The following is a 144,179-nucleotide window of genomic DNA, read 5'->3' on the forward strand; positions in this document are numbered from 1 at the left end:
ACGTGTTGGGCTATTGTACATGTACAGATTCGCCAACTTTTCTAGGATGTAGCTCATGCGATGAGTATGAAATGAATGGATTTAGAGAGTCTATCCACAATTACCCATATACCATGTCGTGATTTTGGAAATCCTACGACAAAATCCATGAAAATATGCTCACATTTCCATTCGGGTATTTATAACGGTTGCAGTAGCCCACTCGGTATTTGGTGTACGGCTTCCAATTTGATGACACACTAACCACTTAGAGACGAAATTTGTGACGTCTTGCTTCATTCCATTCCACAAAAATCACTTCTTCTAGTCCTTGTACATTTTGATGCTTCCTCGATGAATGGAAAATTTCAATTTTTGACCTTCTTTCATGATTTCTTTGAGTAAATTTTATACATCTGGCACACACAGTCGATCTTGAATCCAAAGAACATTGTTGCTGTCTAATTGGTGTTCAAGACTTTTTCCTTCCTTGACGTGAGCTTTGATCTTTGTCAAGTTAGGGTCTTGATCTTGACTTAACTTTATCGTCTCATGCAAATATGGTGCAACAGTTACTGCTGTAAGGAACATCTTTCCCATGTTCTTGCGATTCAAAGCATCAGCCATATTGTAGGCTTTCCCCGGATGATAATTGATGGTCAGGTCATAGTCCTTTAAATGTTCTATCCACCTTCTGTGTCTCATGTTCAATTATTTTTGTGTAAGGACCCGATGCTAATTATCCTATTATTTGGCTAGATTTGTTAATAATTATTTTAAAGTGTTGTATTAAAATAATTTAACCAAATAATTTATTTGTGTGTTAAAAATATGTATTAGTAAATATCGTTGTATAGACGATATTAAAAATACATATTTAATTTTTATGACACATATGAGTTGAAATTAAATTGACCGAGTCAAGTTTTGCACTCCGTTAAATAAACACACACACAAAAGCATACAAAATATTATTATTGGCATTCTCTCTCTCCTTTCGTTTCTCTCTCTCCGTCGATTCCCCTATTCTTCCTTCTCTTTTCCTTTCTTTTCAATTTTTGGTGCCTTTGACCGGCGATATCTCCTCCGTCGTTTGCCCGATTTCAAATCCGAAAGTAGTTTCAAAATCCTTGCGACAAGGGCTTTCTTTTGGTACCAATTTCGTAAGTTTTTCTTGTGTTGTTCGAAAATCCATTTCCGACCGACACCGTCGTTTGCCGCCCTTGTTGCCGCCGTTCGTCACTGGATCTAGAAGGAAGTAGTGTTGTTCTGGTTGTTTAGACCTTTAATTCGAAGTTTTGAGGTATATTTCGAGTTAGGGTTTGAATTTGAGAATATTTGGTTGAATTCGAATCTAGATAATTGATATATGATTATTTGTTGGTTATAGGTGCTATATTTGAGCCTATTGGAGGTATCGATCGAATTTTCTATTTTTTTTGGAATTAATTTCAAAAATTCAGATTGTATATTTTAGGGATTTTTGAACTATTGTGTTGAATTATTGATTGTTTGGGTCTTGGAATACCTTAGAATTAGTATATAATAGTTCTGGAACTTATTGGCATTTTAAAGAAATTTCAGAATATTAATTTGGGTATTTTCGACCCTAGGATTGAATATTTAAATTGTTTGGAAGTTGAAATATATGTTAGGATTGATGGAAATGGTAATTTTCTCAGGTTTGGAGTAATTAGGATTGCACCAAGTTTGTAAAAATTACACTAGTAATTATTTGGCAATTAAGGTACGGATTGATCGCTATCTTACAGCCTTTATGAGGATATGTAAAATGCCTAATTGTTATTTGAGGTCTTGGATTGTTTATATGTTTTATTTGATGATTGTGATGAATCATGCATTGCATTCATATAGAGCCATTATCCTCTTATTTCTGAGATTTTTATCCACTTTGTTGATGAGTTATTTAGGCATCAGAGCCAAGGGCATTTTAGCGTCATACCTCTGATGACCAGCGTAAGGGCCGCGCAGTTCTGCAGACTGTTTCCCCTTGACTCATACTGTTGCAGGGCCGCACAGTGTTTGATACTACTTCCCCTAGCACAGGTAGCCATGGATATAGCTATTGTTTCGTTGGATCCAGATTTGATATCCGATGTTCTTCGGTACCTCACACATGCATTTCATTAGTTATTTTTCATATCATTTATTTTGATGTATTTTATTTGATCTTCGTACTGGGGTTTGACCCCTGTCCCTCAGGACTGCTGTTGTGTTGTTGTTATTACCATGGCAAGTAATATAGGTGGTTCTGTTGCCTCTGGTGGTGCATCTGCCAGTAGAGCCCAGGGATGGTATTGAGTTGTCATCGAGTTCCCAGATATTATGTATTATTATTGGAGTCTGTTATTTTCCGGGGAGATGCGCCGTGTATCTGTATCGATATTTTTACAATATTTGGGATTTGCTTGTTGGTGTGTTTAGCCTTGCCGGCTTGCATGTGTTTAGTTCTGACCAGTGCGACTGTAGGTTTGTGTTGTTGAATTGGATTTTATTTTCGAGTAAAGTATTTTTGTCTGAGTTTTGATTTCCCTGGCATGTTCAATTTACGGGGAGGTCATGCCGAATTTTTGGTAGGCCCGAAAGCAAAATTTTTAACTCGTTTTAGCTGATTACATTAATTAATCTTGATTGTATGATCATTAAATACTAATCAGGAATGAGCCCTCACATTTTGTGTGAACATGTACATAAGACTCTGGTTGTAATGGACCGGGTGCGTCCCTCTGCCTCTGGCCCATCTGGCCTCAGCTCTGGGGGCCCGCGACCATACTCATGATCTTCTCTCCACCTGGAAAGGAGAGTTTTTGTCCTCCCCAGGATTTGAACTTGGACCACCAGGCATATATCCAAATTCAACTCAATCCTAGTATCACTAAGCTGATCCCTTTTATGTAATGGACCGGGTGCGTCCCTCTGCCTCTGGCCCATCTGGCCTCAGCTCTGGGGGCCCGCGATCATACTCATCATCTTCTCTCATCCTGGAAAGGAGAGTTTTTGCCCTCCCCAGGATTTGAACTTGGACCACCAGGCATATATCCAAATTCAACTCAATCCTGGTACCACTAAGATGGTGGAAAACTTATCCTAGGAGGTTTCAAACATGAATCTATATTCTGTCATTTGTAAAGTGAATCTGGTTGGTTCAAACCCAAGGGAGTGGTGGATTGACATTGGTGCCACTCGCCATGTTTGCTCTGACAAAGAGATGTTTGCAAATCTTGAGGAATCCGAGAACGGGGAAATGTTGTTCATGGGAAATTCTGCAACTTCTGAAATCAAGGGACAAGGGAAAGTGGTTCTGAAGATGACCTCTGGAAAAGATCTAACTCTGAACAATGTGTTTCATGTGCCAGAAATCCGTAAAACTTGGTGTCTGGGTCGCTACTTAACAAGCATGGTTTTCGCATTGTGTTTGAGTCAGATAAAGTTGTTTTGTCTAAAAGTGGAATGTTTGTAGGAAAAGGCTATGTAAGCAATGAGTTGTTCAAACTCAATGTAATGGTTATTAAGTCCGTGATCAATAAAACTAAATCTTCTGCTTACTTGCTTGAGTCTTCCAATTTATGGCATGGTAGACTAGGACATGTTAATTATGATATGATTCGTAAATTAATTAACTTGAAAAGCATTCCTACATTCAAAATTGATACACAACACAAATGTGAAACTTGTGTTGAGGCAAAACTAACAAGATCATCTTTTCAAATAGTTGAAAGAAAAATTTAACCCCTTGATTTGATACACTCTGATCTATGTGATTTAAAAGGAGTACAAACACGTGGTGGAAACACATACTTCATTACTTTTATTGACGATAGCACAAGATATTGTTATGTGTATATTCTTAAAAGTAAAGATGAAGCTATTGAAAAGTTTTTCCAGTACAAAAGTGAATTTGAAAACCAACTTAGCAAGAAAATTAAGTTGTCCAGAAGTGATCGTTGAGGTGAGTATGAATCACCATTTGCTGAGTTTTGTGCTCAACATGGTATTAGACATGAAAGAACAGCTCCTTACTCTCCTCAGCAAAATGGTGTCATAGAGCGAAAGAATCACACTTTGAAAGAAATGATGAATGCACTGTTACTGAGTTTTGGTTTACCACAGAACATGTGGGGAGAAGTTGTTCTAACAGCTAATTATCTTTTAAATAAGGTACCCTGAAAGAAGCAAGATAAAAGTCCATATGAATTATGGAAAGGAAGAACACCTTCTACCAATATTTGCGAATGTGGGGGTGTCTTGCCAAGGTAGCCGTACCTACTCCGAAAAAGGTAAAAATTGGACCAAAAACTGTTGATTGCATTTTCATAGGATATGCACACAACAATAGCGCCTATCGATTCCTTGTGTAAGAATCTCAAATTCCTGACATTCATAAGAATACAATAATGGAATCAAGAAATGCTTCGTTCTTTGAACATGTGTTCCCTTGAAAATCTAAGGAAGAACCAAGTTCATCCAAAAGATTACATGAGACAATGGAAAAAGAACAAGAGGTTAACTACGAGGTTGAACCTAGACGTAGCAAAAAAGTGTGAATTCATCTGAAGGACCTCAATGGAAAGAGGTTACAAATTCTAAAATATAATCCATTTTACAAAATCATACGTGAGAACTTGTGGACCTTTCTCTGGGAAGAAAACCACTAGGTTATAAATGGATTTTTAAACGAAAAATGAAATCAGATGGAACAATAGATAAGTATAAAGCCAGATTGGTAATCAAGGGTTACCGTCAACGTGAAGGGCTTGATTACATTGACACTTATTCTCCAGTCACGAGAATAACTTACATATGAGTGATACTTGCAATTGCCGCATTGCGGAATCTTGAAGTACATCAAATGGATGTAAAGACTGTCTTTCTAAATGGATATTTAGAAGAAAAAATTTACATGAAACAACCTGATGGGATTTTCTGCACCTGGGCAAGAAAATAAGGTTTGTAAATTGGTGAAGTCTTTGTATGGCTTAAAGCAAGCACCAAAATAATGGCACGAAAAATTTGATAAATCCATGCTAGACAGTGGATTTAAAGTCAATGAGTGTGACAAATGTGTATACGTAAAGAACACTGAAAGTGGCTATGTCATTTTGTGTCTTTACGTGGATGACATGCTTATCATCGGAAGCAATGATAAGATGATCAAATCCACCAAGAAACTGCTGAACTCGAAATTAGACATGAAGGATTTGGGAGTCAACATCTATCAAAGAATCGGGGTGAGAATATCTCCCAATTAGAATACTTTCGAGTAATTGGTAGTCTGATGTACTTAATGAGTTGTACACGACCAGACATAGTCTATGCAGTAAGCAAATTGAGTAGATTCACGATTAATCCAAGAGATGAACACTGAAAAGCAATTATCAGATTGCTTAGGTAATTAAGATACACTCGTGATCATGGGCTGCACTATACTAAATATCCTGCTATTATTGAAGGATACAGTGATGCAAACTGGATATCTGATATGAAAGACTCAAAATCTACAAGTGGATTTGTATTCACTTTAGGAGGTGCAACAATAGCTTGGAAATCTTCTAAACAAACTGTAATAGCCAGATTCACGATGGAATCTGAGTTTATAGCACTTGATAAGTGTGCTGAAGAGGCTGAATGGTTGCGTATATTCTTAGAAGATGTTCCAGGATGGGTGAAACCTGTACCGGCTATTTTCATTCATTGTGATATCCAATCTGCGATCGAAAGGGCACAAAGAAAGAGGTATAATAGAAAGTCTAGACATATACGTCGTAGACACAATACCATTAGACAACTACTCTCAATTGGAGTTATCTCTATTGACTATTTAAAGTCAAAGGATAATATAGCGGATCCGTTAATCAAAGGGTTAAACAGATAGTTAGTTGAAAAATATTCAAAAGGAATGGGACTGAAGCCTATGGAATAAATTGGTGCGAAGGAAAACCCAACCTATGCTGACTGAATATCCCAAGAACTAGGTTCAATGGGACAACCTAATCGCACTGGTTTGGTAGATCACTGTGGGGGTTATCCCTAGTCTATTCCTATTGCAAACAGTGAATATTGAGGATATGGCTTTTAATTATTCTGATGAAATTAAACATAGAATCACCTATGTGAGAGAGAAGTGGGGCTTCTAAGGAATTGCAAGGCTCAATTTTAGACCCTTTTACAGAACCAGGCGTGTGTTCATGGCCAAAAAGAACAAAATCATGAAAACTAAATTGTATCAGGGAGAGTCCTGTGTGAAGTATATCTTAATTTACACAAATGGATGTACAGTTCAAAGACGTCTACTGTCAACTGTCAACCAGTACATTACTATGCTTTCACAAGGGAAGGTTCAAAGGATAACACCTACCTATCCTATGCATGATTCAACTGTAGAGCTTTATCACCAAAATTCGTATCAATTTTCATTCATGTGGGGGATTGTTGGAAATATATTTAAATTAAATTTTTTTGAATGAAAATTATGGATCATGGATGTGAGAGTGTCCTTTGGCTCTCCACAATCTTGAATTAATTTGAAACTTTTGGCTCTCCACATTCTTGAGTTAAATGAAAGATTAATTGAGTTAATTAATCTTATGACTCTTGGTGTGATTTTTGAAGCTTATAAATAGTGTGCTCATTTCCTCAATCCACACACACAATATTGAAGATCTCATTCAAGTAGTCTCTGGCATTTCATATTGTAAGCTTTTCATTTGGCCTCCTTAAGTTTTGGTGATAAAGTAAAGGTACGATTCGAGTTCGCCAAAGTAGTGAATTTGTGCTTAGTTTTCTACTGGTTCAACCGTTGTATCCTGAGAAACAGACGTCGGTACGTGTTGATCCTCAAGCATCTTGTGGAGGTGACGAATCTGTTTTAAGGAAACTGTACTTATTACAGGCCTCGATTTGCTTTACAGTTTTCTTATTATTTATCATTTGCTTTACTGTTTCCTTGTTGCTTAATCAGTTGTTTATTACTGTTCAGTATTTAAGCATTCGTTATACTGTTGTATTTTTTCTGATCAATTCGCGTTTAGCATTTTGACTAACACCACAAACTAGCGTTCCTTTTGTTTTCTTCGAAGAAGAAAAAGGTGCTCACTCATTCCCAAAGCACACGTTTAAATTAATAATATTAAATTCACCAGGACAATTCCTAAATATATCCCTGTATCATTTTCCGTATTATATCCCTTTCACTTTTCATGTTCCAAATATATCCCTGATTCATTAAATAGTTTCTTGAATTTGTTCTTAAAACTAAATAATGCCCATTCTACCCTTTATTTCCCTATTTAAAATTTAAAGGCTTAATCCCATCATGCTTCCGTCAGTAAATTAAAGCAGAATACCTCTTTGACCACACTATTGCCGGGTTATGTCCACCGGGTTTTACAGGTTTTTCCTCATAACCAAACCACGCGATCGCAACCGATGGTTCCTGACACAGACTCCTTCAGCAGCAGCTAGCACAACCCTATTTCGTTTCCTACCTTAGGGCGTATAGTAAAAGCTTAATTTTTTAAATAAAATAACATGATAGAGAAGAGCTTCGGAAATTTATTCAGACAACATATTATTACATAAATCAACCTCCTTTGAAGAGGAGGAGATAACTTGTTTAGCTACTTATAGTAGCCTTGTTCTTGAAATACATAAAAGTAAAACTTAATACTATAGAAAGAGAAATATTACAATGTTTTATTTGTAAGAAAACTGAAGAAAATGATCGATGTCTTCAGCTTTCTTAAAATCCTGTATTTATAGCCGAAGTTTCACTCGTTTCACCGAGAAACTTCAGGAAATCTTACAGCTGTCTTGAATTCTTTATGCCATTATTGATGGCATCTTTTGCTAGTGGGAGTCACATGCCTGATGGCATGTTTTACTAGTGGAGGAGTCACATGCTTGACTTTTTTTTTTTGAATTTATTCTCCTCACATGCCTTCTTTATTGTTGTCGGGGCATCTTTTTCTTTTGCAGTGGGCCCCTGGGAAACGCGGTTTTGGTGGTCCCTGTCCACCTTTGCTTGTCTCGGAAAAATCTTTTCGATCCGTTCGGGGTTTGAAGGTTTTTTCGAATTCTGGCTCCTTCTGGTTTGGACATTCTGGGCAGATATTCTCTGACCATCTTCCGATATGAGCCATGTTACAAAATTTTCGGCGAGTTTCTTTACTCCCCGGTAGCTTGTTGTTCCACAAAAAGTTCCTCTTCTTTTCGAAGAGTTCTTCCGCAAAAGCCATAGTTTTTCCTGTCATTGTGTTTAACAGGAATGATCCGTTCACAGAATTTTGATAAAATTTGAACGAAAACTTGACCTTATCCATCTCGGTGAGACAAACCCAAATAACCCATGCCCTTCTGGTTGAAATTTCATTTTATCCAAAGGTGGACACCAATGGTATTTCTTCAAATATAGGATCCTTGATAAATCCTTGATTATTCATGTCAGGTCTCCTTAGCTTGATGAAATGAAAGGGCTCGTGTGATCCTTTCCCTGTTGGTTCTGGAGCTGCACTAAAGAAGTATAACTCGAGCACATCTCCTCTGGACAAATGATCATTATTTGCCCATGTTTCTTGGACTGCTTCCTGAATCCAGTTTGGTAGTTGTGATATTTTCTGGAAGCCTGGTGAAGTTGTATAAACTGAGGCTAGAGCCCCAAATTCATACCATAGCTTTACATCCTTAGGATTGACATTGTTTTTTAGCCAAACCCTTGGATATATTCCTGCAACATCAACCCTGCAAGTGATCGGGTTGATTTCACTTCTTGTACTTAATTTCTCCCATCTTTGTTGATAAACCTGAAATGGAGAAATTACAGCTGGGTTAGTATCAATCTTAGATTTTCCTTTGTCAGTGTGGGGCCTAAGATTGATCTCTTCCTCTTTTACCCCAGAGGCGGAGGGTTGACTTGATGAGTTATCCTCATCAATTGTTGCTTTATCTAGATCATCAAAAGCTGATGATAGATTAGCGCTTGTTTCTTGAGTATTAGAATCCTCAACATATTGTTTTAAAACCGGTGGTTGTATTTCTTGTTTATGAGAAACCAGTGGTTTTTCTATGGCACGCATAATTGGCCCTTGAATAGCAGCCCATAGTTGAGTTTGAGCTTGCATACATCCTGTGATTCGATTGGATACTTTGATCCGATCAGCTTGTTGTAACCTGCCCGCCATATCGGCACTTATGACAAGCTGGTTGAACTCGGTTTGAAGAAATCCAAGGTGTTCCCTGAGATGCCTCTGCATTTTCATGATGGAATCTACGTCACTGCCTTCCATCTCTTGTTACGAAATCTGCAAGAATATTTTCATGAGATTTAATAATAACAATATCAAAAATATAATTTTGACATAAAGCTTGCCATCTTAATAACCTAGCCTTCTCAGGTTTAGATTCAATCTTATTCCTTTGGAAAGCATTTACCTGAGTGTTATCAACCTTCAAAGTGAATTTTTTAGCAAGTAAAAATAATGGCCATTTTTTGAAAGCCCTTTTAACTGCATAAAATTCCTTTTCGTTGATATGCCATCTGATAGCCTCAGATTCTGAAAAAAGACTGTTATAGTATCTGCATGGTATTTCTCCATCCGGAGTGATCTTAGTAAGAACTGCTGCCCACCATTCATTACTGGCATCTGTAAATAACACCAAATCATCTTCATCCACGGGTATAGCCATTTTTGGGAGATTCTTACATATCTCCTTTAATTGGTTCACCCCTTTAGTATGTTCATCGGTCCATATAAACCTTGCATCCTTTTTTAACAAAGTACTAAACACTTTTCTATACATTACCAGATTGTTTATGAACATCCTTGCAAAATTAACTACTCCTAGAAAACTTTGGAGTTGTTTTACATCTTTGAGTTTATCTGGAAAATTCTTTACATTTTCCACAATATGAGGTTGTAGAATTATTCCAGTTTCATCAATCTTAATTTCAAGGAATTCAATTTTCCTTGTTGCTATGACTGCTTTCTTTTCAGATAAAACCAATCCTTCTTGTGTACAAATTTTAGAGAAAATCTCTAAATGTTTAATATGTTCATCTATGTTTTTTGATGCTATAAGAATATCATCAATATAAACAAACATGAAGTTGAAATAATCTTTAAAAAGATTATCCATCTTTCTTTGAAATATTTGGGGTGCATTAGCCAATCCCATAGGCATAACTTCCCAGATATAATGTCCTTGTGTTGTAGAGAAGGCTGTGAATTTCTTACTGCCTTCTTCCATTTGAATCTGGTAAAATCCAGACTTACAATTAAATTTTGAGAACACTCTAGCATTTCGTACACAACTAATTAGATGTTCTCTACTGGGTATGAAGTACCCATCAAACTCCAGGATTTTATTAATACCTTGGTAGTTAATAACTAACCTGGGTTTTCCTCTTTTTATTTCACCAAAATTTCTGACCAAAAAACCTGGGCTTCTATATGGTGAAACTCCTTCTTTGATTAGACCAAGGTCCAAATGTTCCTTGATAATCATTCTCATATCCCTTTGATCTGTTATGTTCATTGGGATAGGCTATATCTGAAGAATTCATACTCTTTGCCTTCCTTTAGAGTAAGACTGGATTTGAGTTGATTTCTATCCCACCATGTCAAAGGATGCTCGTTGTAACTTTTTTTTAGCCTTTTTTTGACATCTTCAAGGGATACCTTATTTTCTAACTCTATATCTCTGTGATTTAGAGTTACTTTGAGAAGCTCCATATCCTCTGTTTGGAGTTCTTGTTCTGTTGTTATTTTCAACATGGTTTCTCCAAACCTTCTTGGATCTTTCATTTTTGGGTGAAAAAGTTGTCCTTTATCACCACGCTGGCTGCGAAATATTATCGGTATTTGTCGATAAAAAGAAACCTTGAGTCTTTGAACGATAATTTTATGATCACAAATTGTAGTGAACATAAGTCTTCTTGACTCATTGTCTTGTGTGTACTTCTTAAACATTTGTAAGAAGTTATTTCCTAATAGGATATCAGCTCCTGTATCATGGAAATAGATTGGTGGTGTCTTTACCTTGTACCAAGGTGTTTGACCTACTCCTCCTATAAGGATCTCTACTTGTTTTATTCCTTTGCAAAGAATTAAAATTCTGAGAGAGAAATCTCGTCTAGCAATTTTTGGCAATTCTTTTTCACATTCTTCAGGGAAGACTCATCTTTTTGCTGTACAAATTCCTGCTCCCGAGTCAATATAAGCTGCAAAATATTCAGCCTTATATTTTTCATACAACATCCCTATTGGAATGTATATGGAGAAAGGACTTGTTGTCATTTTTTAAAGGGATTACTAAATGGCCCTGCCATTTTTAACAGACTGTGTTGTAACTCAGTAATCCGATTAAGACTATTTACCTTTAGTTTTCCTAAGGCCTTAAAAGGTAGAGTATGGTTACTCATTTCCACTTCTTCAATGCGTTCTAGTAAATCATGTTCATGACTTACTAATTTCAACAATTGCTTCTTCCTCTGTTTGTAAACAGAGTTTTCAAATCTGATTAAGGGATTGTTCCTTATCCAATTCTCTTGGTTTTCCATCTCGTAGAATTCTTATTGAATCCTCCAAGTCTTTTCTTTTGCCATAAACTCTATTCCTTTTTCAAGACGTTTCCATGGTTTATGGTCCTCCAGAAACTCTAGGCCAAGAATGAGCTGATCCACTTCTTTTCCTGGAATTCCACAGATTTGTACTTCCAATTCTCCAATATTTATTAATCCTTGGTAAGTTCCTGTTACCTGCTGCTCTAAATAGTAAATCGAGTTACAAGGAAATTGGTTCCTGTGACTTGTAATTTCGAATACTATTTTGACTTCTTTCCATCCTTCTGGAGATCTAAGTTTTTCTATTATTGAAAACTCCTTTTTTCTGATGGAATTTCTTGAATAGGAGATTTTTCCCACCTTCGACTTGTCATTCGGTCACCTTGGAAAGATAACCTTCGGGGTTCTATTTTTAAATCTCTGTATAGAACCGGTTTATCTTGTATTTGAATGTCTGTTTCCTGAATTAAAGGAATCTCGATTCTTTCCGGGTATATTGCTTGAGCAACTTTTCCAAAGATTTCTGGAATTTCAATAAACTCATTTCTAATAAATAATTCAGAATGGTGCGTATTAGAAAGAGTCTATGAAATTTGATAAGTAATAGAATATGGTCTATTACCTTCCTTCATTAATCTTTTTTCCTTGAAGTTTTGATGCAATGTCAAGGCTCGACTAAAGTCTTTGTCAGCTAAATTGTAGGCTATTCTTGGATAAATAACTCCTACAATTTTTCCTGCGCATAGATTTCCTGAGATCGTACCCAAAACAGCATCTTGGATATTCCCCATTCTTTTATCACATACTACGATATCTATGGGTGAATCTATTTCTTCTTTAAAAGTTGCCTAGATCATTATTTGGATTGCTCCAATATGAATCCAAGACATCGTTCTTGCTACCTCACTTTTCAGTTTTTGCAATTTCTCTCTTACTTCATCAAAAGAAATTAACTGCATCTCTATTTGATTACTTGTTAACTCCATCGGGATTGCCATTTCCCTTCTGGATACTTTATAAATCAAATGATGTCTTCTTTGTCTTAGCCCTAGGTTGCCTAAGACCCTCTCTACTTGTCCTGCCGAAAATCCTAGGTACTTCTGTAATGTTGGATTTTCTCTCATAATCCTTTGGACTATATTATGAGATATCATGGTTTGACTAAAAAATCCAGCCAAACTCTCATGTGTTTCGTGTCGAAACACTTCTTCTTTATTCTGATTGTGATTCTGATTCATCTTCAGATTCATCTTGGCTAAACAATATCTCTTCTTCGTATATACTTTCATCTGAGGGGATATCTTCAAATTGATATACTTGGACTAGATCTTGAAAGAATACCGCATCATCCATATCTGGTGTTGCTTCAAAGAGTTTAACTTCCTTTTTCTCGTTTTCTGGACAGTTTGTAGATATATGTCATCTTGCTTCACATGTCCAGCAGTTGCAATCCTTGAAACTTTCACTTGCTCTCATATGAGTTCTTTTGAAAGTTCTTCTAGATGGTGTTCTTCCCCTGCCTTGTGATGAGTTTGTTGTTGGGGATGTTCTTGTAGGTCCTCTTCTTCTACCTGATCTATAAGATCTGGCCTTTTGTTTGGATCAAAATGTTCTTGGTTTCCAAGAACTTTTCATTCTTTTACTGTAGGGATTATTTCTGAATTTCTTCCTTTTAAATCCCTGTGATTTATTCCCTATAACCGTAGGAAGATCATTTTCTCTACAACATAGAGGAGTATGCTTGTTAATACACCTTATTTTCTTGTAATTCTTCTGTAATGCTGCCATATGACACCATTCCGCCAATTTTCCTTTCAAAAAAAAGGTGCGTCTTGCCAAAGTATCAAGATTACCTGGAACGTATTCTTTTATCAGCATTTCTCTCCAGGGGCTTGGCATTTTTGCGAAAAATAGCTGAATGGCTACATTTTCTACAACTCCCGAATTTCATCTGTATTTGGAGAATAACATAATATATTCATCAACTAAATAGATATCATGTAACTCGAGGCTATACAGAGCTTAAGTATATCTTCTCTTTTTCTCTGTATCTTGATTATTGAAATAGTCTACCCCTATGAATTGTGCTTTAAAAAGGGTGGCCATTCTTCCTCCAATCTCGCTAAGTGATTCTCCTGCTAAGATTGATTCCTTGGTTTCTGGCATGGTCATTTCCCAAGCTATCTTGACAGATCTCATTAGACTCATTTCCAGAAGTTTGATAAATCTTTCTTTATTGAGATCTAAAGTTCCTGCTGCTATTCTCATGGCTGATGTCCAATCATCTATGAGATCTTCTCTGTTTTTGAAGTCTAGAACATCCAGGTTTAACATAACCCCATAAGGATGTATCGGGTCTAAAACGGTTTTTCCATAAGGATTTTGATGTATTGGTATATTACTCCTTCTTGATCTAGTTCCTGCTGGATGTGAATTTTCTCCAACATGGAACTCACTATGTGGTTCTTCTGTTTTAACCACATATCTCGGGGGATTCCCTATGGGTTGTTCACCCTCAGGAGAATTCATTTTTAGATCTACTACTTTAAGATTCGAAAAAGAATCCGCAAGATCTTGTAGATCCTCGAGATTTAATCTTTCTAAAGTAGTCATCAGATAGTGTTTTTCTCTGATACTGTCTTTATAAGATTAATCATCAATTCATCATCAGTTAAAGGTTTTTGAACCATTTTGGTTTTACGTTTCTGATGTAACAGAGTTTCGGTACCGAACGAGAGTGGTAACCTTCCTCTTGTATTTCCCTTTCTAGAACCAGAAGTATGTTCTAGATTTATAATTTTAGTTTGAAGATCCTTTAGAGTTACAAGAATTTCTTCTTGTTTTTTAAGGATTTCTCCAATCTGCCGAGGTATTTCATACAGCTGATTACTATAATATTGTACCGTCTTTTGAATTTCTCTAAGATCTCCGGAGAGTTTAGAGGAATCTGGTGTGATCTCTAGAAATTGAAAATTAGAAATCATATTTCTTAATCTCTTCAGAGAGTATAAAAGACATAAGTCTCTTTAAGTTCTGTTGTAAAGAATCTATTTTAAATAGATTCACTTGTTTATGGGATTTCATATAAATGAAATCCTTCTGGTTCAAACTCTCGTTTGAATCCATGGTTTGTTGAAAATCTCTTCCTCAACAAAGAAAAGTATGATTTAATGAATAATATAAAGTCTGAATAAAATTACCTAGGCTCTGATACCATTTTCTGAGCCCAGAGGAAATATTAATTATAATTGTTAGAATAAGGGTATTATAGGCAATTTTTAGTTTGAGGGACATATTAAGGAAACTATTTGTTAAATAAGGGACATAATTAGGAACGAATAAAGTGTTAGTATATTTTTGGGAAAGTTAAAAAACTTTAAGGACGTATTTGGGTTTTATCCCTAAATTCACCCCAATAAATAAATAAATAATTAGAGCATTTAAGGTGGATTTTTTAAAACAAATGATTAAAAATATTATGGACGTAGTTTAATTTTAACTTTACTGAAGATAAAATTTTGGCGGCCAATCATTTATTTGGGAGAACCAAGTGAAATACGAAAGGATAAATGATAAAGTTATCTTTCTTTATTGTTATAAATATATTGTTATTATAGATGATTATCTTTGTCTAGGTAGATTTGGAAGATTTGTAATCTGGATAAATATGTCAATATAATATCTGTAAAGATTTGTATTCTACTATTTCCCCTATAAATAGGAATGATTGAGTTCAATAAAAATTGCACCTGAGTATTGACTCATATGAATTCTCTCTTTTCTCATGAATTCTCTCTACTCATCTCTCTATTTTTATTATGATTTATAACACGTTATCAGCACGATGATGTAACCAACTGATAATGAAAATAATTCTCGTTTTATTGATGCTATTGGAATAGCACAACGTGTTGTCAATACTCAAATTTATGAGAGATATTCATTGGTGTTCTAGAAGTAGCACAAATATATATTCATTGGTGTTCTAGAAGTAGCACAATGAAAACAATTGATATATTGGTGCCCATGAAATATCATGAATATGTTGATGGCTATAAAGTACCACAACATGACTTTATATTGAAAATTTGAAGAAATTAATGATCATGATATAATATATTGAGAATTTTGAGAGATTCCTGATTACAATTTTGATATATCGAAATATGTTCATGAATTCATGATATAATATATTGAATATTGAGATATTCAAGATTAAGATTTGATATAAGATCAAATATATTGAGAATCTAAAGATATTTCTAGTTATAATATAATATATTGAGAGTTTGAATAGATTCATGATAAATATGTTATATATGATTTCGTATATTGAGAAAGTGAAGAAATCATGATTGATATCTAATATGATATCAAATATCTACAAATATCATTGAGAAAATTGATCACATGTCAAAATATATCAATATTGAAATATTGATAAAAAAAAAATGCAAGATTTGATAATATTCGTGAAGAATACTAATATAAGATCTAATATTTGGAAATATTCTCGAAGAATATAATTTAATGCCCTTTTGGTTGTTGAGGATCTTATGAATTGGGAAATTTAGTATAATTTCTCAATGAATATCGATATATGATCTAAAATTGTCAATATCCATAAGAAAATATTATTAAAGATATATGTGAGATATATATCAAAAGATATTGACTTCATATCGATTCGAATCGTATATTTGTTTTTAATGCTCTAGAAAAAGCATGATCTATTATTTGTCCCTATTTTATGAATAACGACTTGATGTTCAATGATGAACTGCATAGACTATTGATTGAAAATTATGAATGTGCGGTAGTAAGATTGCAACACTATCAACCGAAAAATAAAAATAAATTTTAAACCCAATGAATTGGACCATCATCTATATTGGGCAACGACAATGATGGATTGATGGTAGCCTATGCATGATGATGTCAATGGGTTGATTTATGTCTAACTTCAAGTCATTTTTTTTATTTATTGAACTAATTTATTTTTGGTAAATTAAGTTTATATTTATTTAAACTAAATTGTGGAAAACTCTAGCTTGTGTTTTGTTTTGATTCACATAAATTATTTTGATGATATAAAATAAGATAATTTGTGAATCTATTCTATTGGTTAATAAATCGCATGAGATGTCACATTAATTGAATATGCAATTTGATGATAATTTTTTCTGATTTAAGAATTTTATAGTTTAAGGATATATTGGGTTGTTAAATCTTTATGCCCTAAATTTTGATTATGGATTTTAAATTCTTCAATTTTGATTGTGGATATAAATTTTGAATTTTTTCAAAATCATTTGATTAAGCAATGATAGAGTATTTTTATAACATATTATTATCTTACAAGTGGAAACATAAATTTAATGTGAGATGACATTTGTGATAGATCGAATGTCACTGTTGAAGGTAAAAGATCTACTTGACGCATACAGGTATTTGAAAAGGTACGTCCAATTTTTTAATTTCAATTTTTTTATTATAATATCTTATTTATAATATTTTGTTCAAGAAAAGACAATTATGAAAGTTGTCTGATTAATGTGGTCTATTCTTGTAAGTGAATATGACAGTGCCAATGAACACAGTTGATACACTGTAGTTTAATTCTTTAACGAAGAATATGTCATCTCGTATAAAGCGAGACATGAATTATAAATTCGGCACAAAATATTAAGATATACGTCATAATCAAGTATTGCACTAAATGTACATTGTTATCTCATATCACTATTTAAATGATGTCGTACTTGAAGTACGTAAAAGGAATTTATTGATATCTATCAAGCAAGATATAAAAGTTTTTGGATACCATTGACGTCTATCCAAAATTATTCATCGTATGATGATATAAATTTATGAAAGATCTTGAAGATCGTTTGATTGACGATGAAAAAGATGATGTGCTTGATATTATAAATAGTGATACATAATATTGACGTATGTGTATTTTTGAATATAGTAGATATTGATTTGGTTTAAATAGTATATTACAAATCAATATTTCTAGAAGAGCTAGAAAGCTCCAAAAGTATCATTGATACAAATACTTTCAGAGTTTGGCATAATGAATTGAATCGAGCATTCAAATTACATAAATAGTTGAAAAACTATTGATAGTGCACAAAGATGTTAATGAATAAGCCAAAAGTTTATGGATCGATAAATATGGATGTTTTTTTTAATCAAAGATCCAGAAAATTTTATGAATTATTATTGCTTATCGAAATTGATATCACTATCATAAAATCTCAAATTGGTAGAGATTCCCATATTATCTGGAATGAATAAATAACGTGGGCCCACGAAGTGCAATATGATGTTTGCGAAAATACGTATTGAGAAAAATTTCCAGAATATGTAACCAAGACAAGATTGATCAAAAGAGGATATGCATATCAATTTTATGATTATAAATACGTTACTGTAGTTGATTTATTTTGCCTCCAATCAACTACTATACCATGCGAATAAATGCGTCATAGTTGGGGATATCTGAAATATATATTATGTCAAATGATTATGTAAATGAAAGTTATTAGTTGCGTGAGAAATGCACACAATAATCTCTTGAAGGGATTAAAAATATGTTGGAAATAATATATGATCAATTATCTTGAGCAATGATATTTTAATGACGCAAATTATCATTTGTTATTCTTGTAAAACAATGTTTTCAACATTGAGGGGGAGAAATTAGAAGCTACAAGAATATTTTTGAGATCGATCCCAGTGAAATATAAAGTGAACATGATGTTCAATGTTTAAATCTCAAAATACATTATTTGATCTTGTGTATAAGATCATTTATACTATTTAGTTTCATTTATGTTCAAGTTGAACAATGCATATAAATCGTCTTTAGTGACGAAGAACCTCTTTAAAGAAAATGAGTGAACATCTCAATGTGAAAAGAATAATGGAGGTTGGTAGCTATGAAAAGAATCGATTTCCTGCAGGACGATATCTTATATTACTTGCAAGTAAATGAAAAAGGACGCTAGAAGCGTGAACGACCAATTATTTCAATGAATCCAATTTGGATTATGTTATTCACGAAGAATAACAAGTATATCAAAATATGAGATTTCACAAATTATTTGGGATCAAAATGATATAATCATTCGCGTGTTTTGCTATTACGCAAAATGATTATTATTTTGAACTACAACTTGTTGAACTTTCAATAACAATGATATGTGGCAATATGAGCAAATATTAGCAAAGTTTCTCAAAATATTTCAAGTGGATTATGAGAAAATATTTTTTTTTGTCATGGATATACTGATTTGATGGTGATACATATAGAAACATCCTCGAAGGATTCGATGCTCAAAATATTGTTTTTGCCAACTTGAAGAATAAGAAAAGATATTTGGTCTTGAAGTACCATATCTATGGCAAAATCAGCATCTGAATCAATTTTTGGCAAATAAGTGCACAATATTGGAATAAGACGAGTTAATAATTTCAAGTGATGCTTGCAAGAGGGGGAGCAATCAAAGTTGTACTATTTTTTCCTTGTCTATGATTTTTTCCACGTGCTTTTTCATAACAAAGTTTTTAATGAGGCAATTAACAAGTATCGCGAGAGATGTCGTACTCTTTTTCCTTAATTAGGATTTTGTCCCACTGGGTTTTTCCTAATAAGGTTTTAACGAGGCGCATCTATCTTCGGGAAGACATCCAAAGAAAGTACATGGTGCTGTACTCTTTTTCCTTCGTTTAGATTTTTTCCACGGGGTTTTACTGTCAAGGTTTTAACGAGGAATCACTTGAGTCCTGATGAAGTTCCTGAACATCAATCTTGCCAAATGGAGATTTTAAAGAATTGATTGCTTGTGCAAATAATCATCTAAGGGGGAGTGTTATAAATATATTGTTATTATAGATGATTATCTTTGTCTAAGTAGATTTGGAAGATTTGTAATCTAGATAAATATATCAATATAATATCTGTAAAAATTTGTACTCTACTATTTTCCCTATAAATAGGGATGATTGAGTTCAATAAAAATTGCACCTGAGTATTGACTCATATGAATTCTCTCTTTTCTCATGAATTCTCTCTACTCATCTCTCTATTTCTATTATGATTTATAACATTTATAAAATTTTTAATAATAATTGAGTTATTGCTAATTTTGAAATTTTAAAAAGTTCGTTGAAATTTTGTAGTATTAAATTTTCTTGTTCTCTTTCCTAAAGTATTTAACATGGTAATAGTCAATATATATGTTTTTTAATCGCCAATAAATATATATAACATCTTGCATGTGCTTTTGGATCTTCAGAACATTGGATTCTAAAACATTATATTCAAGGTTTCCTCGAAGATGTGAATCGATACATATCTACATCTTGTTTTTTTAATTTCTAAATACAATACTATAGACAGACACAATTAATTACCAAAATCACAACTTTTTAGTGCTGAAATTACAGAAATTTTCATTACAATAGTGATTTTGTTATTGAACTATCAATCGAAACTAATATTAAAAATCTTTCGCTTTATATATATATATATATATATATATATATGTGTGTGTGTGTGTGTGTGTGTGTGTGTGTATTTAGTTTAGTCCACTTAAATAAAGAAGGAAAAATTGCATATATCACCCCTGTGAAATTGCGTGTTTGCTGATAACCCCCTATGAAATTTTTTTGAGCTAGAAGCCCCTTATAATTCTAAATTTGTAGCATACACCCCCTTCTGGCTAAAAAATGACTAAAATGCCCTTAATGTTATAATATAATTTAATATTAAAATATATTTCGTGTATGACAAATATTATGATAAAATAATTATATATAATTTTCATAGTTATTTAAATATAATTTGATTATTTTACTCAACTAAATATAGAATTATAAAACAAAATTAATTTAATTATTTATTTAAGTAATGGTATTTTTGTCCATTTTTAACTGAAAAGGGTGTGTATGCTATTAGCAAACTCGGGATTTCATAGGGGTGATATATGCAATTTCCCCAATAAAGAAATCCAACTTCCACCGTTCCACTTTGTTAACTTGGAGGAGGTTATTCAGTTCCATGGTAATTGGTAAGTGAGATCTTACCTATACAATCACAGTCACGTCTCAATGCAGATTCAAGAGTTGAGATCTTTCAATACATGTGGATTTTACTATTTTTTTCGGAGGATCCCACAAATATTGATAAGTCTTCACCCTTAAATACATCATTGAGACAGTTCCTTCTTATCCAAAACTAGTATTTCACCAGTGCGATGCACGGGGTATTATTTTAATAATTAACGATAAATATTAGTAAGTATTAAAATTTTAAAAAATAAATAAAATACAAATTAGATAAATAGATTATATATTTTACAATTAAAAAAAATTCTTTTCAAAATGTACATGGTAACTTGTTCTTGACAAAAAAATAATATATAAAAAAATAACTCATCGCTAATAAAATGAGAGAAAAGAAAAATGGAATTTAAACTAAATATTCAATGACAAAATTAATAATTTTCTTACAACGACATTAAATTCTCTATTTTAAATAGAATTTCTTGATGTCATTTTGTCAATGTCTAGAAAATTAAATTAAAATGATAAGAAATGTGTTAGCTAGATTAATTAAAACATAAGTAAAAAATTACAGCTAATAAAAAAATAATAAGTAAACAAATATATATATATATAATGTGATATATTCATAAAGCAAGAGAAAAGATTTTATAGATAGATAAATATAAATAAGAAACAATAACAATATATATATATATATATATACATATATTTATATATATATATATGTATATGTAAATTTTCGTTTATATATATAATCTCGCATACATGTGTTTTAATTATATAAATTTGATTTTATAGTAAAAAATATGAATTTTTTTAGCTCTATGAAACCATATTTTCATTGTTGCATGTATGCGTGAGCCTATAAAATAGAGTAAAATGTAAATTATACTCACATTTATAAATAGATAAATATCAATAAGAAACAATATATTTACACATCAACATAATGAAATATGCATTACAAAATGATATCTCTCTTATTTTCATACGAATGTAGATCATAACGAATCAATCGTAGCTTAAGCACCCAATGCAAGATTGAAGTGTATACTTCAAAGATAACTCTATTCAAAATAAAGGAGTCATTTGTGTATTTTGATTGAATTATTATATCATCGTTTTATATTTGTGTATATTACGTGCGTGTTCAAATAAAATGGTAATTTTCTTGTATATATGGTAGACTTTTCAAAATTTCATCAATAAAAACGGTAAATAGTGATATGATATCTATATAGAAACACACACACACACATACACGCACACAAATTATTGAACATTTCACACACATATATGGTAAACTACCAAATTTGATTGGATACGTAGAATATTATATTATATAATATATATATATCATTTATGGAATATTTTGCATATATATGTTATAAATATATCGAAATCTGAACCGAAGCAAGTTTTCAGACGTATTTAGGCATTTAGCTCCATAAAAAATGTGAATAGTGCTAAAATTTATCTCTATCCTTTTTATAACATAATTATATGTTGAAGAAAATTCGACTTTCTAAATCATGTAAACGAAATAAAAAATTTAGAATTGAAAATTTTTATATTATTATATTTATTTATACAAAAACTCCCGCGAGACAGTCTTACGGATCAATTTTGTGTGATGGATCTTCTATTTGGATTACCCATAAAAGAGTATTATATATTATTTTATGACAAAAGTATTACTTTTTATTGTAAATATGTGTAGGGTTGACATGTCTCACGGCTAAAAATCTGTGAGATCATCTCACAAAGTTTTACTCATTTATTTAGGCTCCGTTTGGTAGCCTATATTATTAATATGTATATAACTTATCCTATCAAATCTCACATTCTTCTCATCATATTATTTATCCATCTATTAATTATTTATTTTACATCAATCAAATCATCAATTATCTATCTTACATCAATAAAATCATTTAATTTAAATTACTATATTACCCCTTATAAATAATATTATTCATATTTTATTTATTGTTAAAAGGATAAAATTGTAATTTGTCATTTTTTAATATAAAATTTTATCAATCAAATCAATAAATTATAATCCATCAAACAAATCAAATATTATATTCACTATCATTTTTTATTTATTTTTTATTATATTATATTACTTATCTATGTATTATTTATCTCATCATAGCTACGAAGCGATACCTTATAGTATTAATCATTATCTAGTTTGTATTATTAATTTTTTGGCTAATTAAATTTCTGTAAAGAAAATAAATTTGAACCAATTATTTTTGTACATTATTATAGATACATATATTCTATTTGGAATTGTGAATCAATTCTAAACCAAGAAAAAGTTGAAAAAATTTACGTGTATTAATTATATATATAGAATTATTTGATTGAATTATTATTTCATGGTTTTATATTTTAAGCATTTTTTATATATTTCAAATATTCTCTAGCCGAAATAGTAATTTATAAAGGGATTTTCGGTAGATTGTGTTATATATATATCATAGAACATTTTGCATATATATATGGTAAATATATAAAATTTGATACATTATCATATACATCATATATGGAAAAATGTACATATATATGGAGAAAAAAATTACAATTTAGTAATAACATCGCATCAAATTTTAATTTTTGAACCGAAAATTAGTGCATTATCGTTCAAAAATATGAAATTTTCACTTATATATAAAAAAATTAACTGAAATTAAAAATTAATTATAACATTCGATATAATTTTGAATTGAACATTGGTACATTTCATAAAGTGTATTTATTTAAATTTTCAAATATATATAAACATAAAAAATTAACTGAAATTAAAATTTATTGATAACGTCTAATTAAATTTAAAATTTTTAACTAAAAATTGGTGTATTACCATGTATATCATTTATGAAAATTTTCACAAATATATAAACGCAAAAAATTAAATAGTTTTAAAACTAGTGATGACACAAGATCGAATTTCAAAATGTGAACGGAATATTGATATATTATCTTATGTAGCGTTTATGAAAATTTTCACACACATATATGGACAAAACAAAATTAACTAAAATTAAAAATAGTAATAAAATCCGATGAAATTTCAAAATTTGAACCAAAATTGGTACATTATCATATATTGTGTTTATGAAAATTTTTACTATGAACATAAAAAAATTTAACTGAATTTTGAGACATTATAATATACATAACATTTTAGTAATTTTCACATATTTTTGGAGACAAAAAAATTTAATTTTTTTAACATAAAATTCTATCAAATTTTGAACTGAAAATTATTATATTGTCATATATAGTATTTATGGATATTTTTACACACAAAAAACTAATTGAAAATCAAAATAATGATAATATCCGATTAATTTCAAATTTTGAATAAAAAATCATTATCATCATCCTCATTATATTATATTATATATATATAAATATATATAGCATTAATTAACATGTTTCTTTTTTTAGTAATTATATTTTGACGAGAAATTACTATATTTAGTAAAAACTCAGCTTTTATTTATATATATATATATATATAGAAATTTTCAGCTGCCCAACCAATGATGCTCAACTCATCCCGACAACTAAAACCCGGTAGTGGGTTTTAGTGATACGAATTTTTTTTTAAAAAAACAACTAAAACCCGGTAGGTCGGGGACGAGTTGGGCAGGAATGGTTGGGAAGCTGAAAATTACTCTATATATATATATATGTATATATATATATAGATATGTACTATCATCTTGTCATAAAAACTCAAAAGAAGAAAAATCAAATATTTTAAAAAAACACAAAAGCTCGTATGATACAATTTTGCGCATTAATTGTGAGACGATCGAATTTACGACTTATCCAAACACATGAAAAATATTATTAATTTCATTGTAGATATGAACCGTGTCGACCTGCATATAAATATATCCATGCAAAAACGATTTAGTAACGTAAGATATTCTCTGTCTTTTCCTTTTTCCTTTTTTCTTCTCTTTTTGTTCTTTCTTTTATGACTTTTACAAAAATTTCTTAATACATTTCGCAATCTACATCCAATTTTTTTATGACGTGGGAACCTGCAGTCGTTACCGTTCGGTGCGTACTGGTTAAACCCCGGGATATTTGGTTTTACATAATTACGATTTGGTTTTTTGGTCTACGGTTTTTTAAATGTCTAATTCGATAACCAAACCATTTAATTATGATCTAGTTCGTTTTATAGTACTACGGTTTGGTTTATACGGTCAGTTTTGCAGTTTTAAAAACAAATTCAATTGCTTAATTATGTATCATTCTATGAGTTGTAAATTTGGTAATTTAAATTCAGTTTATATAATTTTTCGTTAGGTTTCTGAGTCTGTATTTATAAAATTTGATAAAATTTGTTTTTATCGCTCTTCCTATTATGCAATTATACATTAAATTATTTTAAAATGTATACAAATATCTTGTAAGAAAATTTTTACTAAATTTATAATTAGTTATACAAATTTAATGCATAAAAAATATATACAAATAAATATACAATAATTTATATTTTAATTATTAAAATTACATTCACTTACCAATAGTCTAAATATAAATAAAACATTTATTTTGTTAAAGTACGTTTTAAACGGTCGGTTTGACTTTAAAGTACATAAAACCGTAACCAAACCATAATAATTTCGGTTTTAAGTTATGAAACCAAAATAATAAATCCGGATTATGGTTCGGTTTGGTTTTTGGTTTATTTTAAAACTATGTTCATACTTTATTTTTGTTGCTGAAACAACCCTCCTTTTAAATATTTTTAGCTTAATAATTTCTCTTGGAGGTCTCGGACAAAAATTAAAAATATAAAGAAAATTTAGCTCATTCAATTTCTAGATGGTATTATTATCTTTAACATTTACATAATTATTAAAGCCTTTATGTGTTTGAATCTTTGTATCACAAGATAATTAAAAATTTGTAGCTGACATTAATTTTTGGAAGAAATTTGCGCGCCCACACACACATATATATATGTCATGATTCTAGATCTTTAGGATATTGTGAGGCTTTCCAAATATCCATGTCAATATTTGTGAACGCCAGAAGCAATTTCGATTAACAGGTTGGACACGCGTCAAGAAAAGACCAACAACGAGGAAAAAAAATTTTAGTTACAAGATTAAAAATATAAAATTAATCAGTAACATGACCTAAAGTTTAAAAAAAATGGAAATTAAAACGTGATCAGGACTCAGGAGAATAATTTTCCTAGTGGGAAATTGTGAACATTATTTTGTTCTGGAAAATCATGATCAGAGTCATCACATGGAATATGCATACAAAATATCTTTCTGCTCCCTGATTTGTTATGACCTTGATTAGCTACCTAACATGCGTATATTGTTCTCTTCCTCTCTCTCACTCTCACAGCTATGGTGTTCTCTTTCTAAAATGTTTATTGGTACTGTGTGCTTTAATTAAAAGCTACCAACAGTGCGCGAAAGTAAGAACATATTCACTTTCTTTTGTTCGAAATATCCGGAGTGTTTGCAATCTTAAAAATAAAAGTGATTCATTGATTTTTCTTTATGAATTTACAAAAAAAAAAAAATCAAAAAAATTGTTTAACTGTTTTTAAAAGTTACAAACTCCGCTTTGTGGTTGCTTTCAGCAGGATGTAAACTGTGCGCAGCCTTTGTAAAAATATGTAATACTGTGTTAATTAAATTTACGCGTATTGGCTTTATCAATTCGTCACGTAATAATATCCATGGTTTGTAGTGTTTGTTTCTTTCCTCCAATTAATTTTGCTGTTGTATTTACTTGTTCTCTGTCTCCATCGTTTCATGATTTGTCAAGATCCTGCCCCACGTACGGGAAGGGAGTGCTTCGATTAGATGTATTAAAATAATAGATTCGTTTTCTTACAATGTATGAAGGCATGCACATGTATTGCGTGCATGTACATGATTTTGATTGTTTTTTTTAAAAAAAAAAATTAAAGTTGTAGACGTAAATCCAAGCATTTAACGTAACGTTCTCTTTTTCTTAATATTTAAGAATAATATAATCTAAAATAATATAAAATACTGATTATTTTTTTAAAAAATAAAGCATGGGGAAGGGATTGAACATAAATTAAAATAAAATAAATTCCTTAAAATAAATAAAGGTTTTCCAACAACTTTCAATAGTGTCAACAACTAGTAAAGTCTGGCAAAACGTTCAGGAAATATTCTGCAACATTCAGAAAAAATATATTGGAACATCAAAAACTTTAAAAATTCAACTTCCAACATAAGTATAAAAATTCATAAACAGTTTTATAAATTTGCAGACTTTATGGTCCTGGATAGGAGCCTTCTCATAGCCACCGTCCTCTCCAGACTGCACTGCATCATTCATCCTCACCTGCAACGATGAAGTCTAATGAGCCTAAAGGTCGATCCAATAAATAATACTGGAAATACAAATACTTAAATAATAACTTTAAAACTTTCAATACCAATTAACCTTTAAAATCCTCAAGTTTATCACATGCAAGAAAACATACACATGCACACGAACCTCCGTTTTTATTTAAACTTTAAACCTTAGGTTTGACGGATCATCATGACCCGAGGGCCTACATCCACACCTCGTCAACTTTAGTGGTGGGGCATGCATCATGACCAAAAGGCCTAAATCCACATGCCGTCAACCTCATTTGGCGGGGCATCATAACCCGAAGGCCTACATCCACATGTCGTCAACCTCAATCGTAACTTCACCACAAGTCATAAAATATTTTACACATTTCCTTTACTCAATAATAAACACAAGATACGCTCAAAAATTTACACACAACACACACACTCACCCCCGAACACATACACAACAACACAAAAAACAGAAATTGCATATATCATCCCTGTGAAATGTCTTGTTTGCGTATATCCCCTGTGTAATATTTTTGAGCCAATAACCTCATGTGGTTCTACATCTATAGCACGCGCATCCTTCCAACTGTGTTGTGTAGTTCACGCGCTGTTAGATGCCAAGATGCAAGTTGTTTATATATATAAATAAGGTCTAAATTAAATACTCTTAAATGACTGATATATCATATATGTGTATGTATCGTCTCTTTCTTCTCATCTATTCTTCTCATCAAATTTTCCACCAAGCCACATTTCGATACTAACTGTCGAATCCAAAATTACAATAAAGATACCTAAATATATACTGTAATTGAAAAAAATACATAAATTTCGAGCTATAAATTATTTAAAAAAACATATATTATATAAAATACACTCTACTTGTAATGTTTTTAAAAGCAAAGTCATTAATTATACTGTCACATAAATTATATCCGCAAATAATCGTAAAATCATTTAATATTTCTTGACTCATTGTGATACTCAATAAAATTTTAATAATTTTAAATTGAAAAAGATTCATTTTAGGCCAAAATTTTATTATAAATTCTCACTTTAATTTAAATTTAGACATAACTGAAAATGTATAAATAGAATAAGATCATAATAAAGAACAATTACTTATATGTGAGAGGTGCACACTACGAAGAATTGATGAGAAAAATTAAATTTGATAAATCTAGCATGTATTGTAAGAGACGAGTGACTAAATTATGGTTGTGCATGCTTGTCATGGAGAACAATTCTCAAATTTTATTTTTTATTTAATTAGCTAAAATTATATGAATATTATAATAATTTCTAAAAATAATTGGGGCTCTCTCTCAAAATGGGGCCCTGAGCGATCGTCCGGCTCCCCCTCCATAAGGGCCGCCCCTGTCTTCGCCGATGGGTCAAGTACGACTAGATGTGGACGTCGGTTTCCTATAGGAGAATAACCAATGTGGGACCGTCAAGTTCTCGTCTCGTCCAACTCACTCTTGGCAGTACAAGCAGCCATGTCGTCACTGAGTGATTTGAGCTATATTGTCTCTCTTGCTTCAAAGATCAAATTGATGATTCAATATATGCATTAGTTATTCATGATATATAATTCATTCAATTCGAATTTGAGTTTTTCTACATATAAAAAATGGAAAGTTAACTAAATTATTTGAATTTATATTAAGATTAATTAATTGATTTTATGTATCAAGTTAATTGGAGATAATTAAAATTTAAAACAACTGATCGAAATATTTTTACCATTTGGATTGATGGATTTGAAGTTAACGTATATCTAATTAATGATAATGCATGGATTTCAAATTCCAAATAATTAGTTTTTGAGTCATTTTTTTATATAAAAAAAAGTAGATCGAAAACATAGGATAATTATAAATAACTTACGAATAAATTAGTTGTTCTACACCCCTTAAGTACCTTATCAATTATATTATATAGTTGATGATACAATTAAATTTTTCATCTAACTTTCACCAAGTTAATAAAAAATGATTTACTATAAGTCTCTAAAGATCTATTTAAGGATATAGCTCATTAACTCATAGCTCTTAGCTACTAGTAAGGTGGTACAAATTTTTAATGTTAGGAGGAATCAATCTTTACTTGATTTTATACTATTTAATCGCCGCGAAATCTCACTTCTTGTATTATCTTATATGATTGTCGAAAACATTACTCAAGCCAGTATATCTTGTTGCGGGATTAAACTCAGGATCCATCACCTATCGGCTATCACACAACCAAGATGTATGTCGTCCAACCCAACCTCAAACTCTTTCTTCCTGACCTATTTTACTCTCTGGCCGCAGTTATTTAGGTGGTATCAAATATGATAGTATTTATACTATTAAAGTAATATTCTATTCTATATCATTCGTAAGTTGTGGTTGGTGAGAGTTCTTCAAGTAAAGCAAACCAGAGAAAATTTTCGACCAGTAGGAGTTCGAGTTTATTAGAACGGTACCAGATACTTTAATAATATATATATATATATATATATAAAATCTATACCAATTATAAAAAGGGGAGATTGCATATATCACCCTTGTAAAATCTTGAGTTTGCTGATAACCCCCTATGAAATTTTTTTAAGCTAATAACCCCCTAGATACTAGATTTGTAGCTTACACACCCCTTCCAGCTAAAAAATGACAAAAATACCCCTACTTAAATAAATAATTAAATTAGTTTTGTTTTATAATTCTATATTTAATTGAATAAAATAATCAAATTTTAGTTAAACAACTATGAAAATTATATATAATTATTTTTTATTAATATTTGTTATACACGAAATATTTTTTAATAGTAAATTTTATTATTACATTAAATTATGTAATAATTTAATTATTTTTTAAATAAAATTTAATATTTAAATTAATTAAAGTGGTTGTATAAATAAACTTAATTGAAAATATAAGTTAATGCATTTGTGTTTTCATTTAAATCTTCAATAAAAGGAGATAAATTAAAGAATTCATAAAAGTCAAAGGGCATTTTTGTCATTTTTTAGCCAGAAGGGGTGTGTATGCTACAGATCTAGAATCACAGGGGGCTACTAGCTCAAAAAACTTTCATAGGGAGTTATCAGCAAACCCAAAATTTCACAGGGGTGATATATGTCATTTCCACATTATAAAAGTGTGAACCAATGTCAAAGTTTTTCATTGTGTATTGTCAAATTTCACTACAACAAATATGCTAATTAACCACATTAAAAAGACAACGGTTTTATACATAAACTGTTGTCTCTTGGCCTTTAACAACGGTTTTTACAAAAATCGTTGTTGTTGGCCGTATTTTAATGAAAAAGCACAACGATTTTTAAAAAACCGTTGTCGTATATTTGTCAAAGACAACGGTTTTAAAAAACCGTTGTCTATGAGCGGGTTTTTTATGTCCTACGACAACGGTTTTAATTAACCGTTGTCTATGTGCGTGCTTTTGAAGCTCTATGACAACGGTTTTAATAAACCGTTGTGTAAAACTGTTGTGTTTGAATTTTTTTTTAAATTAAAATGAATATAAAATAATAAAAAAATTATTTGAACAAAACACAGTTTCTTTTCTTCTGTTCGTTCTCAAACATTTTCCGGTAAAACCCTAACCTCATCCCCAATCTTCCACCTCCGCTTTTCTTCTGAGCAGGAGGAATATGACTACCGAAGCTCTGATTCGCCGCTGTGTAGTGGCTCGGAGAGGCGTCCGTGGCTGGATTTTGGTTCACAGATGTGGTGGTCGTCGGTTCCGATCGACGCTCGGAGTCTACTCTGAGAATTCAGAAGGTGTTCAGGGGATTTTTCTCTTAAATTTCAGAACACGTTCTGGGCGGGTCCGTAGGCACCACTAGATTCGGAATTTTGTTCATCTCTCGCGAAGATTATTTGTTATATTTCGTCGCTTTGATTTTGAAATTCCTTATATTTTGGGATTGCAAAGGTTGAAGATCGGATCCAAGGCTCGAACCCTTTTCTGAGGTTTTATTATGAGGCTCCGGGCTCTCCGTTGGCTTGTATCGTTTTATGAAATCGGCCTCCAGGATCTCCGTTGGCTTCTCTGTATTTTCCTCCGTTTTATGAGGTTTTATTATGACAAAGATGAATCCGATTGGTATTTATTTATTTATTTTTTAAACCTTTTGTGCACTGCATATCATGTGTTCATATATTTTGTGTCGTTTGATTTTGCAGGTTCTATGGTTTCTGAGCGCTGCGAAGAGAGTGATTTTAAGTAGATTTTTGTGCAGAAGGTAGGAAATGGTGAGACTCTTGATTTTGTATATTTTTTCTTGTATTGTTTTTGTATTTATCATCTCGTTTTTACTGTATTTTTTTGGTCGGTTTTGTCTAAGATTTAGATGAGATTTGGTTACAGACAAGGAAAGATCTCGACGTGTGAATTTAATGTAGAAAAGAAAACTGTATCGGTTTTTAAAAAAAATTTGGAATTTTTTGATCCTTTTTGGGTCTGGAAAATGTTTTTTTTTTAATCCGCATCTTTTTTCTAGTATTCAAAAGTTGATGCAATTATGGAGGACAAGAGAAGAAACCTCCTTATCGTTTTCTCTGGTTACAGTTCATGCAATTACTACAATTCTCTCTTCTCTTATATTTTATATTTTTGTTTGATGAGTTTTGTTTAATTTTCTCTCCTTCTGAATTTTTTTATGCATTAAATCAATGGTTTGAGTTGTAAGTATGGATTAATTGACTTTCCATGTCGGCTTCGATAGTTGTTTGTCTTGCTTGGAGATGTTTATTGTTGTGATCTAATTTGAATGGACTAAACAGTCATGGATTCATTGAAGTCAATCGACCCGGATTATGTATTTGTGTCTAGCCCTCTAATGGACCTATCATGCATCTTTAGGACGCGCTTCCAAGCTGATTCAGCTACCATTTAAAACTGAGGGTCCATCTTCTGAATCTGGATATGCGTGTAATAGTGATGCACTATCTTTTTTAGGATCTCGGCATATAGTACATCGGTCCGATGGACGGCCACAACGTGGAAGACCTCGTCCATATTTTGAAGAAGGTGAAAAAGATGCCAGCACCAGGGCCTGTAATGATTCACATTGTCACGTAAAAAGGCAAAGGATACCCTCCTGCTGAAGTTGCTTATGATAAAATGCATGGTACGTGCACGCAAGAACATAGTAATTAATCTGTTTTTCGAAACAAATAATTCTCTAGCTAGAATTTTGCTTATTTGTAAAAGTTTTGTTTTTGTTTTGATCATGTGTAGTGAAGTTTGATCCTAGAACAGGGAAACAGATGAAGGGTAAAGTGAACTTCGTTTCCTATACTGAATACTTTGCGGAGTAAATAGCCGAAGCGGAGCGAGATGACAAGATTGTATCAATTCATGCTGCTATGCGAGGGGGCACCGGGCTTAACATATTCCAGAAACGTTTCCCTGACCGATGTTTCGATGTGGGGATAGCTGAACAGCATGCTGTCACCTTCGCGGCTGGTCTAACTACTGAATGGGTCAAGCCATTTTGCTCGATTTACTCGTCTTTTTTACAGAGAGGCTATGATCAGGTGAAAAGAACTAAAACTAGAACATCCCCTCTATGACAGTTTAGTATCAAGAACTCGGCCTATTTACCCGTCGGTGATGATATGATGCAGGTGATACATGATGTCAACCTTCAGAAGATCTCGGTGAGATTCATCATGGACAGGGTCCATCTTCTGAATCTAGATATGCATGTAGTAGTGATGCACTATCTTGTTTAGCTGTTAAAATTAGTCCCTGCATTGAGCTAGATAATCCATTTATAGGGGTAGTTTGATCATAAAATTTTTCATTCTCAGAATAATGATTTTCGAATGAACAAACCGGTGGTCAATGTGTCATGGGCACCTGTCAATGTTGCATGCTATATATATTTTATTATATCTTTGTTTGATTGAATTATGTTCTTGTAAATGTCCTTAAGTGATAAAGCTGGGATTTAATTCAGAACATGAGGATAAAGTTGTGAAGCTTCTTCTCCATTTTCACCGATCTCAACGTTATATATATATATATATATATGTGTGTGTGTGTGTGTGTGTATTCTAACTTATTTGCAAAATCATAGGATCCAAAACTTCAGGTCACAGCGATGGTGTGCTGCAGCCCCTTATGAGAAGTGAACGCGAGAATTTTGGAGGTTTCAGCCATTCTTCCGTGAGTTTTACTTCTTTTTATTTCATCTTTCTAGGAATTGGAGGCAAATAAATAGAGCATGGTTAGTCAGTGGTGACGTGAAGACGAATCCTCGTGTAAGCTTTACAGGGCCATGTAGATGAATCCAATGACATAATTACAATATCTTCTCCTTTTTAATTAATTCTTTTAATTTCCTTTTTTTTCCTCCGACTGAAAATAGCTCAAACGTGTATGTATGCATTGCGGCTACGAAGAAAGAAATCAGTGGCAGTATTCCGCGAATCCGCCACGCTATCGGCTGGATCTCCGCCCGAGGCTGGATCAGGTTGTGCTTTTGTTATATTCTGATAATATTTTTTGGTATATATTAGATTTTCTTATTCACTGAGTAGTGAAATTAATACTGAAATGTTAAGGTAGTAACCGTTTGATTTATTTTTTTATATTCTTCTTAGGGAAATAATGTATTTGTTGGGGTAAGTTAATTTGTAAGATAAAAGGTGCATGCATGTGGTTATTGAGCACAAGTCAAATCGTGCATTAGCTAGCTAGTTTCATCGGCAAGAATTAATAAACAATAGTTGGCAAAAAATAAAATTGAGATTGTAAAAGAATTCGTATTTTGATATTTTATAGTATTTACTAATTTTTGTTGTCTGAGGTCGAACTTAGAAGAACTTGTTTTATGGAATTAATTAGCTTCTGAAAATTTTCAGTATATATCACCATAAGTCTATTTCGTGTTTAATGGAATTAAATGCCTTATGAATCTTGTCAATACCTATCATCGTGATTAGATCAAGTGGGAGGATGAAATCATGGAAAAAATAATTTTTGATTAAAGTCTATCGTCGTTATTAATTCTTTTTTCAGGACCTGAATATAGATATTGCATTATGGATAGCTTTTGGAGGTGATGGCTGACTTTACGAGGTGGTGGGCGAAGTACAGGGTCGACCTAGATGTATTTTGGTTTTGCGTGTTAAGTTCAGAATATGATTTGCATCCATTTACTTGTACAATTCTATGCTTTGTTCACGTCTCTGGTCCTTAGTTTCTGAACTTTTTTTGTATTTTTCTGTAGTATACATTGCATTATAATTTAATTTCGAGTGATTTGTAATACTAAAATATTTTATATTAAATTTTATTTTTGAAATTTTAAATTTTGGTTTATTTATAATATTAAAATTTGTATATTTTTTTTTGTTTTATATATGGAAAACGACAACGGATAAAATCCGTTGTCGTATGGGGGTTTAAAACTGTTGTAATTGATGGTGGTGTTAAAAGCACGCCCCTATGACAACAGATAAAATCCGTTGTCGTTTCTCTCAAAGACAACGGATTTGTGTGTACGACAACGGATAAAATCCTTTGTCTTTGAGGGCAAATCCGTTGTCTTTGAGGGAAACGACAACGGATAAAATCCGTTGTCGTTGGGTGTACTTTTAACAACACCATCAGTTACAACAGTTTTTAACCCCCTACGACAACGGATAAAATCCGTTGTCTTTTTGCGTTTTTCTTGTAGTGTTTGTTCTTCGTTTGTACACATTTGATAAATTTAATAAGGATGTTTTTGTAAAATCAATTATTATAATAAGGTCAAAACTGACAAACTACTTATATTTTAGATAAGAATTCACTTTTCTAGAATATTGAAACACCAAAATATTTGTGTTGTTTGTAGATAAAGTGAACATATATTTTCCACAAAAATTTTAATTAAATACCGATTCAGTTTCCAAGGAGATTGAAACACCAAAATACTTAGTTTTTATTTGCTCCAAAATTCTTACTTTTTATTTGCTTACGTGAACATATTTTTTTCAATAAAAATATTAATTAAATATAATATAATATAACTCATATTTTTCAGTTGTCTAGAAGATTAAAATACTAAAGATTAAAATACTAAAATTATTCTATGAATTGAGAGTCAGCTCATCCAAAATATTTGTGAGACCGTCTCTAATAAAACTTACACAAAACTTAATTAGATTTGTATTGAAATGTAGGAGTTAGAACACATGTCAACTTAATATAGATATGTTTAAGAGATTCTAATAGGGTCAAGCGTATATTTAATGTTCAACTTTTGAAAGAAAAAAAATGTTTCAATAAAACTGAAAAAAAAAGTTCTGATAAATCTATAAATCTAAAATTATATATTTCTATCTATTAATTAATATATTTTAAAAGTGTGGATGTTGAACAATATTTTTGTTTTGTGAAAGTGTCAAACAACACTTATTGATCTCTACGGCTTCAGGTTTAAATTAAATTATCTAAGTTAAATATAATTTTATAAATATAATTGGGGTAAAATTGATAAACAAACATTATTGTGAATTAATTGAACGAGTTATTTATATATATATATATATATATATATATATATATATTGTGTTGAATGAATACTCAAAACCTTCATATAATTTTATTCCTATTTTTTAAAATAATTTGACTCCTATTCTAAATCAAATGAAATGTGAAATATTGTTATCGTTATTTAAAAATTTTAATTACTAAAACATAAAATCACTTAGCGAGAAAAAAAGATTTTATTTGTATAAGAAATTTCTTCAATATAATATTTGAGACAAAAAAAATTGTTGAAATGTGAAAAAAATGTAATTGACCAGTTAAATGCTGCAAATCTGATAGAAGAGAAAAAATATTACTTATGTTTAATACTTATCATGTTCGAGGGCCTACTTCATTTGATTATTTGTTAATTGATAATGAATGTATTTATTTTACTTTCAAAAAAGCTGCACAAACAAAGTGTATATTACAATTAGTTAAAATTAATTTAAATTTTTAGATGATATTTTAATATTTCAAATTCCACAAGTATTTATAAAAAAACCTTTTGAATTAAGAAATTTGTTGCAAATTACTAAACACAATAGTCTTACAGAGTTGTTCAATTTTTATAGATACACTTTATTATATGAGATGAATCACCAATGACATAATATTAAACAGTTGAAGCCGTTGATATAAACTTACAAGAAGGAAATTAAATTCGAAAATCATTAGGTGAGAATGTGAGTGTACTTAGAGGTGACTTCAAGCAAGTTTTTATCGATTGTTAAAAAGCACATTGGACATCTAGATCCATCTGAAGACATATGTAATGGAACCGGAATTGTTTGTAAGAAATTTGAAAACGATGTCATCCATGTAGAAAAAATTGTTGCACATCATGCTGGAAAACAAATTCTATTTCAGGAATACTCTTGTCTCCTGTTGAAAATTGGGGATATCATTTCCAATTTAGAATAAAATAGTTTTCGATTCGTTTGTGCTTTGCAATGACAATTAATAAGGCATAACGTCAAACTATACAAATTATTGGTATAAACCTACCACAACCTGTATTTTCACATGATCATGAATTATATGTTGCATTCTCTAGAGATTCATCAATGTCCACTAAAAAAAATATTGATAAAACCAAATTCAATCACGAATATTGATGATACAAAAACAAAAACGTTGAATATAAAGTAGTTTTTCATCAAGGTTTTGTAATTTCATAAACTTATTCATTAAAATAATATCATTTTAATATTGGATGTATAACATCAGCGTATTCATTGAAAACTTGAATTTGCAGGCCAGTAAATAATAAACCTCAAGGGGGGAGAGTGAAAATAAAAAAATTTGCATTACCGCAAGTCTGGATGAAAGGAAGAATATTTAGTTTATCATATTTGATGTTTTATCTTTCTTTTTGTTTTTTTTTCAATTTTTTAAAATCAATAGTGGTGAAGCAAATTATCAACACTATGAATTATATTTTTCTCTTCTCTCAAATTTTATTTTAGTAACTATCTTATGCCATCAAATTCTATATTATCTTTTCCTAATGCCCATTTTATACAAAATTATAAGATTTGTTACTGATATAGTTTTCAACAAATTATAAATTCAATTAGATTAGTAACATATAAAAATTCTTGAACAAAGATTTTTTTCACTCATGTTATAACACAAGTTGTACAAATTATACCATGAAATTCATTTATTAGTTGCACATTAATATCTTCTCATGAAGACATTTTTTAATAATTCTTAACGACAAGAAAACGTATTTTCACGTGCATCGCACGACTCTTTTATTAGTATAATATAAAAAGTTGCAAATTGTAATTGTTTTTTTTTTTTTCAGTTAATCAAATACTTTAAGTTGTCCTAAAATATAGGGAAAATAATTTTTTTGGTCCATTAACTTGTTCATGTATTGGTTTTGGTCCAATAACTTTTCTGATGTGGGTTTTGGTACACTAACTTTTCATTTTCTATGATTTTTGGTCCAACTGCATACGTGTCATTTTTTTATTGGTCCAAAATTATGACGTGGACCAATCAGACGCTGATACGTATGCAGTTGGACCAAAAATCACAGAAAATGAAAAGTTAGCATACCAAAACCCACATCGAAAAAGTTAATGGATCAAAATAAAAAAATGGACAAGTTAATGGACCAAAAACAGTATTTTTCCTAAAATATATTACACAATCATGCAATCATATAATAATTTAAGAGTGCAACATGAGAGAATTTTTCATACTTTCATGAATATTGTTTAATATTGTCGATAATTAGATTCCTAAATTTCAAGTATAAATCATTTATCAAGGTATATTTTAAGGATGATGAGTAACATCCTACTGTATTAATACGTTACATTGTAACATCCGAACAATAATAACAAATTACAACTAATTTATATACACAGAAACCCGACACTTTATTCCATAGACAAATACAGTACACAAATTACAGAAATCACATGTGTGACTATTAGCCACTTATTCAAATGGAAATTAAACGTAACAAATAGGGAACTGCAGATACGTAAAGTACTGCATGTGTCTTGGTTTCAAGCTGAAAAACAAAACAGCTAGGAAATTAAACCCCACACTTATAGGTTGATTTCATTATTTATTCTTTTTATTATTCCCAACATCTTCATGATCATCACGAGCCCTCTTCTTGCTGTCTGCAGTTGTAAGCTTTTGACTAAAGAAATTCATCAGCCATATAGCAGACTTCCTGGGATATCGATTTAAACCATTTTCGAAATCCACATGATACAGACCATATCTAATTTTGTGTCCGGAGGCCAATTCGAAAGTGTCCAAAAGCGACCACACGAAGTACCCCTGAACTCTCACCTTATCTCTACACAAATTTACCCAAAACCATATGTTAACGTACATTTTCATCATATATATATATATAAAAATATAATAAAACTTTTGAATATTAATTAATTACTTACTCATCAATGGCTTTCTTGACGTAATAGAGATGACCTTGGATATAGTTGAGCCTTGTGTCATCAGCAAGAGCTTCTGTAACTGATTTCTTCTCGACGTCATCAGGGCAACCTACAATACCATTTAACAAATTACATATTCATACAAATTAATTTGTCCCTTTTAAATTAATTCAAATTTAATTTACCATTCTCTGTTACGTAGATCAAAGGATCTCCGTATTTTTTCTTGAGGAAAGCCAAAATCTTTTGAATGCCGTAAGGCACGATGACTACATAATCAGCAGCGTCTGTGGCCTGTCGTGCAATATAATATTAATTCATGCCACATAAATATTAATCATATATATAACCAATATTGTGAGCTAGGGTAGTCGAATGTTTATTACCACTGGACCTATCGAATGACCCTCTGAATTGGTAGCTGCAAATTAGTTAATTAAATAAATCAATTAATGATCAAACAATGTTAATGTTGTAACAATAAGAGAAGAAACTAATTTGTTATTTTTTCTTACTTGAGCTTGTGTAGTGCAGATCTGCTGCATATTGTGACTTAGTAGTAGGGTTAGGATCGTTCTTGATATACCTAGCGGTGTAGTAGTTGAATCCCATAAAATCATATGATCCCTTTACCAAATTGGCTTGCTCCTCCGTAAATTTTGGCAATCGATCTCCTACGTATTTTCTCATACTTGCCGGATAATCGCCGGTCACAAGTGGTTCCACAAACCTAAAATTATAATTATATATATGAAAATGAATAGCTAGCTATATGTTATTTTAAATTTTCTCAAAAAAAAAAAAAAATTAAAAATCAAAGCAGATAGGGATTAATTTTATATGTATGCATGTTACCATCCCACAACGAAATCAAAGGCTCTTAATACAGCTTTCCAGTCTTCACTATCACTGTGATCATCGTAAGGCTCATACCAAGAGGATACATTTGTCATCCCTATCTTCCCCCCTTGGACTGCCTGATAGTTTCTTCTATACGTATCGACGGCATAGGCGTGAGCAAGAATCAAGTTATGAGCCACAATATATGGTTCAGTGCCATCAGACGGAGGCGTTTGCGAATCTCCGGTGTGACCCGGCGGAAATACCCCATACACATAACCATTAGTAGCAAACGCAAATGGTTCATTTAGGGAGCCCCAGTGTTTCACACGATCACCGAATTCAAAGAAGCACAGTTCCGCGAATTCCACGAAATCTTTCCTGCAAAATATATATTCATCAACGTATGTATATATGTTTATTAATATTAATTCATCCTCCATTTTTCAAGACAAATTTAACACATACACACATATATATAATTGGTTTTACGTACACAATCTTTTCGCTTAAGAAGCCACCATACTCATCTTCCAAACACTGAGGCACTTCAAAGTGCAAGAGTGTCGCGTAAGGCTCAATGCCTGCAGTAACAATATAATTAATATATATATTCCTTTAATTAAACACGAATTAATGTTTTATAAAATAATATTGTTAATTACGTACCTTGACAAAGACAAAAGTCAATCAAGTCATTGTAGTATTTGATCCCTTCCATATTTTTGCCGGTATTCAGCCTTCCGCCTAAACGAACGATCCACAACAATAATTAGGAAGAAATTAATCTCAAATTTTATGTTTAGGGTTTGTATAAAAATTAATAAGCTATACCTGGCAACACTCTAGACCATGAGATCGAAAACCTGAAGGCACTAAGACCTAATTTTTTCAGCAACAACACATCCTCCTGCAAATGCACGTACAACAAATCAAGAGATCTACGATTTTTGGTTCTCTACTTTGTACAAATTTCATTCTCTGTTTTATATTTTAAATTTTTTGGCGATTTAGTCATGCGGGTGTCATCATGACATCAATCCTGTTTCGGAAAAATAATAAAAATAATGAACAAAAATTGAAATAGCAAAGATAATTAAATATACATTACTAACATTGAAAATTTTCTTGTGCATAAATATGGACCCCACCGGTATAGGATGGTGAAAGGCCGAAAGCCGTGTTAAAAAAAATACCTTGTATCTATGATATTCGTCAACTGCAAGAGATGGATTGCTACCGTCCGAAATTTTACCTGTGTGTATGTCATTGTATATCCAACTTACATGTGTGCTCACAAATCAAAATATAATTAAAATGATATAATTATAGATTTAAAAGAATTATAGATTTAAAGGGAGATTGAGAGATCACTAGGTTTTTGGAGTGCGAAAGTATCCCAATTGCTCAAGCTTTTGCCACCTTCAGCATAAGCTCCTTCCACCTAATAAATATATCACAAAAACATATTCATTTTCTTTACTATTACATAAAAGAAATCCCCACCCCGAGTCTGATCCAATCAGTAATATTAATACATAGAACTATGGCAATTAAATTTTTTTTTAATTGAGAAAGTGAAACATTGAGATATACTAAAAGCTTAATGCTTCACTTCATAATGATTAGAAAGATATACCAACTCTCTCTATTTTTTTTTATTTTGGTCCATTATGTTTTCAAAGTTTTTATATCAAAATCAAAATTTGAAAAACTTAGTTAATCGGAATAAGGTTACTAAAAGTTTTAGTCCGCTATCTTTATTGTTTTTGGCAATTTTAGTCCTTTTTTCGACGTGGCGCTGACGTGGCACCAATTCAGTGCTGATGTGGAGCTGACGTGTACAGTGCCACGTAAGCATTTTCGAATAAAAAGGACCGAAATTGCCAAAAATCAGAACATGCAAGACTAAAATTGAATGTGAAAACATAGAGGACCACAATCGCAAAGTTATAAACATACCGTACTAAATTTTCAATTTTCCCATCGGAATAACAAGAAAGAAATAAGAAAATCGACAAATGAAAATATTTTACTAATATATATTGTGACAAGGGCATTTTGAGAAACAAAAAAAAAAAAAGGTATAACAAGTGATTGATCATGAGCTAAGCGACCACCTATCGAGCAAGTATATGTACATACTTGAAGAGCGGCAGTGCCAGCACCGAAGACAAAATCATCGGGAAAATCTTGGCTGGTCATCTTGCTAGCACTGATTCTCGCCAATCGCGTTTCCGAGGTCGGTTTTTGCACCAACGACACGGTGTTGTCGTCGCTGCTAATCAGTGCTAGGGCGTTGCTTTGATTATCCGCCATTTATGCTGTTGGAGGGGAGAAATTAAGAGTGATGAGTAGTGAAGTGGGGATGATTCCCAATGCACACTGATATACCTATTTATAGGCAAACCATCCAGCCCAGCACCTTTGAATGTTCAGATATATATGATACAATATTTAGAATGAAAAACGTGGAATCTGAAGGGTCTTAATTCCCTTTTAGATACGTTTATTCTTTTTGTTCATATCTATGGAAAAATAATTACATGTATTTGTACCCCCAAAAATTCTTTAAAAAAACGGAGCCACACTACATAGTACGTAGTACGTAGTACGTTATATTTTACTACATAGCTTATTTTATATAAATAATTTGACTACGAACTAGTGGCGGAGCCACACTTATGTTTTTTCAAATTTTTGTATATAGAAATTTTGAAAATTTTTGGATTAATTTGGTGTTAGCCCGGGTAGCTCAATTCAAAATATTGAAAAAGTCGGGAGCTTAAAGTTTTAGCCCGGATAGACTAGAAATCCTGGCTCCGCCATTGCTACGAACCACATATATCTTGCTTTATATAAATAATTTGACTACGCAACACATATTATAACTTATTTTATATAAATAATTTAACTGCATTGCATGTGAAAAAAAAACGCTGATTTGTGTGTGATCCACTTGCCAGGTCTATGGATTAATCCAAGTATCCAACATATCCCTATTATCTTATTATATTATTATAATAGAGATTCTCTAATTAATTAATTTTCAATTAATTGGTGAAGTATGATTTGAAATTATCATTATATTTTGACTTAATTTTCAATAAAACTGAAATTAGTATACAAATTAGTCATTTTATATTGCTTTCTCGTTTTTAATCATTAGATGTTTTATTATTTACCAAAATAACATTAACTATATGTGTACTTTAATATTTTTATTTACGAAAGAGAGAAACTTATAAGATCAAAATTTTAAATGAAATTTGATACCATAGAGAATCAAAATCATAGAAACTTATAAGATCAAAATTACACTTTTTTCTATTTTTTTTATTTTAAAATCAATCATTAAAAAAGGGTTGACCCTGAAAGGGACCCTATCCCACATGAGTCAGAGGCTCATTGGCTCATGCGAGATTAAATCGAGCGATGTGCACGAGCGGCAGGGACCTGAGGGAGGGAGAAACATGGTCAACCCCCACAAAGCATATTCCACAATATTTCAGCAGGGAATATACTCCACACGAGGATCGAACCCACAAAGCTGGAGAATTTCTTCCCACGTCACCTGAGAAAAATCATGGTGTAAGGATAGGTGTTTTGATCTACCACATGGAGGGTTTGGACTGGGTGAGAATCAATTCAATGTATTTTTATTGAACAGATTTTTTTTCTTTTCGAATATTTCATGTATAATTGATGAGTTATCACTCGATTCAATTATCTTGGCCATTGGGTTTGATCTTCTGTTTAATTATTTATCCACTAAAAATCTTTTAGTAGACCCTTAAATTCAAAAACGTTGATATGAGGTTCAGCCTTATAGAACTATTGGAAATCTATAAATAAATATATGACGCTAAGCGTCGGAGTGTTTTTCTCAGACACACCCCAGACGTCACTCAATTTTTTTGTGATTCACATAGCAGCCCACAAAATTCATGCTTTGGACTATTGAGTACTACCCGTTGACCCAAATCTCCACGGTCTATCCAGAGCTTCTTTGATAGGGTAATATCATTGTTTGGCTAAATTAGCTTGGCGTTATAAATGGAAAAATTTATCTGAATGCTAACTCCATTACACATATCACAAAGAGAACACATGTTTCCCTATCTACAATAATAAAAACAAGAGTTATGTTCCAAGTGGGTAGTTGTAATGCCCCAGGTTCGACGATTGACCTCATCATACCAAGACGGATCTTTCCAGCATGCTTATGTCTTCACTCACAAGCACCCTGAGAAACTTCTCAAGGGGTCACTTGTAGTGACCCGATCTGAAATCATCTACTAAACATACTTACACATGCAATTAAAACTTATACAACAATAATAAGTAATAATCTGTGGAAACTTTAAAACCAAATACTAACAACCCGACAGAATACAACCAACAAGTCACTGGATGGTGAACTTATTGATGCATTTCACACAATTACAAATGAGTATCATAGACTATTCATGTCATTTGAGGAAGTCAAAACTAGACAAAATGATCTGCCGCACACCGTGACTGAAAAGTCGGTAGACATGATAAATTTAGAGGCAAAAATTAGTAAGTTAAAGATTGAGAATGACATGATACAAGATGAAAATCAGTTGCTTCTATCAGAAAATTTGAAAAGTTCTGAGCTGATTAACTCTTGGAACAAGTATTCAGTCACTCTGACTGAAATGCAAGAACTACAGAGACCGTCTGGAAACACAACTGGTCTAGGCTATGTTGAACATACGAGCAGTTCTAAGGCTTAATGTAGCAACCCAACCCGGGTCCACTATTAATCAAAGATTAAAGCTTAATTAAGCATGCAATTTAACATAATCAGAGATATGCTATGGAAACCCAAATGTATATTGTACCGACAAAATACAACTGGTTAAATTAATTCAATAAATATAACCCAATCGAAAGTGACTTAAGAAAATATAACCTAACAGCTAATCCTGTTGTCATGTTCTGGTCACCGTTCCCAAAGTCCTGGAAGAACTACCTGCAAGTCCAAAAAACACAGACAACACTGGACGTGAGTGCTAAAGCTCAATACATTAGTACGGATAAAACACACAAACATGATGCATGCAAATGAATGTTTGGGTATTATACTGGGAAATCAAATACTGCTCAGTCTGGGTGCCATGGTATGTAGCACGCTAGGCCGTCGCATCAGGAGGTGGCTCTCATACCATAATGATGTGGATATAATTGGATCCAAGTCCATGGAATCCATCCACTAAATACGGGGCTGAGCGACCCCTCTATCAGGTAAGCCAATAATACTGGCTAAATCAATATGTATGCATGTGTAGAATAACATATCAAAGCAGTAATCATGCAATCATGACATATAAATGCAACACATAAGAATGCATACCCGCTGGCAATCTCAGTCAGTACTTACGTACATTACTAAGGCAGTCCTAGAAGTATACATCTAGGTTTCAAGCCTACTATCCAACTCTACAAGTCTACAATGCAAAATAACCATGCATCACTAAACATGTTTTAAAAGACTTGACTAAGCTAATAGATACTCCCTAATATTTTTAGGGAACTCGGAACATATCTGCGTCCATCATCAGCCCGCTTATGGCGACTGCCCCGCAACTTGGGTACAACTTCATTACACCTCGTAGACCGACCTACCAACTACCGGACCAACCTATGTGAATAAAACACATAAAATATACCACTAAAAGAGAGGGAAATAAGTTGAAAGATGTGCACAAATGAGGCTCTCGGACCCTCTATTTATAGATCTCGATCAGAGCATCCGATTGGCCAATCGGAGCGTTCGATCGCTGCATGCAAGCCATGCGTCCTGCCAGCACATCGGACCGTCCGATCACTACATCGGAGCGTCCGATGTCCAATTCAAGACGTCATATCGAAGACATCATCCTGCACACCTGTCCATGCACGTTCGGAGCGTCGGATCCTTGCCACCCTCCGACCCCGAATGGAGCATCCATTCCCTCCAAAGACTCAAAACCCTCCAGGCTATTTTCGAGTATTTTAGATCCATTTTAGAACTCCTTAGACCCATTTGAAAATCTCTTAATCATGTTTTACTTAATCTAAACATGATCACTTGATTAATTATCATTTAATTATTAATTCTGGATACAGGTTACTATACTTATACTCGATAAAATCTAGACATGTGCAAAGGAAAATACATTTGTTTTGTTACGTCCAGTCTGGTACATGAACAGAGTAGTTTAGCCCCACAAAATTATGAACATGTTGAAACTTCGAACAATATCCGAAAGTTTGGAATTAGATATGTGCCACAGAGCTCTTGTGCAAGGCAAGATTGGAAATATAATCAAGCCAAACATATCTTAATGACTGGAAAACGCAACCACGGACCCTACGGAAGCTTTGGTCCAAAAGGATAAAGAAAGACTCATGTTATGGAAAATATGAAATCACACACTGCATCACAAGAATATTCACGAACACATCATCCACAACACAAAGCATTTTTCGTACAATACCCACACACACCTGTTTATGCACAACCTCGATGGAAAACTGCTAGTGGTCGACTAGTTAGGTTGATCCAAGTATGAATTCCTAAAGGACTGATCCTGTAGTAACCCGTATTTGGAATTAACGAGTAATGGTTAATTAATTGAGTGATCATGTTTAGATTAATTAAAACATGATTAAGAGATTTCTAAATGGGTTTGAGGAACTCAAAAATAGATCTAGAACACTAAAAATTAGTCGGGAAGGTTCCGAGTCCTAGGAGGGATCGGAGCCAAGAGCCAAGATCGGAAGCTCTGATGAGTTTGAAGGCTCCGAACTCAGATCGGAGGCTCCGATCTTGCACGAGCCAGCTGTCCGAAATATTACATCATTGATGACGTAACTGAGAGGACTTCGGATGCTCGAAGGAGAGATCGGAGGATCCGAACTAGTGTCGGCATGCGTCCTTTAGAAGCTAGACATGTGTTTGGCTGGCATAGTTCGGACGCAGAGATCGGACGCTCCGATCGGGATCGGAGACTCCGAACGCAAGATCGAAAGCTCCGATCTCTGTCTATAAATAGGGGTGCCGAGCTCATTTGAAGGTGCACCAATTCCTCTCTTTTTCTCGTAGTCTTCTAGCTTTTTAGGGGCTTTCTAGGCGTCCTACTGAAGGGCCGGAAGTGGCTAGACGCTACGGGGATAGTATCGGAGCTGTGCCTAAGTTTTGGAGGCAATCGCCATCAACGGGCTGACGACGGACGCAGTTATAGTTTTACTGCTTTAGCACATGCATGTTTTTACACTGGACTGCATTTGGTATGATGTGAGCCATGACAGTTTCCATATGCGATAAGTTTCTACTTATAGATTCGTGTCTGGTTTTGGGGAGGCTCAGCCCCCGGTTTTTCTATCACTAGGAGTGACCACGACTGTGGACTAGACACTATAGTGATAGGGTAATATACAAGTGCATGAGGACTAGCTATCCAGCACGGTGCTGTATATATATTCATGGCGCCCTGAGCAGACAGATTTACCCTTGTTTTAAAGTCACTTATGTGCTGCATATATTTTATATATCATTGCTTTCGTATTGTGCGTAGTCGCTCACATCTAGTGTTTTTTGAAATGTCCGGACACCCCATTCGTCGGGGCAGGTGCAGGTAGAGCACCCAGTAGCTTGGAGAAGCCATGGACCAGTGAAGACAACAAGATTAGCTGTAGGTGTTATTGTTATTCGATTGGGTTGTATAATCGAATTTATTTTAACCGGTTGTATTCTGCCAGTTAGAATTTATTTACGTTTTCTGCAGCGTATTTCTTATTAGTGTTAATTGCATGCTTAAGTTAGCTTTAAACTCTGATTCGTAGTGGATCCGGGTTGGGTCGCTACATTTATTGGTATCAGAGCATGAAATGACATTTTTGTGATATAATGCTGAGATTTTTGGGGTTACCTTGTAGGGTAATGACCGAATTTGATAAAAGAACATCAATTGACTTCGAAAAGACAAGATTATTAGGGGTCCTCAAGATCGTCATTGCTGAGGTTACTGTCGAAGATTCGTCTTATGAGGATTCCAGCGAGATCCAACTGGAATAGAAGTTTGAGTATTTCACTTCAAATGCGTCTGAGAATTTATTGGAGCGCATGGTGTGTGACAACCCCTGTAGCTTTAATCCAAAGAGATTCTCCACTAGCAGTTGGCGAGATTTTCATAAAGACCTTAACCAGGGAATGCCTCGAGTAACTAAGCCATGACTGGTATTTGGCGTAAGGTCTTTAAACTCATGTAGAACATGATTCTGCCTATATGCTTGTATCGATGCTTTCTGTAGGCAGACGGGAAACTTCATGTTCAAAGGCATGTGATAGATGCAAACAGGTCTTATAGATTAGATCTTGTGCAGAAGAGGTCTGCTGACGAGCATTAATGCAAATCATAACTAGAGGACTAGTGAGGGAGCCCAAATCATTTCGCGGAAAGATCTTGCCAGCTGTCCTTGAAAGATTCGTGTGAGACTGATTTAGCCAACATGCTAGTATTGATGCTTGGACGGATGAGAAGCTTTATGCTTAAGATCAAGACGAATACGATGATTTAATTACTGTATTTCAGTTGTAAGTAATGAATCATCAGACACTGGTTGTATTATTTCAAGTTATTGATTGTACATTTTTTTCAATGTATTGGGATTCTCGTGATTTTGTATTACATGGGATTGTAATAAAGGAATTGTACATAAGCTTGAAACGAAGATACAAGTATTGACTTTGAGATTAATCGAGCGATTTGTTGGTCAGTGTTCGACTTCAGTAAACTTGCTAAGGATTTTGTGTGGTTCTAGATGATTGGTTCTAGTTGATTGGTTCTAGGTGCTTTCCTAGGGTGACCTAGATAGTCGGCGGACTAAGTTAGTGCCAGAGATAAGGTGATTCATCAGAGGCATGGGTATTGTTCTAAAGTTGTTTTCCTTAGAACAGTAGTATGTTTGATCTTCTTAGGTTGTGACTGTGTGATGATGGGTTTTCATCAAGAAACCAGGTCGAGTATATACCAAGAATTGTGAATTATGACCAGAATTAGACGTGAGGAGGCACGACCCTATGCCGGATTTACCTGGAAGCCTTTGCGCTTCAAGAGGTGGTGGTGGGGAGGCTACTCAGTCTAGGGATTCTGGTAACAGTCACAACGGGGTATGACCTTGGTGTGGATAGATACCAAGTTTGGTATCAGTAGGATTAGTTATCGTCTGACTTTTCGTCAAAGGTGCTTATGTTTGGATTTTGCTGTCAGAATCAGTCTTGGAAGGATTTCTTTGACGATTGATTGTTCTTGGAAGTTATACTTTTAACCTTTGATATTGGGATATTTCTAGACGAGTAGATCTAGAATGTAGACGGATTTCTACCAGTGAATACGCGAAGTATCGTCTGATGTCTTCAGGGATGAAGCGTATGGTTTCCTTGTGAAGGAAATGATCTAGGTTGATAGATCAAGGAAAGTTTTGGGAACAACAAGACTTGTGGGAACTGGGTCAAGATTATTGATCAAGCCATGTAGGTTTTCAATAATCAGTGATTTTCTGATTTGATTATCACTGACAAGCCAAGTGCAGGCCACAGAAGATCGACGTGGTCGATAAGTCAAGTCCAATCAGTGATGATTAGGATGTAATGGATCGAGAGGTACTTGAGATATTACTTTGACGCAATGTGCTTAGAATATTGATCCTTGGTAACTTCTCAAAGAAGTTGGTGATTCAAGTATATTTAGAATCTCCAAGAATGCCAGATACGGATCTTTTTGGGGTTGCTGCTGATCAAGGACGATTGCAATTTAACTTGTGTGGTCAAGTTTAGGTGATAACTTGGTAGTAAGAACAAGTAGGAGAATTAGTAGTTCTCCCGGATAGTACCTTCTTGTTAAGAAGAGAATGATTTGATCCAAGCATTACTTAGTATTAGAAATAAAGAAATCAGGATGAGTGATTGGGATCAAGTAGTTTCTCCATTTCGTTAGTAGACAAAAATTTTGAGGGTTTTTAGCCGAATGCTTTGCTAAGATATTTGATATACCGGTGGTTGAGATCCGACGAGTATTGGGAAAATTATAATAGGCATTAGAAAGTGAACATCAGTTGTCTGGTTGTGAGATGCGACAATAGCTAAGATCTAGTTTTCGGGATCTACCAGGATTGTTGTCACTAATCTTCCAGCGTGTGTGATGCACGATGCCATTGAGATGATTGAATCACAATGACAACTTTGTTCATTCCAGTTAGTCGGTCACATCAGTGCAGACTGATTTGAGGCTAAGATGTTCCATCAGGGGACAATAGTCGGATATGCGATGTGTTGTGAAGGTTATTTCAGGCATGTTAGCGCTGGCGTGTTCTTAGAAGACCTTGGTAACTAGTGACTTGTGATAGTACCAGAGATGACGTGTTCATTAGGAACTTTAGTCATTTCAAATTGTTGTCAAGGCTGATGCATTTCAGCAAGGACACGAGTTGGCGATATCGTAAAATTCGTTGGGATTAGTTTCCTTTAAAGATCAATTGGTTCGACCTTGCGAGGTCGTGAGTAATGATGATAGTTTTCATCAGAAACTCGAGGATGAGTTATACCAGGTGCAAAAGACTGTCGTGTCTTGAGGCAGAATAGGGAGAGTTACCTTATGGCAGTGTGTTGTGGATAGTTTATTCTGGTCGGGCATTGCAGATGAGGCTTGCCTTAGTCTCGATATGTGCACAGTTATAACAAGGGTATAGCTACCAGGAGGAGGTTCAACGATAGTTGAATCCTATAGAGGTAGTTTTGTTATTGGGGTAATACCGAAAGAGGATTGATTAGTCCATCGATTGGGATTCATAGATGAGCAGCCTGCAATTGAGACGACGTAGTTAGTAAGAGATTAGAGTCTTTCCATGATAGCGTGTGATTATCTAGATGACTTCTCAGATCAATGATAAAGGGTTGACCTTACGAAGATAGTTTTCCAGCAATGATAACTTTCTTCAGGACACAGTATCGAGTCATACTGAGAGATGTGAACTGAGATTAGTACTATAAAGTGGTGGATTGAGTTTCCAATGTTGCTCTAGAAGCTTGTTGTGCTTCATAGGGTTGTGAGAAGATTACCCCAGTCTAGAAATTGTCGTAAACAGTTACGTTGAAGTATAGCTTGGTGTCAATTAGTTTCCATTGCAGCGTAATACTTGTTTTGATGAAGCAAGACAACATTGGGAGAGTGTTTCTTGACTATAGGTGTTCTGCATCGTGAGTTTTGAGAACTACTAGATGGAAAAATCTAGTTAGTGACTCGACGAATGTCACGAGCCAATTAGGTTATGACATGAATTTTGTCTGTATAAGATTCCCTTGGGATGGTGAAATTGAACATGCAGGTGTTTGTGTTCTATTTGTTCAGTGATATCGTGGTTAGTTGGTACAAGATCAGTGCCCAGAAGTCATGTGTGAACTATCGGCTGACTTATTTCGGTGCTAAAATCAAGTAACAAAGGACACTTTATGTTCCAAGATATTGTCAATGTTTTGAGATCGTCAAAGTGGCTTATCTTGATACATACTAGTTTGACATGATAACATCGGGATGCGACTAGAAACCAACGTCATTGTGGAAATATCTCTGGTTGCGAGATTTGATCGTGTGGATGTCAGCTCGGTAGAAGAATCTTGAAAGGATACGCTTTGAGGACAAAAGGTGTATCAGTATTGGAATGCATTAGAGTCAAGTAAGTTCGACCTTCGTTGAGTAGCGCAGCAGTTTTCATTTTTTGCGAGAGTCAAGAGTCTGAGTTTGTCGAAATCTATTCGACCAGACATGCAAGTAAGGGTCTATACTAAGTTCTCGAGTTTTCCCTAGATTTCGAGGACGAAATCTTTTAAGAGGAGGAGAATGTAGTAGCCCGCATCCAAAATTAACGAGTAATGGTTAATTAATCGAGTGATCATGTTTAGATTAAGAAAAACATGATTAATGGATTTCCATATGGGTTTGAGAAACTCAAAAATGGATCCAGATCACTCAAAAATAGTCAGGAAGGTTCCGAGTCCTCGGAGGTATCGGAGGCTCCGAACAAGGTTCGGAGGGTCCGAACCAGGATCGGAGCCAAGAGCCAAGATCGGAAGCTCTGATGAGTTTGGAGGCTCCGATCTTGCACGGGCAGCTGTCCGAAATATTATGTCATTGATGACATCATTGAGAGGACTTTGGACGCTCCGAAGGGGAGATCGGAGGCTCCGAACTAGTGTCGACAGGCGTCCTCTAGAAGCAAGACACGTGTTTGGCTGGCAGAGTTAAAACGCAGAGATTGGACTCAGAGATCGGGATCGAAGGCTCCAACGCGAGATCGAACGCTCCGAGCTCTGTCTATAAATAGGGGTGCCGAGCTCATTTGAAGGTGCACCAATTCCTCTCTTCATCTCTTCTTCTCATAGTCTTCTAGCTTTTTAGGGGCTTTCTAGGCGTCCTGCTGAAGGGCCGGAAGTGGCTAGGAGCTATGGGGATAGTAGTGGAGCTGTGCCTAAGTTTTGGAGGCAATCGCCATCAGCGGGCTGACGACATACGCAGGTATAGCTTTTGATTCCTAAAAATATTTAGGAGTATGCAGTAGCTTAGTTAAGTCTTTTAGAGCATAAATATTGATGCATGAGTATTTTGAATTGTAGAGCTGATGATAGGCTTGGAACCTAGAGTGGAACTTAAGGACTGCCTTTAGTAAGGTACGTAAGTACTGACCGACATAGCCGGCATGATATATGATATATGTGTTGCATGTGTATGTGCTCTGTATTTACCATGTTTTATTGCTTTAGCACATGCATCTTTTTACACTGGACTGCATCTGATATGATTTTAGTCATGATAGTTTCCATATACGATGAATTTCTCCTTATGGATTCGTGTCTGGTTTTGGGGAGGCTCAGCCCCCGGTTTTGCTATCAATAGGAGTGACCACGGCGGTGGAGTAGACACTATAGTGATAGGGGAATATACAAGTGCCCCGTGTATTAGCTATCAAGCACGGTGCTGTATATTCATGGCGCCTTGATCAGACTGATTTACCCTTGTTTTAAAGTCACTTATGTGCTGCATATATTTTATATATCATTGCTTCCGTATTGAGCGTAGTCGCTCACATCCAGTGTTTTATGTATGTCTGGACACTCCATTCGTCGGGGCAGGTGCAGGTGCAGGTAGTGCGCCCAGTAGCTTGGAGAAGCCAGCGACCAGTGAAGACAGAAAGGTGTTATTGTTATTCGATTAGGTTGTATAATCAAATTTATTTTAACCAGTTGTATTCTGCCGATCAACATTTATTTTAATTTTTCGCAGCGTATTTCTGATTAGTGTTAATTGCATGCTTAAGTTAGCTTTGAACTCTGATTAGTAGTGGATTCGGGTTGGGTCGCTACAGATCCCTTCTGGACCCAAGTAGGTATGGATACCATAGGATACTTTCATATGTTTTTACAGGTAACAAGAACATAAGACAACAATTGAAAGAAGAAAGTAAGTAAGGGGGAACTCGAGTAGAAGCATAGACTTAGGGGGGAACAGAAAGAGAAGTGGACCAGTCAAGAAGCTAACACCGAAGAGTTAAAGTAAACTAGTAGTCATCGACCTTCACAAGACCATCTTGACATATCAGAAGAAAAACATAAATAGAAACAGAAACAGATTAGAAATCTAGCTCAGTCAAACCAGTTCGATGAACATCTTCAAGACAAAGACTGAGAAGGAATCAGTTTCAAGGGGAATAGAAAATTATAAAAAGGAGATGAATAAGTTGAACATAAGTTCGAGTGGACCAGAACGGTATAAGCATACCACTATTATAGCCAGCAGTAGACCAGTAATTCAAGCAGAAGTGAAGCTCAGTTGAAGTATTGAGAGGCATAAAAGAAGAACTAAAGATAAGAAGGTTTATCGAGCTCTGAAATTTCAAGATATTTGGAATAAAATTCCAGCAGATGCATGTGTTGATGTGTTTGTCAAAAGGGGGGAAATGACAAACAATGACATTTTGGGTAAATTGTTTAGTTTTGTCAAATACCAAAAAGGGGAGAAATTGTTAGGAAATCACGTGTTTGAGTTTCGGTTTTTGACAAACTTTGTACATCAACAAGAGCAAAGCAGATCAGAAGAGAAGAAGTCGAAGAGGAGAAATTTGACCAGTATTCAAAGTTGCTCGGTTGAGCAAAGCAGAACAGAAGTAATTCAGTAGCAGCAAAACAAATGGGAACAAATAGACCAGTCGAGTAGAGCAAAACAGAAGCTATAAATCATATTAGTAGAAGCTCTCTCAAAACCAATCAAAGCTATTAACCCATAGAAAATGTCTCTCGTACAATGATATATTCATACTGAGAAGTCACATCACAAGTGTACTATTAATTGGGAACAATGACATGAAGACAAGAAAATGGCTACAATCCAACGGATATATTTGAATCAAGATGACCGTTTTCTTGCTCCTTAAATAGAGACCAAAGGCAGTAGAAGAAGTAGCCGGCTCACAAGAACTCACAAACACTGAACACTTTCAGTTGTTCTCATATATCCAGTAGAAAAGTTCAAAGCTTATATATTGAAGATTATATCAAGAGCCTAAGAACAGAAGCGCACACCTCAAGAATATCAGATCTGTAATAGCCTGTTTCCATTTTACAATATTAAGTTGTTAATCATGTTTAGATTTAATAAAACATGATTAAGGGATTTGAATAAGATCTAATGGACCAAGGATTTGGGTCCAAAATACCTGAAAATGGTTAATGGGCTTATTGGACTCGGACAGTTTGGAGAATCCGAACTGGGTTTGGAGGGTCCGAACCCAAGGTACTTTGGAGGCACGATTTGGGTTCGGAGTCAGAGTGAGATCGGACGATCCGATCAAGGGATCGAATGGTCCAAACTAACCCAGGGACATGTGTCCAAATCCCGGGTAGGAGATGATGTCATTAATGACATCACATGGTCGAATCGGACGATCTGATGTGTAGGATCGGACCGTCCGATGTGTCACCAGGACAAGCAGCAAGAAGAGTTGTACAAATGTCTCGGACGATTAAGATCGGACGATCCGAAGAAGGATCAGACCTTCCGAAGTTGCATGCAGGGCGACGTGGAAACCATGCAAAGATCGGACCGTCCGATCGATGCCTATAAATAGGGGTCCGAGGGCTCACTTTTTAAATGCAGAATTTCCTCTCCTCTCCCATAATGGCTCTATTTTAAGGGCTTTGGGACTCTTTCTTTAAGATTTGGAGTTGGAATTAGTATTTATATAGCGGACAGTGTCCATAGTAGTGTCCAGGCGGCGGAGCTCTAGCGAGGTTTTTGTAGTAGCGGTCAAGCGGCGGAGCTTTGGTGAGGCATCCAGGAGTCGTTGCTAGGCTATGCCCAGGTTTTGGGGCATTCGACATCAACGAACTGACGACGGACAAAGGTTAGCTCTGGTTCCCTATAGTAAATAGGGAGTAGACTATAGTTTAATTAAGGCTTTTAAAGAATGTATATTTGGCATGTTAGATAATACATGGTATTTATGCATTGTAGTGCTACATGGTAGGATTGGACCTAGATGGGAGCTTCCTTAGTAAGGTACGGAAGTATTATTCGAGATATCCAGATTGAGTATGCATGTATTATGTGTTTGCATGTATTATTTGATTGCATGATTTATATGCCTTTATATACAGCATGTCACGATTGTATGATGCATACATGAGCATATTGAGCCTATACCTTAGAGATATCCTGTAGTAGGGCGCTCACCCTACGAGTTTGTGGATGGTTGGATACGTAATTCTTGTGTCAGGTCACCATTATGGTTGGACACTTGTACTAGTATCAGGTCACCATTATCCACTGGGTATATGAGTCACCTCCTGAGGCGACGGAGCAGCGTGCTATATATCCTGGGTCTGGTCTATGAGCTTGTTTCTTGACCTGAGTGTCTTGGTACCCAGTTCATTTGAATATATGCACATATAATAGTGTATACTCATACTCTCGTACTGAGCGTGTTAGGCTCACTTCCATTTATTTCTGTTGTCTGGATACCCCCATTCAATTGGGTAGATGCAGGTAGTTTTCCTGAGGATAGAGAGGTTAGGTGGTGACCAAGGCTGGAGGGCAGGGTTGACCACTAGGTTTTGCTTATCTGGTATTGGTTTAATTTTAAGTTCCGCATTTAATCTGATTAAGATTATTTAATGTTTAATTGCATGCTTAAGTTTTTTATTATTAGGTGATCATGGTGCGGGTCACTAAATTTATGGTATCAGAGCATGCAATGAGATTCTTTGTGACATAATATTGATTTTGGGTTATCCTTTGTAGGATTACAAGTTGAATTCAATGATGATAGCAGTATCAGAAATTGGAATAGCAAGATATGTAGGCTTTTCCCAGATCTTCATTGCCAAGATTGACATCAGAAGTTTGTATTATGTGGATCCCAGTAGGAAGAAGCTGGAAGAAAAGATCCAGTTTTCAACGCCAGACGCTTCTCAAGGTTGAATGGAATGTGTGATATGCAGTCATCCATTCAGCATCGACCAAGGAAGCCACCCCGAAAATTTCTCCACTAACAGTTGGAGAGATTGTCAGAAGGACCTTGTCTCATCTACCAGATAAGGAACCCAACAATATTGAAAAGATCAGGTAGATTAATAAGATCTTTTAGTTCTTCTGAGGAAGAGGTCTGCTTTCGGGAAACTTCAAGTTCAAGATCAGTAGATGAAATAAAAGAATTCCGCAAGAGTTTAAATATTGTATTGAGTTTTGTTGTAAATAGTATTTCAGTTTTAATCAGATGTAGTAAAAGATTTTTTTTATTTGATGTACTAAGATTTTTATTATATTGTACATCTTTCAGTTGCAATCTTTTGATTAAGTTATGTATTACATGGGATTGTAATAAAGATTGTATTAGAACATGGATTGGTGGTTCAAGTAATAGAAATCTTTGGGAATATCTGGATTGTATGGATTGATCAGTTATTCGATTTCAGTGTTTTGTTTAAAAAGTATAATTGGGTTTGAATTATGCATGTTTCAGGTGAATAGTTCTAGATGTTTTGCCTAGAATATTCTAGTAAATTCAGTGTTTGCCAGGGATGATGCGTATCATCAGGGGCATAATGAGGAATTATACTAAGTATTGTAGACTGTGGGAATATATGATTAGACTAAGAAGGGAGCGCGACCCTAGGTTTTTATTAATCTGGAAATCTCTCATGTTTTCAGATGGTTATTCAGGGGGAGGCTACCTGAAACGCTCCTAACTCTATAATTAATAAATATATATGCGGAAAATTATTATTTTTTTTAATACATACTAAATAAAATATGTACATATATGCCCATACATATATGCACAGAATAAAAAGATTTAAAAATAAATAAATAAATAAATAACTCACATAAAAATGCATTCCTTAATAAAATAAAGATCTGAGTCAAATATTGAATTAAAATACTGCATAAATAAAGGATTAAAGTTTGCATGCACTGAAAATATTTAAGTAAAATATTTCAAAACCACAACCACTGAAAAATAATATAAAATGTGTAACATACTAAAAATATTCAAAACATGCATAACGACTCAGACATCTATCACGGTCACGGGGTCACTGCATGTCCGCTCATATGTCCTCGCCGCCGGTAGGAGCTACATCCTCCTCTACGTACTCACCTGCACCATATAAGTGTAGTGAGCCTAGAGGCCCAACATGCTAACATAACAAGGGTTTAAAATAATTTAAATCACTTTGATACTAATACATAACATATACATGAATGAGCATGCTTAAAAATATCATAACATAACATAACCTAAAATAACATAATACATAAACATTGTTGAGCAATTAATTTTCTAAAATCGCATGGTTGTATCCGTAGTGTAACCTTAAATCATACATTAAATACTGATCAGCGTGGAAACCAACGTACGTGGCGGTGACGAATCACCTCTTAAATTGGCAGTAAACTGCCCTTCAATAGTTCACATATGGGGACGAATCCCCCTTAAATTGTCACACTACTTCAACTTCCAACATAAAATATTTTCTTTTGCTCAACCTTAAACATTTAATTATGCATAAAATTATTTCATGAATGCATGTACTTAAATAAAATGTGTGTCCTTCATATATATTTAATTTAATTTCTTACTAACATATAAATATTAAAATAACTTCAATGCATAAAAATAATTAAATATATAATCAGGACACATGCAAATTTCTCATGGATTGTACTGGACTGCTGGCCCTAAACTCTCAAGCTCATTTACTTAAATCTGGCCCATTAACACTGAGACTGGCCCAATAACATACTTAAGCCCAATAAAAATTATTCTAAGCCTAATTAAATAATTCAAGTCCATTAACAACCCATTCTGGCCCAATGGGCCCACAAGCCCAAAGACTGGCCCAATAACTTTTATGGGCTCAAAAGCCCATAAAATTATTGGACTAACTTAATTAAAATTTTAAAAGCCCAAATAAAATTATTTGGAAGTCCAAATAATTTTATTTCTAATTAATTGGCCCAAAAACCAATTAATTCATAAAATACTTTAAAAATAAAAATACTCGAGCCCGGCCCACCAAAGCCAAACCCGGACCAACTTAACCCGAACCCCTAACCTACTGACCCGACCCAAGCCCCTCAGACCCGGCCCAGACCACCCCATCCCCAAACCCGTACCCCCCCTTGCCCTGCTCGCTTCTGCTGCGGGCAACAGCAAGAAAGCCTGGCAGCCATCCCGCTCCGGCCACCCACCGGCCGGAGGGCCACCCCTAGGACCTAGCCCACATCCAGACCTTTCCATCAAGCCAAGAATCAGCCCAATCCATCGACTATGGAGTGAGAACGAAGCTCTGCAACCCAGCCCATCTGCAGCTAGCGCACAGACGCGAGCAGCTGCGGAACTTCCCTTCGTTCTCGATGCTCCGACCACTAAAGACCATGAAACCTCTTCCAAAAACTTAGAAAACATCAAGGGGGTTCTAACCCAACCAACCTTACCCTAATCCGTGGTCTGAGGAAGGAGAACGAAGCTCCCTTCCCCGAAACCCTAACCTGCAAACCCATGGCCCCAGAACTGATGCAGTTCGGTTTCCAGCCCTGCTCCAGCCTTGACCATGGTCATGGCTCGACTCCTAGGACCCCCCACACACTCCTTGGCTCTTGAACCAGAAGACCAATCCAATCCCATGACATAAAACGTGTGATTATGCATGAAACAAGGCAAAAATCATGAGTTTACCATGTTCTAACCAAGAACTAAACAAAACCAACGTGAGTTACATCAAAAATATCTGACATCAGTGCATTAAATAGCTTATATGGTGTTAAGAAAGAATTACACATGCCTTGCACCGAAGAAATCGATAGATCGACGGACGTAGGACGTTTTCGGGACGACGGGACAACGAACAACTCGAAGTTTCGAACAAACTCGGCTATGGAGCCTTGGAGGCTGCTGGAAACGATGAAGAGGGTGATGGAGGAGAGTGGATAGTAGGGAGGGAGGCGGCTGATGGGAAATTAACGTGGGGTTTGGGTTGTTTTAATTAAAATATAGGTTAATTAAATATAGAAAAAAAAAGGTTTTAAATATAAAAATATACAACTTAATCTTTCAAATAAAAGTTAAAATCTGATAACTCAATTTAAAAATATAAAAATCCCAAAATTACAAATTAAGGGAATTTTAAAAATAATTAAAAGTCATTAAAATGGCTAAATTTGAATAAAAATGGACTCCTAAAATTATATAAAATTAAATACTAAGAATTTTGAGGTAATAAAACTCAAAATAATATTTTTGGGCTCTAAAAATGCTCATGGAATAAATTGGCTAGAAAGTTGTCATCTCGTCCGTCCACGGTCCCGTCTACGCGATCAAAACAATTAAAATACTAAAAATCGTAAAATCACTAATTATGGGTTAAATGCTTAAAAAAATAAATTAAATCATGCACAAATAATTCACATAATTATTTAACCCATAAATTTAAAATTTAAATAATTAAATTCCCTAATTATGCATGCAGATTTACGTATTTAAAAATACCGAGTGTTACAATTCTCCCCCCTTTAAATTGAATTTTGTCCTCGAAATTAAAGTACTTACCCGAACAACTCTGGGTAGCGAGTCCTCATGTCTGCCTCGGTCTTCCAAGTAGCTTCCTCCTCTGAGTGATTCAGCCACTGAACTCTGACCATCGGTATGACCCGCGTCCTAAGCCTCCGCTCCTCCCTAGCCAAGATCCGCACTGGCCTCTCCTCATATACTAGATCTGGTGGCAACTGCAAGGGCTCAAAATCCAACACATGCGACGGGTTAGAGACATATCTCCGAAGCATGGATACATGGAAGACGTTGTGCACTGCCGCTAGCCCTGGTGGTAGAGCTAAACGGTAGGCCAACGTGCCAACTCTCTCCAAGATCTCGAATGGCCCTATATACCTCGGATTAAGCTGTCCTCTCCGGCCAAAACGCACTACTCCCTTCATAGGTGACACCTTCAGGAATACGTGATCACCTACAGCGAACTCCAAATCTCGTCGTCTGGCATCTGCATAACTCTTCTGACGACTCTGAGCAGTCCTCATCCGATCTCGAATCTGAGTCACAATGTCAGCTGTCTGCTGCACAATCTCAGGACCCAGTAAATTCCGCTCACCAACCTCATCCCAATGCACAGGAGATCTGCATCTCCTCCCATACAATGCTGCATAAGGAGCCATACCTATAGACGACTAAAAACTATTGTTATAGGTAAACTCCACAAATGGCAGTCTAGTCTCCCAAGAGCCCCGAAAATCAATGACACAAGCTCTCAGAAGATCCTCGAGAACCTGGATCACTCTCTCAAACTGACCATCTGTTTGGGAATGAAATGATGTGCTGAACAAAAGCCTAGTCCCCAATGCTGTGTGCAGACTCTTCCAAAACGCAGATGTGAATCTCGGATCTCTGTCTGACACAATCGACACTGATATGCCATGCAGTCTAACAATCTCCTTAATGTAAAGCTCTGCATACTGTGTCAATGAGTAGGTAGTCCTCACCGGTAAGAAATGAGCTGACTTGGTGATTCTATCCACAATCACCCGAATCGCTGTGCAACCTCTGGCACTCCTCGATAAGCCAACCACAAAGTCCATCGTAATATTCTCCCATTTCCATTCCGGAATAGGAAGAGGTCTAAGAAGTCATGCTGGACGCTGATGCTCTGCCTTGACTTCCTGACAAGTCAAGCACTCTGACACCACTCTCCCGATGTCACTCTTCATCCCGGGCCACCAATACAATAGCTGCAAATCTTTGTACATCTTCGTATTTCCAGGGTGAATGGAGTACGGAGATGTGTGAGCCTCTGCTAAAATCTCAGCTCTCAACTGATCAACGTTCGGTACCCACATCTACCACGGTACTGAACGATTCCATCCACCACTGTATACAAAAGGTTACCCCTAGCCTCATCTCTCTGTCTCCATCGCTGCAACTCCTCATCAATAGACTGTCCATCCCTAATCCGATCTCGCAGAACTGGCTGCACCGTCAACACTGACAAGCTCGGTGCATGACCACTCGGATAACACTCCAAGTCAAATCTCTGAATCTCGCTCTGTAGTGGTAACTGTACGGTCAAACATGAGACCACTGACGACTTCCGACTCAAAGCATCTGCTACTACATTAGCTTTACCCGGATGGTAGCTAATGTCACAGTCATAGTCCTTCCCCAACTCCAACCATCTGCGCTGTCTCATGTTCAACTCCTTCTGTGTGAAGAAGTACTTGAGACTCTTGTGGTCTGTGAAAATCTTGCACTTCTCGCCATACAGATAGTGCCTCCAGATTTTCAAAGCGAAAACCACTGCTGCCAACTCCAAGTCATGCGTCGGATAATTCTGCTCATGAATCTTCAGCTGCCTCGACGCATACGTAATAACCTTGCCACACTGCATAAGTACTGCACCTAAACCCAGCTTAGACGCTTCGGTGTACACCACTAACTCCTCGTGTGGTACTGTCACTGCTAACACCGGTGCAGTAGTGAGTGCTTCCTTCAGCTGATCGAAGCTCCTCTAACAGTCTGAACTCCAGATAAACTTCGCATTCTTCTTGGTTAAGGAAGTCAAGGGTACTGCAATAGAGGAAAAACCCTTGATGAACTTCCTATAATATCCTGCCAAACCCAAGAAACTGCGAATCTCCGAAGCATTCTTCGGAATACCCCAATTCTGCACTGCCTCAACCTTCGACTGATCAACTGCAATCCCATCTCTCGAAATAATGTGGCCAAGAAATGCCACCTGCTCGAGCCAAAACTCGCACTTGCTGAACTTGGCATACAACCGATGCTCCCTCAAGGTCTGCAAGGTTATCTGTAGATGCTGTCTATGCTCCTCAATGCTCCAAGAGTAGATCAAGATATCATCAATGAAGACTATGATGAACTGATCTAGATACGGCTGAAAAAAATCGGTTCATGAGATCCATGAAAACCGCTGGAGCATTGGTCATCCCAAATGGCATCACTAGGAACTCGTAATGCCCATACCGTGTCCGGAAAGCAGTCTTGGACACATCTGCCTCTCTAACCCGCAGCTGATGATAACCAGATCGCAGGTCGATCTTGGAGAACACTGAAGCTCCCTGCAACTGATCAAATAAATCCTCTATCCTCGGCAGTGGATACTTGTTCTTCACTGTGACCCTGTTGAGTTCTCGGTAATCGATGCACAATCTCATACTGCCATCCTTCTTCTTCACAAATAACACCGGAGCTCCCCATGGAGAAAAGCTAGGACGAACAAAGTCTTTCTCTAATAGCTCCTGAATCTGCTCCTTCAACTCTTTCATTTCGGTAGGAGCAAGTCTGTACGGTGCCTTAGAGATAGGCACGGTGTCTGGCACTAACTCAATGCTGAACTCCACATCTCTCACTGGTGGAATTCCTGCAACATCCTCCGGAAAGACGTCCGAAAAATCACGAACCACCTCTATCTCTGATAATGATCTGCTAGATGGCGCTGAAGTCGTGACGATACTCGCTAGAAACCCCTGGCAACCCCATCTCAACAACTTCCTCGCCTGAATAAGAGATATCACCTGAGGAATATCACTGCTCTGAGATGCATGAAAAGTGAACGGGTCGCCTACTGTAGGTCTCACTGACACTGATCTCCGACGAAAATCAATCGAAGCTCCATTGACTGTCAACCAGTCCATACCAACTGAAACGCTACTAACTCTATAATTAATAAATATATATGCGAAAAAATTTTTATTTTTTTTTATACATACTAAATAAAATATGTACATATATGCCCATACATATATGCATAGAATAAAAAGATTTAAAAATAAATAAATAAATAAATAACTCACATAAAAATGCATTCCTTAATAAAATAAATATCTGAGTCAAATATTGAATTAAAATACTGCATAAATAAAGGATTAAAGTTTGCATGCACTGAAAATATTTAAGTAAAATATTTCAAAACCACAACCACTGAAAAATAATATAAAATGTGTAACATACTAAAAATATTCAAAACATGCATAACGACTCAGACATCTATCACGGTCACGGGGTCACTGCATGTCCGCTCATATGTCCTCGCCGCCGGTAGGAGTTACATCCTCCTCTACGTACTCACCTGCACCATATAAGTGTAGTGAGCCTAGAGGCCCAACATGCTAACATAACAAGAGTTTAAAATAATTTAAATCACTTTGATACTAATACATAACATATACATGAATGAGCATGCTTAAAAATATCATAACATAACATAACTTAAAATAACATAATACATAAACATTGTTGAGCAATTAATTTTCTAACATCGCATGGTTGTATCCGTAGTGTAACCTTAAATCATACATTAAATACTGATCAGCGTGGAAACCAACGTACGTGGCGGTGACGAATCACCTCTTAAATTGGCAGTAAACTGCCCTTCAATAGTTCACATATGGGGACGAATCCCACTTAAATTGTCACACTACTTCAACTTCCAACATAAAATATTTTCTTTTGCTCAACCTTAAACATTTAATTATGCATAAAATTATTTCATGAATGCATGTACTTAAATAAAATGTGTGTCCTTCATATATATTTAATTTAATTTTTTACTAACATATAAATATTAAAATAACTTCAATGCATAAAAATAATTAAATATATAATCAGGACACATGCAAATTTCTAATGGATTGTACTGGACTGCTGGCCCTAAACTCTCAAGCCCATTTACTTAAATCTGGGCCATTAACACTGAGACTGGCCCAATAACATACTTAAACCCAATAAAAATTATTCTAAGCCCAATTAAATAATTCAAGCCCATTAACAACCCATTCTGGCCCAATGGGCCCACAAGCCCAAAGACTGGCCCAATAACTTTTATGGGCTCAAAAGCCCATAAAATTAATGGACTAACTTAATTAAAATTTTAAAAGCCCAAATAAAATTATTTGGGAGTCCAAATAATTTTATTTCTAATTAATTGGCCCAAAAACCAATTAATTCATAAAATACTTTAAAAATAAAAATACTCGAGCCCGGCCCACCAAAGCCAAACCCGGACCAACTTAACCCGACCCCCTAACCTACTGACCTGACCCAAGCCCCTCAGACCCGGCCCAGACCACCCCAGCCCCAAACCCGTACCCCCCTCCTTGCCCTGCTCTCTTCTGCTGCGGGCAACAGCAAGAAAGCCCGGCGGCCATCCCGCTCCGGCCACCCACCGGCCGGGGGGCCACCCCTAGGACCTAGCCCACATCCAGACCTTTCCATCAAGCCAAGAATCAGCCCAATCCATCGACTATGGAGTGAGAACGAAGCTCTGCAACCCAGCCCATCTGCAGCTAGCGCACAGACGCGAGCAGCTGCGGAACTTCCCTTCGTTCTCGATGCTCCGACCACTAAAGACCATGAAACCTCTTCCAAAAACTTAGAAAACATCAAGGGGGTTCTAACCCAACCAACCTTACCCTAATCCGTGGTCTGAGGAAGGAGAACGAAGCTCCCTTCCCCGAAACCCTAACCTGCGAACCCATGGCCCCAGAACTGATGCAGTTCGGTTTCCAGCCCTGCTCCAGCCTTGACCATGGTCATGGCTCGACTCCTAGGACCCCCCACACACTCCTTGGCTCTTGAACCAGAAGACCAATCCAATCCCATGACATAAAACGTGTGATTATGCATGAAACAAGGCAAAAATCATGAGTTTACCATGTTCTAACCAAGAACTAAACAAAACCAACGTGAGTTACATCAAAAATATCTGACATCAGTGCATTAAATAGCTTATATGGTGTTAAGAAAGAATTACACATGCCTTGCACCGAAGAAATCGATAGATCGACGGACGTAGGACGTTTCCGGGACGACGGGACAACGAACAACTCGAAGTTTCGAACAAACTCGGCTATGGAGCCTTGGAGGCTGCTGGAAACGATGAAGAGGGTGATGGAGGAGAGTGGATAGTAGGGAGGGAGGCGGCTGATGGGAAATTAACGTGGGGTTTGGGTAGATTAGGTTTGGTTTTTGTTTTAATTAAAATATAGGTTAATTAAATATAGAAAAAAAAAGGTTTTAAATATAAAAATATACAACTTAATCTTTCAAATAAAATTTAAAATCTGATAACTCAATTTAAAAATATAAAAATCCCAAAATTACAAATTAAGGGAATTTTAAAAATAATTAAAAGTCATTAAAATGGCTAAATTTGAATAAAAATGGACTCCTAAAATTATATAAAATTAAATACTAAGAATTTTGAGGTAATAAAACTCAAAATAATATTTTTGGGCTCTAAAAATGCTCATGGAATAAATTGGCTAGAAAGTTGTCATCTCGTCCGTCCACGGTCCCGTCTACGCGATCAAAATAATTAAAATACTAAAAATCGTAAAATCACTAATTATGAGTTAAATGCTTAAAAAAATAAATTAAATCATGCACAAATAATTCACATAATTATTTAACCCATAAATTTAAAATTTAAATAATTAAATTCCCTAATTATGCATGCAGATTTACGTTTTAAAAATACCGAGTGTTACAATTCTCCCCCCTTTAAATTGAATTTTGTCCTCGAAATTAAAGTACTTACCCGAACAGCTCCGGGTAGCGAGTCCTCATGTCTGCCTCGGTCTTCCAAGTAGCTTCCTCCTCTGAGTGATTCAGCCACTGAACTCTGACTATCGGTATGACCCGCGTCCTAAGCCTCCGCTCCTCCCTAGCCAAGATCCGCACTGGCCTCTCCTCATATACTAGATCTGGTGGCAACTGCAAGGGCTCAAAATCCAACACATGCGACGGGTTAGAGACATATCTCCGAAGCATGGATACATGGAAGACGTTGTGCACTGCCGCTAGCCCTGGTGGTAGAGCTAAACGGTAGGCCAACGTGCCAACTCTCTCCAAGATCTCGAATGGCCCTATATACCTCGGATTAAGCTTGCCTCTCCGGTCAAAACGCACTACTCCCTTCATAGGTGACACCTTCAGGAATACGTGATCACCTACAGCGAACTCCAAATCTCGTCGTCTGGCATCTGCATAACTCTTCTGACAACTCTGAGCAGTCCTCATCCGATCTCGAATCTGAGTCACAATGTCAGCTGTCTGCTGCACAATATCAGGACCCAGTAAAATCCGCTCACCAACCTCATCCCAATGCACAGGAGATCTGCATCTCCTCCCATACAATGCTGCATAAGGAGCCATACCTATAGACGACTAAAAACTGTTGTTATAGGTAAACTCCACTAATGGCAGTCTAGTCTCCCAAGAGCCCCGAAAATCAATGACACAAGCTTTCAGAAGATCCTCGAGAACCTGGATCACTCTCTCAGACTGACCATCTGTCTGGGGATGAAATGATGTGCTGAACAAAAGCCTAGTCCCCAATGCTGTGTGCAGACTCTTCCAAAACGCAGATGTGAATCTCGGATCTCTGTCTGACACAATCGACACTGGTATGCCATGCAGTCTAACAATCTCCTTAATGTAAAGCTCTGCATACTGTGTCAATGAGTAGGTAGTCCTCACCGGTAAGAAATGAGCTGACTTGGTGAGTCTATCCACAATCACCCGAATCGCTGTGCAACCTCTGGCACTCCTCGGTAAGCCAACCACAAAGTCCATCGTAATATTCTCCCATTTCCATTCCGGAATAGGAAGAGGTCTAAGAAGTCCTGCTGGACGCTGATGCTCTGCCTTGACTTGCTGACAAGTCAAGCACTCTGACACCACTCTCCCGATGTCACTCTTCATCCCGGGCCACCAATACAATAGCTGCAAATCTTTGTACATCTTCGTATTTCCAGGGTGAATGGAGTACGGAGATGTGTGAGCCTCTGCTAAAATCTCAGCTCTCAACTGATCAATGTTCGGTACCCACATCCTACCACGGTACTGAACGATTCCATCCACCACTGTATATAAGAGGTTACCCCTAGCCTCATCTCTCTGTCTCCATCGCTGCAACTCCTCATCAATAGACTGTCCATCCCTAATCCGATCTCGCAGAACTGGCTGCACCGTCAACACTGACAAGCTCGGTGCATGACCACTCGGATAACACTCCAAGTCAAATCTCTGAATCTCGCTCTGTAGTGGTAACTGTACGGTCAAACATGAGACCACTGACGACTTCCGACTCAAAGCATCTGCTACTACATTAGCTTTACCCGGATGGTAGCTAATTTCACAGTCATAGTCCTTCACCAACTCCAACCATCTGCGCTGTCTCATGTTCAACTCCTTCTGTGTGAAGAAGTACTTGAGACTCTTGTGGTCTGTGAAAATCTTGCACTTCTCGCCATACAGATAGTGCCTCCAGATTTTCAAAGCGAAAACCACTGCTGCCAACTCCAAGTCATGCGTCGGATAATTCTGCTCATGAATCTTCAGCTGCCTCGACGCATACGTAATAACCTTGCCACACTTCATAAGTACTGCACCTAAACCCAGCTTAGACGCTTCGGTGTACACCACTAACTCCTCGTGTGGTACTGTCACTGCTAACACCGGTGCAGTAGTGAGTGCTTCCTTCAGCTGATCAAAGCTCCTCTGACAGTCTGAACTCCAGATAAAATTCGCATTCTTCTTGGTTAAGGAAGTCAAGGGTACTGCAATAGAGGAAAAACCCTTGATGAACTTCCTATAATATCCTGCCAAACCCAAGAAACTGCGAATCTCCGAAACATTCTTCGGAATACCCCAATTCTGCACTGCCTCAACCTTCGACTGATCAACTGCAATCCCATCTCTCGAAATAATGTGACCAAGAAATGCCACCTGCTCGAGCCAAAACTCGCACTTGCTGAACTTGGCATACAACCGATGCTCCCTCAAGGTCTGCAAGGCTGTCTGTAGATGCTGTCTATGCTCCTCAATGCTCCTAGAGTAGATCAAGATATCATCAATGAAGACTATGATGAACTGATCTAAATACAGCTGAAAAAACTCGGTTCATGAGATCCATGAAAACCGCTGGAGCATTGGTCATCCCAAATGGCATCACTAGGAACTCGTAATGCCCATACCGGGTCCGGAAAGCAGTCTTGGACACATCTGCCTCTCTAACCCGCAGCTGATGATAACCAGATCGCAGGTCGATCTTGGAGAACACTGAAGCTCCCTGCAACTGATCAAATAAATCCTCTATCCTCGGCAGTGGATACTTGTTCTTCACTGTGACCCTGTTGAGTTCTCGGTAATCGATGCACAATCTCATACTGCCATCCTTCTTCTTCACAAATAACACCGGAGCTCCCCATGGAGAAAAGCTAGGACGAACAAAGTCTTTCTCTAATAGCTCCTGAATCTGCTCCTTCAACTCTTTCATTTCGGTAGGAGCAAGTCTGTACGGTGCCTTAGAGATAGGCACGGTGTCTGGCACTAACTCAATGCTGAACTCCACATCTCTCACTGGTGGAATTCCTGCAACATCCTCCGGAAAGACGTCCGAAAAATCACGAACCACCTCTATCTCTGATAATGATCTGCTAGATGGCGCTGAAGTCGTGACGATACTCGCTAGAAACCCCTGGCAACCCCGTCTCAACAACTTCCTCGCCTGAATAAGAGATATCACCTGAGGAATATCACTGCTCTGAGATGCATGAAAAGTGAACGGGTCGCCTACTGTAGGTCTCACTGACACTGATCTCCGACGAAAATCAATCGAAGCTCCATTGACTGTCAACCAGTCCATACCAACTGAAACGCTCCTAACTCTATAATTAATAAATATATATGCGAAAAAAAAATTTTATTATTTTTTTTATACATACTAAATAAAATATGTACATATATGCCCATACATATATGCACAAAATAAAAAGATTTAAAAATAAATAAATAAATAAATAACTCACATAAAAATGCATTCCTTAATAAAATAAATATCTGAGTCAAATATTGAATTAAAATACTGCATAAATAAAGGATTAAAGTTTGCATGCACTGAAAATATTTAAGTAAAATATTTCAAAACCACAACCACTGAAAAATAATATAAAATGTGTAACATACTAAAAATATTCAAAACATGCATAACGACTCAGACATCTATCACGGTCACGGGGTCACTGCATGTCCGCTCATATGTCCTCGCCGCCGGTAGGAGCTACATCCTCCTCTACGTACTCACCTGCACCATATAAGTGTAGTGAGCCTAGAGGCCCAACATGCTAACATAACAAGGGTTTAAAATAATTTAAATCACTTTGATACTAATACATAACATATACATGAATGAGCATGCTTAAAAATATCATAACATAACATAACTTAAAATAACATAATACATAAACATTGTTGAGCAATTAATTTTCTAACATCGCATGGTTGTATCCGTAGTGTAACCTTAAATCATACATTAAATACTGATCAGCGTGGAAACCAACGTACGTGGCGGTGACGAATCACCTCTTAAATTGGCAGTAAACTGCCCTTCAATAGTTCACATATGGGGACGAATCCCCCTTAAATTGTCACACTACTTCAACTTCCAACATAAAATATTTTCTTTTGCTCAACCTTAAACATTTAATTATGCATAAAATTATTTCATGAATGCATGTACTTAAATAAAATGTGTGTCCTTCATATATATTTAATTTAATTTCTTACTAACATATAAATATTAAAATAACTTCAATGCATAAAAATAATTAAATATATAATCAGGACACATGCAAATTTCTCATGGATTGTACTGGACTGCTGGCCCTAAACTCTCAAGCCCATTTACTTAAATCTGGGCCATTAACACTGAGACTGACCCAATAACATACTTAAGCCCAATAAAAATTATTCTAAGCCCAATTAAATAATTCAAGCCCATTAACAACCCATTCTGGCCCAATGGGCCCACAAGCCCAAAGACTGGCCCAATAACTTTTATGGGCTCAAAAGCCCATAAAATTAATGGACTAACTTAATTAAAATTTTAAAAGCCCAAATAAAATTATTTGGGAGTCCAAATAATTTTATTTCTAATTAATTGGTCCAAAAACCAATTAATTCATAAAATACTTTAAAAATAAAAAGACTCGAGCCCGGCCCACCAAACCCAGACCCGGACCAACTTAACCCGACCCCCTAACCTACTGACCCGACCCAAGCCCCTCAGACCCGGCCCAGACCACCCCAGCCCCAAACCCGTACCCCCCCCCTTGCCCTGCTCGCTTCTGCTGCGGGCAACAGCAAGAAAGCCCGGCGGCCATCCCGCTCCGGCCACCCACCGGCCGGAGGGCCACCCCTAGACCTAGCCCACATCCAGACCTTTCCATCAAGCCAAGAATCAGCCCAATCCATTGACTATGGAGTGAGAACGAAGCTATGCAACCCAGCCCATCTGCAGCTAGCGCACAGACGCGAGCAGCTGCGGAACTTCCCTTCGTTCTCGATGCTCCGACCACTAAAGACCATGAAACCTCTTCCAAAAACTTAGAAAACATCAAGGGGGTTCTAACCCAACCAACCTTACCCTAAGCCGTGGTCTGAGGAAGGAGAACGAAGCTCCCTTCCCCGAAACCCTAACCTGCGAACCCATGGCCCCAGAACTGATGCAGTTCGGTTTCCAGCCCTGCTCCAGCCTTGACCATGGTCATGGCTCGACTCCTAGGACCCCCACACACTCCTTGGCTCTTGAACCAGCAGACCAATCCAATCCCATGACATAAAACATGTGATTATGCATGAAACAAGGCAAAAATCATGAGTTTACCATGTTCTAACCAAGAACTAAACAAAACCAACGTGAGTTACATCAAAAATATCTGACATCAGTGCATTAAATAGCTTATATGGTGTTGAGAAATAATTACACATGCCTTGCACCGAAGAAATCGATAGATCGACGGACGTAGGACGTTTCCGGGACGACGGGACGACGAACAACTCGAAGTTTCGAACAAACTCGGCTATGGAGCCTTGGAGGCTTCTGGAAACGATGAAGAGGGTGATGGAGGAGAGTGGATAGTAGGGAGGGAGGCGGCTGATGGGAAATTAACGTGGGGTTTGGGTAGATTAGGTTTTGTTTTTGTTTTAATTAAAATATAGGTTAATTAAATATAGAAAAAAAAAGGTTTTAAATATAAAAATATACAACTTAATCTTTCAAATAAAAGTTAGAATCTGATAATTCAATTTAAAAATATAAAAATCCCGAAATTACAAATTAAGGGAATTTTAAAAATAATTAAAAGTCATTAAAATGGCTAAATTTGAATAAAAATGGACTCCTAAAATTATATAAAATTAAATACTAAGAATTTTGAGGTAATAAAACTCAAAATAATATTTTTGGGCTCTAAAAATGCTCATGGAATAAATTGGCTAGAAAGTTGTCATCTCGTCCGTCCACGGTCCCGTCTACGCGATCAAAACAATTAAAATACTAAAAATCATAAAATCACTAATTATGGGTTAAATGCTTAAAAAAATAAATTAAATCATGCACAAATAATTCACATAATTATTTAACCCATAAATCTAAAATTTAAATAATTAAATTCCCTAATTATGCATGCAGATTTACGTATTTAAAAATACCGGGTGTTACACTACCTTAGTCTAGTATTTTGCAATAGTCACAGTGAAAGTATAATGGTATTGGAAGTATCTCATGAGGATTTAAGAGATTCGATATTCAAGGTTATTTGTTATAGTCTGATTTCTTCAGAGATACATAACGAGAATTTTTGTTGTCAGAACAGTCTTGGAAGGTATTTTTCTTGACATGTAACCGTTCTGAGCAGATAAGTTTGATTTGGGATTTTGGGATTTAATCCAAGAGTTTAGTTGAATTGGTATTCAATAGGATTGAACTTTCAGATACTTGCAGACTCGGGATTTGGGTTGTGCATAGGTAAAATTATGAAAGTTTTCCTTGACCAATGGTTTTGGTCCAGATAGGAATGTTGTTCGGTAATAATGGAATTCATCGGAGACTTGGGGATGAGTTATGTCAGGGTGCTGATGATTGTCGGGTTTCGAGATGGTATAGTAAGTGCGACCTTATGTGGGGGTACTCTCGAAGGATTATTTTGTTCCAATTTGACATTTTAGGAAGACTTACCTCAGTCTCGATATATGTACAGTCATAGCAATGGGTATAACTATCAGAAAAATATTCAGAATTTATTTGAATCTTCTAGAGATTATTCTTGATGCTGGATTAGTGTCAAGGGATGTGATGAGTTATCATCTGACTTCGTCAGAGGTAAAGATTTATGATTCCGTGAATAGAATAGTATTGGAAAGGATTCCTTGACAAGTGTATATTCTGGACGGATAGTTTTCGCACATAGTACTGGGGGAGAACCAGGAGGTTTGACCAGTATTGTCTGATTCTATCAAAAATACAACTAGTGATCAGGGATATGATCATCATGATAAATTGGGATTCTAAGTGATGTATTTACTTAGATAAGTTTCTCTGTAAGAATCGGAATACGATTTTTGGATTGTCAAGTAAAGACAACTTTTCATTAGGACACCGAGATGACTTATACTGAGAGATGTGAACTATGATCAAGACTAGACATGGTGGAGTATATTTCCAATGTTATTTTGGAAGTCTTTTGTACTTCAGAAGGTTATGGAAATTTACCCAGTCTAGAGATCATTACAACAGTTATGTTAAAAGTATAATTTGGTGTCAGTTTGATTAACTTGAAAAGATATTCGATCTTTTTGGTGAATAAACTATGATGGGATAAGTGTTTCCTGGTAAGGAAAATTTAGCATCAGAAGAGTTTGGGATCTATCAGATGATTGATCTAGTTAATGTGACAGATGTCAAGAGCCTGCTAAGTTATAGCATGGATTCGGAAATATGAGAATTCACTTGGATAGTGAAAGTTGAGCGCTTAGGTGTTCATGAGTACTTTGAAATAGTTAGTTAGACTGATGCAAGAATAGTACTCAATGACTATTTGTGACTATAGTATGATGTAGTCAGAGATAGATGGGACTAATTCCAGGATGTATATCAGATATTATAGAACAAGTATATGTCCGAGATAAAGATTATGATGTAATAAAGTTGTCAGGATAGTTTATTCTGATAGTTACATCTATATGAACAGACTTGTGTTATCAAGTATTTAAGATCTAGTATCGTGGTTAAGAGATATCTGTGGTTTTTTTAGATATGAGGATATGAGTGACAGTCTAATCTTTAGATATTTGACTCAGGATTTGAGTATCAAAAAGAACTCCAGTGATGCTGACCAGTGTTTCGATCAGTAAAGGTCACCGCGAGGAAATTATTAAGCTTCTTATGCTTGTTACAGACAACGATGATCTAGAATCAGTGATATCCGTTTAGATACCTGATGATTTATGATTGATCATGGAGTAGAGCAGGATTGCATCAAGTGTTTTAGACGTAGGGAAAGACAACAGCCGAGATATATGTACATATCTAGTCTGGCAGGATTGTTGTCACTAGTTCTCCAGGATTGTCTATTGGATGCATTAGATCGTCATATGATTGGATATAAAATTGATACAAGCAGAGTTAAGAATTTTTTAATTATCAAAAGAAGTTGCTTGTGGATTACGATATCCGGAAACAGTTAGTCAAGATTCAGTGAGAATCTGAGTAATTCAGGAAATCAAGAATTGTGGACAACAGTGTTGTCACAAGTATTATGACTTAGTACAAGTCCTTAGTATGAGGATTTTTGTACATGCTCTAATAAAAAGATAAGAAGCATTTGAGTACTAGAATATTTTTTGGTGCTGAGTGAGTCAACATATTTAGATTGAATGTCGACTTTCCAGAGGTCTGTATCATAAATATTAATTCCTGAGTGGAAATAAGGATTTTCATAATGAAGTTGTGAACCAATTGCCGGTATTCTTGAGGAGTTATGATACAATTAAGGTTGTGATGTATAGACTCACCAAGGAGATATGTTTCTTTTGTATAATCAAGATATCACTTTTGACAGTATTGGTTGATTACACATCTGAGAGATCGTGAATTTTCATGGCTTATCTGTAAGAATTTTCAGAGTGAAAAGTTTAGAATTTGCTCCTAGATTCTGAGGGAGTTTCTCAGCATGTCTTTGGGATTACTCTCAGTAAGAGTTCAATCGATCATCTGGAGATTGATGATCAGTCAGGGTATATTATTTGAAATTTTGAGAAACCAAGAGTTAATTCTCAGAGTATTGTTAGAGTTGTTTAACCAAGAAAGATATCTCTAGGGTTTATTGGTCTAATTGGGCTATTGGACAATAACATGAGATATAGTTCAAGCAAGTATGGTTGTTTAGTGGGATAGTATCCACAGTATGTTCTATATATCACTGTTAACATAATTCGTGATGGATAAGTTGTACATCATATAATTATCCAAGGTACAGTGGATACAGATTTGACTTATAAGGATATATTTGTGCGTAACGCGCGTCATTAGGATAAGTTATTACGCAACAAGATCATTCTCTTGTTCTAGTTCAGTGGAAGCGTCAAGCACTGAAGAAGCCACTTGGGAACTTGATATCTGTATGCGTATAGATTTGTTTTGAAAAGTGTTGTATTTCAATTATATCTTGTAAAATGTTCAATTTGAATAAAATATGTTTATTCAGTGTTAACTGCATTTGATACTTAAGATTTTTCGAGGACGAAATATCTCAAATAGGGGGAAAATGTAGTAGCCCAGTTCCATTTTACAAGATTAAGTTTCTAATAATGTTTAGATTTAATAAAACATGATTAAGAGATTTGAATAAGATCTGACGGACCAAGGATTTGGGTCCAAAATGCCCGAAAAATGGTTAATGGGCTTATTGGGCTTGGGCAGTTCGGAGGGTCCGAACCCAAGAGACTTCGGAGGCACGATTTGGGTTCGGAGTCAGAGTGAGATCGAACGATCTGATCAAGGGATCTAACGGTCCGAACTCACCCAGGGACATGCGCCCAAATCTCGGGTAGGAGATGACGTCAATGTTGACGTCACATGGCCGGATCAGACGATCCGTGTGTAGGATTGGACCGTCCGATGTGTCACCAGGACAAGTGGCAAGAAGAGTTGTACAAGTGTCTCGGACTAATAAGATCGGACGATCCGAAGAGGGATCGGACCGTCTGAAGTTTCATGTAGGGCGACGTGGAAACCATGCAAAGATCGGACCATCCGAACCAGGGATCGGACCAATCGATCGATGCCTATAAATAGGGGTCCAAGGGCTCACTTTTGAAATGCAGAATTTCTTCTCCTCTCCTATAATGGCTCTATTTTAATGGCTTCGGGACTCTTTCTTTAAGAGTTGGAGTTGGAATTAGTATTTTTATATCGGACAATGTCCGTAGTAGTGGCCAGGCAGCGGAGCTCTGGCGAGGTGTTTGTACTAGAGGCCAAGCGACAGAGCTTTGGCGAGGCATCCAGGGGTCGTATCTAGGATATGCCCAGGTTTTGGGGCATTCGACATCAGCGGGCTGACGACGGACGAAGGTTAGCTCTGGTTTCCTATTGTAAATAGGGAGTATGCTATAGTTTAATTAAGGCTTTTAAAGCATGTTAGAAGATATTTTACATGTTAGATAATGCATGGTATTTATGCATTGTAGTGTTGTATGGTAGACTTAGACCAAGATGGGAGCTTCTAGGATCTGTCTTAGTAAGGTACGAAAGTATTTTTCGAGATATCCAGATTGAGTATGCATGTATTATGTGATTGCATGATTTATATGCCTTTATATATAGCATGTCACGACTGTATGATGCATACATGAGCATATTGAACCTTTACCTTAGAGGTATCCTGTAGTAGAGCGCTCACCCTACGAGTTTGTGGATGGTTGGATATGTAAGTCTTTTGGCAGGTCGTCATTATGGTTGGGCACTTGTACTATTATTAGGTCACCATTATCCACTGGGAATATGAGTCACCTTCTGAGGCGACGGCGCAGCGTGCTATATATCCTGGGCTCGGGCTATTATCTTGTTTCTTGACCCGAGTGTCTTGGTACCCAGTTCATTTGCATACATGCACATATAATATTGTATACTCATACTCTCGTACTGAGCGTGTTAGGCTCACTTTCGTTTATTTCTGTTGTCTGGATACCCCATTCAATGGGGTAGATGCAGGTAGTTTTCCTGAGGACAGAGAGGTTAGGTGGTGACCAAGGCTGGAGGGCAGGGTTGACCACTAGGTTTTTCTTATCTGGTATTGGTTTACTTTTAAGTTCATCATTTACTCTGATTAAGATGATTAAATGTTTAATTGCATGCTTAAGTTTTTGATTAGTATGTGATTACGGTGCGGGTCACTACAAGATCAGTTATGATCATATTGTACTAAGTGTTGAGTTTTAAATATTGTATTCATATAGATGAGGTGCTTCAAACCTCTATAACCAGATTTCAGTCGAGGGTTAAAATTAGTAGAGTGGCTAAGAGTTTTAGTTGTGGGCAGTGGGGTAAGTCCTAGCTGAGGTGGGTTGTTTAGTCAAAGTCTTCTAGTGATATAACAATGATCTGGAAAAACAGAAGAAGGGGTGACGTATGAGCAATTGAGTCTTCGAACATTCAGAAACAAATTGTTGTGTTAATTACTTTCTGTTGAACACACAAAAATAACCGGTAGAGCTATTTGATACAAGTTCAATCTCTTAGTTGACCTCGCTCCGCACATTCTTACTTTTGTTTGTCAACTTATATCGACAATAGAGAAAGAAAAATTCAGTGGTTCACCCTACTGAACTCACTACTACACCAGCAGTAGTAGTCAACTGATCTCAAGAAGTAGAGAACTATCAGTTGGCAGTGGATCAACTGCAGAGACCAGCAGAGGACGATCCTGACATTTTAAATTTAGATAATACAATCCACCGAAACTAATCTTCAGAGCAGTTTATTATGTTGAAAATTTTTATCGGATAATTGGATTTCTATTAGCTAAGATAATATGGAAAAAGATGGACGACGTGAAATATAATTGTTCAATAACGCATAGGTCATTAGATAATTCCGCCAAACCTAAGCCTCTTGCGTTAGGCAAACCATCCGACACCTTTGAATGTTCAGATATAATAATTAAAACCTTGGAATCTGAAGGCCATCTTAATTCCCTTCTTATGTAAAATTAACATGTATTTAATTTTACCCGAATTTTTTATAAAAATAATAATAAACTAAAAGGATTATGTAATGGATTTTGATGGGATAAAATTTAATATCTTATTTACTTCGATCAATCACGGTATAAAGATCGATCGATCGTTGGATCTGCCATGTGGTGGGAGTTCGACTGGTTGAGAATCAATTCAATTTTTTTTTTATTTTTTTAACAATCAATTCAATATAGTTTGATTAAACAAGATTTTGATGTGTTATGATCCAATTCAATTATTTAGTCCACTGGGTTTCATCTTCTATTTGATTATTTATATATTAAGGTACCGTTTGGTTCGAGTAGTATGATAAATAATACATGGATAAGTAATATAATGTAATATAAAATAAATAAAAAATTATAGTTAATATAGTATTTGATTTGATTGATAGATTATAGTTTATTTGATTTTATTGATTAAATTTTATATAAATGATAAGTGCATTTTATGAATTTAATTTACATATAATTTGACTTGAATTTTGTGATGTATCGAGCGGGTTTACGTGTATTTTTTTTGGTGTTTTTGTGATATGCAAGGATTAGAAGCTAATTAACAAGAAGAAGCGGATGAAGGTATTACAGAGCAGCAAGTTTACAAAATTTATTGGAGCTACTAGATACCTCCAAATCCGATCTTCACTGTTCAAATTGAAGTTTAGGATGTGTTAAAGCTTTTGTCAAACTTTGAGCTCGATCCGACGGCTAGAACTTCCGTTATAAATTTTTCAAGAAGTATTGCAAATGGTGAAATGGAAGCTACAGGTAGTGCCCAGGCGCCATTCTGAAGCACCTGGGCGCTTAGTTTGTTCGAGAGAAAAAAAAAAAAAAAAAAACAATACGAACGTGCAGCGCCCCTGTGCCTATTCATAGCGCACCCGCGCTGCTGCGGGAAAAAAATACTCAGATTTTTTGGAAATTCGAAACATTTGTCTTTTGGGCTTTTATTTATCGGGTTTCGAGCACATATAAAAGGGACTTCAAGGACACAGAAAGGGGAGGAGCCGCACAAGAGAACCGCACAAATCAGCCGCACACTTTGGAGAGAATTGAGAGGAGAAAAAGCGGCACCCAAACAACAGAACCACAAACAACTAAGCATTCAAGTAGGCTTGGGACACGGATTTGAGATGTGGGAGCGAACGACAAGGGATAATCAAATCACAAGGCAGAGGACATTCATCTAGGGACGGAGAATCAACTCTACTTTATGATTTTTATTATTTGCTTTCATTTATTATGAGATTTTTGAATATGTATATGTGTTTAATTATTTTATTATGAACTTATTGGTTGTTTCTAGAGATTGACGGATCTTTATTTGACTTTCATGTTTTGAATATTATTTTAATTCATATTATTTATTCTTAAAAATTTATTTGTGTATTCTTGTTTTAATTGTCTTTCAATTTACTGGTCATATATTGAATGTTAAATTTATTTGAAATCTGACACTTGGGAGAGGAGATTTTGAATAGGATCATAGGAAAACACAACCTAGGATTTTTGTAGAGTTCGGTAGGCCTACAAGTTCCTTTGAGGTCATTGAACGAAAACCATAGAACTTGATTAAATTATTTTGTTGTTTGATTTCTGATAGGAATATGGAAATTGGCATTAGAATAATAAATTTACTCGGCATTCGGGAGAGGCAGTAAATAGCACTTAAGGATTCTTGGCTTATAAATCGGAATAAGTGATCGATATTATCAACTGATATGATTTGCATGAATGCAAATTGAGTGAAATCTTGTATCTACTTGTATCTAGAACCCGTCTCAGATCGTGTACCCAAAGTCGTCTTTGAAATTCTGATTTGTTTAATTTATTTTATTCTATTGAATTTAAAACTTTGATTTTCTAAACAAAGTTGATATTATTTTAATTACAAGACTTGGTTTGAATATAAATTTTCAATTCTCGTGGGAACGATATTTTACACACTAAATATTAAAACTTGACAATCGTGCGTTTGCGAGCGTAAAATACGCAACAAATTTTGGTGTCGTTGTCGGGGATTGATTTAATTTATTGTGCACTAATACTATTATCTAGTGATCTTGATTTTGATTTAGAATTATATTTTTTGTCTATTTATTATTATCATTATTTTTTATTAATTTATTTTGTTTCCTCTATGTCTGCAGTTGATGCAAAGATCTTAATGTTTTGAAAGTGCAGACATAATCGGGCTAAAGACTATAAATTAACTAAGCGCTGCTTGGGAGGCAACCCAAGAGTTTTTTTATTATTTATTTATTTATTTTATTTATTTGATTTTTATTTATGTGGGTCTTAATTTTTTCTTTTTTACCCTTGCCAAATTTTTTTTTAGGGTGTGTGGAGATGAAGTTTGGAGGTGTTACCCCTACTATACCTCAATGCGCTGCAAATGACGATGAAAAGGATGACGACTACTGATGGTCGTTCTCACAGATACGTGCATGCCTCTGCTATTTCATTTGTTTATTGTATATTGAGGACAATGCATTATTTTATGTTTGGAGGTGTGTGAAAATGTGAAAAAATTTGATGAGTTGAATGAAAGATATGATTTTTTTTAGGATTGGTGAGTTAAAGGCATGATGTTGTAAATGTGTTAGCCTATGATGATGAAAATATTTTTTCGTGCTGAAAGGTCAGTGTTAGCTATATTTAATCTTGAGTTCTCACTTCTATGCACGAATGCCTTGATTGTTGACACCCTAGTGATTAGAGAAGCTTTGTGATTTTGGGAGTGGATTGGATGATTTTATTCTAAACTTTGGTGATTTATACTCAAGACCGAGGTAGACTAATACGACCTTAAAAATGATTTAGGCAATTTTATTGAATTCATTGATCCTTTTTAGCCTTATTCATTTTTTAGCCTTGATATGAAAATTCCAAAAGTAAAATGAGTAGCTAAAAAGTTGCAAAAAGCAACAGGAAATTTTTTTTTAACAACTCCATCCGGGCCTGAAAACGGATTGAAATCCTAATCACCAATTCATGGCTAAGTTTGAGGACAAAATGGGGTTGATGCTCCATCCAGTCTATAAACAAGGGGATTGAAATCCGAATTCTATCTTTAGTTATAGCTAAGTTTGCGGGAATTTATGGGGCTAAAACAAAACTCGGGTGCAAAATCCGGTATTATGAAAAAGCTGTGATATACCTTGAAAAGTCCTTTTGATCTTAGTGAGTAGAAGTTGAACTTGGTAGAGAATGTTTTTAAAATAGAAAGTGGAATTGATGAATCTATAAAACAAACTTGTTGCACTAGTATATCGAAAGCGAGGATGATAAATAAGATTGAAAAAGCACACACACACGAGAACTCTTGAAAAAATTAGCCGACATGTGGATTGAATCTTAGAATATAAAAAAAATTCGGTGGTCAATTATATTACTTATTATTGTTTTGCTCGGGACTAGCAAAAGTCTAAGTTTTGGGGAATTTGATAAGTGCATTTTATGCACTTAATTTACATATGATTTGACTTGGCTTTTGTGATGTATCGAGCAGTTTTATGTGTAATGTTTTGGTGTTTTTGTGATATGCAAGGATTGGAAGCTAATTAACAAGAAGAAGCGAATGAAGGAATTATGGAGCAGCAAGTTTACAAAATTTACTGGAGCTACTAGATACATCCAAATCCGATCTTCACCGTTCAAAGTGAAGTTTAGGATTTTTAAAGCTGCTGTCAAAATCAGCTTGATCCGACGGCTAGAACATCCGTTATGAATTTTTCAAGAAGGCTGCGCAGATGGTGAAATGGAAGCTACAGGTAACGACTAGGTGCCATTCTGAAGCACCTAGGCGCTTAGTTTGTTCGAGAGAAAAAAATAATAATACGAACGTGTAGCGCCCCTGGGCCTATTCCTAGTGCACCCGCGCTGCTACGGGAAGAATACTCAGATTTTTTGGAAATTCGGAACACTTGTCTTTTGGGCTTTTATTTGTCGGGTTTCGAGCACATATAAAATGGACTTCAAGGACACGGAAAGGGGAGGAGCCGCACAAGATAATCGCACAAATCAGTCGTACACATTGGATAGAATTGAGAGGAGAAGAAGCGGCACCCAAACAACAAAGCCACAACAACTAAGCATTCAAGTAGGCTTGGGATACGGATTTGAGATGTAGGAGCGAACGACAAGGGATAATCGAATCACAAGGCAGAGGACATTCATCTAGGGACGGAGAACAACTCTACTCTGTTATTTTTATTATTTGTCTTCATTTATTATGAGATTTTTGAATATTTCTATGTGTTTAATTATTTCATTATGAAATTATTGGTCGTTTCTAGAGATTGATGGATCTTTATTTGACTTTCATGTTTTGAATATTATTTTAATTCATATTATTTATTCTTAAAAATTTATTTTTGTATTCTTATTTTGATTGTCTTTCAATTTACTGGTCATAGATTGAATGTTAAATTTATTTGAAATCTGACACTCGGTAGAGGAGATTTTGAATAGGATCATAGGAAAACACAACCTAGGATTTTTGTAGAGTTTGGTAGGCCTACAAGTTCTTTTGAGGTTATTGAAAGAGAACCATAGAACTTGATTAAATTATTTTGTTGTTTGATTTCTGATAGGGATATCGAAATTGACATTAGAATAATAAATTTACTTGGCACTCGGGAGAGGCAGTAAATAGCACTTAAGGATTCTTGGCCTATAAATTAGAATAAGTGATATTATCAACTGATATGATTTGCATGAATGCAAATTGAGTGAAATCTTGTATCTAGAAACCGTCTCAGATCGTGTACCCAAAGCCGTCCTTGAAATTCTGATTTGTTTAATTTATTTTATTCTATTGAATTTAAAACTTTGATTTTCTAAACAAAGCTGATATTATTTTAATTACAGGACTTGGTGTGAATATAAATTTTTAATCCTCGTGGGAACGATACTTTACTCATGTAATGGTCCGGGTGCTTCCCTTCACAACTCAGGGGGCCCGCAACCATTTTGCTACTCATGGCCTTCTCCGCACCTGGCTAGGGGAGTTTTTGCCTTCCCCAGGGATCGAACATTGTACCTCCAGGCTTAAGTACAAAGTTTTCTGATCTCTGGTACCATTGAGCTAGACTATTACAACTCACTAAATATTAAAATTTGATAATCGTGTGCTTGCGAGCATAAAATACGCAATAATAAAAATAAAAATTATCATTTTGTCCTTTTAAGAATAAAAGAAAATATGTGTAATATTACTTATAAGGGTAATATAGTAATTTAAATTCAATGATTTGATTGATGTGAGATGAATGATTAATTATTTGATTGATGCAAAATAAATAATTAATAGATGAATAAATAGTATAACGAGAAAAATCGAGATTGAATATGATAAGTTATATATGTATTAATAATACTCGTACCAAACGGTGCCTAAAAGTCTTTATCAAGACCTTTAATTAATTCAAAAAATATCATAGGAGGCTCAAATCTTTAAAAATCTCCGAAAATCTATAATACATAACGCTTCACATTCTCAAGGTACACTTTCAATTACCAGTCAAATGCTTTGGTTTTTAAGTACTAGCCAATGACCGGCTCTCCACGGACTACTCGGATCTTCTCTCACCACGTCCAATTGGTTTGCAACGTACAAAGGCGGAATGAGGGGGTGGCAAGTTTGGGCTACAACCCAGGCCGATTTTGGCCCAAATAGCTATAGGTATATATGCTATAAAATAAAATTGTGTGTTTTTGGCTCAAACTAATTTTAGCCCTGCACAAATCTAATTCTCAGGTTTTCTTCTACATATATAAAAATGAAATCTTCTTTTTTGCTCTTTTCTTCATCTTCTTCATCTTCTTCTTTTTTTCCCTTTTCTTTTGCTCTTTTCTTTCACTATGTACAATACATTGAGTAAAAATTCGCAATGAATATAAATTTAGATTTTATTATTGACGAATATTATGATGTAAACATCTTAGGGCACTTCTTAAATACGTAAAATTGATTTATTATTATTTTATATATTTATTGAAGTTTATTTATACGTTGAAGTTTCAAAAGTTTTAGTCACCCCTAAATTAATTTCTGGCTCCGCCCTTGGCAACGTAGAAAGAGGGCGATTGAAGTAAAATAAGACTATTAAGATTTTACACAAAAAAGTTTAATTATGAGATCATTTTTCACTCTATATATCAATCGGTATGTCTCACGGATTAATATTCATGAGACTCTCTCACGAGAGACTTACCCAAGATTAATTGATATTAAAAATATAAATAATTTAAAATCTTTTTAGTTATGTTTTTTTTTGTGTTCTTATACAGAAAAAAAAATTATTATATCGAGCAGTTTCAATTAAGTTGATGTTTAATAATCAGTTTTTCATAATATATTAGGTATAAACAAATTGTCGAATCGTACGCACATGGTATGATATGTTTTGGGTTTTTTAAATTGAATATTATAAATTATAATTTTATTTTATTAAATAAAATATGCGAAAACATGTAGAAGTTAAGCTTTAACGACAAACCTCAATAAGGACTGGCATCGGCCATCCATAAAATCCCCCACACAAAACAATTCAGTGGGAACCCGCAGTATGTAGCCGCGGGTCCACAAATCAGTGGACCACTTTTTTTGGTCCAAATTTATCCTTCTTAATTTTTGTTTTTTCAGAAGGAAAAACAAGGCGTTACACTCATTCCCCAGCGGTCCATTTTTTTTGGTCCACATTATATTTTTCTTTTTGTTTTTTTTAGAAGAAAAAAAGGTGTTCACTCATTTCCCAAGGCCCAAAGCTCTAGTTTAGATTAAACAACACACTAAATTCACCCCTAATTAAAAAAAAAAATAGAGCATTTAAGGTGGAATTTTTAACAAGTAAAATATTGTAAAGGAAATTTTAAGGAGATAAAAAAAGTAAAATTTTTTGTTGCAAATATTTATTTGTGAGAACCATAAATACAAAATGATAAAGTAACCTTTATCTATGAACGTTTTTCGGTTTTTTGCACAAGCTAGATACATAAAATTAAATAGAAAATTGTTTTTTTGGTTCGGTATGTTTGTCACTTTACGATTTCGATCATCTATATTTTTCATATTTCAGTTTTAGTCCGGTATCTTTTTTTGTGATAATTTTAGTCTTTTTTTCCGTGTGACGTTAATGAAATTAATGCTGATGTGGAGCTGACGTGTATAATGTCATGTACGCACTTTCGAAGAAAAAAAACTAAAATTGTCAAAAATCGAAAACATACAGGACTAAAACTGAAATATGAAAACATTGATCACAAAAATCGTAAAGTGACAAAAATACATGACCAAAATTGCAGTTTTTTCTAAAACTATCATTAAATAATAAATATATTTAATTTTTTCAAATAATAAATATAAAAGATAAATATGAATTATTTATTAAACGAAATTTATATTCTTCAATCCAATAAAAAATTTATTTAAGACACTTAATTAATAAAAAGTATTATTTTAAAATAATAATCTAAAAAACAAAATAAAAAATCAATGTTGTGCTATGTCTAGCGCAACTACAATGTTGCAATGGAGCAACACTGTTCACCAAATTTTTAGAGGTTCTAATTATTTTTTTGCATTTTTCTTTCTAAAGTCTATGGTGTCACGAGCGTGCAGACTGAGTGCAGTGCTTGAAAGTAAGCACATATATATTGATTGTATTTTTCCTTGAATATTTCAATGAATGTTTTGTGATAAATAATTATTAATTAAAATTAAACTTCTTTATAAACATACAAAAAAAATTTAAATATTATATAACTTATTTTTAGAATTTACAAACATTAATCATTTACACATATACATGCAATGGTTACCTTCTACTAAATAGGCCTGGGTAAGAACTTGTAATACTTTGTAATTATAAGTTTACGTGTATTGGCTTTATCAATTTACTGCATGTGTCATGCCATCGTCAGTTTGAATACTCAGTTTTTTATGCAACTTGTTTTCCATAATTTTGTGATTTGTGAAAATTCTGCCCCACTTATTGAAAGGGAGTGCTTGGAATATCTATTGAAAAGAGTATCCTAGGGTTTTCGTATAATGAGTGCATCAAAACATGTGTTGCATGCACATAAAATTTTTTAAGCAGTGGATGTAAATCCAAATTAATATTTAATGTAAGTTTTGATTTAAATAAATAGTAATAATTTAATGAGAACGTACGTGTGTAGCTTTTGATCGATGTTTCATAAATTTGTCCACATTAATATAGCTTTTTTTAAATTTATTTTGAGGTAAATAATAAAACTGCACCAAACAAATTGTCAATAACTAAAAACATGAATATTTGCAATTTTTGTCGGAGTGGCATGAAGGGAAGATTTAGAATAAGAAAATATCTTCTCCAAAAAGTTAGTTTAGTTTTTAAAACGATATTTTCCTTTATATATACAAAAATATCAGAAACGCACACACATTCCGCATTCGTGTGTGCACCAAACTAATTTATTTTTGGGAAAAAAGTTATTATGCAATTTATATCAAAATTAATTTGAATAATTTGACTCAATAGAATATAAACAAAAAAACATAAACTTTGTAACAAAAATTTGTTAATATATATATATATATATATATGTTCTTAAGCATAATGAAAATATTACTTTTTCTACCTCTTCGTCATGGTCGCCCAACACACAAACTTTAAAAAAAAAAAAGCCATTAATTACCAATGCATCCAAAGAGTTTTGCAGATAAAGAAAGAAATTCCTCGACCTATACAAACAAACAAATAGTAATGTTCAATGGGAAAATGGAAGGCTTTGTGTCCAATTTTTTAAAATTACTATCAAAATATTTTAAAGAATTTGAAAGAATCTTTTTAAAAAATATCTTTTTTGGTTTCCATTTATTAAAAAAATCAAATCAATTAACCATGTCAAATAAAAAGATTTAAAATACATCATTCCATTTTTTTTAATAGAAAATGACAGTACGTGAATAAAAATGGCATACTCTAATACATACAAGACTAAAATTGACATTTTGCGTAATTAAAGTTGACACATGTTTTTGGAATAAAACTTACAAAAGTGCATGCCGTGAATTTTTTTTTATAGAATATTATGTGGTTTTTAAAAATTTCATGTCAGTTTCCTTTTTTTTCCCTATATTATTTATGCAACTTGTTTTCCGGCCCTGCACCTTTTCACTCTTTTGTACAATGTATATATCGTCATTTGTATAGAGTTACGTTTTCGTAGGACCACCAACTCAAAACACATGCGTTACATGCACATAAAATTTTTTCAAGAAGGACATTTATATCAAATAATTAAATGCATTTTTAATATACATTTTTTTTTTAATGGGTCGTGTGTGGCTTCTGATAGTTTCATAAATCCGTCAACATTAATACAGTTTTTTTTAAAAAAAAATTTGAAGAATTTTCTTTCTAATTATTTTTTTCTGAATAAATTTCACCAAAAAAATTGTGAATACTAAAAAATATGAATATTTTATTCACAATTTTGGTTGGAGTGGCATGAAGGGAAAATGTAGTATAGGAAAATACCAAGGTTAGTTTAGTTTTTAAAAAAGGGTCTCTTTCTTTTCACAAAAACTTATGGGAAATGATCTTATAGGACAATTTTTTGAGACAAATTTTTTATTTGGATCATCCATGAAAAATATTACTTTTATGCCAAAATTATTACTTTTTATTGTAAATATGGACAGAATTGATATGTTATGAAAAAAAATATATGAGATCACCCTCTCACAAAAACGTATTCTTTTCTTTATATTAGTACTAGATGAACACGTTGCTTAAAATAAATGCAGAACTTTTGTAAATATATTAATTAATTTTATAAATGTGTCATTTTCTTAATTAATTAGTAGATAACAATGGACAAAAAGAATGTGAACATTTTGGTATTTTCTATTTAGATAGACATTGATGTACAAAAAATAGGGGCAGTTGGTCATACCAACTATCGATTAACCTCTCAAATTTAATATATTACTAGTACTCGCGCATACGTACTGCGTGCTTATTCAGTCCGTTTTTTGAACGAAAACAAAAAATAAAAGTAGAGAATAATTTTAAAAAGTGTTTTTTTGTATATAAATAAATTACTTTATAAATGTGATATTTTCGTAAATTATTAGTTATCATTAGACAAAAATAAAATGACATTTTGATAATTAAATATACATTAAAGTGTAAAAGTAAAGGAGTTGGTCATATCAACGTACCAACCCCTCAATTTTAATAAAATAGAAAATATTAATATTAATATTAATATTAATATTATTATTATTATTATTATAAATATAGAGATAGAGATATAACTAGCGGAAATGTGTGCGCATCAACTAATTTATTGTTCAATTAAATTATTGTTTTGAAAAAAAGAATTATTATGCAATTTATATCAAAATTATCTTAAATAATTTGACTCACATTAGTTAATGACGTGAACTAATTTATTATCATATTATTTTATATCAAAATTAACTCTAGAATTATCATTGTGAGAACCTGAAATTTCAGTTCAGTTAGAATAAAATATCAGTTAGACCAGTTCAGTTAGACGATCCAGCTTGACTGGTGAGATCAGTTCAGTTCAATTAGGTTCAGTTAAGCTAGACTGATGAGTAGCTAGACTGAAATTTCAACATATCAGTTGCTTCTTCAAAGTTGTAATATTGACGCATATAACTCAAAATCATGGCAAGTAATGGCAATAAATAGAATCTTAACCGTCAGATTTCTCCCTATAAATAGCAATCGGGTTTATAGGACAATGTTGCACAAAATTTTGAACATAAATACCTAAAAATATTCGAGTGAAAGGAAGCATTTTTTAGCAAGGAGATTAGTTGAGATTCAGTAATGACTGCAGACAATTTTCAAGCACAACCGAAATACCAGTTTAGCAAATTTCTATAACTGTGCTTTCTATTTTAAACATCAAATGTATGTTTCAAAAAAAATATTTATACGTTAAAAGGAATTTGACGTTCATTCGAATTTTTTAAGTTTTTGATGATAACATCAATACAAAGATTTTAGCAATTTCTCTTTCAATACATATCATCAATGCATCACAGAGAAAATCATCCTCCATTTAATTTGCGCATTATCTTTTATTTATTTCAAATATTTTATTTTATTACTTTATATATATATATATATGCCTATTTTCAAAAATATATATATATAAATATCATTTTATTTTATACTCAATTCATTTTAAATATATACTTACATATTTTTCACACATATTAACAATTTTTTTAGGAAATATCAATTGTTAAATAACTTTTCAATTTTTTCCTTATTTAATAAATATTTATATGGTGTAAAATATTATTAAAAGTATTCTATATATTTAATAAAAAGCCTAATTAATTATGTATGAGCATATTAATGAAAAAAGCAGGAAAATATTATTAATTATCGTACAAATCTATATATTTTGGAAAAAAAATAAAAAAGTGATTATATATGAAACATAGAGAGTGTAATTTTAGAGGATACATTTTAAAAATATTAGTAAATATATAAACATTTTAGATATTTGAAGTTGTTTTTTCGATTAATATGGTATCTTTTTTTATTTTATTTGCTATTATAATGTCATTTTATTTTACATAATTTTAAATAATAAATTTTAAAATTTCCAGTGAATAAATAATTTATCATTAGTTAAAAAATAATGTAGATATTTGATGTAAGGCCTAGGATTATTTAATTTTAATTCGAGAATATTTAATTTGAGAATTTTTGGAGTTTAAATTTAAATTTTAATATTCTTAAATTATTTAGGATTGAAATTGAATTAAGAAAGTTGATCGAGGACTGATTTGCAATTAGTGAAGAATTCGTGCAAATCTTGGACATTTAGTGGGATACTTTTCTTAGATATATTAAATCATGTTTTATATCAGATATCTTCAACCTAAGAACCGAGAGGAAGGGATAAAATCAGATTTCCAATTCCATTTCTCATCTTTCAAACTTTGATTTTTCAAGATCCGTTCATCCGATTTCTAACCTTGAGGATTGAGTTGAGTTTTGAGCAGATTTTGATAGAGCTTGTGTGATTGCAGTTATATCAGATTTGAGGAGCCTTTGAAACCAAGAATAAAAGGTATAATCCAACATCACCAAAATGGGACAAAATACTCAAGATAGACCAGTTCTTGAGTTGTCCAAAACCACATACTTATTTGTATTCTTGCTTGACTACTTGAGATTTGTTCATTGCTTGCTAAACTAGCATTTATTGATATGTTGGTTCTTATTCTAATGCTTCTAGATTATGTTGCATTCATAATATTGAGCCAGCAATCCTTTGAGATTTTGATAGGCAGATTCGCCTAAATAATACAGACGTTTGGACGTATATTGAAGAGCTTAGGAAATAGAAGTACTCATATCGCTGAAGCTCAATATAGTGGGCCAAAGTCCGGGAATAAGAATTCAACGCCACCTCGAATGAAAGATTAGATGGGATATTTGTTGTGTTCTTCTTCCCCGGGATCCCAAGAACTCAAACTGAATAGATAACCAAGTTTTTAAATCATGCATTGCTATAAATCGTTTTTTTAGGTTCATTAGGATTCTTATATAGAAGAGTTTCTATTACTTAAAGACTTGTTTGATATGTTATATGTTGAGTTACTTTTAAGTATATGCATGATTATGTTGTTTTATACTCGGAATTATATTCTCACTGGAGTAATCCGTCTATTGCTTTGTTTGTATGCGTAGTGACCCAACCCGGATCCACTACCTAATCAGAGTTACTGTAAAAGCGCACGCAATAAAAGCTTAAAGCGTAAAGTGCGGATAATTAAAATACAACAAATCCAATCGGTAGAATACAACCGACGATATCACAAGTGTATAAGTACTGTTATACAACCAAATCTAAGGTTCAGAGTAAATAAATCCCTACCATCTACAACCTCACACCCTCCTAAGCTCAATCCTGCTGAGAGCCGCCTGGACCATCCAGCCTCAAACTTGCCCCGCCACAAGGTACACAATGAATACCCAAACACAGGGGCGTGAGCTAGAACGCTCAATACGAAGCAATGATATAAATACAAATATGCGCACACAGATGATTTAAAACTCAAGTGAAAACACTTGCTCATGGCGCCGAGAATATACAGTACCGGCTAGAGAGCGACTCCGCGGGGTACTCGTATACTCCATATCAGGGCTGAGTCAACCCCATCCTGACCCAATTCAAAACAGGATACAAGCCCCATATGAAAACTGTCATACCTGACTCGAGTCCAAAATGAGATCATTGTTCCCTATGGAGACTGTCAATGACTCACATCTCTCCGGATGCAGTCACACGTAAAATCATGTATGTGGTAAGATGGTAAAACATGCTAAAACATGATAAAGAATATAGCACATACTCATGCAACATACATGCAAATATATCATGTCGGCTATCTCGGTCAGTACTTACGTACCTCTAACACTACTGGACAAACCTAGCTCCACTAGCCTATACTCCAAGCCTACTAGTCCAGTCTACTGCTACTACAATGCAAATATCCATGCATCAACAATAAAGCTCTAAAAGCCTTAACTAAGCTAAAGCGTACTCCTAAATATTTTTAGGATGCCAAAGCTATACCTGCGTCCGTCGTTAGCCCTTTGCTGACGATAGCCTCAAAACTAGGCCATAGCTCCGCGACGATGCCTAGATCACTAAGCCACTTCCGGATTACCGATAGGGCGCCTAGATCTCCCTAGATCTGAGTTAGAAGGCTTAGGAATCAGAGAGAAGAGAGGAAATTGGTGTGAGAAATGAGCATCTCGAACCCTATATTTATAGGCGACGTTCGGAATCTCCGAACCCAGTTCGGAACGTCCGATCACGATCGGAACTTCCGATCTCACATTCGGAGCGTCCGATCGCCCACTATGACGTCAGCCATGACGTCACCTTGCTGATGTAAGCGATGACATGCGCCCTGAGTCCGATCGGAGCTTCCGATCTCGCCGATGGAGCTTCCGATCTCGATCGGAGCTTCCGATCCTGACTTCGGAGCTTTCGATCCACTTCGGAACCTCTGAACTCCTCTTCGAACCGTCCGATCTACCTTGGACTATTTAGGTACATTTTAGTAATTAATTACCTTAATTACTTCGATTAATTTCGGGTCACTACATTCTCCCCCACTTAAGAAATTTCGTCCTCGAAATTTAAGTCCTAGAGGAAAATAGGAATAGTCAACCAAATAATCTTATTACAACTGAACAAGTACAGCTTGATATAATGAAATACAAAATCTCAAAATAACTCGGGGTGCTCGGCTAACATCCGGCTCTCCAACTCCCAAGTAGCTTCCTCTGTCCCTCTGCGTTGCCACTGTACCATCACTAACGGTATACGCTTGTTACGAAGTACTTTGTCCTTTCTGTCAAGAATCCGCAGGGGTTTCTCCACATACGATAGATCCCGATCTACCTTTACCTCGGTCGGATGCAAAATATGCGACTTGTCAGCCACATACTGCCTCAAAAAGGACACGTGGAACACATTGTGGATCTCCGAAAGATCGGGTGGCAAGGCCAAACGATAAGCAACATCCCCAACCTTCTCGAGAATCTCAAAATGACCAATAAATCTAGGTGTCAGCTTACCCTTGCGACCAAACCTCATCACCTTCTGGAAAGGTGACACACGTAAGAAAACATACTCCCCTACCTCAAAATGAAGTGGCCTGCGGTGAGTGTTCGCGTAGCTAGCCTGTCGATCCTGGGCTGCCTTAATCCTGCGTCGGATCAACTCTACTGCATCAATCATCTACTGAATCATCTGAGGACCCTCAACCTGACGCTCGCCAACCTCGTCCCAGAACAAAGGTGTACGACAACGACGTCCATAAAGATCCTCAAATGGTGCCATGCCAATGCTGCGATGGAAGCTATTGTTATAGGCGAACTCCACCAAGGGTAAATTATCATGCCACGCTGGACAAAAATCCATCACCGCCGTGCGAAGCATATACTCTAAAGTGCGAATAGTACGCTCCGACTGTCCGTTCGTCTCTGGATGATAAGCCGTACTCAAGATCAAAGTATTACCAAAGGCTCGCTGGAAACTACCCCAAAATCTCGAGGTGAATCTCGGATCTCTATCGCTGACAATGCTCAACGGAATCCCATGCAATCGAACAATCTCCTGCACATACAATTGCGCCATCCTATCAAAGGTGTAATCGCGGTTATAGGGAAGAAAATGCGCTGACTTCGACAACCGATCCACGACAATCTAAATAGCATCATAATTCCTGGAAGACATAGGCAAGTGGGTGACAAAGTCCATCGTCACATGCTCCCACTTCCATTCAGGAATCTTTAAGCTGTGAAGTAACCCTCCGGGTCGTCTAAACTCTGTCTTGACTTGTTGACACACAAGGCATTGGGACACAAACTGATAGACACTGCACTTCATCCCTTTCCACCAAAATCGAGTGCGAAGATCCTTATACATCTTCATGCTGCCTGAATGTACAGAGAATCGATTGCGGTGAGCTTGCGATAAGATCTCATCCCTCAAAGTAGAGTCCTCGGGTACCACAACTCGATCAGAAAGACACAACAGACCGTCTCCCTGCAAATGGAAACCAGAAGTATTATCACCCTCAGCCAAACGGGTTAACTTCTGCGTCTTCAGATCAGAATTCTGAGCTTCCCGGATTCGTCGATACAAAGCTGGCTCTACAAGCAAAGAAGAAACACGAATCCCTTGCTGTTATTCTTATGACGGAATGTGAATTCTGAAGAACAACACTCTTTCACTGCCTTCCGTATCGATTTGGTATGAAGGGAACTCGCAATGACTTTGCGACTAAGCGCATCAGCAACAGGATTTGAAGAACCTGGATGGTACTTGATCTCACAATCGTAATCCTTCAACAGATCCATCCAACGACGCTGCCGCATGTTCAACTCAGCCTGAGTGAATAGATACTTCAAACTCTTATGATCGGTGAAGATCTCAAATCGTTCTCCATACAAATAGTGACGTCATATCTTAAGAGCAAAGACAATGGCTGCAAGCTCTAAATCATGTACGGGATAGTTCTCATCGTGAGTCTTCAGCTGTCTTGAGGCATAAGCGATCACGTGGCCATTCTGAGTCAACAAACACCCCAAACCCTGGAGAGAAGCATCAGTGAAGACTACAAAACCACCTGATCCAGACGGTAAAGCAAGAACTAGAGCTGTCGTGAGACGACGTCTCAACTCACGAAAACTATCTTCACAAGCATTAGATCAAACGAAAGAAACGTCTTTCTTCGTCAACTGAGTCAAAGGCTTAGCTATCTGAGAGAAATTCTCCACAAAACGACGATAGTATCCTGCTAAACCAAGGAAACTACGAATCTCAGAAGCTGTAGTCGGACGTGACCAATTCAAAATAGCCTCTGTCTTTCTAGGATCAACAGATACGCCCTCCTGAGAAATGACATGACCAAGGAACACAACTCGGTCAATCCAGAAGTCACACTTACTCAGCTTTGCATACAACTGTCTCTCCCTCAAGACCTGTAGTACAGTATAGAGATGGTTGGCATGTTCATCCATGCTGTGAGAATACACCAAAATGTCATCGATGAACACCACCACGAACTTATCCAGAAATTTGCGGAAAACTCTGTTCATCATATCCATAAAAACAGCTGGAGCATTCGTCAGACCAAACGGCATCACTAGAAACTCATAGTGTCCATACCACGTACGAAATGCTGTTTTAGAAACATCCTCTTGTCGAACTCGCAACTTATGATACCCAGACCGAAGATCAATATTCGAATAGACAGAAGTACCCTGCAACTGATCAAATAGATCATCTATCCGCGGAAGAGGATACTTATTCTTCACTGTCACCTGATTCAACTGACGGTAGTCAATACACAACCGCATCGAACCATCCTTCTTCTTGACAAACAGTACTGGAGCTCCCCATGGCGAAACACTAGGTCGAATATAACCCTTATCAAGAAGATCTTGCAATTTATTCTGCAGCTCTTTCATTTCTGACGGTGCCAATCGGTAAGGAGTTCTAGAATCGGTGCAGGTCCTGGCACTAACTCAATGCCAAACTCAATCTCCCTTACTGGTGGCAAACCTGGAATCTCCTCCGGAAACACATCTAGAAAGTCATGAACCACTGGTATCTCTCGGATATCCGGCTCTCCTAAGGATGCATCAATGACGTAGATAAGGTAGCCTTCCCCGCCAAACTCTAAAGCACGCCGGGCCTTCAGAGCTGAAACCACCGGCATCGGGGGTCGCGCTCCCTCACCATAGAAATACCATGACTCTTCATCCTCTGGACGAAACTGAACAAACCTCTGATAGCAATCCGCTATCGCTCGGTAGGTAGTTAATAGATCTATCCCAATGATGCAATCGAAATCCTCCATCGCTAGAATCATCAGGTCAGCACTAAGCTGATGTCCCTCGAAATCCAAAACACAACCCACAACTAGACGCTTGGCTAAAACCTTGCTCCCCATAGGAGTAGAAACCACTAGCAACACGTCTAAAGGAATAAACGGCAATCTATACTTCTTAGCAAAACGTGCTGAGACAAAAGAATGCGATGCACCGGTATCAATTAAAACAAATGCAGGAAAACCACACAAACTACAGGTACCTGCGATCATCCGGTCACTGTCAGCCTCTGCCTGTTCCTGATTAAGAGCAAAGACCTGACCCTGGGCACGTGGCCTCAAAGAAGACTGACCCCAAGAAGGAGTCTGAGTAGGCTGTCTCTGAGACTCCTGCGGCTGCTGGCGCTACTGCGAATACTGTTGCTGGAAAGGTGGCAGCTGGTACTGAGGTGGCTGAACAGATGCCTGAGAACCTCCGGAACCACTCACTGCCCCAATCAGCATAGGACAATCTCTCTTCATGTGACCCTCCTGGCCACACTGGAAACATACAGTGGTCGATCGACCACACTGCCCTGGCGAATGTCTGCATCTGCACTGACGACAATGGTTCGGCCTTTGACCACCAAAGTTATGCACTCCACCAGATCCAGAGGAAGAAGAAGAAGTACCTCCTGGCTTCTTGAAGGACTGCCCCCTAGGGCCCAAAGCACTAGCACTCGCTGAACTGGAAGAAGAAGAGTAAAGTCCCCTCTTATTTCGAATACTGTCCTCGGCGTGGCGACAACGGTCCACCAAATCCTCGTAAGTCCCATCGCCACCCACAACAACCATCCGATGAATATCAGGGTTCAACCCTTGAAGGAAATGATCAAACTTCGACATAGAACTATCAGCAACGTGAGGACAAAAAGGTAGCAGATCAAAGAACTTCTGCTGGTACTCCTCGATCGTCATCGTCCCCTGTTGCAAACTCAATAACTCACTGGCTTTCACCTGACGAAGAGCTGGAGGAAAATACAGTCTCTGATAAGCAGTACGAAACTCGACCCAAGTAGCTACACCTCTAGCTGCTATGAACGGTGCGAAAGTAGATCTCCACCACTTCCTCGCTCTGCCCTCAAGCATAAAGGCAAGAATCTCCATCCTATCCTCAGCCGTGCAACGAAACTCCTGGAAGCACTGCTCCATCCTCTCAAGCCAATCCTCCGCCTCTTCAGCTGTCTCACCACCCGTCAAAGGCTTCGGGCTAACCCCCTTGAATCTGTGCATACTCACTCGCGTGCGCTCCTTTGGCTAACCACGAAGACGTCTACAATCATCTGGATCGCCCCAACGACTGCCGCCTCCGCTATCATGTCTCTCATCGTAATCTGCCATCTGTTAAATAAGAACAGATAATTACTTAATCCGCTTTACGATATTCCCAGTGCAATGCGCTCTGATACCAAAAATGTAATGACCCAACCCGGATCCACTACCTAATCAGAGTTACAGTAAAAACGCACGCAATAAAAGCTTAAAGTGTAAAGTGCGGATAATTAAAATACAACAAATCCAATTGGCAGAATACAACCGACGATATCACAAGTGTATAAGTACTGTTATACAACCAAATCGAAGGTTTAGGGTAAATAAATCTCTACCCTCTACAACCTCACACCCTCCTAAGCTCAATCCTGCTGAGAGCCGCCTGGACCGTCCAGCCTCAAACCTGCCCCGCCACAAGGTACACAACGAATACCCAAACACAGGGGCATGAGCTAGAACGCTCAATACGAAGCAATGATATAAATACAAATATACGCACACAGATGATTTAAAACTCAAGTGAAAACACTTGCTCATGGCGCCGAGAATATACAGTACCGGCTAGAGAGTGACTCCGCGAGGTACTCGTATACTCCATATCAGGGCTGAGCCAACCCCATCCTGACCCTAATCCAAAACAGGATACAAGCCCCATATGAAAACTGTCATACCTGACTCGAGTCCAAAATGAGATCATTGTTCCCTATGGAGACTGTCAATGACTCACATCTCTCCGGATGTAGTCACACGTAAAATCATGTATGTGCTAAGACGGTAAAACATGCTAAAACATGATAAAGCATATAGCACATACTCATGAAACATACAAGCAAATATATCATGCCGGCTATCTCGGTCAGTAATTACGTACCTCTAATACTGCTGGACAAACCTATCTCCACTGGCCTATACTCCAAGCCTACTAGTCCAGTCTACTGCTACTACAATGCAAATATCCATGCATCAACAATAAAGCTCTAAAAGCCTTAACTAAGCTAAAGCGTACTCCTAAATATTTTTAGGATGCCAAAGCTATACCTGTGTCCGTCGTTAGCCCTTTGCTGACGATAGCCTCAAAACTAGGCCATAGCTCCGCAACGATGCCTAGATCACTAAGCCACTTCCGGATTACCAATAGGGCGCCTAGATCTCCCTAGATCTGAGTTAGAAGGCTTAGGAATCAGAGAGAAGAGAGGAAATTGGTGTGAGAAATGAGCATCTCGAACCTATATTTATAGGCGACGTTCGGAACCTCCGAACCCAGTTCGGAACGTCCGATCACGATCGGAACTTCCGATCTCACCTTCGGAGCGTCCGATCGCCCACTATGATGTCAGCCATGATGTCACCTTGCTGACATAAGCAATGACGTGTGCCCTGAGTCCGATCGGAGCTTCCGATCTCGCCGACGGAGCTTCCGATCCTGACTTCGGAGCTTTCGATCCACTTCGGAACCTCCGAACTCCTCTTCGGACCGTCCGATCTACCTTGGACTATTTAGGTACATTTTAGTAATTAATTACCTTAATTACTTCGATTAATTGCGGGTCACTACAGTATGTGTGCATTGCAATAGGTCAGACAAGGGCTGGACAGAGGCATCGTGAGTAGCTCGATATTGAGAGAGTAGATGTGGAGACTTCGGGTTACAAGTAGAGGTTTTTGTCATAATCATGTAATGAACTTAGTTGGTGTTGAAACTCAAGAGCTAGATTTGTTCATGTAGTAACCATGAGTAATTAACATGTTGTAGCTACATTTGATGAACTAGATTGAATAAGAATGTTGAAATGCATGTTTAGATGGAGTTTGGTTGATGTTAACTTCATTTGTATGTATTATGAGTTGTGTACATGTGCAAATACATCAGAAACTTTCATTTGACATCAAAACAAGGATTTTTAAACATTCGGGCAGAGTTCCTCTCGCTCGAGCGAGGCCCCTTTGGCTTCGGGGTAGAACAGCGCTCGCTCGAGCGCAAGAACATGCGCTCGAGCGAGGCACAAGTTTTAAAAAAAATTATGGGTTCCACTTCATTGCCCTGTTTGTAATTAATATTGATTGCCCTATAAGAATTGAGATTAGCACCTGAGGTCCCCACAACAGGCGGTATCAGAGAAAGTAAGTTCCTTAGATTTAAATAGAAACGAGTGAGCGGGGTAGATCGAGTCCTCTTATTTGTTTTATACTAGCATGAGATTAATTTGAATGTTGAATGACATGCCTTACATGTTAGTATGATACATGCTTTAAGGTTTTCAGATTACTTGATTACATGATGTTGTGGTTTAAATTATCAAGCATGCTTTATTGCTTTAAGAATTACATGTTTACCTGAATATCTTAGTTGATTGAAAGCATGTATTTTCTGAGTATAAATCCGAACCGGTTCTTGATCAGAACTCAATCTCTTGAGAACGCATGAATATGCCGATCAGAGGGGGACTGAAACAGAATTTCTAATGATGATATGATGAGATATTGTGTGCTAATCCATTTGTATATCAGATATGCCTCCTCGTCGAGTACCGATTACTAGACAGATAGTGGATGTTCCTCAGGAAGAACAGGTAAATGTGCCACAAGCACCAGAAGCTCCGAGAACAGAACAGGGTAATACCTCTAGAGATCCAATGGATGTCACACCGTCACCGATGAAGATACTACAAAAAAGATTTCAATCTTTCAAGCCGCCTACCTTGAAAGGAACCGAGAACTCATTTGAATGTGAAGGCTGGTTAGAGGATATTGAGATGCTGTTTGATTCTCTTGACTATGCAGATGACAGACAAGATTGATTGGACACCAATTGGAAAATGTTTCAAAGAGTTGGTGGATTACAATCAAGAAAGCTCTTGAGAACCGAGGTACGACTATTACCTGAAAGATATTTAAAACTGAATCTTATCAACGTTTCTTTCCAGTTTCATACAAAAAAGACAAGGGTGCAGAGTTTGCAAATTTGAAATAGGGGAATCTAAATATAGAAGAGTATGTGGCCAAGTTTTCTACATTGTTGAAGTTTGCTCCACATGTTGCTGAGAACAAAGAGACTAAAGCTGATCAGTTCATCAATAGACTGAATCCAGATGTATTTACGTTGTTGAATTCTGGGAGGCCTAACAACTTTTTTGATTCACTCGATTGAGCAAAGGGAGCAGAGGCCGGTCTGATTAAACAAAAAGGATCATTGTTTGTAGCTCATCCACCACGACAGCCACAACCACCACCTCAGTTTCAGAAACCATCCCCTAGATTTGAGGGAGGTAGCAGAAGCAGTGGTAGGAAATATTTTTTGAAAGCAAAAAGAAAGCAGTTTAAGAGATCAGGCAGTGGTTCATCCAGCTCCGGTGGGCCAAGACAGAGTGGTTCTGGTGAGTTCAGGTTATTCAGGAGTTTATTGCACCAAATGTGGAGGGAGACATCCCAGTGATCAGTGTAGAGGTGTGTTTGGGAGTTGCAACATATGCTATCAAACAGGTAATTTTGCAAGAGTTTGTCCACAACGAGGTTCAGGAAGGTCTCAAGGTGCAGGGTCATCAAGATCAGTGGCTCAGCCTGAAAGGAAAGCATCTTCTGTTCATTTATTTCAGCCACAGTCTCAGCAACAGAGTAGACCAGGAAGTAGCCAAGTCGCGAGTAAACCTCCGAGACAGCAAGCCCGAGTCTTTGCCTTGACTGAAAACAGGCTCAGGCAACACCAGATGACGTCATAGCAGGTAATTGTTCTCTCTGTGGTTATCCTGCTTATGGGCTAGTAGATACAGGTGCATCCCATACATTTATCTCTGAACAATTTGCCATATTACATGCATTACCTATTGAGCCATTATCTGTTGTAGTATCTATCTCTTTACTTTGGGGAGAGGTATTGTGTTTGTGAAATTTGTCAGAAATTGTATACTGCAGTATGAATGTAATGTAATATAGATAGACTGTATTGTTCTTGGTTTGTCAGTCTTTGACTGCATTATCGGCATAGATATGTTAACCAAGTACAGGGCTATCGTAGGCTGTTTTCAGAAAGTTGTGAGATTCAGACCAAAAATGGCAAAGGAATGGAAGTTCTACGGTATAGGTTCGATATCCCGAATTCCTTTGATATTTGTTCTATCTATCAATGTTTTCATAACCGAACCGGTGATCGAACCGGTCTACCTTAAAAAAACGGTCCAACCGGTTCAACCGTTTTAACCGGACGGTCGGACCGGAAAACCGTTTATATAATATAATATAATTAATAATATCTTTTAAATTTTATAAATCTAAAAGATGTATATAAATAAACAAAAATATATTTATCATAGTTTAATAAATAAATAACTATATAAATATATTAAAAATATTAATTATAGTTATATATACTATATTTTTATAAATAAATAAATTAATTAAAAAAATATAATAATAAAAAAATAATATTTTTAACGAAGTACAAATTTCAAATAATCATGTGTATATATATAATAAAATATTAAATTAAGATTTTAAAATTTAAAAAAAAACAATTTTTAAAAAAAATTCAAAAACCGGTTCAACCGGTTTTCTGGCCGGTTCTTGGGACCGGTTCTTAGCCGGTTCATGGCTGGTTCGACCGGTTTTGACCGGTTCTGAGTGGTTGAACCGTTAAAACGGTTTTTAGGGGTATTCCGGACTGGACCAGCGACCGGTTCCCGGTCGAACCGGCCGGTCCAGTCCGGTTTTTAAAACACTGCTATCTATGACTCATTTATTGCAGAAAGGAGCAGAGGGATTCCTTGTTTATGCAGTAGATGTGCTAAAAACTAGCCCAGAATTGGCTGACTTGCCAGTGGTTAGTGAATTTGCTGATGTCTTTTCAGATGAGATTCTGGGATTACCTCCAGCTTGGAAGATAGACTTCATTATTGAACTGATGTCAGGTACGTTACCGATTTCCAAAATCACCTTACAGAATGACATCAATTGAATTGAAAGAATTGAAATAACAGTTGGAAGATCTTCTAGCAAAAGGATACATTAGACCGAGTGTCTCGCCCTAGGGCGCTCCGGTTCTATTTGTACGAAAGAAAGACAGATCAAGGAGGCTTTGCATTGACTACTGGCAACTGAACAAGGCAACGGTAAAGAATCGTTATCCTTTGCCTTGAATAGATTATTTATTTGATCAGTTGCAAGGTTCATCGATTTATTCCAAGATTGATCTAAGATCCGGATATCATCAGTTGAGAGTTCGAGATGAAGATATACACAAGACTGCATTCAGAACGAGGTATGACCATTTTGAGTTTATAGTCATGTCGTTTGGTCTGACAAATGCTCCAGCAGTATTCATGAGCCTTATGAATAGGGTATTTCCGAAATATCTTGATGACTTTGTTATTATATTTATTGATGATATTATGATTTATTCTAAGAATCTTAGTGATCATGCTGAGCATATGATAATTATATTACAGACTTTGAAAACAGAGAAATTGTATGCCAAACTATCGAAATGTGAGTTTTGGCTGAAGAAAGTTGTATTTCTTGGGCATATTATATCCGGAGATGAGATTTCTGTTGATCCAAGCAAAGTTGAAGCAGTGATCAGTTGGCCAAGACCTACATCAATTCCAGAGATACGTATTTTTATGGGCTTGGCAGGTTATTATCGCAGATTTATCAAAGATTTCTAGCATTGTGAAGCCTATTACTCAACTGACTTATAAGAATGCACCGTATATCTGGACCGAAGCTTGTGAGGTCAGTTTCATTGAGCTGAAGAAGAGATTGACGAGAGCACCAGTCTTGACTATTCCTTCAGGTACTAGTGATTTTACTGTTTATTGTGATGCTTCTCAGAGGGGATTAGGATGTGTGCTTATGTAGAGAGGCCATTTCATTGCTTATGCCTCGAGACAGTTGAAGCCACACGAGACCAGATATCCTATCCATAAACTGGAGCTTGCAGTTATTGTATTTGCTCTGAATATATGGCGACATTATCTATACGGTGAGAATTTTGAGATTTATTCTGACCATAAAAGCTTGAATATCTGTTTTCGCATTTTGAATTGAATATGAGACAACGAAGATGGCTAAACTTGTTGAAAGATTTTTATTGCGAGATTAAATACTATCCAAGTAAATCTAATGCAGCTGCAGATGCCTTGAGTAGAAATGTATGTTCTTTATCCTTATCTACGATAGGTGTATCTAGATTGGTAGAAGATTGTTGTATTTTTGGATTAATGTTTGAAACAGATATGAAGCTTATCAGAGTTTGTGCCATACAAGCTGAGCCAGAATTGTTAATCATAATCAGAGAAGCACATAAAGATGATCAGAGTATTCAGAAGTCTGTTGAAATGGTCATATCAGGGAATCAATCAGAATATCAAGTTAGTGATGATGTTGTCTTATATGCGAATAACAGAATTGTTGTACCAGATGTGTTAGATTTGAGACAACAGATATTGAAAGAAGCTCACTGCAATAGATACAGTATTCATCCTGGTCGCAGAAATATGTACAATGATTTGAAGAATCGGTATTGGTGGAAACAGATGAAATCTGATGTCATAAAATTTGTGTCTCGATGTCTGAATTGCCAACAGGTGAAAGTCGAAAGAAAGAAACCGGATGGTCTTTTGCATAGCTTGTATGTTCCAGAATGGAAATGAGATCACATTTCCATAGATTTTGTTACGAAGCTACCACGTTCATCCAGAGGTTGTGATACTGTTTGGGTAATTATTTACAGATTGACGAAATCAGCTTGTTTTATTCCGTACAGAATGACATACAGACATGATCAGATGACAGAGATTTATGTCAGAAAAGTGGTAAGACTACATGGTATGCCTAAATCTATCGTTTCATATCGAGACCCTAGATTTACTTCTCACTTTTGGCACAGCCTGCAGCAAGTTCTAGGTACTCGATTGCATCTGAGTACTGCATATCATCCTCAGATAGACGGACAGTCAGAGCGAACTATTCAGACACTTGAGGATATGCTTAGAGCTGTAGTGCTAGATTTTGGAACTAGTTGGCAAGATTCACTGCCACTTGTGGAGTTTTCCTATAATAACAGCTATCACAAGAGTATTGAGATGACTTCATTTGAATCATTGTACGAAAAAAAGTGCAGATCTATTATTTACTGGGATGACATCTCAGAGATACCTGATATTGGGCCAGATATGATACGAGAGATGACAGGAAAAGTGAGGCTTATCCAGAAGAGAATGAAGACAAATCAAGATAGACAAGCCAAATATGCTAATATCCGACGTAGACCTTTGTGTTTTGAGCAGTGAGACAGAGTATTCTTGAAGATTTCTCCTTTCAGAGGCACTATCAGAGTTGGCAAAAGAGGAAAGTTGTCTCCGAGATTCAACGGACCTTATGAGATTCTTGAGAAGATAGGCGATCTTGCCTATCGACTTGCTCTTCCTCCAGCTCTGTCTGGGATACATGATATCTTTCATGTTTCTATGCTACGGAAGTATCAGCCTAATATATCTCATGTACTTCAGCTAGACAAGGCTGAACATGATGAAACATTGAGCTATTCCGAGAAGCCGATACAGATACTTGATCAAAAATAAAAGCAACTCAAAAACAAGACCATTCTGCTAGTAAAAGTATAGTGGAGTCGTCATGGAATTGAAGAAGCTACTTGGGAAGTCGAATCAGATATTAGACAGCGCTTTCCAGAGCTATTTCACTGATGTGAGTTCTTATTCAGTATTTCTGCTATTTCTTTATCTTATATGCGTACAGATTGCATTCAATTTTGAGGACGAAATCAGATCTTAGAGAGGGGGAATTGTAATGTCCGAGATTATTTAATTTTAATCCGAGAATATTTAATTTGAGAATTTTTGTAGTTTAGAATTAAATTCTAATATTCTTAAATTATTTAGGATTGAAATTGAATTAAGAAGGTTGACCGATGACTGATTTGCAAATAGTAAAAAATTTAGGAGCTAAAGTGCAAATCTTGGACATTTAGTGGGACACTTGTCTTAGATATATTAAATCATCTATTATATCGGATATCTTCAACCCAAGAACCGAGAGGAAGAGAGAAAATCAGATTTCCAATTCCATTTCTCATCTTTCAAACTTTGATTTCTCAAGATCCGTTCATCCGATTTCAAAATCGGGCATAGTTCCGCGATCCTTGTTGCAAGAGCTTCGAAGTAATGTAAGTTTTCTTAGGTTTCAGCTGATTTCAAAATTGTGTATGTTGAATAAATCAGAATTGACCATGAATATGTGTTCTAGAGTTGATATGTATTGCGATATCGAAATCGGATTGAGAATGAGCGCCGTTTGAATTTGCTATGAATTTACATAATTAATTCGAAACCTATGCCTACTGATTTTGCTGGTTTGTGATGATATATTGATGTTAGGAGGTGTATTTGAAGTAGATACGATTGATAGAGTTGATGGATTTCAGTTTCGGTTACCGATTTTGTACCGTTACGCCGCCGGTTCAAGATTTACTAGAATTTGAATCCATTTGATTGAGCTGTGATTGAAGTGAGTTTATTGTTGATGTTTCTAGTTATATTTGATTTATTTTCATATTGAAAACAGGGGACTTTAACTCAAGAATCCCGACTTCGAAACCGATAGAAGTAAGAACAAGGTTTGTGACTTCTAGCCTTGAGGATTGAGTTGAGTTTTGAGAAGATTTTGATAGAGCTTGTGTGATTACAACTATATCAGATTTGAGTAGCCTTTGAAACCAAGAATAAAAGTTATAATCCAACATCACCAAAATGGGACAAAACACTCAAAATATACTAGTTATTGAGTTGTCCAAAACACATGCTTATTTGTATTCTTGCTTGACTACTTGAGATTTGTTGATTGCTTGCTAGACTAGCATGTATTGATATGTTGGTTCTTATTCTAAATGCTTCTAGATTATGTTGCATTCATATTGAGCCAACAATCCTTTGAGATTTTGAATGGCAGATTCTCCTAAAGAATACGGAAGGTTTGTACGTATATTGATCAGGAGCTTAGGAGATAGAAGTACTCCTATCGCTGAAGCTCAATATAGTGGGCCAAAGTCCAGGAATAAAAATTCAACGCCACTTCAAATGGGAGAATAGGTGGGAGAGTTGTTGCGCTCTTCTTCCCCGAGATCCCAAGAACTGAAACTGAATAGATAACCAAGTTTTAAAATTATGCATTGCTTTAAGCTTGTTATAGAAGAGTTTCTATTACTTAAAGACTTGTTTGATATGTTATATGTTGAATTACTTTTAAGTATATGCATGATTATGTTATTTTATACTGGAAATTATATTCTCACCGGAGTAATCCGGCTATTGCTTTGTTTGTATGTGTGCATTGCAATAGGTGGGGCAGGAGCTGGACAGAGACGTCGTGAGTAACTCGAGATTAAGAGAGTAGGTGTGGAGACTTCGGGTTACAAGTAGAGGTTGCTGTCATAATCATGTAATGAATTTAGTTGGTGTTGAAACTCAAGAGCTAGATTTGTTCATGTAGTAACCATGAGTACTAAACATGTTGTTGCTACTTTTGATAAACTAGATTGAATAAAGATGTTGAAATGCATGTTTAGATGGAGTTTGATTGATGTTAATTTCATTTGTACGTATTATGAGTTGTGTACAAGTGCAAATACATAAGAAAATTTCATTTGACAGCAAAAGAAGGATTTTTAAACGTTCGAGCAGAGTTCCTTTCGCTCGAGCGCAACTTCATGCGCTTGAGCGAGGCCCCTTTGGCTTCGAGGAAGAACTGCATTCTTGCGCTCGAGCGAGGCACAAGTATTAAAAAAAAAGATTTATGGGTTCCATTTCATTGCCCTGTTTGTAATTAATATTGATCGTCCTATAAGAATTGAGATTAGCACTCGAGGTCCCCACATTTGGTGACATTAAAAAAGAAGAGGGACATAAGAAAAAAAAATTTGGATGTGAGAGAAAAGAAAGAAAACAAAAGAGAGATAATAATAGGGGAAAAAATAAAAATCTGAGAGGAGGAGGAATCGAACCTTGAAACACACAAAGGTTGTAAAAGAACCTTTCACCACTAGGCTTCAAAAGCTTTCTCTTATACTTAAGAGGGGCCATCATTATATATATAGTTTTCTAAAAATATTAATTATAATATATATATATATATATATATAGTACTAAAAAAAATGACCCCCAATTTCCTATGGTGGATCCGCCCTGCCTGCAGCATGTGTATCTTGTGTTCAAAACATCAATTTTGAAACCTATATTTCTGATGCACTGACATTTATGAAATAATGGTAGGAATATGTATTATGAATATTACTTATTACTAAATTGTGGTCTCATGCACCCTTTATAGGATTATCATATAAGAGACTAATATTAGTTAACTACAAAACTCATAAGCGGATTTGTGCATAATATGACTACTGTTTATTTCTAAAAAATATGTTATTTTTGTTCTGATTTTTATATATGATATTCCTGTTGAAAACGATTTTAAAAGTTGGGATGATTCTATCATTTACTGAATGACAACCATATTACTCACCCAACCAATACCATCTCAAATAAGAACAAAGAGGAAATAGAAGACGATGAACAAAACCAGTTCTAAGGATAGTGACGAAGAACAAGGAATTCTGCTGTTTAGTTTTATTTTTGATTAATCAACTGCGTTAGATTGTTATCTATTTAGTTTCTGTGTAAACTTTTGTATCAGTTCAAGCATTATAAAGATTATATAATTTCAGTATTATAAATAACAATGAATTTCATTTTTATAAATAAAAAGACTTGTTTAATTTATGAATTTGTACTTTTGAGACTGGTTGTTTTTGAAAAAATAATTTGGGAACAACGCTGGTGTCGATCGTCTGGGGTTTGGGGCGTAACAATCACGAGAATGCATAAATGGTAAGAATAAATTGCAATCTGCATAGCTGTTCATTCAGACCGAATCGAATCGAATCGAACCGAAAATTTGGTTAATCGAACCAAATTTCAACGAAAATCCGAACCGAATTTTGCGGTTCAGTTCGGTTAAAAACCAAAATATTTTCGATTTTTCGATTCGATTTTCAGTTTAATCGAAATTATATTTATTTTATTTTATTAATTAATATTTATTTATTAATAAAAACAAATTAAAAAATGAATTAAAATATTTAAAAATAATTAAAAAATAAAACAAGTCAAAAAATCGGTTTTCGGTTCGGTTCGGTGAACTGAAGTAAATATATAATAATAATGATGATGATGATGATGATGATGATGAAGAAGAAACTACTACTTGCTTGAACATTTCGGCCAGTTTTTCATTTCAGGAATATGGTTAATAATAGATATCAGACAGCCAATTGAATTAAGATGATTGTGTTAATTACTAGCAGCGTAATAAATAATTTGTGAAAAAATACGATTAATTCAGTACTAAAAAAGTTTGTGAATGTTTTTTTTTCTTTTTGACAGAACTTTTGTGAATGTTTTTTGTAAATGGGTAGCAATATATGTTATATTAAGCACAATGAAAATGGTACTTTTTCTAGCTAGCTCTTCCCAACACAAGATGGCACTAGCTAGACAGCATGAGATTATTTTAAAATAATTTATATAGTGAATTAAATTTAAAGTGAGGACTTTAGATATTTATTTTTTCGACGGAATAATTATTTTAAGGTTGATGGATGGAGATGGAATTTCCGGAGGAAGATATCCGAGTATGGTAAAAGTCTTACTTCATGCTTTAATTTCTAGTTTTTACAGAAAATCAGTTTTTGTAAAAAAAAATTATAATAAGAAGAAGATCAAGAAGAAAGTGAAGAGTCGACCATCTTATTTTGAGAATAAATAATGAATAATGCTAAAAGTGATGCTACATGTTCAATAATACATCTAATCTATAATGCTAAGAGCGATAGCCGATACTACATGTACAACAATATTTGTACATCAATTTTTGATCACAAAAAAATCGACACAAAATTTTTATTTATCAATATCTCATGATACGTTGAATACAAAATTAAACAATATAATAGCAAAATTTCACGATATATTGGTGGTACATTTAACATTATTCCTTTAAAAACCCACTCAACTATATTAAAATTCAATTAATTTAATATAATCCCGAATCTAAGTAATATATTTTAATTTATTAAAAATTTCGTCGTGCTTCAAGACAATAACTCAAGGATAATATGGGAAAACATGTTAGTTTTTGGTAAGAAAATTTAGTAAAATGGGCGTTTTGCATAAAAGTGTTATTTCGAGGGTTATGGATAGGAAAATTTAACGACTGTATTACAAAACTGTGCGAGTGTGACTACATTAACCTCACATAACAATTTTTTTTTATATTCTTCCTCGTTCAACAATATATAATCATTAATCCATAATTGTGTGAGTGTAACTGTGTGGTAATCCAAGTTCTGTTTTATGACATTAATGATAAAACATGATTATGAGATCATTATTTTAATTTACCAAGTATTTAATCATGAGATCAGAAATAAGAAAATAAGCATTGAATCATCTGAAGAGTTCGGACTGTCCAAAGTGGGTTCAGAAGCAACGAACCGATCGGAAGTGAGTTAAGATGCAAAGGATGAGATTGGAACTTTCGAACTACGATCAAAACGTCCGAAGTGTATTAGGCAATGCACACTAGTGAGGTATCAAGAAGCTGATCGCGGATATACGTAGGAGTTCAGAGCGTCCAAAGTCCAGATTGGATCGTCCAAACGCAGCTGTATAGTGAGGTGTTGAAATGCTTTTGACACGTGAAAATCATGCAAGTTCGGAAGGTCTGAACCAGAGATTGGAGCTTCCGGTCTTGCTCTATAAATAGAACTCGGATTTCTCATAGTTGGTGTGTGTTTTAGGTGTTTAATTTGGGTTTGATCTAGTGTATATTTTGAATGTTTCTAGCCATATTCTCGAGAGTCAGGCACTAGCAGGAGACTACTAGGTTTGTAACTGAGTTGTGCTCAAGTTGTGGGCTCTCGAATCAGTGGGTTGATGATATATGGATATATGTATATATAGTTCGAGATCCTTAATAGATATATAATGAGATTATATCTATTAGTAACTTAAGGCTTTTAGATAAGTTATAGTGATGTGGTATTCACTTTTGTAGGCTTAGACCGTAGACAGTTGTTCTGCTAGACCAGTGAGTTGAGGTACATAAGTACAAATGAGATAGTCAATTGAGGGGAGAATTACAATTTTGGTCCTATAATTTGCACATTTTTCATTTTTGATCCTGTTAAAAATAATTTTGTAATTTTAGTCTTGTAACTTGCATATTTTTTTATTTTTGGTCCTATTAACATTAATTCGCATTTTTAGTCCTGTAACTTTCATGAATTTTTCACTTTAAGTCCTGTTAACATTGAATTTATAATTTTAGTCTTGTAACTTGAATTTTTTTTCATTTTTAGTCCTATTTGCATTGAATTTTCACTTTTTTGTCTTGTAACTTCTATATATTTTTTCTTAGTCATATTATCGATGAATTTATATTTAATTCCATTAATTTCATACTTTTTATATTTTTATTTATAATATATTATGATTTACATATTTTAAAGCTTTTAAAATTAAAATGAATTAAATAACAAAAATTCAACTAAAATTATTCAAAACAATTTTATACTAAATATCATCTTATTAAATACATAATATAAATTATACTATTAATCTAATGTGAATCATGTTTTTTTGGTTTTAGTTTTGATATATAATATGAAATCGAACCATATAATTTTTATTTTAAATTTTATATCCGACCAAAATTCCATTTTCGTTTAGGTATTTTGTTTCTTGAGTTTGGATTTATGGTCTTTTTTTTTAAACAAAATCTTAAGTACTCACGTCATCTATGCTTGTCACAAGATAAAAAAAAATTTCGAATAAGTTTTAGTTGAATTTTTGTTGATTCATTTAAATTTTAAAATTTTTAAAATATGTAAATCATAATATATTATGAATAAAAATATAAAAAAATATGAAATTTATTGAATTAAAAATACAAATTAATCGATAATATAACTAAAAATAAAAATATGTGGAAGTTACAAGATAAAAAAATAAAAATTATATGTAAACTGGACTAAAAATGAAAAAGAATGCAAGTTACATGACTAAAATTGTAAATTCAGTGTTAACAAGACTTAACATGAAAATTCATGAAAGTTATAGGACTAAAAATGTGAATTCAATGTTAATAGGACCAAAAATGAAAAAAGAATGCAAGTTACAGGACTAAAATTGCAAATTTACTTTTAACAGGACCAAAAATGAAAAATGTGCAAATTACAAGACCAAAAATGTACTTTTTCCGTCAATTATGTATGCATTTTTATGTGTGCATTATTATTTGTCATTTGATGCATGATTATATTGTTCATGACTATGTATGCGGCATTAGCATATCATGTTGAGCATGTTATCCTTTAGAGATACCCTATTGTTTCTAGGGTCGCTTAGCCCTAGTTTTTCTTGTACGATCAGGTATTGTGTGACATCCACTGGATCGACGGGACAACGTTTGCGGTTTACCTAGAACGGTGATAATCCAAGATCGTGTTCATTACGTGTGGCAGCACCTAGATCCTTCGGGGGCAAAGTGTGCATACTAATGGCGATTACGTTTTGAGCATGATGCATCAGAGTGTGATCCCAAATTTCTAGAGCATTCATGCTTCGTGTTGCATGCAGCACTTTAGACATGTATAGTCATATCTACGTAGTGGGGGGTAGCGCTCATGTCTTTAATTTAATTTATCTTGGATATCCCATTCAACGGGGCAGTTTACAGGTTGACCGATAGATAGATCAATGTTCGATCGGTGACCAAGACCTGGGAGCGGAGGTTGCTGGTGGTTTTAGTTTAAATTGATTTCTGGTATTTTATTTAATTTATTCTATTGGGTTGTATATTAACTTTAATTATATGGGTTTTCAGTTAATTGTTCTGGTTGTATACTGCCGGAATTAGCTAATATTTATTTAAGTTTTCGTAGTTTATTCTGATTAAGTTTATCTGTTTAAGTTTAATTGCATACTTAAGTCTTTATTTAATAGATGATCCAGATTGGGTCACTACAAACTATACATATCATAAGCTCGTATTACAGAGAGGTTCGGAACCGCTCCAACAAGCCCAGATTTCCGTTACATATATAGTATTTAATTTTAATCTCTAATGTTTTTAGTGCTAAATTTCAATTTTTTATTTTAACTTTTCGTTTACAAATTACATGAATTCAGCAACAACAAATAAATATGCTAAAACACCCATACTTCATTCAATAAAATAAAAATATAATCCTTACAAATCAAATACAATAACATATTAATTGTTTTTAATGATAGCATAAACAAAAGTATACATCCCTTTCTTTTCTTTTTTTCTTTTTTAATCCTCTCTAACTACTACTATATATAAATTGCCATATCTATTGTAAACAAAAGTGAAAGGAATATTATTTCTTGAAATTTCGGCCCTTATATTATTTGATATTATTTGATTTTGCTTTCTAAACAAGTTACAATAATTGGCAAATATTATGTATATATCTCGAATATCTTATGATATATATTTTCTATGCTTAAATCTTGTCTTGATAAGGTAGTTATTAGATATAATATTATTCGATATTATCAAAATTTGATTTGCAAGATTTGATAGAGTTTTATTCCTACTAAAACATGTTTCCTTATTCATGTAAGACTCTATCTAAGAAAACCTTCAAGACTTGGATGCTAGTCTATAAAAGAGGTTTTCACGCACAATCTAAATAGGACTTCAGACGTACAATCCGCTGCTCAATCTCTGAAGAATTCCATTGAAGAATTTGAAGAATTCTGAAGCAAGATTTGCAACCTTCGTTGTTGCATGTCCCCGTGTTGCCGTTCGTGTTGAAGACATCAGAGACAACACTGTGGGAACTGTATTGTTGAAGATCTTTACTGTCTCTTTAAATTTAGGCTACGGGAGTTGCATCTGTTATATTTACTCTAATTTTTTTAGGATGCAAGTTTGATTTCTCAACTCGTTGAGAAATTAGGATTTACTGACTTTTCGTAAAAACACTAGGATTATCTTTGTAAGACTGATCTTACATTTACTGGTGATATTTAGCCCTAAGGCACTCGCACGAGTTTGTATAATCGTGCAAAATTAATTACTTGTGTTTTATTTATGCTTTAAATTTTCGCTGCACTGTGTTGTCTGTGGTGTTATAACACGAACTACAATACTGCCTATTTTACATAACCAACCACGTACACCGTTTATTTCACGTGGCATCAGAGCCACCACTTGACTTTATTAAGTGAGTTCCTGGTTTGTGTTACAGGTGAGTTATGGATACTCCGTACACAAGTGCTATACGTCCACCTATTTTGGATGGGACAAATTACGGGCCTTAGAAATTGAAGATGAGCATGTATATTCAATCCATTGAGTCCAGAGCATGGAAACGCGTTCTTGACGATTGGACACCACCTATGAGAGATGATGATGTGCCTGGTCCAAAGCCAAGAGCACAATGGACAGCCGATGAAAACACTGCGGCTATTTATAATGCCAAAGCTCTTAATGCTATGTTTTTTTCTGTTAACATGAATATGTTTAATCTAATTGGTACTTGTATTTGTGCAAGAGATGCTTGGAAGAAACTACAAACCCACTGTGAAGGCTCGGCAAGTGTTAAGAAGACAAGGATGCGTCTCATAACTTCAAAATTTGAGAAATTAAGAAAGGAGGAATCAGAGACCATCATGGAATATAATGTGTAGTGACCCTTAACCGGATCACCTACTAAACACAATTTAGGCATGCAATTAACTTAATCAAAACAGTAATTAAAATTCAACTGCGGAAACCATAACATTATACAATCCCAAGTAAAGGAATCTGTAAATACCCAAATATAATACAACCAAATCGAATAGTTGTATCAATCCAAATAACAACAAAATAAAACCTAGGCGAAGCTCCAGCTGACCAACCACTGCCTAGCCCCTCTTGGATCCACCCGCCTCGTCCAATCGCAAACCTGCCCCATGGAATAGGGTGTCCAGAAACACAGAGTACGAGACGTGAGCATAAAACGCTCAGTACGAGAGTATGAGTATACATGCATGCAAAGTGAACTCCCTATAAACTCGAGGTCAAGGATCAGATAACAGAGATAGACCGGGCCCTGGTATGTAGCACGATGTGCCGTCGCTTCAGGAGGTGGCTCCCATACCATAATACAAGTGGATATGCCGGACCCAAATCTATGGAAGTCCAACCACTAACAGGATAGGGAAAAATCCTACTAACAGACATCTCGAAGGAGATAGCTCAGTATGCAAATGAATGCAGCATAAATCAATGACATATAAACCATGCAGTCATATAATACATGCATACTCAGTCAGGATATCTCGAACAGTACTTCCGTACCTCAAATCAGTGCAAGCTCTACCAACTCTAGGTCCACGCCTATAGTCTACTCTACACTGTCAAATGATACTACTATCATTAAAGTGCTCTAAAAGCATTAACTAAGCTATTGCATACTCCTAAATATTTATAGGAAGCAAAATCTATACCTTCGTCCGTCGTTAGCCCTTTGATGTCAATGCCTCCAGAACTTGGGCACAACTCTGCTACGACTTCTGAACGCCTTGCCGACCGCCGGGTCAAGCCTAGGAAGGCTAGAACAACTCGAATAGACTAGAAAGGAGAGGGAAATACTCAGAATTGGCAATTGGAAATGAAGCCTCGGCCCTCTATTTATAGACAACGATCGGAACTTCCGATCCTCGATCGGAACGTCCGATCCTGCCATCGGAGCTTCCGAAGATCCTGATCTGCCACGTGTCAAAATATCACTTGTTGACTTTGTATAGGGGTGATCGGAGCTTCCGATCCTGATCGGAGTTTTCGATCTTGCCACACGTCATGCCTGACGTAATACCATCGGAGCTTCCGATCCATCTTCGGAGCTTTCGATCCTGTTCGGAGCTTCAAAACTCACCTTCGGAGCTTCCAAACTCTACCCAAGTAATTATGATTAATCCCTTAATTACTGATTTTGGTTACGGGCTACTACATTCTCCCCCACTTAAGATATTTCGTCCTCGAAATCAGATCTTAAGTACTGAATGAAATACAGAAATCTGAAACATTCTTTATTCAAATCAAACGTTTACAGAGTTTGCAACTGAATACAACTTAAGAATGAAATCAAAACAACTCAGGATGGTCTTCACGCATCCTGTCCTCAAGCTCCCAAGTAGCTTTCTCAGTGCCTCGGCGCTGCCACTGAACTAAAACCAGAGGAATGACTTTGTTTCGCAAAACTTTATCCTTATAATCCAGGATACGAATAGGTTTCTCAACATAAGTCAAATCCTTGTTCACCTGAACCTCAGACCGCTGCAGAATATGAGATTCATCCGCCACATACCATCGCAACAGAGATACGTGGAACACGTCGTGAATACTGGATAGATGTGGTGGCAAAGCTAGTTGATAAGCCAAATCTCCAATGCTCTCCAAGATCTCAAACGGACCGATAAACCTGGGAGACAACTTTCCCTTAAGGCCAAATCTGAGAATCTTGCGGAAAGGTGACACTCTCAGAAACACTTTCTCCCCGACATCGAACTTCAAAGGCCTACGCTTGATATTAGCATAGTTGTCCTGACGATCCTGTGCAGTCTTAATCCGTTTCTTGATCTGATCGACAATGTCTACCGCCTGCTGGATAAGCTCCGGTCCCTCAGCCTGTCTCCCCCCCACTTCTTCCCAGAAGAGTGGAGTACGACAACGTTGTCCGTACAACGCCTCAAAAGGTGCCATCCCAATACTAGTATGATAGCTGTTGTTGTACGCGAACTCAATCAATGGCAAATGATCCTGCCAGGCTAAACCAAAATCCATAACGCACGCTCTAAGCATATCTTCCAAAGTACGGATAGTACGCTCTGACTGACCATCAGTCTCTGGATGATAGGCAGTACTCAAACTGAGAGTAGTACCCATCGCACGCTGAACACTCCCCCAGAATCTAGAAGTAAACCTGGGGTCCCGATCGGTGACAATGCTCACAGGCACTCCATGAAGTCGAACGATCTCCTGAATGTACAATCGAGTCATACGATCCACATTGTACTCTCGGCTATAGGCAATGAAATGCGCTGACTTGGTGAGTCGGTCCACCACAACCCAGATAGCATCACAGTTCCTCGAGGATACCGGCAAATGGGTCACAAAGTCCATTGTGATAAACTCCCATTTCCATTCAGGAATAGGCAGACTGTGAAGCAAACCTCCAGGTCGTCGGTGCTCTGCCTTGACCTGTTTACACACCAAACATCTCGAAACAAACTGATAAACACTACGTTTCATACCCTTCCACCAGAAACGAGTACGTAGATCCTTGTACATCTTGTTGCTCCCAGGATGAATACTCAACTTAGTGCGATGTGCCTGAGACAAAATCTCCTCTCGCAACTCTTCATCCTGCGGAATCACAAGCCTACCAGACAAACACAAAAAGCCATCTGGCTGATAATGAAATCCAGACGAGCTACCCTCGTTAGCTAGACGAGCTAAATGTTGGGTCTTCAAATCAGACATCTGAGCATCTCGAATCCGCGAATACAAAGCTGGCTCAGATAGTATCGCAAACATCTGGATATTCTGCATACCTTTCTTATGCTTGAAGGTATATCCTGAAGTACAACAGTCACTGATCGCACTAGATATCGAACAAGTCTGAAGTGCGGATAGTCGCACCTTGCGACTCAAGGCATCAGCGGTGAGATTAGCAGCTCCCGGATGGTACTTAATCTCGCAATCATAGTCCTTAAGCAAGTCCATCCAACGTCTCTGCCTCATGTTCAATTCCGCCTGAGTGAACAAATACTTGAGACTCTTATTGTCGGTGAAGATCTCAAATTTCTCGCCATACAGATAATGACGCCAGATCTTCAAAGCGAACACAATGGCTGCTAACTCCAAATCATGGACTGGGTAGTTGTCCTCGTGAAGCTTCAGCTGTCTAGAAGCGTATGCGATCACATGCCCATTCTGAGTCAGAACACAACCTAACCCCTGAAGAGAAGCATCAGTGTATACCACATACCCTCCAGATCCTGACGGTAATGCCAACACCGGTGCAGAAGTCAACCGTCGTCGAAGCTCACAGAAATTCTCCTCACACTCGGAGGACCACTCAAAATCCACACCCTTGCAGGTAAGCTGCGTCAAAGGTCGAGCTAGTTGAGAGAAGTTCAGAATGAAGCGACGATAATACCCTGCTAGACCCAGAAAACTACGGATCTCAGCAACTGTCGTCGGATGCGACCAATTAAGTATCGCTTCAATCTTGCTTGGATCAACAGAAATCCCTTCCCTGGATATGATATGGCCAAGAAAGACCACTCGATCCATCCAGAACTCACACTTGCTCAGCTTGGCGTACAACTGCTCATCCCGAAGAGTCTGTAGTACCAATCGCAAGTGAGAAACATGCTCTTCCGTATTACGCGAATACACCAAGATGTCGTCAATGAAGACCACAACAAACTTGTCCAAATACTCCCTGAAAACACGGTTCATCAGATCCATGAATATAGCCGGTGCTTTAGTCGAACCAAATGGCATCACTAGGAACTCGTAATGCCCATAGCGAGTACGGAATGCAGTCTTGGCTACGTCCTGATCACGGAATCTCAACTGATGATACCCAGATCTCAAGTCAATCTTGGAGTAAACTGACGTGCCCTGCAGCTGATCAAACAAGTCATCAATACGAGGCAACGGATACTTGTTCTTCACAGTGACTCGATTCAGCTGCCGATAGTCAATGCACAACTGCATCGACCCATCCTTCTTCTTTACAAAGAGAACAGGAGCTCCCCAAGGAGATACACTAGGACGAATGTACCCCTTGTCCAAAAGATCCTGTAGCTGATTCTTCAACTCACGCATCTCTGACGGAGCCAGACGATACGGTGCTCGAGAAATAGGCGAAGTACCCGGCATCAACTCTATGCCAAACTCGACTTCCCTAACAGGAGGAAAACCCGGAATCTCATCAGGAAATACATCTGGGAATTCATCCACAACAGGAATGCTCTCTAACCCAATGCTCTCAGCGAACAAATCAACTGCAAAGATAAGGTAGCCTTTCCCACCAGACTCTAGAGCTCGACAGACTCTCAAAGCTGATACCAAAGGCATCGGAGGTCGTGCTCCCTCACCATAGAAAAACCAGCTCTCACTCCCCTCAGGATGAAAGCGTACTAATCTCTGATAGCAGTTCACTGAAGCTCGATAGGTAGTCAACATATCTATTCCCAGAATGCAATCAAAGTCGTCCATCGCCAGGACCATGAGATTCGCTAACATAATGTTCCCTTCGAACTCTAAAGGGAAACCCATCACTAGACGCTTAGCCAAAGCAGATTGGCCCGTCGGAGTAGAAACAGACATCACTACGTCTAGTGCAATGCATGGTAACTTATGCCTCTTAACAAAACGTGCAGAAATGAAGGAATGAGATGCACCAGTGTCAATAAGTACAAGAGCAGGTATACCATAAAGCAGAAATGTACCTGCGATGACTTTCTCATTCTCCTCCACTGCCTGATCATGTCTCAGGGCAAACACTTGGCCAGAAGCTCGTGGCCTCAAATGAGAACTCCCAGCAGGCTGTCCCTGCGACCTCTGTTGTATGGTGACCTGAGAACCAGCTCCTGAACCAGATCCAGAACCGCCTCCCCCAGATAGTGGACAATCCCTCCGGATATGACCAGTCTCTCCACAGCGAAAACAAGCTCCAGAAGCTCTACAGCACTTGTTGGATGGATGGTTCTTCCCACAGTGATCACACTTATCCTTCTTACCGAAACGGACAACACCTCCAGAACCAGAGGAAGAAGTAGATCCAGACTTCTTAAAAGTTTGGGCACGGGGACCCAAAGAACTAGCAGGTCTCGACTGAGAGAAAGAACTATTCCACCGAATGCTGTCCTCCGCCTTGTGACAACGGCTCACCAAAACCTCATAGGACATGTCGTCGCCAACCGCCACACGGTCATGGATCTCAGGGTTAAGGCCCTGAAGGAACAGATTATACTTCATCCCAGAGCTGTCAGCAATCTCGGGGCAATAGGATAGCATATCAAAGAACTTTTGCTGATACTCATCGATAGACATGGCTCCCTGTCGCAGACTCAGTAGCTCGCCTGCCTTCGACTGTCGGAGTGCAGGAGGAAAATATAGCTTCTGAAAAGCTGTGCGGAACTCGGCCCAGGTGGCCACTCCTCTCGCCGCAACAAAAGGTGCAGAAGTAAACCTCCACCACCTGCGCGCACGTCCATCCAGAAGATAACCCAGGGTCTCCATCTTCTGCTCCTCGGTGCATTGAAAAGTCTGAAAAGTCGTCTCCATGCGGTCTAACCAGTTCTCCGCATCCTCCGGAGACTCACCTCCAACTAAGGGCTTAGGACCCATAGCTAAGAATCGACGCACAGTAAAACGTTCGTCGTCATGATGACGATGACGACGTTCTCGACGAGGCTCCCGGTCGGCATCACCCCAACGCCCACCAATACTGCCATGAGAACTCCGGTCGTCACGATCTGCCATCTACAAAAGTACCTCACGGTTACCTTATGCAGAGTCTAAATCCCAAGAATACTATGCATGCTCTGATACCATAAATGTAGTGACCCTTAATCGGATCACCTACTATACAAAACTTAGGCATGCAATTAACTTAATCAAAACAATAATTAAAATTCAACTGCGGAAACCATAACATTATACAATCCCAAGTAAAGGAATCTGTAAATACCCAAATATAATACAACCAAATCGAATAGTTGTATCAATCCAAATAACAACAAAATAAAACCTAGGCGAAGCTCCAGCTGACCAACCACTGCCTAGCCCCTCTTGGATCCACCCGCCTCGTCCAATCGCAAACCTGCCCCATGGAATAGGGTGTCCAGAAACACAGAGTACGAGACGTGAGCATAAAACGCTCAGTACGAGAGTATGAGTATACATGCATGCAAAGTGAACTCCCTATAAACTCGAGGTCAAGGATCAGATAACAGAGACAGACCGGGCCCTGGTATGTAGCACGCTGTGTCGTCGCTTCAGGAGGTGGCTCCCATACCATAATACAAGTGGATATGCCGGACCCAAATCGATGGAAGTCCAACCACTAACAGGATAGGGAAAAACTCTACTAACAGACATCTCGAAGGAGATAGCTCAGTATGCAAATTAATGCAGCATAAATCAATGACATATAAACCATGCAGTCACATAATGCATGCATACTCAGTCAGGATATCTCGAACAGTACTTCCGTACCTCAAATCAGTGCAAGCTCTACCAACTCTAGGTCCACGCCTATAGTCTTTTCTACACTATCAAATGATACTACTATCATTAAAGTGCTCTAAAAGCCTTAACTAAGTTATTGCATATTCCTAAATATTTATAGGAAGCAAAAGATATACCTTCATCCGTCGTTAACCCTTTGATGTCAATGCCTCCAGAACTTGGGCACAACTCTGCTACGACTTCCGAACGCCTCGCCGACCGCCGGGTCAAGCCTAAAAAGGCTAGAACAACTCGAATAGACTAGAAAGGAGAGGGAAATACTCGGAATTGGCAATTGGAAATGAAGCCTCGGCCCTCTATTTATACGATCGGAATTTCCGATCCTCGATCGGAACGTCCGATTCTGCCATCGGAGCTTCCGAAGATCCTGATCTGCCATGTGTCAAAATATCAATTGTTGACTTCGGATAGGGGTGATCGGAGCTTCCGATCCTGATCGGAGTTTCCGATCTTGCCACACGTCATGCCTGACGTAATACCATCGGAGCTTCCGATCCATCTTCGGAGCTTCCGAACTCTACCCAAGTAATTATGATTAATCCCTTAATTACTGATTTTGGTTACGGGCTACTTCATTCTCCCCCACTTAAGATATTTCGTCCTCGAAATCAGATCTTAAGTACTGAATGAAATACAGAAATCTGAAACATTCTTTATTTAAATCAAACGTTTACAGAGTTTGCAACTGAATACAACTTAAGAATGAAATCAAAACAACTTAGGATGGTCTTCACGCATCCTGTCCTCAAGCTCCCAAGTAGCTTCCTCAGTGCCTCGGCGATGCCACTGAACTAAAACCAGAGGAATGACTTTGTTTTGCAAAACCTTATCCTTATAATCCAGGATACGAATAGGTTTCTCAACATAAGTCAAATCCTTGTTCACCTGAACCTCAGACCGCTGCAGAATATGAGATTCATCCGCCACATACCATCGCAACAGAGATACGTGGAACACGTCGTGAATACTGGATAGATGTGGTGGCAAAGCTAGTCGATAAGCCAAATCGCCAATGCTCTCCAAGATCTCAAACGGACCGATAAACCTGGGAGACAACTTGCCCTTAAGGCCAAATCTGAGAATCTTGCGGAAAGGTGACACTCTCAGAAACACTTTCTCCCCGACATCGAACTGCAAAGGCCTACGCTTGATATTAGCATAGCTGGCCTGACGATCCTATGCAGTCTTAATCCGTTTCTTGATCTGATCGACATTGTCTACCGCCTGCTGGATAAGCTCCGGTCCCTCAGCCTGTCTCTCCCCCACTTCTTCCCAGAAGAGTGGAGTACAACGTCGCCCGTACAACGCCTCAAAAGGTGCCATTCCAATACTAGTATGATAGCTGTTGTTGTACGCGAACTCGATCAATGGCAAATGATCCTGCCAGGCTGAACCAAAATCCATAATGCACGCTCTAAGCATATCTTCCAAAATAGGGATAGTACGCTCTGACTGACCATCAGTCTCTGGATGATAGGCAGTACTCAAACTGAGAGTAGTACCCATCGCACGCTGAACACTCCCCCAGAATCTAGAAGTAAACCTGGGGTTCCGATCGCTGACAATGCTCACAGGCACTCCATGAAGTCGAACGATCTCCTGAATGTACAACCGAGCCATACGATCCACATTGTACTCTCGGCTATAGGCAATGAAATGCACTGACTTGGTGAGTCGGTCCACCACAACCCAGATAGCATCACAGTTCCTCGGGGATACAGGCAAATGGGTCACAAAGTCCATTGTGATAAACTCCCATTTCCATTCAGGAATAGGCAGACTGTGAAGCAAACCTCCAGGTCGTCGGTTCTCTACCTTGACCTGTTGACACACCAAACATCTCGAAACAAACTGATAAACACTGCGTTTCATACCCTTCCACCAAAAACGAGTACGTAGATCCTTGTACATCTTGTTGCTCCCAGGATGAATACTCAACTTAGTGCGATGTGCCTGAGACAAAATCTCCTCTCGCAACTCTTCATCCTGCGGAATCACAAGCCTACCAGACAAACACAGAAAGCCATCTGACTGATAATGAAATCCTGACAAGCTACCCTCGTTAGCTAGACGAGCTAAACGCTGGGTCTTCGAATCAGACATCTGAGCATCTCGAATCCGCGAATACAAAGCTGGCTCAGATAGTATCGCAAACATCTGGATATTCTGCATACCTTTCTTATGCTTGAAGGTATATCCTGAAGTACAACAGTCACTGATCGCACTAGATATCGAACAAGTCTAAAGTGCGGATAGTCGCACCTTGCGACTCAATGCATCAGCGGTGAGATTAGCAGCTCCCGGATGGTACTTAATCTCGCAATCATAGTCCTTAAGCAAGTCCATCCAACGTCTCTGCCTCATGTTCAATTCCGCCTGAGTGAACAAATACTTGAGACTCTTATGGTCGGTGAAGATCTCAAATTTATCACCATACAGATAATGACGCCAGATCTTCAAAGCGAACACAATGGCTGCTAACTCCAAATCATGGACTGGGTAGTTGTCCTCGTGAAGCATCAGCTGTCTAGAAGCGTATGCGATCACATGCCCATTCTGAGTCAGAACACAACCTAACCCCTGAAGAGAAGCATCAATGTATACCACATACCCTCCAGATCCTGACGGTAATGCCAACACCGGCGCAGAAGTCAACCGCCGTCGAAGCTCACAGAAATTCTCCTCACACTCGGAGGACCACTCGAAATCCATACCCTTGCGGGTAAGCTGCGTCAAAGGTCGAGCTAGTTGAGAGAAGTTCAGAATGAAGCGACGATAATACCCTGCTAGACCCAGAAAACTACGGATCTCAGCAACTGTCGTCGGACGCGACCAATTAAGTACCGCTTCAATCTTGCTTGGATCAACAGAAATCCCTTCCCTGGATATGATATGGCCAAGAAAGACCACTCGATCCATCCAGAACTCACACTTGCTCAGCTTGGCGTACAACTGCTCATCCCGAAGAGTCTGTAGTACCAACTGCAAGTGAGAAACATGCTCTTCCCTATTACGCGAATACACCAAGATGTCGTCAATGAAGACCACGACAAACTTGTCCAAATACTCTCTGAAAACACGGTTCATCAGATCCATGAATATAGCCGGCGCATTAGTCAAACCAAATGGCATCACTAGGAAACTCGTAATGCCCATAGCGAGTACGAAATGCAGTCTTGGCTACATCCTGATCATGGACTCTCAACTGATGATACACAGATCTCAAGTCAATCTTGGAGTAAACTGACGTGCCCTGCAGCTGATCAAACAAGTCATCAATACGAGGCAACGGATACTTGTTCTTCACAGTGATTCGAATCAGCTGCCGATAGTCAATGCACAACCGCATCGACCCATCCTTCTTCTTTACAAAGAGAACAGGAGCTCCCCAAGGAGATACACTAGGACGAATGTACCCCTTGTCCAAAAGATCCTGTAGCTGATTTTTCAACTCATGCATCTCTGACGGAGCCAGATGATACGGTGTTCGAGAAATAGGCGAAGTACCCGGCATCAACTCTATGCCAAACTCGACTTCCCTAACAGGAGGAAAACCCGGAATCTCATCAGGAAATACATCTGAGAATTCATCCACAACAGAAATGCTCTCTAACCCAATGCTCTCAGCGGACAAATCAACTGCATAGATAAGGTAGCCTTCCCCACCAGACTCTAGAGCTCGACAGGCTCTCAAAGCTGATACCAAAGGCATCGGAGGTCGCGCTCCCTCACCATAGAAAAACCAGCTCTCACTCCCCTCCGGATGAAAGCGTACTAATCTCTGATAGCAGTCCACTGAAGCTCGATAGGTAGTCAACATATCTATTCCCAGAATGCAATCAAAGTCGTCCATCGCCAGGACCATGAGATTCGCTAACAGAATGTTCCCTTCGAACTCTAAAGGGCAACCCATCACTAGATGCTTAGCCAAAGCAGATTGGCCCGTCGGAGTAAAAACAGACATCACTACATCTAGTGCAATGCATGGTAACTTATGCCTCTTAACAAAACGTGCAGAAATGAAGGAATGAGATGCACCAGTGTCAATAAGTACAAGAACAGGTATACCATAAAGCAGAAATGTACCTGCGATGACTTTCTCATTCTCTTCCACTGCCTGATCATGTCTCAGGGCAAACACTTGGCCAGAAGCTCGTGGCCTCAAATGAGAACTCCCAGCAGGCTGTCCCTGCGACCTCTGCTGTACGGTGACTTGAGAACCAGCTCCTGAACCAGATCCAGAACCGCCTCCCCCAGATAGTGGACAATCCCTCCGGATATGACCAGTCTCTCCATAGTGGAAACAAGCTCTAGAAGCTCTACGGCACTTGTCGGATGTATGGTTCTTCCCACAGTGATCACACTTATCCTTCTTACCAAAATGGACAACACCTCCAGAACCAGAGGAAGAAGTAGATCCAGACTTCTTAAAAGTTTGGGCACGGGGACCCTAAGAACTAGCAGGTCTCGACTGAGAGAAAGACCTGTTCCGCCGAATGCTGTCCTCCGCCTGGTGACAACGGCTCACCAAACCCTCATAGGACATGTCATCGCCAACCGCCACAAGGTCATGGATCTCAGGGTTAAGGCCCTGAAGGAATAGATTATACTTCATCCCAGAGCTGTCAGCAATCTCGGGGCAATAGGATAGCAGATCAAAGAACTTCTGCTGATACTCATCGATAGACATGGCTCCCTATCGCAGACTCAGTAGCTCGCCTGCCTTCGACTGTCGGAGTGCAGGAGGAAAATACAGCTTCTGAAAAGCTGTGCGGAACTCGGCCCAGGTGGCCACTGTTCTCGCCGCAAAAAAAGGTGCAGAAGTAGACCTCCACCACCTCTGCGCACGTCCATCCAGAAAATAACCCAGGGTCTCCATCTTCTGCTCTTCGGTGCATTGAAAAGTCTGAAAAGTCGTCTCCATGCAGTCTAACCAGTTCTCCGCATCCTCCGGAGACTCACCTCCAACTAAGGGCTTAGGACCCATAGCTAAGAATCGACGCACAGTGAAACGTTCATCGTCATGATGACAATGATGCCGTTCTCGACGAGGCTCCCGGTCGGCATCACCCCAACGCCAACCAATACTGCCATGAGAACTCCGGTCATCACGATTTGCCATCTACAAAAGTACCTCACGGTTACCTTATGCAGAGTCTAAATCCCAAGAATACTATGCATGCTCTGATACCATAAATGTAGTGACCCTTAACCGGATCACCTACTAAACAAAACTTAGGCATGCAATTAACTTAATCAAAACAGTAATTAAAATTCAACTGCGGAAACCATAACATTATACAATCCCAAGTAAAGGAATCTGTAAATACCCAAATATAATACAACCAAATCGAATAGTTGTATCAATCCAAATAACAACAAAATAAAACCTAGGCGAAGCTCCAGCTGACCAACCACTGCCTAGCCCCTCTTGAATCCACCCGCTTCGTCCAATCGCAAACCTGCCCCATGGAATAGGGTGTCCAGAAACATAGAGTACGAGACGTGAGCATAAAACGCTCAGTACGAGAGTATGAGTATACATGCATGCAAAGTGAACTCCCTATAAACTCGAGGTCAAGGATCAGATAACAGAGACAGACCGGGCCCTGGTATGTAGCACGCTGTGCCGTCGCTTCAGGAGGTGGCTCCCATACCATAATACAAGTGGATATGCCGGACCCAAATCGATGGAAGTCCAACCACTAACAGGATAGGGAAAAACTCTACTAACAGACATCTCGAAGGAGATAGCTCAGTATGCAAATGAATGCAGCATAAATCAATGACATATAAACCATGCAGTCACATAATACATGCATACTCAGTCAGGATATCTCGAACAGTACTTCCGTACCTCAAATCAGTGCAAGCTCTACCAACTCTAGGTCCACGCCTATAGTCTTCTCTACACTGTCAAGTAATACTACTATCATTAAAGTGCTCTAAAAGCCTTAACTTAGCTATTGCATACTCCTAAATATTTATAGGAAGCAAAAGCTATACCTTCGTCCGTCCTTAGCCCTTTGATGTCAATGCCTCCAGAACTTGGGCACAACTCTGCTACGACTTCCGAACGCCTCGCCAACCGCTGGGTCAAGCCTAGGAAGGCTAGAACAACTCGAATAGACTAGAAAGGAGAGGGAAATACTCGGAATTGGCAATTGGAAATGAAGCCTCGGCCCTCTATTTATAGACAACGATCGGAACTTCCGATCCTCGATCGGAATGTCCAAACCTCGATCGGAACGTCCGATCCTGCCATCGGAGCTTCCGAAGATCCTGATCTGCCACGTGTCAAAATATCACTTGTTGACTTCGGATAGGGGTGATCGAAGCTTCCGATCCTGATCGGAGTTTCCGTTCTTGCCACACGTCATGCCTGACGTAATACCATCAGAGATTCCGATCCATCTTCGGATCTTTCGATCCTGTTCGGAGCGTCCGAACTCACCTTCGAAGCTTCCGAACTCTACCCAAGTAATTATGATTAATCCCTTAATTACTAATTTTGGTTACGGGCTACTACATAATGGAAGATTGAAGAGCCTTGCAAATGAAGCATCTGTTCTTGGTGATCCTATTTCGAACGAGAGACTTGTGTCCAAAGTGCTTCGTTCTGTTTCCAAAAGATTTCACACCAAAGTTTGTGCGATAGATGAATCCAAAGATATATCTATAATGGGTTTGGATGAGTTAATAAGTTCTTTTCGCACATATGAGATGGAGTTGGAAGCCAAAGATGACTCAAAAGGTAAGTTTATTGCCTTTCAAGTATCTAATGATGTTTACAATGATTTTGCTGAAGTTCAATAGGAAGTAAAGGAATCTGATCATGAAGAAAATTCGATTGCCTTGATTTCAAAGAAATTTACTGATTATCTCAAGGTAATGAAAGAAAAAAAGGATGTGAAAAGTGAACAACCTTTGAAATTTCCTAAATTGCCTACTTCAGAGAAGCCTCAAAAGCCAGCTAATACTCGAGGACCTTGTCAAAGGTATGAAGGTAAGATTCAGTACTCAAGTAAAATTTTTGATAATGTTCAATGCAGAGAGTGTAAAGGATATGGACACTATGCATATGAGTGTGCCAATCGCCTTCGGAAAGGTATGAATGTTTCTCTGAGTGATGATGAATCTGAAGAAGAACAAGAAAAGGCTGAGCAGGAAGATCTTATATCTTTTACTGCTTTGATGGAAAGTAAGAAAAATTTATAGATTAATCCTCACGGTGTTGGCTCCGGTGTTGCAACACCTGGACGCAACACATAACAAAAATCTGTTTGCTTTGCTGCTTCTAACCTTGATAATTCCAGTGATCATGAAGAATAGGTAGCTGATGCTTAACCTCTGGAAGGAATACAGAAACTCTATGAGGAGTTTTACTGTGATTGGATCAAGAGAAATCAGTTGAACACAACCCTCACAAAAGAGAATACTGAATTGAAAGCTGTTGTGGCTAGATTGGAGGTTCTCATGAGTAAGAAAGATTTGGAATTAGGGTTGCTGAATTCGGAACTTGAAAGAGCAAAAACTACACTTGCTAAATTTAATTCCAGTTCAAGCAAACTTGACTCTCTTTTGACTATGGATAATACTGATAAGTTTAGTCTTGGTTTTAAAGAAAGTGTTTTTGAAACTGGTGAATCTTCCAAAACACCAGTGTTTGTGAAGGAAGGTAGTGATTCCTTGAACCATCCTTCAACCGCTTCTAAAGGTAAGAAATCCATAGTGGAGAAAATTGTTCCTGTTCCAAAGCCAAAACAATGGAAGCGTACTTTTGTATGTCACTATTGTCTTAAATTTGGTCATATCAGGCCTTTCTGTCGTAAGCTTAAAAATGACTATATTGTGTGGGAATCTAAGCAGGTGTTGCCTCCCGTGTTGCCCAACACCAAGCGCAGCACTGGCAGAAATGGACTCAAAGTGAAGAAAGTATGGGCACAAAAATCTGATGTTAAAAGTTTTGTTATTTATACTTCCTTGAAAGCTAACACTGCAGGTAATTGGTACTTTGATAGTGGAAGCTCTCGGCATATGACAGGTTTGAAAAATCACCTCATGGACTACACTGAACAAAATGGTGGAAGAGTGACTTATGGAGGTGGTGCAAAAGGAAGAATTGTTGGCAAAGGAACACTCAATGTGGAAGATTTTCCAAAGCTTCATAATGTGTTGCACGTTGAAGGACTTAATTCAAATTTAATTTCGATTAGTCAATTGTGTGATGATGATTTGTATGTGAAGTTTGATAAGAATACTTGTGAAGTTTTTGATAATACTAATAATTTTATTATGACAGGGACAATATCAGTTGATAATTGCTACCAACTTGGTAAGGAATTGGCATGTAGACACTCAAAGGTTGATGAGTTTAGTCTATGGCACCAAAAGCTTGGACATGTGAATTTCAAGACTTTAAAAAATTTGAGTAAGTTTGAAGCTGTCAGAGTTCTTCCAAACCTAAAGTCTGGTGTTCCATATGTTTGTGGTGCATGCCAAAAAGGTAAGCAAACTCGTGTTTCGCACCCCGTGTTACAATACTGTGGGACAACACGATGTCTTGAACTCTTGCACATGGATTTGATGGGTCCAATGGAAGTTGAAAGCTATGGAGGTAAAAAGTACTTTTTGGTATGTGTTGATGATTTTTCTCGTTTTACATGGGTGAGATTTCTTAGAGAAAAATCAGGCACTTTTGATATTTTTAAGAAGTTGTTTACCAAATTTACTAACCTACATACTTTGACAGTAGCAAGGATCAGAAATGCCCCGCTAGCCAACTTGTGGCTAAGGGCTTTGAGAGTCTCTTTTTGTAAACAATCTTTGTTTAATATAATATACGTTCTTTAAATGGCGTTCACTTTATCTTATTATTATATGATGATATATATACTATTGCTATTTTGATAAAGACCTTGAATATACTAAAGTAAGATGTGGTAGCACATGGGGATGGCTATCATGAAACACATCTTATAGTCACTGTATATTCTAAACAGTTCCTAGTCGATTGAGCCGTCCGTTAATAAGGATAAGGATCGCTCGAGATTGAGACTAGCATTTGCGATGCCGAGTACCACGTTTCATTGGTATGGAACATAGAGATGTTCAAAGCATGCAAATGGATATTCATATGATGAATGATCGAACTACCCTATCCGGACTTTCCAAGTGGTTATCACTTATCGAGTGGATAAAGTCCGCGTTTTTGGTTGTACACCATTATTCCTTACTACTTGAAACATCATTGAGACTCTATATGCTAGTACTGTACTTTGACTCGTTTACAACTCTATTGGGGTCATCAGGTGTCGGGATTGGGTACAGTTACGACACATATAGGAGTCGATGCTTTGTTGTCAAGGATTAACCACATACTTGCGAGTGTGGATATCATATGCGATATGAGGAGATATTAGTGTGACGAATCTCTGGCCAGAGTACATGATGTGTTTTAGGTTACTCGGTGTTCTTAGTAACACATGCGATGTCACTGTTTGATCTCCAAGATATAATGCATAGTTATCGAATCTCGAACGACTCTCGATTTACCAATGGTTGTTGATTCGATCGGGATATATGGATTAAGGGACAGTACTGTACGCTAACCAAAATCTATTGGTTCTTGCAGGCACTATCAGTGATACCTAGGGAATCATGGGGCGATGTTGCTAGGCGCTCTTACCATGATTCGTTGGGTAAGTTGGAAATTGTTGTTCCGAGTCACAAGGAGTTGTGAGCCCACGGCTAGCTGTATCCCTGAACCATTGAGGGTTACACAAGTAATGGATTTTTAATCCCCGTTGTGATAATTAAATTTAAAGAGTTAAATTTAATGAATAAAGAAGTGGGACTTCTTATTTAAAAGAAGAGGGAGTAAGATTTCCTAAAATGACATAGTAATGGACATTTTTTGAAACCACTGAATTCGGATTCAGAAAATTTGTCTTGACTTTAAAAGATACAGAAATGGTTTCTGTGCACATTGGTGAAATTGGTTTATCAATCTGAGTCACGATGAATTTTATATTAATTTCTGAACATGCGGGCTTTGCTTGTCAGGCTTGAACATATGACTAATGGGCCCTAAGCTGTTAGCAGCCCACATTATAAATAAGTTATTGCAGTGCAGAAATTACACAACACAAGGCATAATATTCGAAAACCTAGAGCCTCCTCTCTTAGGGTTTTCGGCCGCCCCTCTCCCCTACTGTGTTAGAAAATTAAGTCTGCAAATTTCTGAATTTGCAGTCTGATTTAACAGATCAAATCTGTTATTTCTCTGCGTAGAAACTTCTGATAGACTTTCTAGTGCAGTCTATCAGAGGGATTAAACTTTTGTTCGTGGACCTGATTGAAGAAACGTTCGTTCATCAGTTCCTGGTATATACAACAAGAGCAGTTTAATCTGTTGGTGTCCATAATCTCGCTTCGAGATTTTAAGGTAAAATTTACATTGTTCAAATTTTATGTTATCAATTTTAATCGTAGGAATTTGATACCTATATGGAATCGTTCCATATAAAATTTTAAAACTTCCGCTGCAACGGGTATCACTTTCGTTTTCGATCCGGAGAACGACCGTGTTCCAACAGTGGTATCAGAGCCAGGTTGTTCTCGGATTTTACGATTAAAATTTATTCGATTGTACCGGCCTCGATTTTTCAGAAAAATAAAACGAAAATTTTAAATTAAATTCCAGGGCAATCGGTCAGCGGGTGTCGCTGCCCAGGGCAGCGACTTGATCGCTGCCCACGGGGAGCGATTGGCTGCCCACCTCCACGTGGGCAGCCCTATCCCACGTGGAGGCCGGGCTGTCCGGGACTGTCCCGGGCTGTCCGGGACTGTCCCGGGCTGTTCGGGACTGTCCCGGGCTGTCCGGAAATTTTAAAATATAATTTTTGATTTTTTGAAATTTTTGAAATTTCAGTTTTTGGTCCGATTAAAAATTGTTTTTGATTGGTCCACGAGGCATCGGATCAAATTGTTTGAGTCCGAAATTTTAAAAAATTGATTTTTGGATAAATTTGAATTTTTGGAAAATTTATAAATTTTATACATTAAATTAAATTTTATAAAATTAATAATTATGGTACAATTGATAATAAAATATGATTTTACGTATAAATAGAATTTTATATGTAAAATATGATTTTATGGACAAACTAGATAAAATATGATTTTATATATAAAATAAAATTTTATGTATGAAATATGATTTTATCTATTTATATTTATTTCCATTGCATGATATCCAATAAATTAATTTTTGAATTAAATATTATTGGATAAGGATGATCGATTGCCATGACCAATGTTATAGGTGTATGTTAGGTTGTTTACATTTGGTTTTAATTATTGTTGTTGGATTTATTAATGGGCCTGGTTTATGTCCCAATATGAATTGTCATATGTAATAAAATTGGGCCTGGTTTATGGCCCGTTCCCACCCCTTAAATATGTATCCCCTGCTTGTCATCTAAATTTATTGTAAATTTTAGACTTAGTGGGAGATGAAGATTTGAAGATAAAAGTGGGCTCAGCAAACAATAAAGACCGCAGAAATGTAAATTGGAAGCTCAATGTAATAGGATTGCATTGCATACTTGCATATTACCTAGGATTGGACTTAGACTCGTGATTGGCAACCACGGGTCGATTAGTAATGGAATCGATCATCCTAAAATAATATATGATATTATTGTTGTATGCATTTTTAGACTAAATTGTATGAATCCCGCAAGCATACAAATTTTAAATGATGAGACAAATTTTCGAAATTAAAATCCCTCATTTTAAATATGATTTAAAATTGATATCAAGATAAACAAAAGGGCATTTAAATATTGTTTAAATGTTCATACCTTCCATCAATGATCAATGTATGAGATGCTACCCGCAAATACGGTCCGGCTCATATTATTGGGGGGGCCCGTTCGTCGGAAAGTTGTACATTGGATCGACACATGTTGTAAGTTGGATGGAACTCCCATGGGATTGGCTCATATTATTGGGGATCCACATGGCGACCGTCCATCACAACTTAATATTGATGGGTCATCTTGACGTGTCACAATAAACGGCGTCATATTATTGGGCCCTTATTGGACATGAGGTAAAAACATGGAGGTTGCTTTGGAAGCAATTGGGCTCTACCATTTGAAAATTATGGTTGGCTGATATTATTCGGGACTATAGTTTGTCAATTGGACTCCATGTTCCCACTAAAGAAAATGTTTCTAGTTTTCACTAGAGGGTAGTGAAATCGTTAAAATAGTGGGAGTGAGATTCATAAAATAAATTTCGCCTTATTTTATGTCTTAGTAAATTAATTAAACAATCACTAATTATTGTCTGTTTCTTTTCAGTATTTCATTAAGATGAATTCGCGCAATCCACTATTCTCTATTCTCGAACAAAACAAACTGACTGGCGCAAACTATACGGAATGGTTCCGTAAGTTGAAGATTGTCTTGACCTCGGAGAAGATGTTCTACGTGTTAGAAAAATCTCCTCGGAAGGAAGCACCAGCTGATATAAGTCCGGAAGACTTGGCCAAACTTGATAAATGGTGGGACCATGATATCAAAGCCAAATGCTATATGCAAGCTTCGATGTCTGATGAACTCCAGAGGCGATTTGAGGATACCGTGAATGCTGCTGACATTCACGCATAACTCAAGGAACTTTTTGGGGCTCAATCGAGAGCTGAAAGGTTCGCTACTGTAAAAGAGTAAATGACGTGTCGCATGCGTGAAGGGACTTCGGTCCGTGATCATGGGGTACGCGTGATTTGGCTTATTCAAAAGTTGGTAACGCTTGAATTGGTATTGGAGCATGAACTCAATGTGGACTTATTACTTCTCTCTCTTCCTTCATCGTTTGACGGTTTTGTGGTGAATTTCAATATGAACAAGATAGAGGCCTCCCTTGAAGAGATGGTCAATATGCTTGTAACTTATGAAGCCACTTTAAAGAAGGATAAACCGGTTCTCTTGGTGGGCTCCTCTTCTTCTGCTAAGAAAGGGCCAAGTACAAAGGGTAAGAAACGTTCTGCCCCATCCAAGAAAACCAGACCCGAGAAGAAGAACAAGACAAAGGCTTCAAACATGGAAAAATTCAAGGATGTTTGTCATCACTGCAAGAAACCCGGTCATTGGAAACGTAACTGCAAGGAATATCTCGAGCAGTTGCGAACTGCGAAGGGTATGTTTTATATTGAAATAAATGTTTCACTTAATACTACTTCTTGGGTATTGGATACCGGATGTGGATCTCACATTTGCAATGATTTGCAGGTGATGACAAGAAGTCGCAAGCTTAGGATGGGTGAGACCCAGCTGAGGCTCGGAAATGGTTCTCGAGTTGAAGCCAAAGCTGTGGGAGACATTTGTTTAATTTTGCAGAATGATTTTAAGTTATTTTTTAGAGATGTTTTATATGTGCCAGATTTGGTTAAAAATATTATTTCTATTTCTATGCTTGATAGAGATGGATTTTCTTGCAATTTTGTGAATGGGATTTGCAATATTTACAAGAATGAATGTTTAATTGGATGTGGACAACTTGAAAACGATCTATATAACTTAAAATTAAAATATGTTCTAATTAATTATGTTGATAAACCGGTAACAACAAATAAAAAGAAAATTGATAGTCAAAACCCAGCAAACCTTTGGCATGCTAGGCTAGGTCATATTTCTTCAAGGAGGATGAACAAGCTAGTGGGAGAGGGCATGTTTGATATGTCTGATATTAACTCTCTACCTGCTTGTGAGTCCTGCCTCAAAGGAAAAATGAATAAATCTCCTTTCAAAGGGAAGCCAGAGCGTAGTCAAAATCTATTGGATTTGATCCATACAGATGTTTGCGGACCATTTAGTATTGGTACAAAATTTGGTCACACCTACTTCATTACCTTTACTGATGATTATTCTAGGTATGGGTACTTATATTTGATGAAATATAAGTCTGAATCATTTGAAAAGTTCAAAGAATTCAAGGCTGAAGTAGAAAACAAACTAGGTAAGAGTATTAAAGCACTTCGATTAGATCGAGGTGGAGAATACTTAAGTACCGAGTTCTTGGATTATCTAAAAGAGAATGGGATTCTCTCTCAGTGGACTCCTCCTATGACACCTCAGCTGAATGGTGTTTCAGAGCGTCGCAATCGAACCTTGTTGGACATGGTTCGATCTATGATGAGCTTCACTGAGCTCCCACCTTCGTTTTGGGGCTATGCTCTTGAAACAGCGGTATTGTTGTTGAACAAAGTCCACACTAAAGCAGTGAACAAAACACCATACGAGTTATGGAATGGCAAAGCTCCTAAGTATTCGTACTTGAGGATTTGGGGATGTCCTACTTACGTAAAGCAGACAGTGGGAGATAAGTTGGATAATCGATCCACCTTATGTTATTTTGTAGGGTATCCGAAGAATTCAATCGGATATTATTTCTATCATCCCACTGAAACAAAAGTGTTTGTTTCAAGGAATGCCACCTTCTTGGAGAAGGAGTTCTTATTGGATAAGAAAGGCAAGATGATGAAACTCGAAGAAATTCGAGAAGAACCCGAGATACAAAATAACGATCCTATACCTCAAGAATCAACACAAGACACGCCTATTATTAGAAGATCCGAGAGGACTTCTAGGTCTCCTATTAGATATGTCTTCTTCTTGAAGGGGATCAAAGTGAACCCGACATTGGATGTGATCCAAGAAACTTTAAGGAAGCAATTTTTGATGCGGATTCGAATTTATGGCTTGAAGCTATGCAGTCGAAAATAGATTCGATGCATACAAACCAAGTTTGGTCTTTAGTAGATCCTCCCGATGGAATTGTTCCAATAGGGTGTAAATGAATCTACAAGAGAAAACTTGGGCCTGATGGTAAGGTACTGACCTACAAGGCACGATTGATTGCAAAAGGTTACACTCAAAGACAAGATGTTGACTATGATGAAACTTTTTCACCAGTCGCAATGTTCAAGTCCATAAGAATCCTTATTGCCATTGCTGCATGGTATGACTATGAGATATGGCAAATGGATGTGAAGACTGCATTCCTTAATGGAAACATTAAGGAAGAGATCTATATGATGCAGCCCGAGGGATTCACATCCATGGGAAGCGAGCATAAGGTATGTAAGCTTCAGAGATCGATCTATGGTCTCAAACAGGCATCAAGAAGTTGGAACCAGAAATTTGATGAAACAATAAAGGATTTTGGTTTCATCAAGAGCCCGGAGGAACCATGCGTGTACAAGAAAGTAGTTAAGGATGCGGTAACATTCTTAGTACTTTATGTTGATGACATCCTACTCATTGGGAATGATGTAGGGATGTTGCAGTCAACAAAGATATGGTTGTCAGGTAGATTCTCGATGAAGGCTTTGGGTGCGGGGCGTCCTATATTCTAGGGATACAGATCTATAGAGATAGATCTAAGAGAATGATAGGACTTACTCAAGCTACCTACATCGACACTATATTGAAAAGGTTTTCAATGGATGAGTCCAAGAGAGGACATCTACCTATGTGTCATGGAGTCTCTCTATCCAAGTCTATGAGTCCCAAGACTGATGAAGAGATAGAGAAAATGACACACATACCATATGCGTCAGCCATAGGGAGTATCATGTATGGGATGATATCTACCAGACCGGATGTGGCATTTGCTCTGAGTGTCACGAGCAGATATCAAGCCAATCCCGGTCAAATGCATTGGAAAGCCGTGAAGGATATTCTTAACTACTTGAGAAGAACTAAGAATGTATTCATGGTTTATGGAGGAAGAGAACTGAAATTGGAAGGCTATACCGACTCTAGCTTCCAAAGTGACGTGGATGACTCGAAGTCAACCTCTGGATTTGTGTTCATGCTCAATGGCGGTGCTGTCTCTTAGAAGAGTTCCAAGCAGGACACCACAGCGGATTCAACCACTGAGGCAGAATACATTGCGGCATTAGCTGCTGCTAAAGAGGCTTTGGATGAGGAATTTCGTCCAAGAGTTGGGCGATATTCCTGAAGCTGTTGGTCCAGTCCCGGTATACTGTGACAACACGGGTGCCGTTGCTCAGGCAAAGGAACCAAGGTCTCATCAAAGATCCAAACACGTACTGAGGAAATACCACATCATCCGGGAGATCGTGAAAAGAGGAGACATCACTGTCGAGAGAGTGGCCTCTGCAGACAATATCACTGATCCACTTACTAAGCCCTTGCCAGGACCATTATTTGACAAACATCGCGAAGCAATGGGAATACGTAGTATGACTAGTTGGCTTTAGGGCAAGTGGGAGATTGAAAAAGTTGATGCCCCGCTAGCCAACTTGTGGCTAAGGGCTTTGAGAGTCTCTTTTTGTAAACAATATTTGTTTAATATAATATACGTTCTTTAAATGGCGTTCACTTTATCTTATTATTATATGATGATATACTATTGATATTTTGATAAAGACCTTGAATATACTAAAGTAAGATGTGGTAGCACATGGGGATGGCTATCATGAAACACATCTTATAGTCACTGTATATTCTAAACAGTTCCTAGTCGATTGAGCCGTCCGTTAATAAGGATAAGGATCGCTCGAGATTGAGACTAGCATTTGCGATGCCGAGTACCACGTTTCATTGGTATGGAACATAGAGATGTTCAAAGCATGCAAATGGATATTCATATGATGAATGATCGAACTACCCTATCCGGACTTTCCAAATGGTTATCACTTATCGAGTGGATAAAGTCCGCGTTTTTGGTTGTACACCATTAGTCCTTACTACTTGAAACATCATTGAGACTCTATATGCTAGTACTGTACTTTGATTTGTTTATCGACTCTATTGGGGTCATCAGGTGTCGGGATTGGGTACAGTTACGACACATATAGGAGTCGATGCTTTGTTGTCAAGGATTCACCACATACTTGCGAGTGTGGATATCCTATGCGATATGAGGAGATATTAGTGTGACGAATCTCTAGCCAGAGTACATGATGTGTTTTAGGTTACTCGGTGTTCCTAGTAACACATGCGATGTCACTGTTTGATCTCCAAGATGTAATGCATAGTTATCGAACGACTCTCGATTTACCAATGGTTGTTGATTCGATCGGGATATATGGATGAAGAGACCGTACTGTACGCTAACCAAAATCTATTGGTTCTTGCAGGCACTATCAGTGATACCTATCATGGGGCGATGTTGCTAGGCGCTCTTACCATGATTCGTTGGGTAAGTCGGAAATTGTTGTTCCGAGTCACAAGGAGTTGTGAGCCCACGGCTAGCTGTATCTCTGAACCATTGAGGGTTACACAAGTAATGAATTTTTAATCCCCGTTGAGATAATTAAATTTAAAGAGTTAAATTTAGTGAATAAAGAAGTGGAACTTCTTATTTAAGAGAAGAGGGAGTAAGATTTCCTAAAATGACATAGTGATGGACATTTTTGGAAACCACTGAATTCGGATTCAGAAAATTTGTCTTGACTTTAAAAGATGCAGAAATGGTTTCTGTGCACATTGGTGAAATTGGTTTATCAATCTGAGTCACGATGAATTTTATATTAATTTCTGAACATGCGGTCTTTGCTTGTCAAGCTTGAACTTATTACTAATGGGCCCTAAGCTTTTAGCAGCCCACATTATAAATAAGTTATTGCAGTGCAGAAATTACACAACACAAGGCATAACTTTCGAAAACTTAGAGCCTCCTCTCTTTGGGTTTTCGGCCGCCCCTCTCCCCTATTGTGTTCGAAAATTCAGTCTGCAAATTTCTAAATTTGCAGTCTGATTTAACAGATCAAATCTGTTATTTCTCTTCGTAGAAACTTCTGATATACTTTCTAGTGCAGTCTATCAGAGGGATTAAACTTCTGTTCGTGGACCTGATTGAAGAAACATTCGTTCATCAGTTCCTAGGATATACAACAAGAGCAGTTTAATCTGTTGGTATCCATAATCTCGCTTCGAGATTTTAAGGTAAAATTTACATTGTTTAAATTTTATGTTATCAATTTTAATCGTAGGAATTTGATACCCATATGGAATCATTCCATATAAAATTTTAAAACTTCCGCTGCAACGGGTATCACTTTCTTTTTTGATCCGGAGAACGACCGTGTTCCAACAAACTGATCATGGAAAAGAATTTGAGAACTCATCTTCTTCTTGCTTGTGTCATAAGAAGGGCATCTCACAAGAGTTCTCCGCTCCAAAAACTCCTCAACAAAATGGAATTGCCGAAAGAAAGAATAGAACGTTGCAGGAGATGGCTAGGGTGATGATGAGCTCAAAAAATATCTCCAAGAGATTTTGGGCAGAAGCATTAAACACAGCTTGCCATATTTCCAATCGTGTTTATTTGAGAAGTGATTCTTTGATGACTTCCTATGAAATCATCATGGGAAAGAGACCAAATCTCAATTATTTTCATATTTTTGGTTGTGTGTGCTATGTTTTGAATGATAGAAATCACCTAGCAAAATTTGATTCCAAGAGTGATAAGTGTTTGTTCCTTGGTTATTCTACTAATAGCCGTGCATATAGGATGTATAACCTTAGGACCAGAACAATTATGGAATCTATTAATATTGTTTTTGATGATGGCGCAGATCTAAAAGGAAAAACTGCTGAAGATGATATTGAAGGCTTGCTGGAAATTCCACTTGAAGAACACAGTGTTGGTCCAGATGTTACAACACCAAACACAACACTGGTTCCTCCAAAAACTGTTCATGAAGAAAATTCTCAAGTTAATGAGGAAACTGAGGTCATTGCTGAAAAAAAACATTCCAAGCAAGTTACAAAAGAATCATCCATCATCACAAATTATTGGAGATATTCATGGAACAAGGCAAACCCGAGCTAAGGACAAAGTTGACTACCGCAAGATGGTTGGGTTAGTATGCATGAGTTCCATGTACTCACAGGTAATGCATTCTTGTTTTGTCTCCAATATTGAACCCAAGAATGTCAATGATGCTTTGAATGATGAATTTTGGGTAAATGTCATGCATGAAGAACTTGAACAATTTGTCCGAAATGATGTTTGGTTTTTAGTTCCACCTCCTGATCATGGTAATGTCATTGGTACAAAATGGATTTTAAAAAATAAAACCAATGAATCAGGAAACATCATTAGGAACAAAGCAAGGTTGGTTGCTCAAGGGTATACGCAGGTTGAGGGGATTGATTTTGACGAGACCTTTGCTCCTGTTTCCCGTATTGAGTCAGTCCGACTATTGCTAGCTATTTCATGTCATATGGGTATAAAACTTTATCAAATGGATGTGAAGAGTGTGTTTTTGAATGGTATTTTAAATTAAGAAGTGTATGTAAAGCAACCCAAAGGCTTTGAGGATCCACATTAATTGGATCATGTTTACAAGTTGAAGAAGGCACTCTATGGCTTGAAGCAAGCTCCTCGAGCTTGGTATGGTAGGTTGACCGAGTACTTGCTCGAAATTGGCTTCAAACGAGGTGAGGTTGACAAAACCCTTTTTATTCAAAAGGCCAAAGGTGAAATTCTTATTTGTCAAGTTTATGTGGATGACATTATTTTTTGTGCTTCTTCTCAAAAGCATGTTGATAGTTTTGTTGAATGCATATCTTCTACTTTTGAAATGAGCATGGTAGGAGAGTTAACTTACTTTCTTGGATTGCAAGTTAAGCAATCAAGTGATGGTATTTTTCTGTGTCAAAGTAAGTATGCAAAGAATTTGGTGAAAATTTTTTTCAAAGAGAATGTTAAGAACATGAAAACTCCAATGGGCTCGAGTGAAAAATTGGGAAAAGACAGTGTTGCGGCTGGTGTTGACAACACCATGTATCGCAGCATGATATGGAGTCTTTTGTATTTGACTGCTAGTCGTCCTGATATCATGTTCAGTTTGTGTTTATGTGCTAGGTACCAATCTGATCCAAAGGTAACCCATTTAAAAGCTGTTATGAGAATTTTGAAATATGTGTCGGGTACATTGGATTTGGGATTGTGGTATACGAGGGAAACCAATACTAACCTTGTAGGTTTTAGTGATGCTGATTGGGCTGGTGATGTGAATGATAGAAAGAGCACTACGGGTGGGTGTTTTTATCTTGGTAATAATTTGGTTTCATGTTATAGTCGTAAGCAAAATTGTGTGTCACTTTCGACTACTGAATCAGAATATGTGGCAGCCGGAAGTTGTTGTTCACAACTTCTTTGGATAAACCAAATAATTGAAGATTATGGTTTTAAGAGTAAACCCCCCATTGTTTATTGTGATAATTCGAGTGCTATTGATATATCAAAGAATCCAGTTCAACACTCATGCAAAAAACACATTGACATTCGTCATCACTTTATTTGAGATTTGGTTGAAAAAGGTATGATTCGAATAGAGTTTGTTGAAACCAATAACCAATTGGCAGAAATTTTTACTAAAACATTAGATCATGAGAGATTTTCAACCCTTCGGAGGTCTCTCAGCATGTGTGCATTATAACCTTTTCATGTGTTGTCTTCAGTGTTACAACACCACTGACAACACTATTATTTTTCTTGTCATGCATATTTAGGAGTTTAGGCATTCTGCACTCATTCTGTTATGTGTAATGTTTAAATCTCTGTTACATTGATTCAATTGATGCCAAGTTTTTCTGCAAAAAAATTTTAAGCACACTGACCCTATTGTTTTTTAACTCTGACTAAACCACCAAGTAGAGGGATGTACGTGTATTCCATGTTCTTGTTCCATGTGAAAGGTGGTTTTGCAAATTCAGTGTTCAACTTTTTATCAAGTTTGTTGACCGATGTCATAAATACAAACTTTATCATAAATCGGAAGAAAATGGAAAAAGCTACCTAATTGAGTCCAATGAAAACTGTTCTTTTAGTGTGCATGCTACCACTTCTGGAAGTTTTTTTTTTCCAAGGGTAATCAAGTGTGCAGGTTCAAATTCTTTTGAAAAATTTTGGTGTTGTTGATGATGTTGTCAACACGAGAAGCAACACTACACTTGTCAACATATCATTTTCTTGTGATTGCATTTTTATTTTATGTTACACTCTGTTTAGGCATAAAATAGGTCATGCATATGCATTTTTGCTAATATGGTTCTGTTTTTGGGTAAGGTTCTAAATAGACAAATTTCGATGATTTACCCTAATTACTGAAAATTGAATTTTTGTGATTGATTTATGTTTCAGTGGAGTTAGGCTGATGTGGAGTTAATTCTGGAAGAATTGGGCTGAATTATATATCTCGGATTATTTTCTTATTTATGGGATTTTATCTCTTAATTTTGGTTTTTAAATCTTGGCCGTTAGGAAAGTTACCGTTAGTAACCTGGAGAGATAAGGATTTAGGATAATTATGAGTTTGTTAGAGGAAAAATCTTACCGTTGGTGATAGGGGTTATATATATGTGTTTTCGTAATTATCGGGCTTTATTTTCTTCCTGATTTATCAATTACCCGATTGAGTTTTTCTGCAAACCCTACCTCTCTCTCTCTCTCTCTCTCTCTCTAAAATTCATTTTCAATGGCAGGGTTTGATCCTCAAGGCATCCAAAGCGAGATGGGCCATAAAGAACCCGATGTTGCTGCCGGTGTTACAACACAGGAAAACCCATATTCTGACCCTTCTCTGCCGATAGTTCCAGTTCCCATGGAACCCATACCACTCGCCACTATCATGCCTGGTGAACGAGGAAACGAGATCGATGTGGAGAATTTTCCTAATTTTGATGTCCTGAACCGTGTTCATCCTCCTCCACCGATTGTCCGCAGATCAAAAAGGCAAGCAGGGTATGAACCTGATTTTACTCAGTCCAAGAGGCTTTATAAAGGTCCTCGAATCTCCATGGCCGAAGAAGATCGCAGCTCCGGCGATGATTCTGATGATGAAAACTACGAGTTCGTTGCTCGTACTAAACCCTCCGGTTCCACTGCTGCCTCTGCCTCCGCTCCGATTGTTGAATCTGCTTCTGAGAGCGATGATTCAAGATCCTCTGGTGATGTTTCTCCTAAGGATAATCCTGCAGACACTGTACCTCAAGATCCTACTGGTTCTGATGAAGATGCCACTTTGACACAAATTTTGAAAAGCCTTAAGCAAGGAAAGGCCTCTTCGTCTGTTCCTCCCTCTGTTCATCTCTCCGATGATGAGCCTGATGCTGAGATGATGGAGGAGTTTTCTGAGAGCAAAGCACATCAAGCTAATGATCCTTCTTCCTCTTCCTCTTCATCTTCTGCCGACTCTGATGCTGACTCTTCTGATAAGAGTGCAGATATTGGTGATGACGAAGATTCTGAAGATGTTTCCAGCATGGATGCTGATGAAGAACCTCTGGACCAAGAGGATGTTTCTACTACTGATGTCCGTGTTGCTGTTGGTGTCGTCAACACCACAGACAACACTGTTGATGAGGACTATGACATTGATGCTGCTCATTCCCTCATGTTATATTCTGGCGATGCTGCTGCTATTTGGCCTCTCTTCACTCATAGAGGTTTACTGGATGAGAGGAACATAGATGTATGATCCTATGATAGGTACAATCTGATTGATTTTTTGAAGCTTAGACAGCTCTATTCTACTGTTGTTGATGTGATATCCTATTGTAAGAGGGTGATTCTGGAATTCTATGCCAACCTTACCTCAAGCATTGAAGATCCAGAATCTGCAAAGTATGGCTTGGTGTATCTTCGGGGTAGGATGTTTGAGTTTACTCCAGCTGTCATCAACTCTCTATACTCAACCCCCGATATTGATGAAGGACCCCATCCAGATGTTAATAAAGTTATCTTTGTCCTTACTGGTGGGTTGGTCAAAACGTTTTCTGACCATTTTTCTGCAGCCAAGTTTACTTCATTTTATTCGTTCTTTCACAAGATTGATGTGAGGAATTGGACGCCTTCCTCAAACTCTACAGTAATCACACGGCCACAGGCGTTCATTCTGTATGCCATAGGGACTGGGAGTCCTTTTAATTTTGGGAAGCTGGTATTCAAGACAGTGCTCCAATTTGCTGATGGAGGACTCAAGTCTACTAAGCTCCCTTTCCCATCTTTGATATATGGCATTTTGGAATCTCAGGCATTCATCCGCAATATTACAGAAGATCTCTCTAATCAACTTGAGATTTTGAAGTTAGCAGCTGGACTCCTTAAGGGAAATCGGATACTGGATTGCCACTCCTATTCCTACTGCTGATGTTACTGATGTTGCACCCGGTGTTGCCAATACGGTTGACAACATTGAAGAAACAGTGCCGACTCCTACTCCCTTTGAATTTACCACTGCTACTATTCAGCTGCTGATAACTCGTGCAGAGGAAAAGATTGCTCAAGCACAGGCAGATATCGCCTTCTACAGCATGGTCTTGGCTGATTGTTGGAGACAACTTGGCATTTCTGGCCAAACAGGGGGAGATAGTGCACAAGCTGAAGCTGGTCCATCTGGGACTAAAGATGATGAGGATGAAGCTACTGATCAAGATGGATCTGATAGTGATCAAATGTAGATTTTGTTTCTTCTCTCATCTTTGCTTCGTTGTTTAGTTTTTGATTTTAATATAACTATTTTGTTTTGCTCTAATTATGTGCCTTAATTTCTCTGATATGTGTTAACTATACTAACAATTTCTACCCCACTTATGCTCTATATATGAATTATAGAATCCCACATGTTATTGTCCATGTTATCCGTCGTGTTGCCAACACGAGGGACATGGGGAGTTTATGGTTATATTCACTTGTGCAATGTTTTGTCCAGAAAGCAAAAAGGGGGAGATTGAAAGGAATATTATTTCTTGAAATTTTGGCCCTTATATTATTTGGTATTATTTGATTTTGCTTTCTAGACAAGTTACAATAATTGGCAAATATTATGTATATATCTCGAATATCTTATGACATATATTTGCTATGCTTAAATATCGTCTTGATAAGGTAGTTATTAGATATAATATTATTCGATATTATCAAAATTTGATTTGCAAGATTTGATAGAGTTTTATTCCTACTAAAACATGTTTCCTTATTCATGTAGGACTCTATTTAAGGAAAACTTCAAGACTTGGAAGCTAATTTATAAAAGGGGTTTTCACGCACAAGCTAAATAGGGCTTTAGACGTACAATCCGCTGCTCAGTCTCTGAAGAATTCCATTGAAGAATTTGAAGAATTCTGAAGCAAAATTTGCAACCTTCGTTGTTGCATGTCCCCGTATTGTCGTTCGTGTTGAAGACATCAGAGACAACACTGTGGAAACTTTGTTGTTGAAGATATTTACTGTCTCTTCAAATTTAGGCTACGGGAGTTGCATCTGTTATATTTACTCTGATTTGTTTAGGATGCAAGTTTGATTTCTCAACTTGTTGAGAAATTTAGGATTTACTGACTTTTCGTAAAATCACTAGGATTATTTTTGTAAAACTTATCTTACATTTACTGGTGATATTTAGCCCTAAGGCACTATGTGCATTAGTTCGTGATAGATTTATGTCTATTTTGTGTGCATTCATATTGTTTTTATGTATTTTTATGTGTTTTAGTGCATCTGTGTGTATTTCACTACTCGGGTTAATTTTGCAGGAAAATGAATTGTTGAAGAGTGAATTACGGAGCAGTTTTGTTCAAAAAATCAAATTTAGTTTTTGAAGATCCAAATCCGATCTCCAACGTTCAGAATGAATTCAAGATGTTTTGAAGATGCTGTCCAAATTTTAGCTCGATCCGACGGCTAGATCTCAATATATGAATTTTTCAAAATTGTCGCTCGCAGCAGAATTTTAGTGTTGCGCGCGCGCGAGAATTGAGCTCGCGCGCGCGCGAGTTGCATGTTCAGACTCTGTTTTTATTGTTGCGCGCGCGCGTGTTCTGGCATTAGATTTATTTCGAAAAGTCCTTGTTTTGAAAAAAAATTAATTGGTAGGCGTTTCGGACCATATAAAGAGAAGATATAACATATTTTTTAGGGTTCGGAAGTTCCAGAAGGCAGACAACACAGAGGAGG

The 144,179-nt window shown here is 36.7% G+C and overlaps 1 protein-coding gene across 1 annotated transcript; it reads right to left on the reverse strand.

The window, feature by feature from the left end:
• Nucleotides 1-37,967: 37,967 nt before the first annotated feature.
• On the reverse strand, nucleotides 37,968-41,676 carry LOC140891962 (oleuropein beta-glucosidase-like). Its single transcript, XM_073300680.1, has 12 exons — nucleotides 41,475-41,676; nucleotides 40,704-40,773; nucleotides 40,526-40,584; nucleotides 40,164-40,239; nucleotides 39,999-40,076; nucleotides 39,826-39,913; nucleotides 39,345-39,710; nucleotides 39,005-39,219; nucleotides 38,876-38,910; nucleotides 38,675-38,783; nucleotides 38,490-38,598; nucleotides 37,968-38,389 (listed from the first exon to the last, which is right to left on the reverse strand). Exons 1-12 carry the CDS (start codon nucleotides 41,646-41,648, stop codon nucleotides 38,146-38,148), a joined length of 1,623 nt encoding a protein of 540 aa, XP_073156781.1. The 5' UTR covers nucleotides 41,649-41,676; the 3' UTR covers nucleotides 37,968-38,145.
• Nucleotides 41,677-144,179: the final 102,503 nt, after the last annotated feature.

The sequence above is a fragment of the Henckelia pumila genome, chromosome 3, assembly GCF_033568475.1.
Source record: "Henckelia pumila isolate YLH828 chromosome 3, ASM3356847v2, whole genome shotgun sequence".
NCBI classification, from domain to species: Eukaryota; Viridiplantae; Streptophyta; class Magnoliopsida; order Lamiales; family Gesneriaceae; genus Henckelia; species Henckelia pumila.

Excerpts from the sequence above, each read along its gene's own strand:
- LOC140891962 (XM_073300680.1), bottom strand. The coding sequence starts at position 41,648 with ATGGCGGATAATCAAAGCAACGCCCTAGCACTGATTAGCAGCGACGAC. Across the intron at positions 40,774-41,474 it reads CTGGCACTGCCGCTCTTCAA|GTGGAAGGAGCTTATGCTGA; the intron begins GTATGTACATAT and ends TATATTTATTAG. Across the intron at positions 38,911-39,004 it reads TCTGCACTACACAAGCTCAA|CTACCAATTCAGAGGGTCAT; the intron begins GTAAGAAAAAAT and ends ACTAATTTGCAG.